The following is a 144,179-nucleotide window of genomic DNA, read 5'->3' as shown; positions in this document are numbered from 1 at the left end:
GGAAAACCCATGAACCTTATACAGTAAATCAAAAAAGAATCTTCAGTTTTGGTTCATTTTTTTTCAGCTACATATATTGAAGGCTATCTGTTTTCTGCTGAGGCCTGGCAGAGTACAGTGTACAGCTCCTATAACTGAGTCTGTCCATGGGAAAGGAAAAGGGCCTCATTAGAAAGATTAGCGATAGCCCACTGGGTTTTTATATCAAAATCTGTTTACAGCTTAAACACTCGCCTTGTAAAACCGTTCGTCCCATGGCGGCCATATCAAGGTTCCTGCTATTAGTGAGATGAGACGCTCAAGGCTAGTAAAGTGCACTGCCCCCAGCTGAGCCATGTGCTGCTAGTTAGTCACCCTCACGCTAGCCATGCTAGCGGCCCGTACTTCTGGCATCCAACTTCCTTCGCTCGGGCCTGGCTGGCGTCACCTCGCCTGGCTTATGACTCACGTATGTCCGTTGATCATGCTAACGGTGTCTCGGATAACATTCCTCGCAGACTGCTGGCTTGCATGAGGAAGCTCATAAAGGTAATTAAGGTGTCTCAAAATGAGCGTGCTGGTCAGTTTAATGGCAGCCAAGAGGACTGTGAAGGCTTGTTCTCTTGGCATCAAACCGTAATTACATTTTCCATGGTCATTTAGCGTCTAGGGGTCTAAATAATTAGCCTTGAGAGGATGTCAGAATTTAACTTGTCGTGAATTTTATTCAAGGAAGTATGTATTAAGTTCCCTATAACTCTGCTATAGTAAAAAAAAAAAAAAAAAAAAGCTTTGTGTTTTGTTTATTTAAGAGAAAAGATCATTGTGGAAATTTTGTCTCGCTAAGTTAAAGGCCTGACACTTGAGTGTTTGTTCGAAGAGCCAACTGTTATCTAATGCTCAAAGCCATATGTCACCTCAAGTCAACTTCTAATGAAAAGTGAAGTAGACTCTGGACACTCTGGTGAATTGGTGGTGTTTAAGGCCCTGGATTTGTAATGTATAGAGATCAGTTTTGTCATGTATCTTACAGAAAAGTCCATGAACCTGGTCTGAGATCAGGAAGAATTAAAGCTTCCTTGACACAGATCGGATGATCTCCACTGGTCTATTTCTTTCCTTCTTGTCCATTGTTGTTTGCATGCCTCTTCCTGTCAGTGCTCTTGTTGTCAACTCAAGGACACAACCCAGGACCTCACCCAAGACCCTGCACTTTCTCGGCAGCTGCGGCTGCTGATTCATCCATTTCTGAAACAAGCCAACAAGCCCACTCATGCTGAAAGTATGACCTACGGTAAATGATTGGTGAATGTGCTCCTGTGCTTTTATTAGTTTGGTCCTTCCATTAAGTTCCAATGTGTTTTGACCTTCTTGAAGCTGAACACAATGGCTGGAAGTTCTCCAAAGATTCCTAAAAGATTCTTTACTCCTCCTGTTGGGTCAGAATGACCTGTTGTAAGGAAAACGTGCTAAAAATGATTTGTCGGTTATGCATTTTTATGGGTTTGTCTCAGTTTCTCCAAGGAAAATGAAAGAAATATATATAAATTTCCTAATAAATATAAAAATAAATTATATTTATATCTGAGATTAGGATCAGAACACTGTGGCCTGAGAAGAAAAATGGGGATTAAGAAGTAGTAGAAATGACTGAGCTTTGGGGGAATAACAAAAAAACAAAGAGAATCTTATTAAATGTTACTTAAATGTACACCTGCCATCAGGAGCATCTCCAAGCATTTGAAGGAGCTTTTGTGACACCATAAACTGCAAGTATACATGGCTACAATGGCTACAAGTTAAAAATAACATTAGTACACAGGGTAACATTACCACTTCACAGCTCCAGAGTTTCTGGCACCATCTTGAGCGTGGGTCTGTGTTCATGTTCTCCATGTGGTCATGCTCCCACCTTCCAAAATCATGCCAGTAGCTGAATTGGCTATTTTACATTTCCTCTGGTGTAAATGAATGTGTGTGTGTGTATGGTGACATTCAAGCCAAGGTGTATGTCCACCACACAGCCAATGTTCCCAGGACCCAAGTAGTTAGATAAATGAATAAATTCTGTTGTATTTCTAAATGTTATATTTAAAAAATTAACATGACTTCTTGTCCGTCATCAGGTAGAAACCAGACCTTGAGGATTAACCTTACAATATCCCAATTACCCTTGTCGAGATTTGACAGACTTTAACAGACTATGTTTATCCAGACTGAATTGACAATTAAGACAGAGTTCCCAAGCTGAGGAAGGAGTCAGAGACACTTAAGAATCCTTGGCTAGGGAGACTGCCAAGTGCTGTGAAGTCCCTATTGCTGCTGGCTGACATCAACACATTCCCTTACCTTCCCAGCTGTACCACATTTCCAGAAAGATGAGCTGCAGTTCACTCAAAGTTCTCAGTAGTGAGCAATAAAAAAATGGGATTTGTGTAGAAAAAGAACTACTGTATATGATATACTATGTATGAGTGGCCCCTGGGGGCTCGAGGGTCTTGTGTAAGTGTTATGATTAATCATTATGCTGTATAACACACTATGATGTGAAGATATTTGTGTTATGATCGGGGCCAAAACAATAGCATAGCATAGGAAGTGGGTTGGTTGTTACTCAGATGTGTGGGAGCACAGCAAGTGGGAGTGGAAGGTGGAAAGCGGAAGGCAGTGATGGTGGTGGCGATTGAACCCGGGCTCTCACAGGTGTCGGGCTCCAGACCGACCTGCTCCAACAGGATGTGGTTTTCTAGCTCATGCTGTACTACACTGCAGGAACACTGCTGACTAACTGGGAAAAGTGGAACTGTGGGGAAGTAGAAAGCGAGGTTGGAGTCGCGAGAACAACAGAGTGTGTGTGTGTGTGTGTGTGTGTTTGGCTGAATCAAGCACACATGGCTATAATCTCAGCACACCGCATCAGCGAGATCTCCGGGTGTAGCGTGTGATTACTGTTATTATATCTGAGCCATTTCCCAGCAGATTTTTAGCGAGAACTGAAAGGAATATTACGCTTGGATGAGAAAATCAGTGAGCTCCAATTAGACAAATGTCCTGAATATGGGCTTCAGAGGAACTTTGTTCTGAGACGTACATACAGGTGTATGTGGGAATGAAATGCTTGTGGGGGGATGTGCTGAAATGAAAACGGACTAGTTATAAGCAAAAAATGCAAAATATTGGCCTTCAAGTTGGTAACAGAGTAACAGTATAGGAGATGAACGAGTCAGAGTCAGATGTGGTGGAGCTCAAACCACAAAGTCAGCAAAACGCAAAACACAAAACACTGCAGTTACATTAAAAACCGGAAAATGAAACACACAGCAGCAAATTCAGAACAACAAAGTCAAGAAGACTGCCGCAACTTTAGAAACACAACAAAACCAAACAGCAGATTTGTAAACAGAATAAAGCCAACACACAACAGCAACTTCGTGAACAAAACAATGAAACCAAACAACTTCAGAAACAGCAAAACCAAAACACACAGCAGCAGATTTGTAAACAGAACAATAAAACCAAACACACAACAGCAGATTAATAAACAAAACCAACAACAAGACCAAACACAACAGGTTTATAAACAGAACAACAACAACAAAAAATTATACAACAGCAGATCCGTAAAAACAAAACCAAACACAGCAGCAGATTTGTAAACAGAACAACAAAAAACAAACACACAACACTAGATTTATAAACAGAACAACAACAAAAAACAAACACACAACACCAGATTTATAAATAGAACAAAATAAGCACAAACCCACAAAAGCAGATTTGTAAACAGAACAAAAAAAACAAACAAACAAACACACAACAGCAGATTTATAAACAGAACAACAAAACCAAACATACAACACCAGTTTTGTAAACAGAACAACAACAAAAGAGCAACACAACAGCAGATTTGTAAATAGAACAAAAAACAAACACACAACAGCAGATTCGTAAATGGAACAACAAAAAAATTATACAACAGCAGATTCAAAACAAAACCAACAGATTTGTAAACAGAACAAAAAAAAACAAACATAAAACAGCAGATTTGTAAACAGAACAACAACAACAACAAACACGCAACAGCAGATAAGTAAATGGAACAAAAAAACAAACAAACATACAACAGCAGATTTGTAAACAGAACAACAAACCCAAACACACAACAACAACTTTACAGTAAATTTGTAAACATAATTATTAACACAAAACAGAAAAGGTATGTCCATGACACGCTTGATGCTGATTGGCTACAGAGTCTCAGTCTGAGAGACACCAGATAACCTAAAGGACGATTCTGCTCATGAATAATTTCGTATTTGCTCGGCTAACTAGACAACAAACTGCAAAAAGTGCGATGCTTTTTTCCTTGTGATGATCAGATGCTGTGACCAATCAGCTTTGAGTGTTGAGTCATTTGCTGTGGAATTTATTTTTGCCACCATACTTACATAAACTGGAGCAGAAGAATGAATAGGACATTAAATACAAAAGACAGATAAATCCAAGAGAGTGTAGTAAAGAATTCAGATTAGAAAATTCTGATTTATCAGAGAAATAAAAAAAAACGTGTCTGAATAAATAGCTTTCTCACAGACAACAAGGAATCATGGGAAATCTGGACTTCATCCGAAGATCATTCCAATATTGTGCTAACTTTTTATTTATATTCGAAAATACAGCTTTATTTTCTCTGAAAAGGACTGAAACTGTGTGTGTGTCAGAGTAATGTGGAAATGAATGTAGGCGTCAAAAAACCCCAAAACAAAACCTTAAAAGGTTAGAAACTCATCGAGTAGCAAGAGAGCTGCATCACTTTGCAAATATCTGCTGGAAATAAGAGCTGAGAGTTTTGGTTTATAGTAAAAAAAAACCAAATGACCACATGTTTACTTACTGAAAACTAAACCTGATGACGAGGAAACTGATCAAGATAATCGGACAGTGTGAGTGTATTAGTTCATTAATTACATGGCATACTGTGGAAAAAAAGGGATACTTTTACCACTATCATTGTCATTGATAATCGAAAATTTGGTGGAAAAAAATTATTATAAATATAAATCTCTCGTTCGCTGATATAATAATAATGCACAAGGCATCAAATAAATATCTCATACAAAATTAGGATGTAAAAAAATAACGCGGTGCCAATACTTTTGCACAATCACCATCAGCTCTCATTGCTGTATTATGTGTAAAAACTAACTCACACACATTTTCGTTACTGAGTAAGATAACAGACAAAGATTTTGTACAGAACTTTTGGCAGTAAGCCAGAAAGTAATGAAACGTTTAGATTTTTTTGTCAACAAATTCCAAGTTTATGGCATGAAATCAGGGTAAATTTGGAACATTCCGTAGCAACAGTAAATTATGGTGATAGAACATGGTAGATAACATGATTAGAAATTTCTCCTAAATAATTAGCCTGTTTTCAATGTGCAATTTGTGCAAAACAAACAACAACAAAAAATCCTTCATGCTACATTGGAACTGTGTACTAAAGTGTGTCGATCCCAAAATAGTGTGTGTGTGTGGTGTTTTTTTTTTTTTTTAAACACGAGGTGATTATTGTGTTGACGTAAAGTGTGTTTGTGTTACAAGGCTATTGGCATGCTGAGCCCCCACACCAAAGCTGTGATATTAACTGCCGGTGTGATTGACGTTGGACACTGGACAGGTTTGAGGTCAAACACCAGGAAGCAAGGACGTGTTCATATTTGTCTTGTCTCGCAGTCTGGATGTACGCGTTCACTCCTGACAGACCTGCTAGCTTCCAACATTACATCACATTAACAGAAAAAAAAGTTTAAGTGTTTACGAGAACAGAGCATGTGTGCCAAGGTCTCACGAGACTACAATCACCCTCCAAACTGGTCAAGTGGTTCACTCTGCTAGCCGTGTTCCCCTCAAGCTATGCCAAGGGAAGCTTATGATTGTACCCAGTTGGCAATAAAACGGGTTGGCGCCAGAGCCCACGGCCTGCATTTTTCCTGTTAACCCATCTGTCAGCAGGAACGCCTGGACCAGATTAAGAGCACAGGGGGTCACGTCTTGTTTGTTTCACTGTCATTACCCTCCGCTTACACACACATAGACACACACAAACACACATACACACACACAGATGGACAGCTGCCCTTGCCTTTTAAAAGGCAAACTAGCAATCTAAAACAAACCTACTAATAAGAGAATTTAACAGACGTTTTGGTGGGGGGAAAAAAATCGTTTTAATTAATTAATTAATTAATTAATTAATTTTTTAAATTAGCATACTAATCAGACCCCCAAAACAGGAAAACTATGTATATCTGTAAAAATTAGCTTCTTAGGTCAGTAACAACAGACAATTTGCTACAATGGTTCATGTTCCAAAAACTACATCCGCCGCCAGTTTTCCGGCTATGTTTATAAGACGCTCATCGTTTTTCAAGTACTTGGTTTGATCCGCTTAAATTCTTTGCTAGGTCTGCATCCCGTCTGCGGTCAACCGTTTCACGACTCCTGGACAATGTAATAAACCGTCGACTCCACAGTAACACAAAACTGTGGATGCAAAACTCTACTCAATAGGTCATTTTGTTCGGTCGTTTTATTCTCATATCTTTTCAGCCCTGTTGTGGTCGTTTGCGGTTCATGCGGATTAAACAGACTGTATTTATTTTCGCAGTATCTTTTTTCCGTCGTCCGGATCAGTGGTTCGATTAAATTTCAGCACGTACTGTATGTTTAGAGATTTTGGGAGGATCCCTTGAGTTCAACCTGAAAATTTGAGTCTGAAAAATGATCTCATTTCTTAGTTTTCTAGAAATGGTAATAAATTGTAGAAAGTATATTTTAAACCCCACATGAACCCTTTCAGATTTATATTATCATCATCAGCAAACATACTATTACATACTATCCAGCTACTTTACTGCTCTAACATTTGAAATAGATTTCTGATCTCATCTTGAATGTTTCTTCTCCCTGAGAGATAAGCGCAGGATCTCGTATATCTGGATACGTAAAGCAGTGGCTCTGGTAAAAGACGGAATAGTTTGACACACATACACGCTTTGCTGAGTAAGCTAAAGCCGACCACGCTAACCACAGCACAGCATTCCACTAGACCCATGGGTATTCTCAACAATCTGTCTGGCCAGCTGGCTAATGCAGCACACCGATCTGTTAAGGTTGATGGGGGGAGTGTGTGTGTGTGTGTGTGTTTGTGCCTCTCACCAGTTCTACAAGTAATCAGGCATCCAGTTTAGCCAGAACGTCTGGCAAAGTTTTAGTAAATTGCACTAATTCTCCTAGATGACCCTTGTAAGAAAGTAAGGAAGAATTTTATTCCTGCAATGCCCCAGCAATTTAATAAAAAATCATAAAAGATCACAACATTGTTTATTTTTATCCGTTTATAGTTACATTTCATATCATGGAACATCTGACAAAGTTAGTTCCTGTTGTTGCTCCCTCCTGATGTATAAGCAATCCAAAATAATGTTGCTTTAACAGTAATTAACGAGACTCCAGAAAGCAGATTGTCCGGAAAACTTTACCTCAGATGCCAAAGACCCTACAGAAACTTAGTGACAATCGGCAATGTTAGCAAGCAGGTCATTAGCAAAGTGGTATATTGAGAAATTGCTATAAATATACAGTAGATTTCATATATGAAGTGATTGTGTGCTGATTTTTATATGCTAGGAGCTTAAGAGTGAAGCACGGTGGTGTTAGAGTTGCTCTTTGCCTCTTGGTTGCTAATCTGACTGATTTACTCTTAGGACAGTCTGTGATTTATGGTGGTCAGCTTCTTCTAGTTAAATTTTTTCCTGATTTTTGATAATAGACTATACAAAATATATATCAGATATTTATTATTTTTTTACATTTTATTTTATTCAATTTTATTTTATTTTATTTTTATTTATAAATAATGTTGGTTGATATTAATAGCTCCTTGCTCTTTGTCATGTTTTTATTTATTTATGTATAGCTTTATTTTTTAAAATATGCATTCCCTACCAAATTCTTGTTACTTCTTTTTCCATCAATAAGTGTATTTATATTGAGATCACATGACGATTTCATTCCTAATTCATTCATTCCCCTTTCATTCAACTAATTATGACTTCTCATGGCCGCCCCACAGCTAATTTGGGGATTTTATTTGTAACAGTTATGCAAACTGTATTTAATTTTCCCCGACAACAATATTCTGGGCTATTTTGTGTAGATTTTTTATATATAATCCCAAAGATGTCTTTTTAAAAATCAGGTTGTGATCCTGAAAAACTACAGAAAAGTTCAGGGGGGCAAATACTTATGTAAGGCACTGCACAACATGGCAAAGTTACAACATTCACATTAATAGCTCATTTTGTGACTCATTCACACCATCCCCGAAGTTAGTGAATATTCCTTGACAGCTGTCACTTATAATGAATTCTGAGGCGGGTGTTTTGGATACACCCTTCCATGTGCTTAAGTGGGCCTGGATGTGTGAGTGTGTGTGTGTATGTGTTAGTAGGTTTGCCCAGCATGTGCAGTTGTCGCTAAACACAGAGTTTCAATTTTCTCTCCTCAATGCACATGTTGCCAGACAGCTGCTGGATGAAAAAAAAATCCTCTGATTATAAGATGTATTATATCAGAAGGGAGGATGCCAGATACTTCATACTTCAGCACTTTTAACGCTCTCCCTAGAATTCCTCAGCGTTTATGTCAACGTTTTAACCGTGCTTCAATCGCTAAATCACATGGCATTGATCTGAAGGTATGCCGAACTCTGTGTGTGTGTGTGTGTGTGTGTGTGTGTGTGTATGGTAGTGGGGGAGACCTTTTCAAACAAGTAAGCTATTCAAACAACTTGAATTATGGGTAATGTGGTTTTCGCTGAGGGGTTAATTGTGTAATTTTGCATGTAGCAGTTTTTCAAGGATGCTCTTATTGTCTATGACCTCATCTGATTGGAGACGAATCATTTGACTGGAACTGCATTTGAGCGCTTGGTGTGGAAGGTGTCTTCTTTGGCACTGAGCCAAGATTGATGACATGTCAGCAGACCCCCCCACCCTTTCCTGTGCCTCACACACACACACACACACACCTCTTGGACAGCCGTCTGTGAAACGTGATATGACCATATAGTATTCCATGACAAGCAACTCAGTGTGTCTGTGCATGTGCTTGTGTGAAAGAAGAGAAAGGGATCGTGTGTGTGTGTGTGTGTTTATATTTTTAATAGAGCCAAATAGTATATTTGGAATACTGTATATTAATATATTAGGAATATATGACCATTGTGATGTGATGACCTTTGTCTGGTCCCCATTAGGATTTTTTTCTCAGAGGTTACATTATTGCATTATCAATTACATGCAAATAAAAAGGTCCTCGTAAAGACAGAAAGACAAATGTGTGTGTCTGTGGTCAAAAATAGGATTGCTCTGAGGGTCACACAGCAGTCAGGGTAAAGGGTTTTTATAAGGTAGGGATTACACATGGCCTTGAGAGCACAGATATAGGCCTTGCCTCTGCAACATAGAGGTACATAATACTCGGTTTACAGCTCGGCTCAGCTTGTTAACACTATAGACGTGCTGTATCCGTTTATCCCTGTAATCTCGTATCTAGAGATGTACAGTAGCGTGAGCTTTGCCCTGATGGGTTTGGACCTGATCTGAACCAGAGCTAACAATAGTTCTGTTAGTTCCAAAAAGCTGAGGTCCGATCTGCTTGTTTATCTTAACGAATGAATTTCCTAGAATGGCTCTGGCTCGACAATGCTTATTTGCAAAAGCTGATTTGTTAAGGCAGGAATTCGTGCTCTGGAGACATCAATATTTGCTTTTTGATTATCCTTGTTTTTAGTCAGGCCGGCCTGCTTCCTATATTCATTCATTCAATCATTCTGCATTAGTAAGCATTTCTTTCTGTCAGGGTTGCAATGGATACACAGTCTATTCCAGGAACAGGAGTGTGAGGCAGGGATACAGCAGAAAAACAGACACCAATCTACTACATGGAACAAACGCATACTGATATCTACTTACAGCTCATTAGTTCATAGATTCATTAAAACACCTCGCGGGGTGTGTTTAGGAGGTGGGACGTCTTTACAGATGGTAACCCAAGCTCAGGACTGAAGCAAAAACTCCAAAAGCTGTCTGCTTTACCACCAGCCATCCGAGTGGTATTGAGAAAATCACTAGAGCTGATGGATTTATGGAGAAAATAATTATAGGGTCCTTGGAGAAAGTAAGATGTTGTAGATGATGGATCTGTGAAGAAACTGTAGGTGATGGATTCCTGGAGAAAGTAACTCTGGGTGAAGGATCCTTAGAGAAATTAAATATGATTGATGGATTTATGGAGAAAGCAAAAAAAGTAAGTGTGGGTGGTGGATCCTTGGAAAAAGAAACCACAGGTGAAGGATGCTTGGAGAAAGTAACGGTAGATGATGGCTCAATGAAGATATTAACTGTCGGTGATGGATCCTTGGAGAAATTAGCTGCAAATGGTGCATTCACGGAGATAGCAATTGCCCATGGAACTATGGGTTAAGGAGCCATTGAGAAAGTAACTGTAGGTGATGGATTCCTGGAGAAAGTAACTATGGGAGAAGGTTCCATAGAGAAACTATGAATGATGGATTCATGAAGAAAGCAATTTTGAATAAGGGATTCATGAAACTATAGTTAAAGGATCCATGGAAGAAGTAACTGTATGTGGTGGATCTATGGGAAACATTACTACAGGTGAAGGATCCTTGGAGAAAGGAACTACAGATGAAGGATGCTTGGAGAAAGTAACTGTAGATGATGGATCTATGAAGGTATTAACTGTAGATGATGGATCTATGAAGGATTCCTAGAGAAAGTCACTCTATGGGAGAAGGTTCCTTAGAAAGACTATGAATGATGGATTCATGGAGAAAGCAAGAAAATTGAATAATGGATTTATGGAACTATGGGTAAAGTATCCATGGAGGAAGTAAATGTAGGTGTTGGATCTATGGAAAACGTAGCTACAGGTGAATGATCCTTGGAGAAAAGACCTACAGGTGAAGGATGCTTGGATAAAGTAAGTGTACACTACCAGTCAAAAGTTTGGACACACCTTTTAATTCAATGTTTTTATTTATTTTCTGCATTCTTGAACAATACTGGAGATTTCAAAACTATGAAATAACACACATGGACTTCAGTAATCCATATGTAATGACAACAAAAAACAGTCGGTTGTTATTTTAAGACACGAAGGTCAGGTGTTCTGGAATAGTTCTTGCAAGAACAGTATTGTCAAGTGCATTTGCAAAACCCATCAAGCACCATGATGAAACTGGCTCACATGAAGACCATCCCAGTAAAGCAAGACCAAAACTTACCTCTGCTGCAGAGGAGAAGTTCATTTAGAGTCACCAGCCTCAGAAATCACCAATTAACAGCACCTCAGATTAGAGCCATTATGAAGGCTTTACAGAGTATCAGTAGCAGACATATCTCAATATCAGCTGTTCAAAGGACATTATTGTGGATTTCGGCCGCCTTCAGCATTGTTTTACAACGTAGAAAGAAATAAACATCAGGAAAGACCATGGAATTAGAAGGTGTGTCCAAACTTTTGACTGGTAGTGTAAATGATAGATCTATGAAGAAATGGAATGTAGGTGATGGATTCCTAGAGAAAGTAACTATGGGAGAAGGTTCCTATGAGAAACTATGAATGATGGATTCACAGAGAAAGCCATTTTGCATAAAGGATCCATGGAGGAAGTCACTCTAGGTGGTGGATCTATGGAAAACGTAGCTTCAGGTGAAGGATCCTTAGAGAAAGTAACTGCAGATGATGGATCTTTGAAGATATTAACTGTAGGTGATGGATCCTTGAAGAAATTAACTGCGAAAGGTGGATTCATGGAGATAGCAAATACCCATGAAACTACGGGTAAAGGATCCATTGATAAAGTCACTGTAGGTGATAGATCCCTGGAGAACGTAACTACAGGTAAAGGATGCTTGGAGAAATTAACCATAGATGATGGCTCTATGAAGATATTAACTGTAGATAATGGATCTATGAAGATATTAACTGTAGGTCATGGATTCCTGGAGAAAGTAACTATGGGAGAAGGTTCCTTAGAGAAACTATGAATGGATGGATTCATGAAGAAAGCAAGTTTGAATAGTGGATTTATTGAACTATGGGCAAAAGAGCCTTGGAGAAAGTACCTACGAATCATGGTTTCATGGAGAAAGTAACTACGGGTGAATGAATCAAAGGCTGCATCTATGAACTTCATGGACATGCCATGCTGAAGCAGAGAACATATTTCATGCTTCTGAACACCAAAATAAAAATGTCAGTCAGTGTAAAGGCAGCACTTGTTTTAGAGCTTTACTAGCAAACACTTCGACTGATAAAGTTGTACAGATTTGGACCAGCTGCTGTGGAGATTAGGGATAATTAAGGCCTGGACTTTCTTTCAGAAAATAAACCACAGGTGGCACTCGAGAGGTCAAATGAGTAAATTTCACATAGGCTTTTCACATTCTCTCACCGGGGGACAAGTGGTCCAGTTACGCATGGATATATATGTAGTAATTGCATTAATAAAAATTATTAAAAATTTCATCACAGAAATAGAACAGAACTGACATTTACTGGATATTAAAGCACTTGTTAAGACAGCAAAACATTATTGTGTTCATGGTGAAGATTTCTGCAAGGAGATATTTCTTTTGTATCTATGAAAGGAGTCTCCAGTGTCAGAAATTTGTCTTCAAGGTAAAGGAGTAACATAGAAGGCTTTTTAAATATAAAATCTTTACACTGTACTGCTATGGGAAAAATATTCAACTTCATGGATGCTCATATCTTCACACCCTCCAGTTGAGCCCCAATAACATCAGCAGAGCCACAAAATCCTGGGTGAAGATGCGAAACCTTTTCGTCCTGTCTTGTCCTCCCTGGAGACCGTAACAAACGAAGCCGGGTTTCTGAAAAGCATCTCAAATGGACCACGCAGCCGTCCTCCACAGCTGTGAGATCCGCTCCGACACTGCACAGCTGTTCCTCACCCCTTCTTTAAACCCGGTCTGTATAAACACACTAATACACACATATCGAGTGTATGCTGTTGAACACTGGCCCGTTGAGCACCTGCCACAAGCATCGGGTCTGAACATAGTAGTAGTAGTAGAAGTGTAATTTATAACAGCTTTATACTACAACGTTGTTGAATTCTTGAATCTGATTGGTCAAAATGTGATGGTTCCAGCTGCAGGTTCATATGAATGCAGCCATTTTAATACAGTGTTGTTTCTATGGTAACAGCATATTCACAGCAGTATGTATGGAGGACATGTGTAATCTCTTTTTTTTTTTGGAAGGAGTCTCCAGTGTCAGAGTATTGTGTATATACTTTGCTATTTCTTGGTAAAATGACTGTGTGTGTTTGTTTTTTTCGTTTGGTTACGGAAGTTTCACGGATGTTCCACAAAATAAAATGTAATCTGATTCGCTGAAAAAAATCTGTATTATTTTTTTTTTTATCACTGGAGACAGCCAAGAGGCTTTTCAGAGCAAAAATACGTATCCATAATAAAAAAAAAAAAAAAAAAAAAAAAGCTGATTATTTACCTAGAAAATTGCCTACAAGATGGCGCTGTGGAGCTGTTTTTTTCTGGAGAGAAATATAAAAGTATTCAAAAAATTTACTTGCCTTGATGTGGATAAATTGAATTAAAAACCTTCCAAAAAAAATCATAATATTTTCCTTTAAACTAATGTAATATTATTTTAAATTATAAATAAATCAGTACATTTTGTCAGGTTTCAGTGGTTCATGCTTCTGGCGCTCTCTGCTGCTCACTGTGTGCTGGTGCTCAAAAAAATGTTTTGATAAAATGACAAACTGAACACATTTCAGAATTTACTTTAAGCAAAAATAAAAACATTCAGCATAAAAAATTCAACTTTACAACAAAAAGCATGTCTTTATACAAACTATATATATACAAATAATCTATAAAACACTGTCAAAATATATTTATGCTGAAGATTCGGTGTCGAGTGCTCCAGTGGTGTTGATCAGATCTCTGGGCAGACTCTCTCTGGCGTCCTGCATCCGTTTACGTGCCCTTTGGAAAGCCTCTACACACACACAGACACACAAATATATATATTTACCCCCAGGATCCCAGTGCAACATGCGCTATAATAACTCAACGTAAAATACAAGGCTCTGATTGGCCGCGGTGTCTGGTGCAGTGTGTTAATGTATTGTGATATCAGGCTTCACCTAGCACGTTATAAACAGATCCTTTCTGACTGTGGCCTCCAAGCTGGTCTAAAACCGTCTGCCGTCTCTTCTTCAGAGCGTTGGCCTCCACAAATGCGCTGTGAGAAAACAGCAATAGTTAAAAAAGAAAAATGACTTTTATATAAATAAGGAGCATGTTTGCTGCTTAGGAGAATGCTTCGTTTCAGCTAACCGTGCATGCTGGATGCAGTTCAGGTTGAAAGTGACGCTTCCTGTCGTCTGGGTTCGAAACCCGAACCGGCTCAGACGATCCCCCTTTAAAAAAACAAAAAGTACACATTTTAAATACTGATGTATTTCCTCCTTCAATTTTAAATCAACACATTAACCACACTATAATACCCGGACAACTATTATTAAACCTGCCCTTTACTAAAGCTTTCTGTGATGTCACTATTTATTTAAATTTCTGCATTCTGATTGGCCAAAAGGTGCTGAATCCTTTTCATCTCTGACAACAGCTCTGGCTGCATGTGTATGTATGACTGAGGCTCCTTATATTAAGAAATTGTTTATTTAACAGGTTTTGTAAGGAGTCTTCAGTGTTAGAGATTTGTATCAGTCAGAGAAGATATTCTGGATGGAGCTGAGCTCTGTTTGGTAACACGACAAGCTGCATTTGTCCAGAAAGGCTAGTGAGAGGAAGTCTGTTTAAAGCAGGAAGTGAACTGGTCCACAACATTAATCCTGATGTGTCCTAGTCCACACAGCACCCTGCTAAATTTTCTCCCTCTTACCTTGAACGTTCCTGGTATTCTCACGTCACTGATGTCTTCGAGTTCAGGAGCTCCGCCGATAAAGAAACGTCTCAGTTCAGCCACCGTGCCGGTCTGCAGAGGCCTCCATGTGTGGCAGGTCACTCTGTGAGACCCTGAGACAATACATAGTACAGTATTTTTCCTCCATTTAGCAGAGTTTTAACCCAAACAGAACCCAAGGGTTAGTTAGTGATTCATTCTTCAAGACAAAATTCTAGAAGTCTTACCAGGCGTCGCGGGGATGACCAGGTAGCCGTAGCCCTCGGTTCTGTAGCGCTGCCAGGAATCCAGGGACAGAACCCTGAAGTACAGCACGGGCCACTGAGGCAATGACTCTACAAACAAACCCGGACAAAATTAATTTCTACTGTACAGCCGTGCGTACTGGACGAAACTCACCGCATTCGCAGTGCTCACCTTCTGACTCGTCTTCTTTCTTGAAGAACGACTCAAAACTGAAGGGGTAGGAGAAGAAAGCCACGTTGTCCTGGACACAGAGCACACATCTAGATCACTGGGTACGTTAACTGACATTAATTATTGTCTCTTACAAACAGCATTTTAAATCCAATCTATACATACACAGATCGGCCATAACATTATGACCACTTACAGGTGACGTGAATAAGACTGATGATCTCCTCATCATGGCACCTGTTAGTGGGTGGGATATATTAGGCAGCAAGTGAACATTTTGTCTTCAAAGTTGATGTGTTAGAAGCAGGAAAAATGGACAAGCGTAAGGATTTGAGCGAGTTTGACGAAGGGCCAAATTGTGATGGCTAGACCACTGGATCAGAGCATCTCCAAAACTGCAGCTCTTGTGGGGTGTTCAGTATCTATCAAAAGTGGCCCAAGGAAGCAACAGTGGTGAGCCGGCGACAGGGTCATGGGCGTCCAAGGCTAACTGAGCGAAGGCTAGCCCATGTGATCCGATCCAACAGACGAGCTACTGTTGCTCAAGTTGCTGAAGAAGTTAATGCTGGTTCTGATAGAAAGGTGTCAGAATACACAGTGCATGACGGGTCAGGGCTGTTTTGGCAGCAAAATGGGGACCTACATAATATTAGGCAAGGTGGTCATAATGTTATGGCTGATCAGTGTATACAAAGAACAGTTTGACATTTACACCCAATTTTCAATAATCCATATTACGATGCTGCAATGATACAGATGGATAATATTTGACTATTTTAAAAAACATTTAATTCTCCGTGATCTGCTTCTTACCTTGCCTAATGCTCGGGTTCGGCATGTCTGAGTCACGCCTGACAGACTCTGAGATGGCACGCTGGACCAGTCTAAAGGCAGTTCCGCCAAACCGACACATTACTTACCGAGCCATAAAACAAACCATAGAGATATACAATGAATAGCTGAGTAGATCTGACGGTGGGCTGGCTTACTGTTTGGCAACTCCAGGATGAAGTGAATATATAAGTTGTCATATTCATAGCCTTGTGCAGAAACTGAAAAGAAAACAAGTACACAATATGCATATTTTTTCAAAAGATTTTAAGGGAAAAAACAGTGTTAAGGAAAAACAATCCTGAATTTTTATAACACTATTATTTTCTATTTTTTTTTAAAAGAAGTACAGTGTATATTTTTTATCCATTTATATTTACATTTTTTGGAATATCAGTAACGTTTCTGTTCAGGATGGGATTTTTCTGATGTCGGAAAATGTAGTTCTACCCCTGACTGTTACATAGCATTGACACAGGAGACTCCTTTGAAAAATTCTAAACAAATGTTTATTTTATTTACATAGTTACCAGACAATCTATAACATATTCTAATGAGGGCTTTAATATAAACCCAGGATGTGAATTACACAGTCCGAGCTGCTGTTATATAAAATCACTCCATTTTCTATTGTACAAATCAAATGTTTTGAAAATCTCTTGATTTTTGATGGTACTCACCTATCTCTCCGTTAACGATCAGGCGAAGAAATCCTGGTGGTGGCTGGAATACAACACAATCAGATCGTGTATATCAACGCTCACACATCACATACTCACACACAGTAACTCCTTTTGTACCGGACACACTCGTATCAGCACTTTTAAGTAGAGATGCAACTTAGGTGTACATAATAAACTGGCAACTCATGCAAAGCAGGGCAAATCCTTTTCGTACCATTTCAAAATCCTGGCCAACGAGGCTGCTGAGGTAATCTTTATGGCGGCTATACAGCTGTAGAGAGACGGAGAAACAGACGCAGAGTTATACACACACACCCTCACACACGTAACCTGTCAATCAAAATGGCAAGTAGGAAAGTTACTGAAGGTGGAACAACATTTATAATAATAATAATAATAATAATAATAATAATAATAATTTCCAGCCCAAGTGTATGTTCTTGGCTCTATTTGCCTGATAGATATAAATTGGCATCAAAGGAAATATGTTTTAATCAGTCCATCTATCTTTTATTATATTTTTCGAACTATCAGGAGATTCCTATTCCTGTAAATATCAGCTGTACAATCTGAGGATATACTGCATCATGACTCAACAGTATATCTACTTACATCTCTGTACATGCGCTGCTCCCGCTGTTTCTCCTCCATGCTAATAGGAACAGAAGCGTTCTCCAGGTAGAGCCTCCACACTTCCCGTTTTTCTCCCTCCGTCTCCAGCCTGGCGTCAGATTTAAAACAGGTCAGGTTAACGTCGATGTAATAATTATTAATACCTCAATATGTTTTGTGACACTGTGGGTGTTTAAGAACAAGATATTCTGCTTTGCTTCGTTCAGCCGTTCCAGTCAGGGTCAGTAATGAGAGCAGTGCACTTGCCTGTAGGGTCCTCTACTGTTGTTGAAATCCGGTTTCACCGTAAGGACTCCGTTGCTGTCGGCTTTTACGGTGCACAAGACATATTCGTTCTCCTTCAACCCCAGCCTGATTAAACAAGCATGGGTCAGATAGTGACCAAAAACTAATGACACAGAATTGGAAACGAGGTGAATACATTACACAATCAGACACAATGTGATTTCTGAGTTTGGGTTGATCCAACAAAAAAACTTTAGTAAACAGGTCTCGAACCAGGAGCTACGATTAGGCTTATGTCCTGCTAAAATCTTTAACACACAGCATGGCGTATGAGTGAGAGTCACACCACAAGCTCAAGACTCAAAAGGGGTGGTGGTAGCTCATGTGGTTAAGGCTCTGAGTTGTTGATCAGAATCTCGGGGTTCAAGCCCCAGCACTGCCAAGCTGCCACTGTTGGGCCCTTGGGCAAGGCAGATTTTGGAGAATTGTTCACGAGTACAGTAGAGGAAGTAGAAAAAGTGCATCACTAGTTGCAATTAAACAAAGCTTACAACATTGGAAACTACACAATACACAGTGCTGAATGACTCACTTTCTGGCAGGTCCCAAATCGGCCATGATGTGCATGGTCTGCATGGGTGTGTTGACAATGTGGCTGCTCTTCATAAACTCTTTGGACGGCTCCCACACCACTAAACGGGCCTTCGGAATGTTGGCGTCTCTATGGAAATGGACATAGCTGGTTTTATATGTAACGTAACGGCAATATAAGGAGCTCTGGACAATGGTTATTAAGGAGCTGGACTTACGCTGGCCGTCTGTCTTGGCGTCTGTGCCTGACGTTTGCCATGCGCTCTGCCAGGAAGGTGGGTCTGCTCTGGGCTGGAATTTGCAGACTCTGAGCCTGCTGCTCAGACAAGTCACACCTCTTATAAAGAGTTTAACTTACACCTAGAACTCAACAGTCATATCGTGTTTTCTTATATCCCACCTCCTCCCAGTTGGTGAAGCGATCAAAGTCTGTGTAGGTAAAAATGCGATGATTTTGTCTTCTTTTACATCTTTCCATTTCCAAGATTTCGGCGTGATACTGTTTTTCCAGCGGGGTCTGGCACACCGACTCGGTCTGGTACAGGTCCACTTCATACTACAAGTCACCATGATGGAAAAATCAGAAATAAAAATAGTGTTCCAACACATAAAACAACAGTTTTTGCGGACTCGTACCTGACTGAACAGTTTCTCTTGCCAGCCAACCACCAGCTCTTCTTCATCATCAGCTGTATAAAAATGTCAAGAAGCATTTTTAATTCTTCCTAAATAACTACCTGCTCCTTTATAAGTGCGAATACATACAGTGAAGCGTAACAGATAACATGGCCCATGTGGTGCACCAAGTGTCTGCTGGAATTCTGGTTTCTCTACTCACTTGATCTTGTTTGGGAGATTAAAGGGTTGAGTTCCAGGGCGCCTCGTTCCGGCTGCTGTTGCTGTTGAAGATGGTGAACGAGAGCTGCTGCGGAGGTCACTCGCTCAATCCGGACTCTAAAAAAGAAGCAAGAGCACTTTATTAGGAACACCTAGTTCACACAGATACAGGTCATATACACTATATTGCCTAACGTTTTGGGACACCCCTCCAAATCATTGAATTCAGGTGTTGTTTTTCAGTAGTTGGGCTCGGCCAATTAGTTCCAGTAAAAGGTATTCTTAATGCTTCAGCATACCAAGACATTTTGGACAATTCCATGCTCCCAACTTTGTGGGAACAGTTTGGGGATGACCCCTTCCTGTTCCAACATGACTGCACACCAGTGCACAAAGCAAGGTCCATAAAGACATAGATGAGTGAGTTTGGTGTGGAGGAACTTCACAGAATCCTGACCTCAACCAGATAGAACACCTTTGGGATGAATTAGAGCGGAGACTGTGAGCCAGACCTTCACGTCCAACATCAGTACCTGACCTCACAAATGCACTTCTAGTGGAGTGGTCAAAAATTCCCATAAACACACTCCTAAACCTTGTGGAAAGCCTTCCCAGAAGAGTTGAAGCTGTGATAGCTGCAAAGGGCGGGACTTCTCCCTATTACATTCATGTGCATGTAAGCGCATATGTCCCAGTTTTGGAATGGCTCAGAGTCTCCGCTCTAATTCATCCCAAAGGTGTTTTATCAGGTTGAGGACAGGACTCTTTATGGACCTTGCTTTGTGTACTGGTGTGCAGTCATGTTGGAACAGGAAGGGGTCATCTCCAAACTGTTCCCACAAAGTTGGAAGTGTTAAATAGTCTAAAATGTCTTGGTATACTGAAGCATTAAGAATTCCTTTCACTGGAACTAAGGGGCCGAGCTCAACCCCTGAATTCAATGATTTGGAGGGGTGTCCCAAAACTATTGGCAATATAGTGCATCAACCTACTTTATCCAAACCAACTAGGGGCAATTCAGAGTACGCTTACTGACATGGATTTAATAGGTGGGAGGAAACTTTAAGAACCTGGGGAAAACCCACACAGTCATGGGGAAACATCTGTGTGTAACTCCATGCAGACAGGAAGCCAATCTCAGTGATCCCGGAGCTGTGAGGTGGCAATGCAAGCCGCCGTGCCATCCGCAGTACTTCCAGACATTTCATAGATCAGTTTTCCTGTTCCTCTAGGTTCTCAGGTTTCCTCCCACGTCCCAAAAACATGCCAGGTGGATCTGCTGATCCTGACCAGGATAAAGAGCTTACTGATGATCATTTGGATCATGAATGAGATGCGATATGCACTGGAGGGGAATGTATTAGTACAGCTGTAATGTTTTTCTCTTTATTAGAACTGTCTTTAGACTAATTAAACCCTCTTCTTCTGAAGCCCAAGCTCATATAACCATTAACTAGGATTATGGTGGAGAGTTATGGATTCCTCGTTAACTCCTGGTCTCCTGGTGTGTTGTGGTTAGCTTTCTGGCTATCTAGGGAAACACAACAGATCTAGATCCAGCTTTTAGTTTAGTTATACTAGTTATAAATCCTTACCTTATTTTAAGGTTTTTCACTGCATCATGGGAGCGGTACACGGCTTCCCCGCTGTCAGTACACCATCCGTCAGCCATATCATCTACTCCTATTATCCGAGCTGTGTAGCTACCTAGATGAGGAACATGTCTTACAGAATCACCACGACTATGCACTATGAAATCCTCACATCGCCATATATATCATATATTTCGCGAAACTATAACGCTATGCACCATATCAGATAGCTAGAGAGTTCATGTGCAGAAAGAGTGCAACTCAAAGGCGTCTCGTTGCATGGTAACTAAAGCTGAGATTCAGTCTCATATAAGAGTCGATTCTTTGATCGCGTGTATTTGGGAGTCGACTCTTTGAGACGAGTCCTCAAACAGATTGATTCATTTCAAACGATTTAAATCGAGAATTTAGGGGAAACCGGTGTCATATTTTGTCAGCTGACTCCATGACATCATCATTTTGACAGTATTCTCTGGAAAATGTGCTTTACGAATCGAGAAAATCTTTCGCGAAGACTCGACTCATGGAATCGACTCTTCATTTGCGACTCGGAATCTGTGAGCGTTTAGCGGGATTCGTTCACTTTGTAGCCGGAAGTGTATTGTGCGAATGTGCGAAAATGGCTCCAACGCGCTGTGTTTGTGTTTCTTAACACCGACCCCGGATCAGCACTGAGTAAACGAGGCGCTATCAGTGAGGCTTAAAGGCAATGATTAAAACTGATCTCGGAACAGTGTACCGGAAGTTTTCTTAAACCAGCGTGCACATGCTTGTAATTTGCTTGTAGCTGTATGAGAAGGGAGATCCTAGCAAGGGAAGTGTGAAATCTTAAACATCGATACCTGTCTCTTTAAAGTCTATAATACGATTTCGACTGTAATCTGATTATTATGACGTTTTTAATTGAAAGGTAATGATACCGATACTGAAAGACAAATAGATAGAGAATCACACTGGAGTTTGTTCAGATGTGACATTGAAGCTTGTGTAGATGTAACAGTGGTGTATTTGAAGAACATTAGAGTTTGTGTAGATGTAAGATGTCACTATATTTTCAAGTGTGGAATTTCTCTCTGCTACATTGACCAGAGAAAGTATTAGAGACTGTTATAGGAGTATTGTTGCATCACTGTGATTTTTGTCTTGCCTAAAAATGTGGAGAACTGCCTGTAGATTTTCATCAGTTATTAGAAATAACACAAGTTTGGAGATTTTAACATTCCCTTTCTCAGACTGCATACAGCATGCACTGTATCACAGCTCCAAAAATTTCTTCTGCCCAAAAGACTCTGGTTCTAAAGTTTCTCATCGGGTAAGACCCAGCCCTTTCAAGTCCTCAGGTCATTTTTCCAGAATCATTCGTCCTTCGGCAAAGTCATCAGGTCCTGACGGAGGGTCTGGATCTGAGCGCAGAGTCTCCTCTGAACTCCAGAAGCTGAGCTTAGAGGACCTCAGAAGGCCAGAACCAGAACCTCAGATGTTTCCTAAGAAAGGCAAGGAGAGGGTCACTACCATTCGTCTCCAGAGAAAGAATCGAAATGAGATGGTCTTCGGGGTGGCACCTTGTTTGCTAGCATTGACACAGGGGAAACGGAAGCCCACTCAGCTTTACGTGAAGAGCAGCGAAGGACGTCAGAGGGAATCCGTGGAGAAGGTTTGTGAGGAGGCAGTCAGGCGAGGCGTTCCCATTAAGCACATCACTAAGCGTGAGATGGAGAAAATGATCGGTGGTGCGGTCCACCAGGGATTGTGCCTTCAAGCCAGTCCATTAAGTTTCCTCACCAAGGAGAAAGCCAGCAATGGGCAGGGAAATTGGCGCACTGGAAACCCCTGTCCACTGTGGCTCGTCTTGGACGGAGTGCAGGATCCGATGAACCTCGGCTCTGTTCTTCGCACTGCATATTTTCTTGGAGTGGACAGAGTAGCTAGTAGCATTCGCAACAGGTAAACATTTTGGTTTGTTCTTCAGCTTTGCACCAAGATTAGCATGATATTAATGGCGCTATTCTCTCTCCGTTAGCTGTCCGTTAACTCCGGTGGTGAGCAAAGCCAGCTCAGGAGTAATGGAGATCATGGATGTGTACGGCTATGAGAACTTGGCTGACATCATAAAGGTGTTTCTCTGTTCCTTGTACCCTTTAAGCACCAAATCACTGGTCTGAACTTCCTTTTTTCTGCCTCTAGAGGGCAGCCACGAATCAGACATAACTTTCACATATTGCAGGATACAAGAAGTCACTAGACACTAACTTTAACCTGTCATAAATGTATACTCCCTGTACTTTGCAGACAAAAATCAAACAAGGATGGCAAGCAATCGGCACAATCAGCTCTGAAGAGAAGAGTCCTGGAGTGTCCATTATTCCGTGTTCTGACTTCAAGATGTCCAAACCTACACTGCTGCTGATGGGTATATTATTTTCAGATTTGTGTGGACTAGTGTGTGTCTAACTCTTTGTCATCTACTATCTGCTTATGTTCTCCTTGTGCCAGTTTAGTACTGGATTGGATTGTTAGATTGGATTTGACACAGTTTCAATTCGAAATCAGTCATGGAAGGAAGACAGGCAAGTAGACTTGCCTTCTCACAGGACAAGTGTCCCCAGTTTGATCTTGAACTCAGGTTACTGTCTGTGCAGTGCTTTGCATGGATTTCCTCTGGGTTTTCTGGTTTCATCCCTTCTTTCAAAGCCATACTGCTAAGTGAATTGGTTGTGTACCATCCAGGATACCTTCCTGCCTCTTTCTCAGTGGATCCACCATGATGCTGACCACTATAAAGGGTGGAGTGTTAGCTCAATGGTTAAGATATTGGACTACTGACTGTAAGGTTGTAAGGAGTTCAAATCCCAGGACTGCCATGCTGTCACTGCTGGTCACTTGAGCAAGGCCCTTAACCCTCAGCTGTATAAATAAAATAAAAAATATAAGCCAAATTAATGCTAATTGACCGTAAGACACTTGTCCTAAATCACAATCTTTGGCATACTGTTGGTGTAACTTACGATAATCTGAGGTTTGATATTGGTTTACTATAAAAAAAGTGATGTCTCTACTCCTAATAAAATTCAATGCTACTGTAGAAGGAAATAGAGATTATGTGCGGCTGATTTTGTAGGTGGCGAGGGTTTCGGGTTGTCTCCTGAGCTGCGGGAGCTGTGCGATGTTTTCCTTACTGTTCCTCCCAGAAGTGAGCTTCACCCCGCTGTGGACTCGCTCAACGTCTCCGTAGCCACAGGTGCGCAATTCTGCTCTACAATAGCATGGAAAGTGAACAGGCAAAATATAGACAGCAGGGGAGTTAATAGACAACAGCATAAAAATGACATTTTTTCAGATTTTTAGAGCATAAAATGTACACTCCATGCTTATTTTCTGATATCGTCAGTAGGCAGACGAGGACACAGCCATCAAGATGATGTTTTTAACTCTTTCTCTTTACAGGCATCCTCCTGCATTCTCTTCTCTCATCGTGTAGAACTGGCCAGTGAGGATAATGATGATGATGGTTTATTTACTTGCACTGCCTCCTTGTGGCACTTAATGACTGGATTATTTCATCAATTAACCATCAGCTAATTGACCCTAGAGAACCCATCGATCAGAAAGCCGAGACTGGGGAGGAGTTCTCTGGACTGACAGTTGGAGTGCATCCTACTCTGAGGAACGAGCCGAGCGGGGAAACGTCCAGGCGGAGAAAAATGTCAGGAATTGTATGAGATGTACAAAATTAAAGAATTGTTTTAAAAAAAAAAACGGCTGTTTGACATCATTCGTCAGCCTTAGCACTCTCCCTTAGGGCTATCTTCAAAATGTCTGCCATAAGACTCCATGTGTGTGTCATAACTATAGAAGAATTAGCATATTAGAACAAGCGTATTAATAGAAACATTGCAGCCGGGACTATTCTCAGAGAAAATGAATCAACACCACCTGTTTCTGTGTCAGGAAGCCATATTCCTCCTTCAGCAGGTGGCACTGTAGGTCAGCACTCTTCTACGAAATGCACAAGACGTCTATCCTGACCATCTCTTTCATTCTCTCCTTCTGTTTATGAGGTTTACAGCTTAGCCAGGGTTAATCCCAGACCTCCAATGAGCAAAAACCTAAATCTGAGCAAAAAAACTTGTCACGCTTTCCGGCTTCTCCGCTGACTCGGGGGTGTTACAGAACGGGACGGTTCACAATTAAAGTAAAACGGGCGAGCGGGACAGGACGATTAACCCGCTAATGCTATAGACCATTAGACCTCTCCGTCTTACTCTCTTTTTAGCCTGGAGCCAGCTCGGGGAGAATGGGACATTAGACGAGACGGTTTAATGTAATGACCCATTCTGTGATTTTTACAAGGCAGAATGATTTGCAGCACGGAGCAGGGACGACAGATCCTCCTCAGATTTGTCAAGATTTGCACAAAATGGATCTTTTTTTTTTCCCTGAGTGTTTTTTTTTTTATTACAGCTATTTATTAAGCTAGACATCCAAGGCATTGATATTAATATAAACAAATAAGCAAGACCTGAAGTTTCGACTCCTTTCTTTCAACTCAACTGACATGACAGACATGCTAAAAGGTGCTTCTAATATTACTTCCAGAAAATACTACAAGAATTGACCCGCTAAAGAAAGGAATCAGTGGCAAATGATTAGTTTGTAAGAGATGTTGATAATAATACATGAAAGTAATTTTTTCCAGTTATTTGCCTGCTTTACTTTACTTTTCAGCTTCAACGTCAAAAATACATTTTTTCTATGTACAATCATTTATTGTATTTTATTATATTATTATTATACCACGTCACATCACAAATTCTCTATTCTGATTGGTTCAAGGGCATTGATTTAATTTTCTCTATAAGCAGCTCTGACAACAGTATGCCTGCATTGCTGTGGTGAAGGTTTCTGTAGAGAAATTGAATTGAAATGATGGAGGGAGTCTCCAGTTTCAGGGTGCTTTGTAACAGTCAGACCTCAAGCTGCCACTTTTATTTGTCACGAGAAGAGAGAGTGAGAAACTGAGGGAATTGTTCGTTGTTGCTATAACAAGTGATCACTTGTTTCGTGGACGTTCCACAATATTAAATGTAACTCTAAATGGCTAAAAAGCTTTAATTCTTTAATAAATAAAAATATTTGCTGTGGTGTGAGAGGAAGAAGCACTCTTGGGCTACTCTGTCATTGATTATTATCCTATAACAGCATGACCCCCTGGTATTCTCCTTTTATATTTAAGCTCACACACTCCTCATCTTCTTAAAACTTCTTTGTATCTGGTTAGTACCAAGTAAATAAAAATGGCTAAATCTATGTATTTTAAATACTTTCATTATGTATGGTATGTAAACGCCACATTTGTGTAGCTACAGAATCTGTATCTGCAAAACCAGAGTTGATCATAAACCGGGGCTGAGGCTGACTGGCGGCTTTCCCTCAATGGATGGCAGTTTTAATAATTTGCAGCAGTCATGGCGAGGTAATGGAACAGTGCCGTAAAAGCAGAACAGAGAGTCACAGGCTTTATACTTTCTCTTGAACAGTATAGTGTTTTCCTGAAACACAGGTCAGAAGACATCATATTTTAGAATGTCGCTAAACAAACACATTTCAAGCCTTTGGTAATGTTGTTTCAGGTCCAATTGGTTCACTATCTAGTGCCATGTGATCCAAATGTAATACTGTATACCTTCAAATAAACCAGCCTTGGTCATGTAGTATAGCTGAAACTGACAAGGTAATTTTATCAGCATTTTCCTGCTCAAAACAATGAAGATGGTGTCAATAAAATGTCCCAGTTTGCACTTAGTCCAACCTGACCAGTCAAGATCAGTGTAGAGTTTGCGTCTTCGTTTATAACTACCAATTTATTATGATGTTTTAGAGAATAGTCACCTATACTATTGTTCACCATCAGACCCGAGTTTGATGTTTGCGTGGTTGGATGTGTTGAGGATGAAACTTCCAAATCCTTGTACAAATACATGTATGGTACAGTATCAGAAATCACAGTGTCAAACAATAAAGTCCCCATGAAATGAGGTGAGCGTGTGATGATTCAGCTAAGCAGTTTGCGTGATGCTAAACTGCTTCAATTACTTGGTAACTAAATTAGTTGTGTATGCTAAGGCCCGGAGTAATGATGCAAACTTCAGACGTTACACATTTGGTGGATTCACACCACTGAGCTACCAAAACTTTTTTTCTAATATTAGAAGTTCCAGTATAACAACCATTTAAACCAGTATCAAATTTTTGTGTAATATATTTTGTGTGTTTATTTAATATTTAAAATTTAAGTAGAATTAACCCATTTTATAGGCAATCCATAATATATAAAATGCAACAATAAATGATTTTTTTTTTTTACTTTGTTTTTTATTTCTTACACATGGCACTGTTGTTGTTTTTTTTTTATGATTTGTTTGTATAAAGGACGCATATTTTCCACATTTCCAGATTTCTCTTTTCCTTTAAACCCTTTGAAGTAACATGCTGCATCTAGAAATACCATTTTATGACATTATCATTTATACTGATCCAGAATTCATTTAGGTTTCTTAATCATGGTATACTGTCATATCAATAGATCAACCCATCCCAACCACCCTGCCCTTCTATTTTTTCCCCCTCCCGTTTCTCACTCATGCGTTCGCACCTCCCTGTTTTTGCGCCCTGTGTGCTAAATGAGGCAACTCTCTCCCACAAATAAAAATTCATCATAAATTTTAGATGACAGTGTTTTAGTTCATTACGGATGGTGAGTTATTAGCTAATTTGCCTGGGTGAAATTTCTTGGGAGGATTGACGGAGCCGGCGTCTCATTATTGTGCTAAACGCAGGGTCCGGGCTCAGAGGAAAAAAATTAGAGTGATGTGTGTGCTGCAAATCTTTCTGCTGCTGGAATCAGTTGCAGATATTTTTTGTCAAGTTAGTGGTGCCAGACTTTCTTTCTTTCTTTCTTTCTTTCTTTATTTATTTATTTATTTATTTATTTATTTATTTATTTATCTATCTATCTATCTATCTATCTATCTATCTATCTATCTATCTATCTATCTATCTATTTATTTATTTGCTTGCTTCTGATAAAATAACGGGTGTATTTTTGGATGCTCAAAACTTGTCTTTCTTTCTTTCTTTCTTTCTTTCTTTCTTTGCTTCTGATTAAATAACAAGTGTATTTTTGGACGTTCAAAACACATGTCTGTTTTCCTTTCTTTTTATTTATTTATTTATTTATTTATTTGGATAAAAAGAATTCTCTAGAAATAGTTGTCTGACCTGTCCACTAAAAAAAAGAACTAATGATATTTATTAATAATAATTTTTATTTTATCTCCGGGGTAAAGGTTCAATGTCTCGGAACAGTTGTGAAAGCTTTTTTCTAAACTGGATAGAAACTATTTTTAAATATAAGGTAGCTAAAGTAGCTAAAGCTAAAGTGCTTGTGGCTGGAATGTTCTGGGGCAAGCATGAGGATAGTGGATTAGCTAGCTGCCGCTTTCTCTTGATGTAGGTAGAATATCACCTTGCTAGCTATAACTTTACCTGCACTACACCCAGTCCAGAAATGAACACCTTTATTCGGGTTTTGTTGTTAAAACGCACCTAAGAATTGGAATAAACAGCTTAATGAAATACTTAGGCAGCGACTTTCCTGAGGTAACTTTCCTGCATGTCATGTTGCGCTGCCCCTCCCCCGCTTCACTCAGCATTAATGTGTTATGCTTGTGTTTATGCTTCATATCCTTTTACCTCACAGAGCTGAAAAAGTGAACATATCTTGAAAACAGTCAAATTTATCTAGAATCACTTATTAAAAAATAAACCAAATATGTCTGTTCAACTTGTTTGTAAACATTTCTGCTAATTTAAAGGTTTACATTTAGCTGCTTTCTTGACAGTAAAATGATCTGCAAACAAAACACTATTTCAAGCTTGAAATTAGAAATGAAATGTCTAGAAATAGGTTTAGTAAGCTTTATATTGATTGTAATTGTCTAATAGGAAAATTTGATAAATTCCAGATATTTTCCGTTACCGAGATGTTATTTTTTGCATTGACTATAACCAGTTCGATCTTGAGAATTCAGAATAAAATCATTGCTTTATTTATTTATTTATTTATTTATTTATTTATTTATTTATTTATTTATTTATTTATTTATTTATTTATTTTCAGATATTATATATTTTTGCCCCCAAGATAGAAGACTAGGCATGGGGGGAGAAAAGTCTCAAAATAGAAATAACAGCAGTTTGTATTTGAGTAGGGTTTTTCCCCCATTTCCTCCTGTTCATTGTCATGTCTGAAGTGTTCTTGAATTTTCTCACCCTATTCCTGCTTCATAAATCCAGGTTTAACTTTTTACCCGAGTGCTCAAGCGCCCTCAGTTTCCCCGAGGCTTTGGATTTGAGACGTGAGCACAGTGCTGCTGTTTGGCTGTGTTTGGGTGCTGTCACTGAGAGCAGCGGCCCAGGGAAACCATTTGGCACAAAACAAAGAAACTGTTGGCAGTCAATTCCTCTCTCTCTCTCTCTCTCTCTCTCTCTCTCTCTCTCTCTCTCTCTCTCTCACCCTCCCTCTGTTTTCTGTGCCTGCAGGAGGTGAGGTCTTCCCTAATGTGCCAAATTACTGAAACACTTGTAAACAAATACTGGCTGGATTGATGCCATGCGGCGGGGTTTTAGCACTAAAATTATACTCTGCAGCTCACATGCTGCTTTCCGACTGTACAGGCCATTAGTTATCATTTCACCATGACGTCTTTCCTTCATTAGATTAATTATGCCTATCTATCTATCTATCTATCTATCTATCTATCTATCTATCTATCTATCTATCTGATCATTTTTAAAAACGCATTTTACATATATAAGATATATACCCTATAGTATATATTGTATAATGCTTTCTTAAATATTAATCAATTCATTTAGCTCTGAGGCTTAAATACTCACAGTTGAGTAACTGAGTATTCAAAGTTTTCCAAGCATGCAAGCCACAGAGTGCATGCCACATTATAAGCGTGTGTGTGTGTGTGTGTGTGTGATGGTTAGACGGTAATGCAGCGTGACACCTTTGAAATGAGACAGTGGTTGCCATGACAAAGAGCCAGAAGCTCTCGCGGAGGGTGACCGGTGTGTGCCGTAAATGATGTTTGATTAGTATTTAGATCATGTGCCTTTACACTTCGCTGTCTATGAGCCGCAGTCTGAAAGGTAGCTCTGATTTGCTAAATTTAACAGTAAACAGCACTTCAGGACAATACAACCACCCTGCCACTGTTAAGGTTTAAGAGGTGTTCTTTAAGGGTTAGTTAACGTTTCATTGCTTTCTGAAACGGAAACAGTCCATTGTCAGGTTCTAGCCAGGGAGAAATAAAGCTCTTATCCTGCTTCATGTCGGGCCACATCACACCACCCTGTCGTTGATTGCTGTCTTATAGCAGCATGTCATGTTTAGGATTGCGGTAACAAATTTGATTAAACCGGTCTATATCACTGGAATTATCCATTTATGAGACATTAATCATTGACAAATCACATTTCTTAGTCCAAGGGCGCTTTCACGCTAGCCGTGTTGTACGAAAATGTGTTCTAACTGACTAAACAATGTGTAATTGAATCCAATAGGGTGGCAGGATGAGCAAACTGCAGCCCTGCTGGGGAGAAAAGGAGTGGATGAGACTGCAGGTGTACTGTAGGCTGATGGTGTTTGAGTGTTTGACAAATCGATGAAAGACACGGTCAATAGTCATAACAGAGTCTCCCCAACACACATGGCTACCACCACAGCACTGAGGCCAGAGAGGCCACAGCTGAAGTGTGTGAATGTATATATTCAGAGAGGAAAAATTATAATAGATCTGTACTGTATAATAGTTTGTTATTAATGCTGTTAATAGAAACATGACCGAATGATATTTTTGCTTATCAGTGACAAATAGAAACTAATCATATCAAATGTTATTTTTTCATTATTTTTCCTGAAATATGTCTGGCAATTATATGAATATTAATTGAATACTAATGAACAATGATTAATAATATTAAAATATGATACTCCAACACAGGTTTAGAATACATTATTGTCCGTGTTTAAAGAGATATGGTCGGTGCCGAAGGCTGGCAGATTTGTCCTTTGTCCATCCATCCCTGTCCCTTTCTCTGCCCCTGCCTGCCACTCCGTCCTCTCACAGCATATATCATGATTCCTCCATAATAGCTCATCTGTCCGCTGTACAAGGAAACGTGTCACCGTTATCGATCTCCTCCCCAGTGCTGTTTAACATTCTCCGCCAGCTTTGCTCTAAAAACGCCAGCGAACATGTCTGATCTCAGATTCACAGCGTGCTACAGTATATGCTATATGCTTTTTTTGTCTATCGAAATGTCAGTCTAATATATGTGATAAGGGAAAAAACGTGACACCTAAGTGATTTGTAGATTACTGCATGTGTGTGCAGGTATTGATTTGGGGTCTGATTGTGAATTATGACAGGAGTGTATAAATATCACTAATATGATTGGAGGGTGCAAGAGACAGGGCAGATGTGAGTCCTTCCAATGTTTAATAGAAATAATAATATTAATGTTCATCTTTGTGTGGCCCTGCGATGGACTGGCGACCTGTCCAGGGTGTACCCCTGCCTTTCACCCTATGTGTGCTGGGATAGGCTCCAGCAGACCCCATTGACCCTAGGAATCCTAGGAATAAGCGGGTATAGACAATGAATGAATGAATAATATTAATTTTGGTGACATGAGTGGAACTTGTGCTGTTGTAGCATGCTGTGTATTCTGAGAAGCTGCTCACACAGTTGTAAAGTGTTGCTATTTGAGTTAACTTAACTTTCTTGTCATCTCCAACCAGTTTGGCCATTTGGCTCTGACTGTTCTCATCAGTAAGTCATTTCCACCTGTAAAACTGCTACTCATTAAATGTTTTTTTCCACCATTCGGTGCAAACTCCAGACTTCTTAAAGTGAAAATCCGAAGAGATCAAAAGTTTCTAAAACGCTCAAACCAGCAGCACTCAAATCAACAACCATGTCACAGTCAAAGTCATAGAGATCTCGTTCCCCATCTAATATTTGATATGCATACATGATGTGATGTGATCTGATACATTTATACATTGTACTGCTACCACATAATTGGCTGAATGGATCCATCCATTAATTTTCTGTAGCACTTATCCTACACAGGGTTGCATGGAATGTGGAACCTATCCCGGGGACTCGGGGAGCAAGGTGGTGGACACCCTGGACAGGGTGCCAATCCATCATTTGACATAAGGCAAAGGACACCCTAGACCAGCTGCCAACCTTTGTAAGGCATTAGGCAAGGAATACCCTGGACAAGGTGCCAACCCATTACAAGCCACAAAGCAAGGGACATGCTGGACAGGGTTCCAACCCATCATAATGCATAAGTCAAGGAACACCCTGGACAAAGTGCCAACCAATTGCAGAGCACAAGGCAAGGAACACCCTGGATAGGCTGCCAACCAATTACAGGGCACAAGGTAAGGGACACCCTGGACAGGGTGCCAACCCATCATAATGCATAAGGCAAGGAACACCCTGGACAAGGTGCCAACCAATCGCAGGGCACAAGGTAAGGAATACCCTGGACAGGGTGCCAACCCATTACAGGGCACAAGGCAAGGGACACCCTGGATGGGGTGCCAACCCATCTTAATGCATAAGGCAAGGAACACCCTGGATAAAGTTCCAAGCAATTGCAGAGCACAAGGCAAGGAACACCCTGGATAGGCTGTCAACCCATTACAGTGCACAAGGCAAGGGACACCCTGGACAGGGTGCCAACTCTATCACAGGGCCCAAGGCAAAGGACATGCTGGACAGGGTGCCAGCCCATTACAGGGCAAGAGGGAAGGGAGAGTCTGGACAAGGTGCCAACCAATCGCAGGGCACAAGGTAAGGAACACCCTAGACAGGGTGCCAACCCATTACAGGGCACAAGGCATGGGACACGCTGGACAAGGTGCCAACCAATCGCAGGGCACAAAGCAAGAAACATGCTGGATGGGTGCCAACCCATCATAGGACACAATTGCACAATCACTCACACAACGAGGGCTAAATGGATAATTGTATTAAATAAAAAAGAACAAATACCAATATAAAGAAAATACTTTCAATTAAAAGCTTAATTAATAGAATGCTTTGGGTAAGAAGCTTGATTGCTTAATGCAAAGTGAAATTTAGTTCCTCAGTTTTGATGCATACAGTAGAAACTTAGAATGTTTGAAACCTTTTCTAAGCCGTGATACTTACTATGGAACATTTCTTGTCAAAAAGCACAAAAAAAACACTTTCAGCCCATTCTCTCACTTCCTACCAATTTCCACATTTGCCTTGACTTTAGAGGGGGCACCTTTGACCAGGTCAAGAGAGAGTGAGAGACAGATGAACACGAAAGGTGCCCATGTCCAATTACTGCACACTGTGCCCACATGGAAGTGCCAGAGGTGTGGGACACTAATGGATGTAGCTGCTGCATGATTTCCTGGCCCAATTTGAACCTGCGTGAGCCCGCAGTGTGACCACAGCATGAAACGGCTAATGCTGCTAATGGTCCAGGAGGTCACGCAGAGAGAGCTGTGCTCACCTCCTGCGCTTGATTCAGTGTTAGATCCTATAGGATGTGCTACAATGGTACAGCATTATATTCTTTTTCATATGTAATCCTTTTAACGACACGTTCTAATCTTGTGCGAAGTAGCATTATGCTTTCCCTTGCTTAATGAGCTAACTAGATTTATTTTTGCTTCATTTGTTTATCTGGCTTTCCCAACAAGTGAAAATGATCCAAGTCTAATTGTAATTTTTGTGCAAGTGAAAATATGAGGTGACTTGGTTACATATGATTCTAATCAGATTGCGTCAGAGTTATTGTTTGCCAAACAATTCCAAGATGCATGACTGGTTGCCGGTGGTAAATATTTCATTTTGCCCCTTCCAGTGGGCTAATTACATTTCAATAATGGACACATTTGTGAGCCGACGGTAAAAGAAAAGGATTCTGTTAATCCCTTTGATTGATTTGTCCAGACTCAAAGCTGCTCTATAATCTGTTCATTTGTATTCGAGATTCCTTACATCAGGTTTATTTTTTTATTTACACAGGGTTTTATATTAATGTACTTGTTCCAATACATTATCATTTCTATAGCAACTCACACAGGGATGTTTATGGTGGATGCTCCACATAAACAGAATAAAAAAACTGTGAGGACACGTTTATTTCGAATTTTTGTAAGGAGTCTCCAGTGCCAGCACTTTGTAACAGTCATGAGGCAGAAATATAGCTGAAATTGAACAAACTGAAAACTAAATTTCTAATGAAATGAGGTGACTGCTGAACTCACTGAAGCCTGTACAGAACCATTGTGTTGTGCTGAGGGTTTTACATTGATTAAACCTCATAGCTGACCCCATGTCTTAACTTTGATTTACGAGTGCCTGTTGTTTTCATATTAGCCCTTGGGTCTGATTTTTGGCTACAGCATACTGCCAAATGGCTTCCATTGCCTCTTTGCCAGGGTCTGGTACATATTTGAATTGGATTTTGTGATATAGTATAATATATGATGATATTGTGACTATTCTAATTTTTTTTCAAATACTTGATAGATGAAATGCATTTTACCTTTTCTTGGTGTTAGTTGTTTAAGGCACTTTCTCTGTACAAAATTCAGTCCTTCCTATTTACCTTTCCTATTGTATAAACACCGTTTCTGCTCTTGAACTGATGTTGTGAAAATCAGGGTTAGACTTTGATATTTAAAACCAGATTTTAATGTTTTACACAACCCCTTGTTAGATATACTGTAAGAAACAACCTGGAACAGCAACGAGTAGGGCTGCAAACAACATGGTGGAGTTAATCGAGAATAACTAAACGAGTAAATCTGGTTAGTAGCCCCCCCCCCCCGGAGAATCCTGTCCCCCCCCACAGCTTTCCATATCCCTCCATCCTTAATGGCCTCCGACAGCAGGGGTCTGTGACGGCTCCATCCGGATACGTCCGACTATTTAACCCTCCAACAGCTCATTATCACACTCCAATCAGTCAGTCAGCTAAATGGAACAGGAGAGACCACATGGCAGGAGGGGAAAAAAAGACTTCCACAACGTAGATAAGGCCAAGTTGTAATTTTTGACAAGGGTTGAGTCTGGACTTCTGTTTGATAACAGATGTTAATCAGAAGCAATGATAAGAATTGAAATGTTTGTTAGACTGCATTTGCATTGATTCAGCCCTGGCTAAGCATTCGGAGAACACAGAGCCTTTTTTTTTGCCATTGTACACCATTTGCCACAGAATGCCAGCTTATGCACCGTGGTTAAATCAACATGAAATGCTGAATTTGCTTGCTTGATGAAAGCTGGCATGAAGCTCTGGATGTAATTGTCGTGTCCTGCAGACACAGCCTGGTCTGCAGAGGGGAGAGATTTCTTCTTTCCACTGCTGCCACTGCTGCTTTTTCCCATTTCCAGTAATAATCCTGAAAATACGTATTGACATAGTGGGGGATTTTGAATGTCATGGGAATTTTCTGGCATCTTTGTAAGGTTTCTGGATACAGTGTTTCCACTGGGTCTAGTTGTGACAACGATATCATTGTTACGTCATTAGCATCCATCCAGTCTCAGCTCATTTGTCACTGCATTGATCCAAAATATTTGATTATGAACCTGTAGGGAAAAAATATAGCATGTTATTTTTGCATTGCAAATAAATGAATGAGGAGAATAATTTCACAACCAGGTGAAATTTCTAGATTTCTAGAGGATTTCTAGATATTCATAATATAATAGCCACAAGAAACTAAAGAAATACACATTTTTCTTTAAAATGAAATAGACCCCTTAAATGTACACTACATGCAAGCAGAAATGACCTACATATAATATAGTATGCAATTGTATACATTTTTTTTTGTATTAATTAAGTCATAATAAAGCATATATAACATACATTTGAGGCATAAACAAATTGATTATGCATTCTAAGCACAAATTGTGATTAATAATAATCACTGTGTGTGCTTTATCCTTTTCAAGTTAAATGTACTTTTCAAATTTGTGTGAAACACTATAACATTCATAGACAGTTACAGACGTGTTATAATGCCTGAAATAAAAATTCTTGCTTTATAAGTGGCTACACGTCATCAAGTTAAGAACGTCATGAAACATTATAATATATAATTTATGTGAAATATGAGTTAACTCATTATAGTATATAATGCATTATAACCCATTCTCAATTATAAATTAAAAGCTATAAAGCATTTTTACAAGGTAATAAAGGTAAAGTGAGCTATTTAAAAAGATTTTTGCCATGAACACATACAAGGAGACGTTATAAACTCATATCTTCATGATCTACTGTATATAGCATTATTCATTTAGCTATAGCATGCTTATATCAGGTATTGTAAGGCAGCAACATATGATATATTACATCTAAATTTGTTTGGAATATAATCTTCCAGACTGTTATTATGCTGCATCTTTTGTGACTGACCTCACTGCGTCCTTCAGGAGGAGGCCTGTCACAGGCCAGGGGGGTCACATGACTTCAGCAGGAAATATGGCTGTCCTCAGCGGCAAAGGCTGTGCGGAAGAGTTATGAGCGCTTTCGTCGGAGGCAGAGATGAAGGCAGAGGTCAGGGATATTGATGGAGGCCAGTCTGCGCTCCTCATCCCTCTGAGGCAGGGAGCAGGGTGACAAGGGCTCTCCGTCAAACTCTTTGGCATGCAGGTTAATGTATTAATTGTCTAGTAAACAGAGCCTTGGGAGGGACGACCTGTGTACTGAGTTCTTCTCGCTGAAAGACTGAAAGAGATAATATAGCAAAAGTGTCTTCTCTGTGTCCTAGACGCAACATCTGGATTAGTCAAAACAACAAAGGCAAGATTATCTTAAGAAGGTATACTTTTGGAAACATGTTGAAAAGTTGTTTAGAGGGAGGTTTCTCTGATCTTCACATCTCATACACCGTGATATAAATATCCAAGGCACAAATCGTGATCTGTTTTTTCTTTCAGTGGCACAAAAGACATACAAACTACACTGTTATTTACAACTGCAGTATTTAAGTAAATCATTGTTTATTATTTTTCTACCACAGCACTCTTAAATTCTCCATTCTGATTGGTCAGAAGGTGTTGATTAATTTTATATAGTAACATCTTACGCTAGGTTTTGTATGGTTATGTTATTTATCAGAGAAATACAGTAAAATTACAGACATGGTGAAGTGTGTGTTTAACATTTATGGAAGGAGTCTCAGTCCTCAGGCACAATCAGTAAGGACAAAGGACACATTCCAGTTTCTTAGTAGCTGTTGACTTTTGTCTTATTGTAGAAAAACCAAAGAAAGTTGGGTCACCACAGCAGATCATTTGGTCCTCATGTTTCAGTTTGGCACAGGTTTTACGCCAGATGCCCTTCCTAATGCAACCCTCCCATTTTATCCAGACTTGGGACCGACACTGAGAGTTAACACTTCAATGGCTGGGTTAGCTCCTTGCCTGGAAATCAAACCCAGGCTGCAGCAATGAGAGCATGGGATCCTGCAGCTGGACCAGCTGGAGGCCAGATAAGCCAAAAAAGAATCAAGATTACTAGAGAGAATACTAGATGCTCAATAATTTTACATGTTCTTAAAAGAAAATAATCAACTCTATGGTGGTAACAGTAACTCCTATAACAATGTGCCTCATTATGTTTTAGCCGTTACTTAATGTTAAACACTTGATATTAACTATGTCATCCATGTTGCATTATACTGACTTAGTAAATAATGAAATGTTCGGGAAAATAAATGCACTATTTTTCCATAAAGTTCTCATTTTCTGTATCTCAAAGCCCTAAATTTATAGCAGCAGCAGAGAGCAGAAAAAAGAATTCGTTCACATGGTGGTGCAAGTAATAATGTGCGGTAAAATTAACGTTTCAATTCCTAGGATTGTATTGGCAGGCACATCTAATCAATCTGCTTCTGCGTAATATGTAACTCAATTGGATTTCACTGTGAGGCAGAGCGACGCTTGCCTAAAATTCAATTATTGTGTCACATTATGTTGCTTGTTTGTTCACTTCTGAGTAACCAGCTTTAGTGTAAATACATGGACACAGTGCCAAGATTCATTTTGTGAGGAGTGTTCTTGGAATTTAGTCTTTTCTTGTTAGATAAAGCCAAGATTTTAAACAGGAGCTATAATTATTAAGATCTCCTTCATCACCATCCGCAAATTCCTTTTAAATTTCTGACCTACAATTATAATGAGTTATTAAATATCTGAAAATTGGGGGGAAGGCCACAGATAATATTCTACTTTCTGACTAGTTAACTTCATGTAAATTCCCATCTTTAAGTTTGCAACCAGAAGTCCAGCCCAAGTTCTTAGAGTTCTGCTCTTTTGTAGCATTTAGTTTTTAGCTTCAAAACTGTTCAGTCAAATTTTGTAGTCAAGTTTTCAGTCAAGTTTTGTAGTCAGTCATCACAACAGCGTCCACGTTTGGGCTAATGTGTAGTTTTAACAGCGTGATGCTAAACCTAAGTGAGACTCTGTCCTGTCACTACTGCTTTGGGAAGGGTTATACCATTGAGCTAAGTGTCTCTCAAAGCACTACTCTATTTTGAGTACCATCAGCCATGTGTAATTGCCTTAATTGTGGTAAGTTTGTATCAGTTTGAGTGGCATCAGCATGTCAATGAGGCGTCTCTCTATTGGAGAGCTCTTCCTGTTAATTAGGCAAAATTGATTCGAAAGAGTGATGCTGATACTCCTTAATCTACTAATTAATCACAGGTGCACGGGCAAATTAAGAGCCATGCCATTTAGACTTCATCAAAAGCAGTCGATAACGATAGCCTGACAGGACAGAACGCCGAAAAACAAAACTACTCACAAACAAAAAGAAATGAGCTTTTTTTTAATGCCACAACCACAAAATCTGCAATGGTCAACATTTAAATTAAACAAGGGTTAAAAACAGTCAATTCACGCTGAAGCGAAACAAAATGTTGTTTTTGAAGAGCCAATATGTACCAGGAAACCACAATGTAAGTGCACTAACAAGTCAGCAAACTGCCACAAATTGCCTGCCATTCACAATAACAGAATAGAAGGCTGTTTGCTGTTAGCAAATGGCGAGGTGATTACAATAGATTGCTGCCGCTGTCCCACGTGCTTCCTCTTCACCTGTACCTTCGCCACCACGTGACTTGGTTAGGATGGCCTCCTTCGGAATAATGAGTGTTTACACAGCCATGTCCCACCACAATGCGTTACCGTGTCCCATCATCCCCAATTATGCCACTTATCGATTGTGCCACGTTCTAAACAGCACTGACACGCACCGCTGGTCATTTAAGCTGTTGAACAGTGGAAAATTTTTGAATTGCCCCCACCTAAATGGCACTTGCTGTGCGTTCCTTATACCATAATGCTCCCCATAAAGAGGGAAGACATACAACAGCAATTTCCCCTGCAACAAAGACCGCACAGATACAGAAGGTGAACAAAACAAGTGAGCAACTGTAGAGAGAAAATCAGCGTAGTCTGTAGGATTTAAGTGGCCAATTTGGGGGGCTGTTCTGGGAAAGTAGTCAAAGGTGTTGTAGCCTGAGGTTGGTCTTCAAGGGATTATAGGGGGTTTTACTGAAGCAGTGCTTGGAAAAACTTGGTATAGATCTATTTTGCCAACATGGCTGGACGTTTTATAGACAGGAAATGTGATGTGCTCTTGTCATTTGCAAAATCTCCAAACACATAGCTCTGCACTCCAGGATGAACAAGCTTGTTGGGGTACTTCATGTAGCTATATAATATGTCCCAATATCTAACTTTTCTAGTTTGCCCTACTGGCAAAAAGTCTTCTATGTTGCACCTATTCCAAGAAGGATCTTGAATCTTAAAACATCCTTCACTATAAATTGCTTTTTCTGTACAGAAATAAAAAACTTGAGGTGGTTTTGTCACTGTACAAGGATGCCTTAATGTTCTCTTGGATGCAGACCCCGGGGCAGGAACATCTGGAGAGCAACCAGGAAAAACTGGAATCTCTCGTCAAGTATACCCAAGACTTGTTTGACCTTCTCAGTTTTTGCTCCCCTGACCCCTACAAGGAAAAGCATATAACAAGACAAGCTGTCCCTTCTAAAATCAGGGTACAACCTTGGAAAAGGTTACACCAAAAACTGTCCTTCTGAGGAAACCATTAACATGAGGCAGGTTTCCCTAGATGGAGACCCTGGGAAAGACCCAGAACGTGCTGGAGAGTATATATCTCACAGATGGCTTGGAAACATCTGGAGATATTCCTGGAGGAGCTTGAATCTGTGGTCAGGCATACAGGAGTCTGGGCTGACCTTCTCAGTTTGTTGCTACCATGACCTTGATTTGTGTCTTTAGCATGGTCTCTGTGGTCTGTTTTTGTGAAATAATTCTATTGCCTCTGTAGCATGTTCTGCCGTGATCAAATCATCCTCAGAAAAAAATAAAATTGGTGCATTAAATGCAACTTTAAATTCTAACTCAAATACATGCGAATACAACATGCAACCATTTAAATTAGTCAGTTTTACAATGAATTTACAATTATTCAAACCCAATGGACTTCAACAACCCCGACCCCTCAGTTGTATAACCACTGCTGGAACATTAGCATCTGTAGAACAAGTCAAGGGGAGAGAGCGATTCATCCGGACTGTGTAATATTCTCAGTGTGCAAAGTTTCCGCTCTAATAACAGAGAGACAAACAAGTGGCACCACTTGCCGTGTATATCATCACTTCATCATTTAATTACACTTTAATGGGGTGCACTGTGTGTGTGTGTTTGTGCGTGTGTGCATGTGTGTGTATATGTGTGTGTGTTTAAACCCTATTGGAGGTGATGTTACTCCAAGCACAAAATGTCAGTGCAAACAAAGAGTAAGGGATAGTCTGGTAATTTGCCTTCTTTTAGAAACGTACACACACCAGTGATTTTTATTAATCTAATGCACATGTTATGACATCTCCTGTTGTCTCCAGCAGCAGGATCCCACACTCTCAGTGCCGAAGCCATGGTTCGATTCCTTGGCAGGGAGCTAACCCAGCCACCAAAGAATTAACTCTAAGTGCTGCTCCCTCTATTTTAAGGAGCTTCTATTGTCAACATCTTATAACTGTCCATTTTTTTCCCATCATGGGAAACTGTCAGAACTTCTTTCTGACATCCCACAATATTAACTATAAATAGATGAAAACTCTAACATATTCTTTAACCAATTAAATACTGTATATGCTGTTACAGGTTTCAACTGATTATTTTCCTATAACAGCACATACCATTATGCTTATCGAAGGACTAAATGTCAAAGAACCTGCAAGGAACAAGGATCCAGCTTTAGTGATAAAGACAGATAAGAGTGAGTACACATACAGCCCTTTTTGCATGCATCTGATGTTTTTTTGTTGCAAAAGAGATGACCTTGTAAGGTAACATTGTTCTCTACGCATACTGATCCTGCAGCAGGGCCTGATAAACCAGTGACATGTCAAGACTTGGACAATAGTGTTTATATGCATCGTCCCACTTGGCATTTAGAAAGCGCAAGGCTCTGTGGCATTGGCATGTGCACTGGGCTATTAGGCTAGAATGCAAGTAACCCTAGGGGGAGATTGATACACAGCGGGGAAATGGATAATATCGTATCTTTATGCTTAATCGAAACCAACGTATTATTATTATGAAGTACATTAGAGGGTTAAGGGTTTGGAGCGGCTCCCCAGAGCGCTCAGTCACAACTGTCAAATATAGTTATGAATTCTGTTTAGAAAAATAATAAACCCACTGGATCATATTTCACTGAGATGGCGTAGCATGCGCAAGGTTCCAAGTGACAACAACATTAGTATGGTAACATTAAAGATAGACCGGCAAATACACCGAGTTCTCTCTATGCTTCTCTCAGAGCATGCATGCTGCCAATAAAACCTGAACACAAGCAGCTAATTTCTGTCCTGCAACGTTGAGGCATCGCTAATGCAACTCCTGGGGAGCTCGTTAGGGCCGAGAGCCAACACCAACAAGCTGTCTTCATTTTCTTTCCACTCTTAGACCCTGTGAATATCATGTACAACTTGTATCCTGATAAGAGTTAACCCCATAATTCCCAGAAACTGTTTCTCAGTGCAGTTCCATAAAAATATGCTTTCAACAAAATAGTTAATATCTGAGTTTTAATCCCATTTTGCCCATTGAATGGATAAAGTTTGACCAGTTTTTATTTTGTGATAAATTTAGTTTGATCTAATTCCTGACATTGAACCCGATTGGTTATATAAGCCACTGCAACCCAGACCAAAAAACAGGCTGTACTGGAAATGCATTCATGATGTAATAATTAACAGATTTTTTAAATGTTTCTTAAACAAATAAATACTTATGGTTGTTAAATAAAGTGATAGTGAAGAACACATTTTGTTAAATATAAATGGAAGGAGTCTCCAGTGTCAGAGAAATAGAAACAGCCAGTTTTAATACCACCCTTGGAAACTTCTTCATGATACTTTCTGATTTTTCTTTCAGCATGTGCAACTTGTGGGTTCCTGAATTCTTTTAGTTTCCTCCCCCAGTACCTAAGACATGCACTGTAGGCTGATGCTAAAGTGTAATGGGTTGGTACCCCATCCAGAGTGTTTCCTGCCTTGTGCCCCTGGGATCAACTTCAGGCTCCCTGTTACACCGTGTAGGATAAACAGTCCAGAAAAAGGATGGATGAATGGTACAGATTCTTCTGGATATGTACCTTCATGGCCTCTAGTGATTTATCCATTACTAATTCATTGCTAATGATCACTATTGGTTTCTAGTGTTCAGTAATTATGTGTGATTGCTGTATGGTGGGCTTGGAGGTCATGGACCATATGGAGTTGTTGGATTTTCCAGATAAATACTGATACTCAAAAATATATATGATTTCCATCTTCTAAAAAGTGGACAAATGGCTATGAACAGCAAGTTGTTATGAATCAAATATTTGTATGAATCAAGGATTTCCTCTTTTGCATTTAACCACACATTCTCTTGACTCTCTTGTGTTTTACCTAATAAATGGCAAAAAAAGAGGACCAGAGCTGAAACCCTGTTGCTTGACATGACCACATTTGTGATCTTTCCTCACCCGGCTTCTGTTCGGCAGCAGGATTATGCCTCAAAGTCATTTTCCCCGCTTTTGTATCTTAATAAAAAGCTCTTGTGGCATTTATGTCTCTTTTAGCTTGTCCTCATGATCCGCATTTGCATACAGCCAAGGAAGGTGCCGTGCCAACAGGTTCGGCTCACAATAGCGGCAGCCGTGTGTTGCCATGCCGACAGGGACCTCTGCCGAGACCCCCAAAGGAGGGCCTCCAGAGGGTGTAAGGAGCGCCCAGATTCTCCTCCTTTGAATCGGGATTAACCCGATACACCCGGCCACAATAGTAACACATGTCCTTGTATCTGCTGGCGGCCCATTCAGACCTGCATTACTGCGTTTCTAATAAGGATTACCCATAATGAGGCATAAGGAGTTAAGCTTGAATGAAGACTGCCTTAAGTGGGTGCCCCATTGCATCCTGGGCCCTTGTGTGTTTGAACACAAGGTGTAATCCTTTTCAAACTCAAAGGTGGGCCGATGGTATGAATATAGATCTGGCGAGCACATTGTGGAGAGCTCTCGCAGCCATCTGCCGGTCTGCTTTTCACCTGCTCCCATCTTTCTCTTCAGTCCCCTTTACGCCGTCCCTCTCGTTTTCTTCTTCTTTCTGTTCTCTTTGCCTGTCATTATGTAGGAAGCTTTCGATGCCAAGCCCGACCAAGACACTTGATGCTATAATATGCTAAATTTCTAAGAATTGTCAACAGTCATCTCTTATTGAAATTATGAACTGATAGGGTTAAAGTTCTTGTGAGGTTTGAGGTGGCTTTCTTTACAGTACTGCCTGGTCCTTTTCACAGGGAAAACAAGGCTGAATGTGATTCAGACACATTTCGAAGCAATTATGTTATGATATACAATGGTGTAGCATGATTTCTCCATTTGTTTTACGTTGCTCATTGAGTTGCAAATGAATTACACACCCAACAAGGCTGATTTTAAGCAATTTGACAACAAAATTCCTAACACTGTTAAACTTTAAACCCAAATGTACTGTATGTTAATCAGTGTCTTAAACAATATTCACAAATATTCATATACAGTGATATTCGGTGTATGAATTTACTTCATTCAAGAGGTGCGTTCTTAAGGCGAAAATTTGTATTGTGAAACTAATTTTCCAGTAAGAAATAATGTAAATGCAGATAATCCATTCCAGGCACCCACAAATATTACCAATATTTCCAATACAAGCGTATATAACACATAAACTGTAGGGCTGCTTACAAAGAACTCACCCAAGCCAAGCATGCTTGGGCTAAAAATAGAACAGCCACCAATCTGTCAACAAAAACATGCAGAAAATCACCTAGCTTCTGAAGGCATGCCTAAGCAACGTTAGTATCGTGGGTTGACTCTTTCGAAACAGCTTTCGCTGACTGAAGAAAAATTCGTAAAATTCGTAAACTCACTTCAGTTGGCTTCGCTTGGCTTTCCACCGACACAAACAAGTCTTTAACGGCTCTCGGACGTACGCATGACTTAGCCGGCATTGGGTTTGATTTGGTTCGTATGCCAAAAATGCTTCGTATGCCGATGCAAATTTCTTGCAAAATTTAAATTTTTAAGACAAAAATTTGTAAGGGAGAGCATTCATATGCCGAGGTTTGACTGTATATAAATATAAATAATCACTCAGAGCTTTTTCCAAGTGTACGTGAATATACTCTAGATAAATATATATTCACAGAATTTATAAAGTTTCTTATTAATTTCTTATTTTTCTTTCCACCGTCACCCCTGGCTTACTTTTTAAGGATAAATTTTAAATGTTAAAATAATTTTTTACTTCAGAATTGATATATTTCTGTAAAGTAGCAATGTGGCAATGCTAACTGATAAAAGTGCTCTACATTTAAAGTGTAATTGAATGGACTGAATGGACATATGATATATGATATTATGAGGAAAATATATACCAACTTTACACTTCTTCAGGATTTCACTGACCAAATATCCAGGTGTTTTCTACACTATGCGTCATTTTTCCAGGACATCTGGGAACTCAGATCAAGCCAAATCCTTGCATTCCATGAATTCTTTCACTTGTGTTGGTTCAGTTTTCTTTTCCGTGTGATTCTTTTCACCTCACTCTTTTCTCCAGCACACCGTTCAACCTCTCGCACGTCAATGGCGACGGATATCCCTAGTGTCTGCCTTCCCGCTGACCCGCTTCATTTCAATACTGCTGTTCATCCTGACGCCTGTCTCCCTCCTCTCCAATTACCCCGGACTTCAGAAGTCATTTATCCGAAGACGGAGATTGGAGGCGATTGGTATGCCATTATCCTGCTCTTTACTTCCTCTTGCCTTCTCCTTAAAGCCCTAATATGACAGTGAGCCAGACTATTTTTTTTCTCCAAAAAATTGATTATCGGATTTCCATTTCCACTGTATAAGCATATCCAGTATATAAATCACCATTCAGTTATATCCACGCAGTAATTATGTACTGTATATACCTTGTACCATAGCCTTGTACATTTATTCTTTTAAATAATCAGTTTAATCAGGAGATTAAATTAAAATTCACTTTGAATTCACTTTGATTGAGTCATTCTTAGCTTAAATAACCCCCCCAAAATGGTTTGTCTTACTAACTAAAACGTGTAGGCTTATTAAGGATATCTCACACACCAAAAAATATATTTATCTAAGATTTAAACAGAATGAACTATAATAAATTATTTTTTTTATACCTAAAACGGAACACTATGTGAAACTAGCTAGTGATGCTAGCTAATTACTGAGGCTAACAACTTCTCAACCTAGCATGAAGCAAGAAGAATTCAAAATATAAAAGCAGAAACATCTTAAAAATTAACCCAAGCTACTGGAAATATCAGCTTTTTCCTCAGACGTGTTGGTAAAACACTAAGCAAAGATTCTGTGTAATTATACTTAGCATCAGCAGCTAACCCTGTATTGCAAAATAAAATTCTTCTACTATTGCACGTCTGATTAGCAGAAACAGACTAGCAGACTGGTCCAGTCAGGATTCTGTCGGATTTGTGTTTTCTTTCTTAGCTTTTTGTAAAAAAGCTACAGAATTTCGTTGCGCTCTAGAAATGTGTTTGCTTTGCTCTTCCTAGTCCCAAGTGCAAGAGAACTCAAGCGTGGCCTTGAATCGGACCGTAGTAGACAGTCGCGATTATGTGGGTTAATCCCCAAAAAATCAGATAGCGTCCTACAGCTGTGTGAGTCTGATAAAAACGTATCACAGTGTCAATCTAAGTGCTAATTTTTTTTAAGGCTTGAGCAGGTGCATTAGCTTGAGCTGTTAGCAAGAGCTCACTAGCTCATAGAGTTCAGTCTTAGAGTTTTGTTGACATTCTCAATATGAACTGCACAAAAAATGAAATTGTTTTGCTGATTCATTTGAACTTGATCAGTATAAACAAATGAATGATTTTCTGACAGTGAGTCTGAGATAAAATGAGTCAGGACTCTGTTGGCTTTTGGTGTGTTTTAGACGTGTTTTTCCCGCTGTTGGATAACCTTACACAGGATTGTAGTGGTTGAAGCTCAAATTTGAGCTGCTTTTCAAATGAACAAGCACTTGGAGCATCTCAGAGAGCAGAAATGGGTTTGATATCAGCAATTACTTTGAAGATACAAACATTTGTGTGGAAAAATAACCGTTTTTAACTGCTTTTTTACTTTTCTATTAATATATTGCCCCTAGTAGGCTAGGGGAAAAAAAACAGAAATACTAATGAAACACTACAAATTCTTAAAGTTCTGAGAGTCTACTTACATACGAGCTTCATATGAACCACCACTGTGGAGTGGGACATGACAAAGACACTCAACGTTCAACATGGGCAAAATAAAACAGCAGCAAATTCCCATTTATATCATAAAATATTAACAGCTATGACAATAGTTCCATGTCTGTGTGATCTAAACATAGTATGTAATATAATATAATGCAATCTAAATTATGTGAATAATACACAAAAGTTTTTGTGTATTATTAGTTCAAATTTTATGGAAGGAGTCTCCAGTGTCAGTGCTTAAAATTAAGTATGTTTTCCTTCAGGACATGTTCAAGTGATGAGCTGCATTTCGGCTGTCACGCTTGAGTCCTTACTTATCGAATCTCCTAAATAACTAACAACAGATTAACAATTAGCCTGAACCCAAACGGTGCGTCTACATCTGTCTGCTTTTATTTGGCTCTAACAGAAAGCCTTGTTTATGTATTCTGATATTCCATCTCCTCCAAGACCGTTTAAAGAAATCCTCCGACGTTCGTGTCAGACATTGTCCTCATCCTCGGACCCCCCTGCCCCGCCACCCCGCAAACGCCCCCCCACCGCCCACCCCCCACCCTCGCCCCACGATCGGCCATAATATCCTATTAATGAACACTCTAAATTCAAAGTCAGCTGCTCATTTTGCAGGCACTTGCTGAGTTAAGAGGAGGAATTGGCCTGTCTTTATTAATACGCAGATGAATGAGAAGAGCCGCCGGGCCAAGGGCAGGCCACCGCTTTTAACCACCCTGGCTTTTTATGTATGATTGTGGATGGAGACGTTATCGCGCTCGTCCTCCGTGCATCAGAAACCCGTGGCTTGCTTCTGTCACTTTTCTTAAGTAATGAAGTTGAGCAGGCGAGGCTGAAGGTTCGCATCACGCCAAGACACACTAACCATCAGCGGCCGTCCTCTCGCTCCCCTTGAACACTACCCGTTCTATTACGCCCTGTCAAATCGGCTCGGGATGGACATTCTCCCGTGGCGCTTTTAATCAGAGGTGATAATGGCCGTGTTATAGATCGCAGGTTTGTTATTGATTGATTGAGACACAGGAAGCTTAGCATGATGTCTACATATGCTGTGTTCGGAAGGTGCAAGCTATCATGTCGAGAGGTGGCACGGTTGGTGTTACATTGTGTGATGATTGTAAATGAAACAGATTTCCATTTGTGCCACATTCTGGTAGGAATTCACCGTGATTAGTTAACGGTGAATTAGTTCCTGTTATCACTAAGCACTCACCAACCTTTCTGTCATATTTTTTTCGTCAGCTAAGCAAACAAAAATATGCTTCAGGACTCAGAAAATGTCCCTAAGATCATCCCTAAGATCAGGAAGTGACTTCAAATCAACATGGCTGCTCACATCGACATCGGTAAACAACGTCGCACTTCCTTACTTAAATACTGCATATAGTAGTGTTTGATTTATAATTCTAGAACGGATTCTGACAAAAGCCGTACAAAATGTTTCCCTCACAATTTGTAGCTCAAATGTATGGAGCTTGAAAAGGACTTATTTCTGACTTCCCGGTTAAAGTCGAGCTCGGAATTATTCGTAAACATGTAACTGCTGATTTCTGACACATGCAGTGAAGCTACAATTTGGACTAAGGTTTCTTTCTGAACTCTCTCACACACACACACACAGACACAGGCAATCATTCGCCGTCCAGCTTTGTCCCTGTCACTCTCAGGGGAGCCGTGGTGTGAAGAGACAACAGCAGTTCTCTTATCTGAGGAATCTCCAGAGTGTAGTATCAGCCCTGTGCAGCACACACACACACACACAACATCCTCCTGCCAGTCAGCATGAGCTGGTGACACAATCTGTGTTTGGTGAATCAGCTCTCGCGCATCACCTCACACACAATCCATCTTTCTGTCTTTCTCACTCTTTTCTCTTTCTGTCAGGAAGTCCTGAGGCGTTCAGACTCCTCCCATCCTCCCAGACACAGAACTACAGCTAATCAATGCAGCGCAAATAGTTTTATTGACAAGACAAATGTTACATCTGCATCGCCAGGTGAGATTTGAACAAACTGTGTATTCAGAGCGAAATGGCTGGACTGCAGGAGTAACAAGAATAACAAGCAGAGAAAAAAAATTCAACACGTCTGGTGTTGGATATGATTAAGAGGAAATTATTCAGAAATGTTCTGGGGTGTCGTGAATGTAATATTTCAGCAAGCAGTACAACGTTTTCCTAAGATTTAACACTTAACATTGCAATAATTCCATAACTGCATAAATTAGGCTTTGTTTCATGTACATTTGATGTATATCTGAATCGAATTGGGGCATGGTTTATGCAAATTATATGAAAATAAGGGTAAGTGAGTGGTAGCTTGTGTCCATGCTGCTGAAGCCCATTCACATTGAGCTCAAATCACAGCTTCTGTAACCAGCTCAGGATTCAGAAGGACATCTGGATGAAGCATGACACAACTGCGTGATCCCTGAAGAACCAGTTGTGGTTTTAACGCAAATATTAAAAGAGTTTGTTTGAGACAGATTTCTACTCTGTGCAAAACTAATCATCGACACCAAACATGTCTTGGCATGGAAGTTTAATTTTTGCCCAAACAGCAGGCTGTGTAGTGTCTCTGAAGCAGAGATGCTGGAGTGAAGTGTTGTTATCGGTGCTCGTCCATCCCTCGACGTGTGAGTGGGAACCGCAGAGCTGTCAGTATGTTTGCCACTCAACTGCAGCGCTGCCCTATGATCCTTCATTTTCTCCTTTTCGGTGTGTGTGTGTGTGTGTTTGTGTGTGTTGGTTGCTAGTGTTCGAGAGAGGGAAGCTTAGCTCTCACACCTGTCTTGGCTTCAGTGGCTGCTGAAGGAAAGTAATGAGTATAGTATTCAGAGTTGTGGTGTTTTGTGTGTGTGGGGGGGGGATTTCTCTGGATTGTCCTCTGAAGGTGCAAGACACATGCAGTTGTTTGTAAAATAATGGAATGTAATTGAAAAACCTATCAAGAGACATGTGATCACCCAAAGCATTACTTTTACAGTTATGTTCTTTTGTGAATATTGTGTGTATTTATTGTACCTAAATTTAATTTCTCCTCCAGAGGTGTTTGTTAGGGGAAAAAAGGATGGAGTAGATAAGCCACCTCGTTCATTACACACACTGTCTTCAAAATCAAAATATTCTTTGCTGCAAAATGAATAGTCCACCTCCTCCAACCTGAGCAGAGCTGAACCAAAAGTCCAGAGGGTGGAGTCAGACCTTATCTACCTCCTATAACCTAAATAGATCTGAAACAAAAGTCCTGGGAGTGGAATCAGACCTGATTTGGCTCCTCGTACCTGAGCAGGGCTGAAACAAAAGTCCAGGAGGTGGAGTCAGACCTGATCCAGCACCTTCTAGCTCAGTGAAGTTAAACCAAAAGTCCAGGGGTGGAGTCAGACCTGATTTGGCTCCTCCTACCTGAGCAAAGTTGAGCCAAAAGTCCAGGGGGTGGAGTCAGACCTGATCTACTTCCTCCAACCTGAGCAAAGTTGAACGAAGGCGTGGAATCAGATCTGATCCAGCACCTTCAACCTCAGTGGAGTTAAACCAAATGTTCAGGGGGTGGAGTCTGACCTGATTTGTTAAGAATTTAAGAAAAAAGTTAAGAATCAAAAGTTAAGCTTATAGAAGGAGAGTTGATTAGATTCATCTTCACCTCCAGGAACTTCAATTCTGCAGTAATACTCCAGTTGAGGAAATGAATGGGAAAGTCCTACAAGGACAAACTTTTCTTCTACTTCTTCTTTCTCTTCTTTTTTTTTTTTTTATTTAGATTACTGAAGAAAGCTGGGATTTATTTGAAACCTTAATATATTAGAGGGAGGGTGCTATCACTTTTGCTTCATCTGTAATGGCCACATTTTCCCTTTAACACTAAGTCTGATCCATCTGCAGTCATATCAGTTAGATATACGGTCATATCCATTACTCCTCATCTCTCACCTTGCGAACGCTCTCTGATGGTCTGGAATAATTCAATTAACAAATGACCATCTATATTTGATTAAGGCTTTAATAATCGCTGGCCCTGGCCGGATAACTTTTGATAACGGCCCCCGTAGAAGATAATTCACTTTTTAAAGTAATTACGCCGGCTCTATTAGAGCTCCGGTGATGGACTTCTACCATTCATTTGTAAGCAATTTGTAGACTCTTTAGCAGTAAGTTACTTTAGCTTTTGGGATTAAGCTTTAATTCCACCAACTTAATGGACTTTTAATTAAGACCATATTAACTTCATGCTTCAGATCGTTAATATATTTATGTGAATGTTGGTGTGGAGAAGCTCGTAACTGGGCTAGGCTCCAACAATAGACCAGAAATAACAGAACTTATGATGAGGGAACAAATAGCTAGTGGGAGAATTCTCCCCAAAATTTATGTAGTTTTTGACATTCAGTAAAAACTTATAGAAATAATCTGAATATTATCGAAAGGTTCTTTCCTCAGTATCTAGCTCTTTACAATAAATAAATAAATAAATAAATAAATAAATAAATAAATATTAATTCTAAATCATCCGTTCAAAATGAGAGTAATCAATAATTATGCAGTATAATTCGGTACACACTTTTGTCATTCTTAATGCTGTTACTTTTAAATCTTTTCACAATTTAGAAATGATACAATTTCTATAAACTAATGTTAAGGAAAGAAAACACATTTTCAGTATTCGTTCCACTGGTATAATTCAACCAATAAACCCATTCAAACCCTGACAGAACATAAGGGTTAAGATGTTGGGAAAGCAGAAAACGACTTAATTGCTGACGGCGAGTGAAAGGCGTTCTGTGGGGAACCTCACACTGGCGGAGGAGTGTGTAAAAAGGGGGATGCGGTGCTCTGGATGTCCCCCGCTGGGTGATGCATTGAGGGCTTGAATGAGAGGCCTGGAGGCTCGGCTTGGCTCTGGAGGACCCTCAGGGCTGGATTGGTGCGGCCAGGTTTCATCCGACGCATATGTCCCAGTCCCAAGCTGGAGAGGCTGAATAAAAAAAAGCTGAGGTCAGGATAGAGGATCAGCTGTTTCATTAACACGGGTTTGTCGCAGCAGCCTCAGCGAAAGGTATTCAAGATAGCAGGTGGATCCAGATATAATGTTCATCATCAATAGAGTTGAAGTCTTGGTTGTGTGAGGACTGTTAATAAAAATAACCAGCACTGTGATTATGGGTGGAGTTACAGGCTTTATTCCTTTTACACCAGCGAAATGTATCAGTGATTACAATCATTAATATTTTTATCCATTTAAAGTTACATATCTAAGTTTCGGTAACGTCCCCAGCACTAGTTTCTGTTAACGCTTCAGCATCTATCTTTCTGTCTCTCTTTCTATTTTAAAAAGATCTTGCAACTCATCATGTTACAGAGAAACCAGTACAAAAAAATCACTGACACTAGAGACTCCTTCCAAACTCTAAAGAAATGTCTCCTTACACAAAAAAGACGCCGTATAAATAATTCTAGACATTTAAAATAATTATAAAGCTGCCATAGTGGGTGCTTCTATGACTGGTTGCCATAGTAACAGTGTATATCAGTGTGTAGCATAACTAGCTAATCCCAAATCAGTTCTCCTGGAGCATTCCAGTGTGGGTCTCATTAAAGATCGACTTGTCTCTACTTTGGCATGTCGCTGATGTGGTCATGCCCAAATTTAGCCAACGTTGTTTATGTTGCTCTGAAGTCGCCGCGTGAATTATTTCCATATTTCTTAACAATCAAAGTCAAGCATTCAAAAGTAAACAGTTAATCATTTATTTATTTATTTAGCTTCAGTCTATACAGATTTAGCACTCCAAAAATAACTATAAACGTATTTGCTGTAAAGAGTGCTGTAATGTCTTACATACTTTAAAATAACATGGAAGGTATGCAAGGGGCAGCATGGTGGCTTAAGTGGTTAGCACTGTTGCCTCACAGTAAGAAGGTCCTGGGTTCGAATCCTTTCTGTGTGGAGTTTGCATGTTCTCCCCGTGCCTGCGTGGGTTTGCTCCGGGTACTCTGGTTTCCTCCCACAGTCCAAAAACATGCACATTAGGTGGATTGGTAATTCTAAATTGCCTGTTGTCTGTCTATATGTGTGGCCCTGTGATGGACTGGAGACCTGTCCAGGGTGTACCCCTGCCTTTTGCCCAGTGTGTGCTGGGATAGGCTCCAGCAGATCCCTGTGATCCTAATTAGGAATAAAGTGGGTATAGGAAATGAATGGATGGATGTAATGGATGGCGTCAAGTTGTGTGATCAAAAAAAATAGAATACGTCCGAATCACAGAATTGAACACAGAATAAAAAAAAAACCTAAGAGAAAAGAACATATTAGAAATTAAAAAGATTTTTTTTCCATGCTAACTTTATTCGGATGCTTGTTCTTTCTGCTATTTATTGCTTGTAATTTAATTTTCTCTTTATTCACGCTTCAGTTTTCTGTACAGTTTTTTGCAGATTAGGGGGCTGGATAAAAGTCTCCATTGGTCCACTGGTCCTAAACTGACAGCCCTTCTCTATCCAAGCAATAAAGGGACATCACTGATGCGTGACTCTGCCGGTTAGTGGGTTTGTTTGTTTGTTTGTTTGCCATATTGAAAGAATAATAGTACAAGATTCAGGTGTAAAAAAATAATGAATTATACAATTAACTATCCACAGTTAAATAGAAGATATACAGTGTCACCAAACTTAACAAAAATATATAAATAAATAATGGCCATAGACAGAGTAAACCAACAAACAGGCTAAAAGGGAAAAGAATAGAAAAAAATGATCTAAGTAAATAGCAGGAAAACAATCACAGTGTTCCATTGATTAAATCAGAATGTCGAGACAATAGCAGTGAAGATTTGTGGCTTTCTATTAGATGTAAAGAGTTTTGTATTTCACAGAGGAACCTGTCTTGAGTACTTGAGAAGATGGACGATTACTCACAGCTACATGTAATCGATATAGACGTGTCTTAAAAAATGTAGTTGATATACTTAATGCTTCTCATATGTTTGTCTATTTTAGTGTCATGTCAAACTTCCTGTTATTATGCTAAAGAGTACGCAAGTAATGTAGTGTTGTATAATAGTAATGTAGTGCAAAACAAAACAAAACAGCTCACCATTGAAGCCGGATCCAGCTGAGCTGAAGGTTAAGGGTCTTGCTCAAGGACACAACGCCATGGCAACCAGCCAGTGCTGGGATTTGGGAACACATCTTTGAGTTGTAGTTGGAGGTGGGTGAATCGACGTAGGCGAGCTGAGCTGGTTGTGGTTAAAGCGTTAAACCACAGATGTAAAAGTCACCACCAATCTGCATCCTGGAACCCTGAAATCAACTGTAAACTTTTTCATCAGCCAGCTGAGAGAGTAAATGCAGGTTTGTAGGCTACTATATTGAAGGTTTAATTTTAGTTTACTACATTTGCTTATTTCATTTATTTATTTTTTAAAGGGAACCCTGTGATAGTGAAATTCAGTTTTTTTTTTTAAGTTATATATTTAAAATAATAGAATAAAATAATATAAAATAAAATAAAAACAATAAAAAAATAATTTATAATAAATAAAGTAAAAATAATTATTTAATTATACTTTTTTGAAAATGTAATTCTTTATCTTTTTTAGCTGAATGAAATAAAGCCTGTTCTCAAACCTTCTCAAGACCTTAACTTTAACCCATGAGAGTCCTTTATGTTTTGTTCAAAAATAAATAAATAAATTGACCATCTCTGTGTTTATCAGCCTCAATATTTCAAAGACTGATCTATCAAAAAATAAATAAATAAATAAAACTTTCATCGCTCAAGTGAAGGCTTCTAGCTTCCGCGAGATTAAGAGCGGGATAACGTCGGCCGTGTTGACATTCCCTTTCTAACTGTGACCAATTAATGACGGGCCTCCTAAAAGAGCATTTCATTAGGGGTTTTTTCTCAACGCCCTTGGCCATGGAGCTCGACTGCGAGCACTCAGCAGAAAATAGATTAAGACATTAACTCCTGAGAGTCTGGAGGCACCGAGGAGATGAAGCCCGAAGGCTCGGTGCTCTCGCTGCTCCGTCATTCATCACACGGCTGCTTTACAGAACTGATCTATTTGCTCTCTTGTTTGTTTGTTTTTTGTACTGTAATCTGTTGAGAAACTGAAAAGCTGAGGGTTTATTTAGGAAAACTGGATCTTCAGAGCTCTTGAGGAAAAGTAAGTGAAGTCTGTCTAAGTTTGCAGAACATTTCTTGCCGCACTTTTCTTCAGATCTTTACATATAATAATTGTGTCTTGCTGTGAAGCTGAATTATTATTTGTGATAAGGAAAAAAAAAACCAGGAGTGTTTATTCGCATGATGTAGTTTAGTTCCTGTGGGGTCATGACTTCAAAAACAACCCCAAGTTAAAAAAAACCTACTCTGAGCTAGCAACTATCCAGATAAGAATTTGGGACTGTGATCTTTTTCTGATCTTTTAAAAGCCGTCAGGATTTCCACTCATCTCAGGTGATGACATTTACTACAGTTTACTACACTTTCACTCAGAGAGAGAGAAAGAGAGAGAGAGAGAGGCAAACAGAAAGGTATACAGTCAGAGAGACAGATAGACTGACAGAGGGATGGATAGATGAGAGAGAAAGTGGATAAATGAGACAGATAAAGAGAGAGAGAGATAGACAGGCAAACAGAATGATAGAGAGACAGATATACTGACAGAGGGATGAATAGATGAGAGAGAGAGAGAGAGAGAGAGAGAGAGAGAGAGAGAGAGAGAGACTGTCTGAAAGAAAAAGAAGGAGAGAGAGATACAAATAAAGAAAAAGAAAAAAGGAGGACAAGAGGAAGGGATAGATTTGAGAGAGAGAGAGAGAGAGAGAGAGAGAGAGAGTCTGACTGAAAAAGAATGGTATAGACATACAGACATAGAAAAGGCGGGGGGAGAGGGATGAAGAGGTAGATTTGACACACACTTAAGCAAGAGCAGAAAGAGACAAATGGATGAATGAGAGAGAGAGAGAGAGAGAGAGAGAGAGAGAGAGGAGAGAGAGAGAGAGAGAGAGAGAGAGAGAGAGAGAGAGGCAAACAGAATGATAGAGAGATGGATAGATAGATGTGCAGTCAGAGAGACAGATAGACTGACAGAGGGATGGATAGATGGGAGAGAAAGTGTGTGTGTGTGTGTCAGAGAGAGAGAGAGAGAGAGAGAGAGAGAGATAGAGAGATGCAAGAATAGAAAAAGACAGTGGCAGAGACAGGAAGAAAAATGGACAGTTAGACTGACATAAAGATAGAGAGACCAACAGATAGAAGGAGAGAGAAAACAGCTAAATACATTCAAGTAGCAAAAAAACAGGGACAGGAGACAAAAAGAGACAGAGGGAGCGACAGGTAGAGAGAGAGAGAGAGAGAGAGAGAGAGAGAGAGAGAGATTTGTCCGGTTTGTGATAAAGCTGCTGATGAATGAACGTCTCACTCTGACAGAACGACAAAAAAACTAAAACGCACACAGCACAGGGAAGATGAGGCAGCAGTAGGAACTGTGCAGTGTGTGTGTGTGTGTGTGTGTGTGTGTGTTATTACATGTCTGTTAATGCATTCAAACGGAATACAAAAGCTACGGCTCATTAGATTAATATGAAAAAAACTAAAACAACCTCCAAGTTAATGACACTATAATATAAAAATAATAATATATTGAAATAATATTTTGATATTTCAGAGTTTCTCTGTCTGCTCATGCCGTTGTGTGTGTGTGTGTGTGTGTGGGAGAGAGTGTGTGTGCTTATGCAGGTGCGAGTATGCCTATCCATATGCATGTGTGTATGAGTGCATGGGAGAGTGTGTGTGTGTGTGCCTGTGCATGTCAGTGTGAGTTTATGTTAATGAACAGTGAGAGGGCATGCTGTGTGTGTGTGTGTGTCTGAGAGAGAGAGAGAGAGAGAGATAGAGAGAGACTCATGGCTTTTTGAATGAGATAAATGGCTTACAGATGGCCCACTCAATATATTGAAATGAGACATGCAAAGGAGGGGGCGGGGCTTACTCAAGAAGGGGGCCGTCCAAGCAGCTGGGCACCTGTCTGTCTCCTGTCAAGAGAGACGTAGAAGCATATTTACATTTGGGTTCATCCTCATGGCAGATGATACCACACACACACACACACACACACACAGAAAACATATGTAGAGATATAGAGAGCTATTAAGCCATGGCTTTCTTGGATTAGGGGTCAAAAATATCACGAAGCTTGATAACAGTGCTATTAAATTCTTGATTCTGATTGGTCAGAAGATTCTTCTGAAGTCCTTTCCTATAACATCGGCTTGTAATACTGCTCTGTTATAATCTGATATCCTACTGTTACTATTGTTTCTATAGTAACAACGTTGTAATAACGTATATTGTCGCTATAGTAATGAAGGACTAAACAGATTTTCCCAAAAGTACTGACTATTTTAGAGGTAAAGCTTTAAGTTTTTCCACCTCAGGAAAGTCTTCAGAAGCTGGTGCGAGAACTTTGTTGTTGTGTGGAACCGTTATGATGTAATAAATTAATTGTAAATATAAATTTTTAAAAATGTGTCATTGTATTTAAAAGAAGCATCTTGTTGTCTTTTGTGTCACTGCAGCACAACGTCCGAGATTTGGCCCGGCTGATCAGGTGGAATCCCCGATGAGGTCACTTCCTGAGGTGAAAAGGTCAACAAGGGGGCGAGGTACGAGTCGTCCGGCTCCGTATCCTTCAGCAGGGCTCGGTTAGCGATTAGCCAGAGTGAGCAGAGGGGGCGTGAACTGCAGCTGATTCCTCCGTCTGTGTGTATTGTTGTTCTGATTAGTGACACACACACACTGCCCTCCTTCTGTTTCTATCTATTTATCTCCTTCAGTTCATCCATCGCTGTCTGGGAATCGATTCCGACCAGCTTGTAAATGCCAGTCGAGGATTATTCAATATTTAAATGTAATAAATACAGTACATTAGTCACTCAATAATCATACAAATCGTCCACATGTTTGTTGTCAACTGTGATTTTGACTCCTCAAATCTCTGAAACGTTTTATACTTCATTGTGAGTCGTGCAAAAATGAAAAGATTTGTAGTGATTCTGACCCTTTAGTTGCTGGAGGTCAGTACATTTACTAATATAGTCATATTAATATGGATGTAAAAGCAGATAGTCTGGAAATACAGCCATGTCTTTCAACTTTATACACACATAAACCTGGACACACCCCCAACACCGGACTTCCTTCACACCTTTGCCTCGTACCTCACAGATTGAGGGATGATTCCTACCTCCACCCTACATGTGGAGTTTACATCTTCTCCCCGTGCTTCAGGTTTCCTCCAGGTTCTCTGGTTTCCTCCCTCAGGCTAGAAACATGCTCTTTATCTGTTTACGGCAAAACAAAAATTGTTTATTAAGAGATGTGAATTTTTACATGCAGGATAACACAAAAGTCTGTGTAAACTGATTCTGAATACACAGAATTTTCTCTCTGAGACATCTTTTGAATTTTGGTGTCCAAGCTAAAGTGACCAACTCTAAATACGTCGGTTTTTCAAGTCAATTTGTCTTGTTTTTTGTATTTTTGCATATCCAGAGTGACCTTAGATTCGCAAAAGATTTGACAAATAAATTTCCACAAATGATAATATATCATAAATAAATAGATCATATAACATATTAGACATTCCAACTCTGTGAGAGGAATAACCTGAGCGGATGTTAACACATTCCGGCTGTCTGATATTCAATCGGCGTAGATTATATTTACCCCAAAAAAAGATCCGGGATCTCCATTCACAGGAGGAGAAAATTCCCAAATGTGATTATGGAGATGAGGAATTAGTGCGGAGATGAGTCGAGGCTAATGCATGGTAATGACCTGACAGCAGTATTCCTGCCCCGCCGCCTTCATTAGCATATCTTCCAGAGCAGACAGGTGTGGAGGGGAAGTGTGGAGGACGGAGAGAACGCATGGAGAGCACGGCAGAGTGATAAGAGGCTGCAGGGTTTTGTGGAAGATGGTGATAATGTAGGCATGAGATAATCTCCTCTCTGTCTTTCTCTCTCACTCTCTCTCTCTCTGTCTGTCTTTCTTTTTCGTCTTATCTCCCATGGGCACAGGCTGGAGAACATGCAGACGAAACGTGGTATGATAGTAATAAAAAAAAGTTACAGCATGATACCTGAGCAACCTGATATCTATCACGATGACATTAAATTCCGTGCATCTGTCACGTAAATATTATATTATTTTATTTAGCCGCCCTGGTATGCTTATGAACCCTTCGAATTGGCTGGCACTAAAATGTCCGTTATCAAAAGGTGCAGAAAATAATACATAAAATGTGATGTTATATCTTGAGCTTGAACATACAGACTCACTAAATAGTAGTATTTTATATATTTTTGTTAATGAGTATATTTTCGGAATGGGTTTTTGCAACACTACTTGTTTTTCAAAATTATTGGCACCCTCATCATTAATTTTAGGTGAAACATAACAGCTTGGCAGACTCTCATGGCAACCACGCCTCTAACCACACCCCCACCTGAAAACCCCGCCTTCGTTAGATTTTTAGGTTTGAGCATGTGGATTCTCTGTGCACTTTTGAATTCACCAATTCATTCCTCTTTAGTAAGCAATTTAGTCGATTGAGCCCAGGAACACTGAGCATGGTGTGGGAATACACCAGTCCATTGCATGGAAACACATTTTACACATACACACCTTCATTCACATATTCATTTACACCTAAGGGCATGGGCTTGGAGTCTCTAGTGCACCTGCATGTTTTCTGGAGGTAGGTGGAATCTGGTGAACCAGAACCACACAGAAATTACTGTAAAAACTTCTGTAGATTTCTAAAGTAATGTAAATCTCTTACATAGTAGAAAATGAAAAAAAAACCCATGACCGTTTGGCACACATATCATTCAACCACTGAGGCCCTGGATAGGTACATGATCAAGACCCTTAACTTTTGGATCAGCTGGATCCTCTGACCACCAAATATACTGGCTCATGTGTTATTTTATACTATGTAAGATATTCGCACTACTGACAGCAATCAGCAAAACCTGAGTTTTGAACATTCTGAGTGGGTTTCTTCCTGGTTCACTGAGAAAACATTCCAGTAGGTGGACTGGCAACTCCAAAGTGACCTTAGGTGTAAATGAATGTGTGAAAGAAGGTGTGTATCCATGTGATGGACTGCTGTATTCCCACGTCATGCTTGGGGACTTTACAATATGCAGCAATAGATTTTCTGTGGACTGACATCATTTTAAAAAATTATTTTATTTTTATTTTTTTTTGCATTCATCCGACATTTTATTATTAGGAACGTGAATAAATTTGTCAAAAAGTTGAAATAATACAGCTAAAGATGAAGGAACAGTGTTTATCCAATCGTCATTTGTCCAGTGTGGGTGAGTTTGTTTCCACTGTAGCCTCAGATTCCAGTTTATGGCTGACAGAAACGGAACCTAACATGGTCTTCTGCTCTTGTAGTGTAACATGTGCTTTCTGAGATGCTTTTCTGCTCACCCCAGATGTACCGTAGCCTTCCTGTCAGCTCAAACTAGTCCTCTCTCACCATCGTAGTGTTTCCTTCCCACAGAACTGCGAGTCACTGGATGTTTTCTGTTTTTCGCACCAGGTTGTGGTTGTGTGTGAGATCAGATCGAAGCTCCTGAAATACCAATAATCACACCACAGACTTGGGTTTCATCTGCTATGCACAATAACCAGTCCATAACACACACATATGCACATGCATATGCACATATGCCCCCCCCCCAAACACACACACACAATATGATGAACTGTGTATGCACCTCCACCATGCTGTGCAGTAACAGATAAATCATGAGCATTATGTCACGCTCTACCACACACACACACACACACACCACATAATGCATCATTTTATCTGCATCCGGCACATTCTGTCAATTTCCAGCACACAGTCCTTTCCCGTAATTCACGCCTGACTGCCCAGGTGCTTACGGCTCCTCAGATACAATCACCGCATCGACGAACACGGCGGCCCAGATCGACCCGCTTTCTGGCCATCAACAAAACGAAACGACTTGGCTGCAGCCTTTTAATAGGAAACGCTAGCCTTCATTATGCCAATTGATCAGTGCATACCCACGCCGTTATGATATTATAGGCCACATTGGCGTATCATTACAGACCACCAGGGCGTCCGTGTCCATGGATTAGATGTCAGTGGTTTAGGATGGTGAATAAGATTAGATCATGATCATTGCACACTGGCATGTTGTTAAACTAATAGATTGCAGTGATAACAAGCGACTGTTGGCTAGTCAGCTTTACTATTGTTCTTTGAATTATTTGAATTATTTTTATAAATCAGATTTTTTTTGTTAAACCTTTGCTCATTTTACATATTTATTAAAGTTTAAATATGCTAAAATTTATTTATTTATTTATTTATTTATTTATTTATTTATTTATTCAAACATTATCTGATCTTATTGTCACAGAATGATTTTTTGTTATTTTAAAGCTAAATGTTTGTAATCTTATTTTTTATAAACGACAGTATTTCTAAAGGAAAATATCATTGCTTATTTTATGTTAATTATAAAAATTAAGATAAAATAGTTGAGTATTTAAAAACCTTTTGCGATTTTATTGTTCAAAAATGATTTCATGCATTTTTAGCATTGGATGAAATCTTGAACTTAATGAAATATGTTTCTTTAAACATTGTTTACAGCTCTAACTACTAAGAAGAAGGTTTTTTAAAAAAAAAAACATTGAAAATATATAAAATAATATAATTGATTGAATATTAAATAAATAAATAGTATATTTAATATATTTTTTAAGAACTTTGTCTGAATTTGAACTTTGTCAAATATTTCTATAAATATAGTTTTCTATTATAATTCTGTTTCTAAGGTACTAAGTACTAAGATGAAAGTAAGATAATGAGTATTTAAAACTATTTAAAATTTAAGACTATTTAAAATAAATATTTAAAAATGTATTGTAATAAAACAGAAATAAACAAATCACTGGGAAATGCATTTTTAACTATAGTACTAATTAACCCATTAGTACACTGTGAGCAAGGCTTGTAATCTTAGTGTTGCTTTTTTATGAAAGAGTCCGAAGACCAATAATGAGCAATCAAAAAGAAAGGAAAGAGCTTTTAATCACTTTTTTTTCACACCCCTGATCACTGGGTGGGACTCTGGGAGCCACTGTATCAACTGCCGCTGGTATTGGGGGTTAATCGGGCGTGAGGGTGTGTGAAGGCTCCATCTGGACGCCGCTCCGGGGCCGAGGGGCCGAGTGACTGGCACATGTTCGTGAATGGTGGGTGTGTGAGGGGGCAGTGCCCAGCTGATACACCCCCAGCTGACTAATGGAAGGAGGAGGACAGGGAGGAGGGGGGCGGGGAGTTTATATAACTTTTACGGTCCTTTTTTTCTGTTTAATAAATAACCAGTCCCTGTGTATGTTCTTACAAGTCAAACGATTTAAAAACATTGAACAAGTGCATGAATCTAATATAAACCTTATAAATACAGTATTGTTTGGTTTTGAAGTGTTTTTACAATATAAATACAGTCTCCACAACAAAAGCGACTTATCATCATCATATATTTGTTTTCTTTTACTAAGGCTGTGTACGGTGTGATGCGCTAAAGTACACTTGTTCTCTTGCTGAATGCGCTGCAGACCATTTTAGCAGAAGATGACTGGAGACCTGATTGATCCCACAGCTCTCTCTGGAACCTCAGGCGGATAAGCAGACAGAGAGAGAGAGAGAGCAGGGGATATCTCTGCTCTGGGGTCACAACCTGTCAGAAAATGGTGGCGATTATCCTTTCTGCTGCCCTTTTTTTCGCAGAAGGAGGAAAATCAGAGGTATTGACACAATGCTATGATGTTCTGCTCTGTTCTGCTTCTATGAGTGCCTCATTTTTTAATAAAGATGCCAAAAAGTGTTAACAAGGACTTTTACATGTACAGTAACAATGAATTATCATTATCTGATTTCATCATTTAAACACTGTACTACAAATCTGATTTTTATGTGTGTTTTTTTTGTTTTTGTTGTTATGTGTATTAAAAGCATAGAATATTACCCAGAAGCATTTAATTCAACCAAGAAGTCTAAGAATTTACGCCGGCTGCAACATTTACACCCATAAAAATTCAACCAAATCAATGCTTTTAATAAAACATGTTCATGGTAGAAGAAACAGTGTAGGATGTTTGAATTTTACATTATGTGACAAACCAGCTGTGAGAAAACGGACTGAGTTTTCCTCAGATAAGCTCCTGAGTAAGGAATAAAACACGTGGGACCAGGCTGTTACAGTAAAAAAAAAAAAAAAAAAAAATTCAATGAATGTAAATTTATTTAAAAGTGAAAATTTCCGCAAAATAAGTAAAAAACAAACCAACAGTTCCTTCACCAGACTGGTTTTGTCCACTAGATTCTGTCTTGACGTTAAATAAATAAATAAATCACAATTAAAATTAAAACTAAAATTTTAAAAATTTGCATTTACATTTGAATTCAATTCAATTCAATTAAATAATTAAATTAAACCCTTGTCATGTTACCTATACCCTTGTCCCTTGCTACCCATACATTTTTGAATGGTGTAAAAATGTTTTAAAAAAATTGTTTTTGCTGTTCCGAAAACACTGTCACTGGAGTTTTCTTTTAAAAAAATATATTATGCATAAAATTTCACCATATGAACAATTACACGCCTTCATATGTTGCCTTGTAGATCTGACTGTATAACAGTTAAAGCTGCTTCTACAGAAAATGAATAAATGAATCTTCAGACCAATCAGAATCAAAGCTTCAACAGTACTGGGGTACAATACAATTTTTTGGGGTACGTGAAACTGTAGAATTTCTCAAAAAGCAGAGGAAAGTCGTAGAAACTTTAAGCAGTTGCTACAAAACTGAAGAGCTACTTAGTATTCCAGGTCCTCAGAAACCTTGTTATAGTCAAAGAGAGGAAAGTCTGTGCAATGTGAAGTGTGTTGTGTGACAAACTTTCCTTTTGAACACAGGGGGCTTAGAAATAAAGGAGCCTTTAGGGATTCCTCAGTTTGCCCTACAAAACAGTGTTGCCCTGTTGAACCACTTAAAGGACTAAGCGGACATCCTTTGGGGGTTTCCCTTCAGGTTCTGCAGTTTCCTCCTTCCGTCCAAAGACATGTGCTGATCTCCAAATTGTCCGGAGTGTGTGACTGGGTAGAATGTTTGTGTGATTGTGCCCTGCGATAAGTTGGTACCCCTATCCAGGATGTCCCCTGCCTTGTGCCCTGAGTCCCCTGGGACTGAAAGTCCCCTGAAACCCCATAAACAGTATAGAAAATTTCAGTATTCTCTTCTGAAAAAGATCTTCAAGACCTCAGATCATTTTTGGAAAATTTTTCCAAATATATATATATATATATATATATATATATATATATATATATATATATATATATATATACACATATACATATACATATATGTTTGAAGCAGAATGGTCAGAATAGTGCACAATGTAAAGAATAAAGAATGGTTTGGTGTCAGACATGTGTCTTTGGACCGCCATCATTGCCTTCTGGTTTGGTCAACCGTGTCCACACAGACACAGACACAGACACACACACACAGACAGAAATACCCATCCAGAAGCACTTGCAACGACTGTTAGCCCCACACAAAGCAACTCAGCTGGCCGCCACTCCCCTCTTGACAAAGGTCTGACCTCCTTGTCCGTGTGCAATTGTGTGTGTGTTGCCTTGACGCATCCCCTCCTCCTTGCAGTCTGCCACTTCGCTCCTGCTCTCTGCCAACTGCTCAAGGCACGACTCAGGCTCCAGGGCCTCGGGTCCGCACTCGGCTCTCCCGGTCAATTAAATTCAGATTGAGGATAAATGATCTGCAAATTATGTCCCAATAAGTGAGTGAGTGGAGTGTAGTTAGAGACTAGCTGGTCACAGCCGGAGGACACCACGTCTGCCACGGCTCTGTCTGTGGGGAGTCGGGAAATGAAACAGACGGGGAGGGAAAAAAATGGATCTTGGAACAGTGATGTGTCACTGTGTGTGGAGCTGTGTGTCGTATGTGGGGCTGGCTTTTTGTTAAGAATGTTAAAATAGCACATTCTCTCTCTCTCTCTCTCTCTCTCTCTCTCAGTGTCTGTTCCCACAAAGATGCTTAAAAGAGATTCAGATACCAGAATGGTTTAACACAATTTCTTCCAAGATGTAGAAAAAAACACTGCTGTCTTTGCATATGAAATAAAATAGCAGGACGAAACCACATTAATAGTAAACGTCTGTTTATGGGTCACTTTGAATCTGGACAGTCAGTTTTAATCGACGTCACATTGTCTGTTTTTCTCAAATCCTAGAAGATTGAGTTTTGTTTCTCATTTTATGGCACCTGAAAAACACTAAACAACTAAAGAACACGCCGAACTTCAGCTTTAGGAGACCGCAGCGGGACACGAGTGCGTCTCGGGTTTTTACTCGGTTTATGGGGTGAGTTCACATTTGGACAAGGAGTCATGAAACTTTTGTGTAAATGCAACCAAGCAAGATGCATGTGAATAACTTTGATGATTTCTATGAAATAAAATTTACTTTTGGACAGGAAACATTTTTACAAATTCAAGCAGGCACGAAGTATGTGATTGGATTTTGTCGGATTTCATAAGATGTTGTTATAAAGACTAAAAGTGTTTTGTTTTTCTGGCCGCAAGCATCAGAATCTTGAAGTTTCTAATGTGTCTGTTTACAAATTCCAAGGTAAAAATCACCTCATTCTATTAGTAGATCATTTTGCTGATTTAAAATATTTATTCTATAAGAAAAAATAATTCAGTTAATAGAAGAAGTGAACCTTGATTGTGTTATAGAACAGTAATCATGAACAGGGTGGTGTGACTTGGCCCAGTGTGAAACTGCTGCTGTCTTGATTTTTATTTTACTTTTATTTACACCCCATCAATATGCCTATTTTAAGATGTAAGATTTTTTCCATTAAAAAACACAATTAAATTGAATGTGGAAACAGTAATGTCGTAATTTTACGATCACAGAAATGAACTCAATTGCGACAGAAATTTGGAAAGCAAAAACATTGTTGGCTGCAAAATTCACAAGAAAAAATCTGTAAAATCCTGGAGAAAAACAATTTCTCCAGTTTCCATTTTTTTTTGTCTAGAAATGAACATAGAACACTAAGCCGAAAAATGACAGCTTTAACTCACTTAAAATACTGGCACTGGAGACTCCTTCCATAAATATTGTATAAACAATTACACACATTTTGTTTACTTTCTTCTGTGTAAGTTGTTGCTATAGAGACGATCACATGAATCTGGGTATTTGCCCCTGAGTGGATGAGTGAAGGACTTTTGTCTCTTGGATGTGGCAGACAGATAATGTTTAGTGCTACAAATTTTTCTTGCTTTTTCAGTGTTCGCCTGTATATTTGGACATGTGCAACTGATCATTCAGACAGTGAGAGAGAGAGAGAGAGAGAGAGAGAGAGAGAGAGTGGGAAAGAGAGTGAAAGGCGTGTAACGGCTCTTGTCCCTGAGGGTATGATGACACTAAAGAGGTACATGGGGGAAGGGGACAGGGGGATCTCCCTCTGCGACATTCTGTCCTTTTACAACCCGGCAAAATAGCCTTTTAATTTCGCCCAGCGTCTGGGCCGTCTGCGAAGGCGCATGCATCAATCTCCATCATCAACATGCTCTAGGCGTTGGGTCTCGAGGGATCTTTCCTTCTCTCTTTCTCTCTCCTCCATCACACTCCATCTCTCTCTCTCTCTCTCTCTCTCTCTCTTTACTGCTCTCACCATTTTCACCAAACAAGGACTAGAAAAAAGTGTGTTTATTCTTTTCGTTTACACGGCTCTCTCGTATTTTGGTTCTTTCTTTATTTACTAGCCTCTGAGTTAGCTTGGCTGCATAAACTGTGCTTTCACGTGTCAGTATTTTTTCTCTGTCAAGCTTTACTGTTGTTTTTTTTTTTAATGGTGTATGAATGATTTGAACAACAAGACAATACCACCGCAGACTGGAGCATAGCAGCTTTACATCATCGAGTGAGATAAATCCTTGGGCTATTGGCAGGTCTGAGAGAGAGCATGTCAATACGGATTATAGTTAAGCTTCTGCTCTTCTCATGGGTTGCTTCTGGCATGGGCTTTCGTGAGAATGGTGGGAAAAAAAACAGGAACAAATGATATCTGACAAAATGCTGTGTTAAATACTTACTTCAGAGTTTCTGCCTCAAAATGGTTACAGGCATATGTCTAGAATTTCTGAGGTTTCACCTTATGTTAATAACAAGATCCCTATCAACCTGGTGATGAAAAGAAGAAGAAGGTAGTGATGACGAAACCCAGGATTTATCCAGGATTTTGGTGCAATAGAGAGAATTAATGGAGAATGGTTCATCTCAACGAACTGAAATGACCCGGGAAGGCACAAGGACTAAAGAATTCATAATCAATGAATCAATGGGTCAATTCCCAAGAGTTGTCCTGCTTGGGGAACACTTTTGTTCAGTGATCAGTGTTGAATCCTTCAACAGAGTGGTGCAACTCAGAAGGGTTCATCCTATCTTCCAAAGATCATGCTTGAATCTTGACCTCAAATCCCACAAGCATTTAAAAGAAGAAGCCTTTATTATTGTCACATATCCATTATAGCAGAGTGAAATCCTTTCTTTGGATATTCCAACTTTGGAAGTTGGAGTCAGATCTCAGGGTCAGCCATGATAAATTTCTGGCATTTGGCAGACAAATATTTTGACGACTTACAATTTATCTCATCTTATACAACTCAGCAATTGAGGGTTATGGGCTTTGCTCAGGGGCCCAGCAGTGGCAGCTTGATGGACCTGGGATACAAACTTACACCCTTCTGATTAGTCCAACACCTTAACCACTAATCTTCCAGTTTAGCACCCCTTAGGGGCCCAACAGTGGCAGCACTGGTGCTTGAACCCCATTCTTTCAATCAACAACCCAGAGCCTTAACCACTTCAGCTACCACTGCAAGTCCTAGATAGCTCTCTCTCTCTCTCTCTCTCTCTCTCTGGTCAATCACAAAGACACTAAACAATCAGACGTCTCTGAGTTCAAGTATGCAGAAGTGAGTAGTTAGTTAGTAGCTGGTTTCAGGTGACCTGGAGTCACCCTGTTTTGTTGATCTTGCTAGTGGCTGTAAATTGGTAGAAGTGGTGGACCTTGGTGTTACATGTAGAACCCATTTTGAAAGCAAGAACTGTTACCTTCCCAAGGAATTCCTGAGGAACCATGTTTCAAAGAGTGTACTGAAAACTGGGCAAACTGGATTCTTTAATCTTGAATAACTCCTGGTCAGCCTATCCCAGGAAGACTTGGGGTGATAAAAAAAGCAGATTAGCTATCATACCACAACTCTAAAAGTGTTTAGCTTTTATTTGTCACATATACATTACTGCACAGTGGAATTCTTTCTTCGCATATAACCCATCCTTGGAGGGTTGGGGTCAGAGTGCAGGGTCAGCCATGATACAGCACCCCTGGAGCAAAGGGGTTGGAGACCGTGCTCAAGGGCCCAACGGTGGCAGCTGGAACCCTGATCTTCTGATCAACAACCCAGAGCTATAACCACTTGAGCTACTACCAAATGAGCCAATTAGAAAACAAGATGTTGGACTGTACTTAGTTCTGATTGAAAACCCACGGTTTCCTAATGTTGCAAACTTGATAGCTAATGCCGATCGATCACTTTTTAGAGAGTTTCAAAATAGATAAATCCATAGTCAACCAACAGTTGAGGCCAATTTTAAGCTATCATACAACTTTACATATCATTATTACTCTCCTTGGATGTAGTAAGTTGGAAACAAACCTAATACCCCCCCCCCCTCTTTTCAGGGCTAGGCCTGGGGCGGATACGGTTCCCACTTTGAAAATGATATCATATAGAAAAGGAAAGAGTTTTCTCTGGATGGACCCTCAGCTGATAAATGTTAGCCACATGAAGAGAATGTGGTGAGAAAAGATACTGACAGCTTGGTTGATGCATGAAGGTGCCTTTGGAAGAAAAACAGACTTGTCACTAGCGTAGTTCTCTTTTGTTGTGTTCTGCTTGTACATGTCTTTTTTCTAAAGCCCTTAACCAACATTAAAATCTCATAAATCTTACACGAAAGGGTACACTTGATTCTGACTGGCGAGAAGATTTTCTACAACAGCTGTAAAGGTTTATAGGACAAGTAAAAACAAACATGTTGTTATTTAACAAAGAAATATGTATAATCTTCAGTATAGTGAAGGTTTCCTATGGAAAGGTTTATTTAACATTATGGAAGGACTCTCCAGTTTCAGCACTTTGTAACAGTGAGTAACTTCTCTGCCATGAGAGCTAGAAGTTAAATAACTTTTTTTTCTTAGCACTTCGAAAGAGAAACGCTAAACATAGGGAAGACTGTTTATAGCTCCAATAACAAGCAACTTGCTTCATTAAACGTAATGTAATTGTTGAAAAATTAATTACTGTGCTATAAAGCGAATAAACCCATCAGTCCATATCATTCCACTCCATCATCAGTGATTATTTTCCTAATCCTGCACACCCTGTTATCTTTTATTCCTTATTTGGCACATGTAGTTATTTTATCCGAAACATATTAGCCTTTAACCTTTAAAACTCAGGCTCCAAGTGCACACTGGACCGTAATAGACACTTCCTGAACTAAATTACAAACCCATACGCGCCGACCCTGAGCTGCGTGGGTTTATTTATCAAATGTTAATCAATTGTGTTTTCCGCAAATGAGCCTGGCCCCGCTGGGTTCCCATCTCATCTTGTTAAGACCAATTAGCAGCAATTAACACATGCTAATGGGATGAAGTGGGATCCAAAAAACAAACAGTGGGAGCTCGTGTTTGATTACTGTGCATTGAATAAGAGCAGCGGAGTCACAACACAGTGCTTTGAGCTTCAAAATGTCTGTAGACTATTTTATTTAGACCTTCACCTCCGTTTGTTTCACAGTCTGTTTGTGATGTGTATTTGGATGTTGCAATGCAAAGTTTACGCTTGCTGATCTGAAATCGACTGCTACAGGTTCAGATTAACACTGTGTACATATACACGTACAAAATAAACTGTTTTCAGTGTTAAAAGCAAAATTGAGGACACTTGCTCTTGATTAGAGGAATGGTTAAAATTGGTATAGTTTTGATTGAAACCTGATTTATATAAATGGTGTAAAAATCAAATGTGGAGGGGAAAAAGTGTGTAAAATCACGTGAAGATAGACAAATTGTGTTTAAAATCACATGAAAATAGACAAATTGTGTTTAAAATCACATGAAAATAGACAAATTGTATAAAAATCACAAATGAAAAAAGAATCATGGGCAAATTTGCATATAAAAAGGAATCATTTGTCAAGTCACATGGGAAAAAAATATTTGTAAATAAAAAAAAATAAAAATAAAAATAAAAAAATGAATTAAAAGTTAAAATAAAAATGTGGGGAAAAAAGGTATGGAAAAAGTCCATTTTTAAGAAAGAATCAATTTTAAAACCACAGGAATAAAAACCACATGTGTAAAACTTTTTAAAAATGTTTAAAATTGCATGTAAAAAAATTAATCTTGTCAAATCACATGTGAAAATAAACAAATTGTGTGAAAGCACATTATTATGTACAAGTGAAGCTTGTTTGACTTTTCCTTAAGGGAATTTCTTCTACATTACACAAACCCCACCATCAATATGCACTGACGAAAGTGTTTATCTGAAATTTACTCCAATATATACTGTTTATGTGCACGGGAAATCCTAACCACAGGATTCTGATAGGAAAAAAAAAATCTAGGAATGGGGTCATCGGTCTGAATTATTATTTTGCCAATCTCTGGTTTGTATGGGCCATAACAGGGCGAAGGACGGAGTTCGTTTTATAGCCCATAGATCACACAGAGAGCGATGCTTTATTCCTTTCTGCTGAGTGATGGATGGATAGATCGCCAATGTCTAGCACGGTTTTATGTTCGGAGTGTAAGAAGCGGATGAAATGTATGGCTAATGTACATAAGCGGGGCAGTGCAGAGCCTCAATACAAGATGGATGGTGGAACTTCATTATGGCTACGGCTGCGTCTCAAATCACATATCCTGGACATTCATACTTCAGGATTTATGGCTTTAAATAATGCTCTGTGTTCACTTGCTTTAAATGATATAGATTTCCTGATTCACACACATCATCTCAGATCACACTGACTGGATATGTATATCACTCCACAGGAGCGAGCAGTGGACACCAAAATCCACTGGACTCCAAAATCAGACACATGAGATCTGCATCCTACTGAAATGATCCTAAAATGATCCATGTGACTTTACTTATGATTGTTTTTTCAAATGTCAATTTATTTGCATGATTTGATCAATCTCAAGTGTGATTGTTTTTACACTCATTATTTTTCATTGTATTTTCTCAAATGTGATTTTTGAAAATGCTTTGTGATGTACAAATGATGTTTTTTATACATTACTCAGGTGTTTATATATATATATATATATAGCCATTGTATTCTAATGTGACTCTTAAATGACCCATGTAACTTTTACACAAAATTTGTATTAAAAATGACAATAAAATAAAATCTATCTATCTATCTATCTATCTATCTATCTATCTATCTATCTATCTATCTATCTATCTATCTACTATCTATCTATCTATCTATCTATCTATCTATCTATCTATCTATCTATCTATCTATCTACTATCTATCTATCTATCTATCTATCTATCTATCTATCTATCTTTACATTTATGGCATTTGGCAGATGCCCTTATCCAGGGGGACTTACATATATCTCGTTATATAACTGAGCATTTGATGGTTAAGGGCCTTGCTCAAGTATATATATATATACTCTGTGTGTGTGAGAGAGAGAGAGAGACAGAGAGTGTGAGAGAGAGAGAGAGAGAGAGAGAGAGAGAGAGAGCATAAACTTCCAAAACCAAAACCGCAGCTCTAATCCCGTTAAGATCCGTCACTCGGTGATATCCCGGGATATCTGCGGTGACCAGGACCCGGTGCCAGCTGCGTGCCTTCTGTTCGCTCCGTTATCTGGCGCTTCCCGGCGCGCGCACGTTTTGCCCCCAGCGCGAGATAACGTCTAAACCGGACTCCATGCTCTGATCATTACTGATTCCCTGCGGTATAATCGCGCAGAGACGCTCAGTGCAACCAAGCTGGAAACTGTCGCGCTTTGCTTTTCCCACTGTAATTTCGCATATCATTGAACCTGCAGCTGGGTTAAAGCAGCACGACTGCAAATTCGTTAAAAAAAAGAAAAAGCCAACTCGTATGTAACGACATGTCGTGTGAAAAGAGCGCGCCTGATTTAATTACTATTTTTTTACATCCAGTTTACTGTAGACATATCTTCACATCTTATGGTAAAAAATAATTTGTAAATGGATTTATTGTATGTTTATTATATGTCCACCGAGCGCTTCTTTTGTCCACCTGTATACCTATAAATATAGACTATTTATAACAACGATGCTGTTGAATTCTCGATTCTGATTGGCCAGAAGGTGTTGGTTAATGTTTTGTTACAGCAGCTCTGACAGTAGTTCCGGCTGCGTTTTAAACGTTAACTTCATATTAATGCGCTCGTAATTATCCGTCAAAATTTGGGCTAGCTCGTATTAAAAAGGGGGCGGGGTTAGTGTTGATAAGTTTAATTACGATTCTATTGACTCAGGAACCCAAGGAAAGAAAAATATCCCAAGTGACTGCTTTATAGAATGCTAATAACCCCTTTAAATTTCCTGGAAAAAATGATCATAATATGGATACGTAGGGAAAGTTGGAAGTTGAAGTTTGGAAGTCTATTTTTTGTATCTATATTCATATATGTAGTGCCCGTGTATAGGGAGGGGTTTTTTTTTTTCACTCCAGCCCTCTCTACACTTCTCCGAACTCTTTGGTTCCGGTCCAAACTTGTCAGCTAGACGACGGCCACCGGTCTAGCGTGACTCCAAATCTGATTGGTTCCGGTCCAAGGTGGCGCCCTTGTCACCTAGACGGCTCGAATCTGATTGGTCATGGTCCGTTGTGACGTCACTTGGCGGCGGTGGGCGGGACTGTAGCGACTCACCCGGCTTGGCAGGCGCGTGCCAGTGTAGAAAACTGACGGGCACGGAGGAGCGCGTGCAAAGTAGTGTCCACGGGACGAAGCAGCGGGTTGTAATGCTGTAGATTTGGACTGGCTGGATGTCAGCGTTCGCACTTTGACAGTTCAGGAAAATTGCTTGCACCTTCCCATTTTTTGGTCATTTTTTTTTATTTGGTGTCAGCAGGATACAGGCATTATTGGAGACAAAATGGACGAATAGCAATTATAAATGATATACATGCTTACAATTTAATCCTACATGCAAGGCTTTTGTAGACTATTCTGACAGTCTCATTTTATCCCCGGGATGATTTGGCTGCGATTTATACAAGAAAACGCATTTGGGATGTTAAGTCGGATTTGATGAATAACTCTTTTCAAGGACTTCTCATCGACTTGGACTGAAGAATCTTCTGCTTCTTGTAGTACATCAGCTCTCTGCGTGTTCTGCGTGAGTGTAAACATGCTCCAGTGCGCCGGGTGCGAGCGGCCCATCCTGGACAGGTTCCTGCTGAACGTGCTGGACCGCGCGTGGCACGCCAAATGCGTCCAGTGCTGCGACTGCAAGTGCAACTTAACGGAGAAATGCTTCTCCAGAGAGGGCAGGCTTTACTGCAAAACAGACTTTTTTAGGTAAGCACCGAGGCAGAGGAGGAGGCAAATCACGGAGATAAGACACATGGACCTTCTTCATCTATGAGCAAATATGTGTGTGTTGTGATCATCAGGCTGTAATAGTTATAAAATAATCACTGTGACGGCATTTGATTTATTTCAGAAAGTGTTTATTTATATCCAGAACATTCTACTAGACATTCCTTTTCATGATTTTTTTAACTGGTGACAAAAAAACCCCAAACGAATCATTTGTAACCAAAAATGTTCCTGAACTAAATATTTAGTTCATAATAATTAAGGAATTAACAGGAAAATGTTACTGAAAGATTCCATTTTCCATCTAGAAAATGTTCATTTATATTTTGTATTTTTCAGTAATAATAATAATAATAATAATAATAATAATAAAAGAGAAGAATAATCAATTACATTTTCATTTAGACTCAAAGGTTCCTTGGTAAAACAGAGGGAATGTTTTGTTTATATAAAATTATAAATATATAATGTGATTGCTAAGATTTGAAGGGAAGGTTATTTAGAGCAAGTATTTTATTTGGCTTCCCTCAGAACCCTTTAATAAACTGATGGCTCTTTAACCATTTTGCTAATTAATAATAAATAATTTTATCATTTATTACATAACAGAACATTTCAACATAATAATAATAATAATAATAATAATAATAATAATAATAATAATAATAAATACTCACCATAAAGGATTTTTTTTGTATGTTTGAAGCAACAGCAAAAATCATATTTAGCTTCTTTTTTTGGTTAGTGCAAAAAAAAAACCGTTTTATTTTTTTATGGAATTCAGATCAATTTAAAGATAAATTGTCATCATTATCCCATCACTATATTCCTCCTTTATTTTCCTTCCATTTCAGACTAGAACAGCAAAGAGTAAACACACTTCCACATTTTAATGCAAGGAATTTGCATTTCATGTTATTTTTTTAGGAATTTCATTTTTTTTTTTTTTTACATTTAATATATTTATTTTAACGCCTTGTTTTTACTCTCTTGGGCTAAATTGAGGTGGGGGGAACCCTCCAACCCCTCCAAAAACTCAATGCAAATATATCTATTTTTTTCCATTCCATCACCAGCGTGCATGAAGCTGATATTTTCTTAAACACACTCATGTGTGTGTTCCGAGGCTGTGCGCTTTGTTTACACGGTGCGCCAAAGCGCGGAGGAGAAAACGCGATAAGAGGATTAGAGCAATAACAAAGCGGCTCGGGGCTGAATAAAAAAAAAACCCGTCGCGTTTGTTAACCGTTTTAAGAAAAGAGAGGGGGAAAAAAGAGCATTTATGTAAAAGTGTAAAAGTGACACGCGCTCCCGGGTGCGTTTCATTGGATTTTCGCTTAAGTAAATCCATCACAACAATCCGAAATGATTCAGTCAAGTAATGTGCCTCTTATTATTTCACACCGTCCGCGAATCCGAAATGATTTACTCCTTTATATAGCCTGCGCGTGAAATCCGTGTGTTCCGCATTGCAGATTTTCACAGTAAATAGATATTAAGGTTTAAAAAAAGAAAAACAAAGAGTAAAATTTGGCACAATTATCGTCACGTGCCTTAAGATGCGCGTGAAGTCGATGCGTAGTCAATTAGGACTTGTATGGATCTTTTGGATTTTTAAAATCTTTAAAATAATAAATAAACCCTGTTTTTATTCGCATTATGTGGCATTTATTTGTTACTGTGAATCTTGATTCGTTTCTACCCTTAACCCTGTTTATAAAGCTCTTCGAGCGTAAGCCTCAATTATATCATTTTTTTAAAAAAAAATCTATTAATTATTTGTAATCCACCTCAGAGTCATCAATGCAATGTGCGTTATTTCTGTGCAGACGGTATGGCACAAAGTGTGGAGGCTGCTCTCAGGTCATCTCTCCTACTGACCTCGTCCGGAAGGCCAGAAGCAAAGTGTTTCACCTCAACTGCTTCACGTGCATCATATGCAACAAGCAGCTGTCCACCGGCGAAGAGCTCTACATCCTGGACGAGTCTAAATTCGTTTGCAAAGAGGATTACCTGAACAACAGCAACGGCAAAGACGCAAACCTGCTCTCCAGTACGCGTGCATTATTATTATTTCATTATTTTTATTATTATAATAACCTATAGCCTGCACAGTGCGTGGTGGTTTTGAAAATGTATCCTAAATTATTAACCATTCATGAAATCATTTCGAAAACTTTGTAAGGCAAACGTTGATTTTAGTTGAAAACTCAGCTAATAAGTCTGATATTAAATATGAGCATTTCTAACATGCACTGTGCACGTGTCCACACGCAATACATACACACATATATATATCCTATACATATATAGTATATATATGTATATCCTATACATATATATACTCCTGGTGATCAAACGTTGATTTTAGTTGAAAACTCAGCTAATAAGTCTGATATTAAATATGAGCATTTCTAACATGCACTGTGCACGTGTCCACACGCAATACATACACATATATATATATATATATATGTAATTAGCCTCTTAGTGCTAATGTTTTTAGAATAATATTGCATTTTGATCACACTTATTAGTTGGCATGTATAGCCTGCTCGAGTGAACGTAGGTCACGTGATTTTATGGATTTTCGGTTTAAACAGACATAAAAATGGAGGAATGATTTGTAAATAGTTGCAGGTAAACAGGCTGTTTATACGCGTAAAGCGTGTGCTTGTGGTTTTAGTTGGAGTAATAATGATAATAATAATTATTATTATTCTGTCAGTAACGACGTGCAGTGAGCCGAGCCTGTCTCCGGACTCTCAGGACCCGCAGGATGATGGGAAAGACTCGGAGGCGGGTCACCTCTCGGATAAAGACACGTGCAGTAATGAGAACGATGAGCAGAGCGCAGGAGCGAAGCGACGCGGCCCGCGCACCACCATCAAAGCCAAACAGCTCGAGACGCTCAAAGCGGCTTTCGCGGCCACGCCCAAGCCCACGAGGCACATCCGGGAACAGCTCGCGCAGGAGACCGGCCTCAACATGCGGGTCATTCAGGTAAGACCGAGCCTTCTCAAGACAAGATCACTGAAACATCACCAAGTGGTAGATAAAAGGTTATCAACATCAACAACAACAACATCAATGTTTACAAAAAAGAACCTAAAAGATTCAAACAGTCGATAAAATTAATAAGTTATTAACTTTATATATATATATATATATATATATATATTATATAACATTTTTGGGTGGGTTTGAAGTTTGCAAACAACTTAAAACAAACAAAAGCTGTAGATAAAAATGTGATTGGGAAAAAGAAAACTTGATAAAAGTTTTAAAATAGCTCTCTGCTTCTAGCTTTTAGTTTTAATGTGTTTTTTAATTTTTATTATTTTTTAAAATATTTTTTGTTTCTAATGATGTTTGTTAATAACCTGGACACCAAACAGCATGTGTAATAGATTAAAACTGAACCATTTTCACTTAACTAGAATAAAACATTTTTAAAAAAGCTGATAAAACGATATAAAGATAACGGTGCAAAGATCATCGGCAAAGGCCGCCTTGCTTCTTGTTTCAAAATCTGATTTAAACCTTTCTTGTCTTAGAATAAACCCCCAAACTCTAACAAACCAATAAAACAGACCACCACCACCAACACAACAACACAATCCAATTATTTTTACTTTTAACTTTTACCCCAAAATGAATGTTGACACAGAAGATAAAACTAGACATCAACTTGGTTGTGTTTTTTTTTTTAGAATGTATTCATATATGTTTGTTTGTTGGTTTGTTTTGTTTGTTTATTCATTCACTGGTCGGTTGGTTCTTGTTTGTTTTGTTTGTTTATATAGTCATTGATTTGTTTCTTTGTTTGTCTTTGTTTATTTGTTTGTTGATGTAGTAGAACAAACAAACTGGCCATCATTTGCTTCATCATTTGTTGTGGTTCCATATATGGCTTTTTAAAAACAAGAAATCAAACACAGCACACCATTAAAAAAAATTAAATAAATAAAATAAATAAATAAATAAATAAATAATTTTAAATGGATGGATTAATACCATTATGGAGCCTGTATTATTGTTTAACTTTTTAATTTTATTAGTTTTTTTTTTTTTATTTGGCCATGACCGAACTAAAACCGAATAACAAATTGAATCTGACACATAACCAAAACTGTGGAAAAACTATGAGCAATAAGTATAAGGAAAATGAAGCCATCGATGAAACAATGCCATAAAGCCATAGCTTATGATTCAGTGTGTTTTTTAATAAAACATAACTTTCCATACGTTCATAAACACGTCATGTGATGTGATTTATCCTAATAACAATCACCTGCTGATCAACTCTAATCAGCAAAACTAGATCCTCTCATCTGATTTTAAGGTGTAACTTGATTGCGATTTGCCCATCAATATATTAAAACCAACTGCTGAACCTGTGATTTTTTTCGTTCAAAACTAGAATCTAGTATCATTTAGAGCCTCGTTAAAAGTCTTATCTGCATATATGTTTACTTTATATCATAATAGTATTGAAAAGCTGAGTATCACAGTAACATTTGACAAGAATTCGGCTATACTGTGTAGCTCAAGGCCAAGTTTACATCTTATCAATTTTAAAAAAGAAAAATTAAGATTAAAATGTAGAATAATGCTGAACAGATACAGAAACAATGGAAACGGAATTAAAAAATAAACCAGACGACAGACGTGCTCACAGGATCGTGATGTTGTGAAGTCACTAGTTGCTTTATTTTTAAAATCCAGATGTGCGCTTTAGACAGCATCAGTGCTAATGGCGAGATGGAATTAACTCGGCTCAGTCATCACCCGAAGTGATGGAGCGATGGAAGCTCTAACGAGAAGAGCAATCCATCAAATCCTTCAAAGCAGGAGGCAAATCTTTGTATATATTCAAATGAAAATGATGGTCTATAGGTCTGATTATTATTATTTTTTTTTGTAACTGGATATAACTGGCAGGCAGAGGAGATAAATCTGCTCCTGTTTCAAACGAATACATTTAATATATGTGTATATATATATATGATGAAAATATATTACATGATGTTTTGTTATCTTGCAATGAAAAAAAGTGTGTTTGAGTTTTTATGTCTTGAAGTGCTTGACTAAAATGCATAAAATTCTTGACAAAGTGGATAAGATTACATTACAAATATACACAGAACAAAAGAAAGAATAAATAAGTAAATAATAAAATTTAAAAAAGGCCCTTTTTTTACCCTAATTTATGGCTTTGTCTCAATTCACATGCTGCTAGTTACTAGTCAAGATAAAAGTTGGACCAGTGCATTGATTTAGATTGATTATTATTGATTGGATCTTACTATAAATTGATCCTTGTACAATAATAAGAGACAGCCTAGGTGGCGGGTAAAATGTTTTGGGAAATGATAATCATTTAAAGGTGATTTTGCTATTTTCGAACAAAGGTGGTCATATATCGATCTGAGACTACAACGAATCATTAAGAAGAAGTGAAATCATATGATATCATGGGTGGCTAAAGGTTAAATGAAGAACACTTTAAGGTTGTTCCTCTTCCTCTGGGAAAAGTCTTAAAGGACATCTGATATCTGATATCAAAAAGCGTTAACAATAAGTACACTCTTTCCAGGGCACTACTAACACGTGTAATCATCATGGAAATGTGTATATTATTTCGACCTACTCTTTAGTACAGTGCTTCTGAGTTTGGATTGTTGCCATGGCAACCACCAACCCCCCCTTTTTTTTAAAATTTTTTTGAGCAGGTCTGGTTCCAGAACCGTCGCTCGAAGGAAAGACGTATGAAGCAGCTGAGCGCACTGGGGGCGAGACGTCACGTGCTGTTCCGCAGTGCGAGGAGAATGAGGGCGCTGGGGGAGCGAGTGGAACCCGCCGAGCTCATGATGCCCAATGGCCACTTCTCTTATTACGGAGGTGAGCTTTCCTATCCCTATCATAAACACAGAGTACATAACTTACATCCTGATTCTGATAACATAGCTATAAATAACACACATTTTAAACTGGTGAATTTGAAGTGTTTTGTTTGGCTTCATCAATTCTGACTAGCGTCAGAACTCTGACTTCATCATGTATTCTGAACAATTACGATACGTTAATTTTAACTAATGGATAAACACTTACTTCTCTTTCCAGGCATCGTGAAACATTTTGTTTTGAATGAAATGAAAAATCTATAAATGTCTACAAAAGCTGTTTCCTGTGTGCTGCCTTCAGATCATTTTCATAAATACATGATTAAAAAGTTGTAGGTTTAAACAGAGTTGAAAAATGGCCAGTTTATCTTACGTCAATTTGACGCTTAAGGAATAGTTTTCGAATACTTGTTTCAATGAGGTGAAATAAGGTCGGTTGAGAATCTATGGTTTACAATAACGCTCAACCCTGATCTTTCATCTCTCCAGATTATCAAGGAGAATATTACGGACCAGGAGGCAACTATGACTACTTTCCTCCATCCTCCCAAGCTCAAACTCCTGGTGATCTGGGCTACGTTCCCTCCTCAGGCCCAGCTGGCACTCCGCTGGGCACCATGGACCTTCACCATTCTGGACATCACCCCACTGGAGAGAGCCAGTGTTTTGGCGAGATGGTGCCACAGCATCCGGACGACTCCCCAAGCCCAGAGCACAGCATCTCAGCGGATGTGAGCGGCGCGTTCACCTCGATCAGCTCGCTCACCGTTAACGGATACAGCAGTCAGCTCTCTCAGCCTTCGTCAGAGATAAGCGAAGGCACCGTGTGGTAGCCGTGAGCACTCGGGCCGAGAGACGTGGCCAAACGGACTCAGGTTTAAGACAGCCTGTAAAAAACAAACGGACCAGATCTTAACGTCAGTTTTGATAGATCTATTATGTTATGTATTTATCTATTTATTTGTCTATTTATTTAATGTATTTATCTATTTATGGCCAATGTATGACTTTAATCGGTTTGTTTACATTTCTATTTATTCGTTCGGCAGACAATTTTATACAAATCGCTTTTATTACAAATGAAGCCAGTCGGTCAGGGGATTTGAACCACTGAACTCCTGAGTATCCCTGGTTGACTGTATATGAACTGTAAACATCATCGACGGTTCTGTCAGTAGCACTATTATTTGTCCTGCCAAGAAATTATTTATTTATTTATTTATTTACGTACGTCCATGAATACAAAGAAGCCACGGTATCTACCGCTTTGAAATTGTTTATTGCTAATAAATGGTTTATTATTGCTAATAAATCGGCTGATTTTTAGCATAACATAGATGGCGAGTGTTTGCAAAACATGTTTGGACATGTTCACTTCATTCTGTATCAGCTGCTTATGTTGTATTGTATATTTTATCTCGGTTGAGGTGTCATGTAAACAAAAACCCATGTGTGCAGTGGCTTTTTTTCCCTAGGAGCTCTCTACCAAATCTCATGCCTTCGAAAAAGGAAACTTTAAAAACCGTTCACGAGCCCTTTATTTGAAAATTAAATCTAACTTCTACAAGACAGAGTTGAGTTTTCTTGAGTTCCTGAAGTACTGATGCCACATCTGGAAACCAGTTTACCGCCTGGCGAAGATGGTCTACCAGTCTGACCAGCACAGTCTGTGTTTTGGCAACTGGTAGCTGGTAAGCCCAGACTGGGTTATTCACCTGGGATGAAACATCCCTTTACATCCCTGGGATGTAAAGAAACTTTTATAATAATGAAACAAAACATTTCTACATAAGAAAAATGACTACAAAAAGCCATAACTCCACCAAATTAGCATGTGTTCTTTTCTAATTTAATGTGAAGCACAGAAAATAAACATTTAAGACAACATTTGTCTACAATTTAGGGTTTCGTGTGTGTGTGTATGTGTGTGTGTGTTGTGACTTGTATATCTTGGTGTAAATCAAATGTCCCCACAAGGATAGGAATATCTGACGTTCTGACCTTATGGGGACCAAACTGTTTTAATACAAAAATTGTTTTTCTACAAAAACAAAAGTTTCTTTTTGGTTAGTGAGGGGTTATGACAGGGGTTAGATTTAATTGTAGGCATAATCAACAGAGGCCCTCTTGAGGATCCTACAATGGGGGGGGGTGTTTTGGTCCAACTAACTAACTACAACAATCGCAGACGTATTTATTCTTCATAAATCTTTACTAGGATCTTTTCAGCCACATTTTGAGCGAAAACATGCAGAACACACAACTGGCGCTCAGTTATGATGGTGTCAGGGAGCTTGAGGGCGATTGGTGATGACGTACACAAACGAGCAGCGCAGTGAGTGAGAAACATGGCTGCGTCCATATCGGAGCAACTCGCCGAGTTGTTGAACCCGCTGCCGAATTTCGCAGACCCCGAAGACGACCAGGATGACGGTATGTTAAACTTAAATATCTGCTGTATTTAGTAAGCGCTTTTGCAAAAAAAATAAAAATTGTGCTTATATTATAAAGTAAAAGGTTTAAATGCGACCGTGTTGTGTAGCACGCTGGGAGTGCATGGCTTGTGAGTTAAATCCCAAATAGAGTAGAGGTCCGTGTATATGTGCACTACGTAGGGGATGGCAGTATGGATGTGTGCACACTATGTAGTGCGATAAATATCCTATATGGAGCAATTTGGGACACTTCATCGGTTGGCAGTTACCTGTGGTTTTGTTTTAGTGTTTTAGCCAATTATATTGTTATTGATTTTTTTTAAAAGATTTTTTTAAAAATATAATTGAATTATATTATATTATAATAATTTTTAAATAACTATTGAACTTTATTTTAACTCTGTATTAAAATGTATACGCTGTAAACTCTACACAGGGGTAACTGCATTTCGTTGCCTTGTACGCATGCGCAATGACAATAATGTGTATATATAATAATTTCTTGAATCTGATCTAGTAAGGGAGAAGCAATTAGTTTTCATTACCAGGTTTAATGTCGCTGTCTTTACAGAGACCAAAGCCAGAGTCATTGACAAGTTTGATGAAGGAGGTGATGATGAAGATCTTCCAGCCAGCGGACTGCGGAAGCGAACAGCTGCTTTGCTGACAGATTCGGATAAACGCTATCGTGGCAAAGTGACGTCACGCAAGGAGCTGCAGCAGGAGTTCGACGGCTCGGGTGTGTCTCAGATCTTTTCTCCGGAATGTGGAATGTGTCCGTTTTTTTTCTTGACTGATCCATTTTTGTCTTTTCAGCTGACGATGAGGAAGATGATGAACAAGATGATGATGATGAAGACAGCGAAAGTGGACTGCTGGATCAGGTTATGGAAGAGGAGGAGGAGGAGGAGGATGAAGAAGACCTCAGTGAAGATAGCGGTTCACAGTTGTCCAGCTTGGTGTCGAAGATGAAGGGCACCGACCTGAGCTTCCCTAAAGAGACAGACTTCCGCAAACTCACAGAGGGCATGGACGACCTGGGAGAGAGCGAGGAGGAAGAGGAGACTGATGATGAAGGAGAAAGCGAGGAGGATGAGGAGGACGAGGAGGAGGATAGTGAGGATAATGACGAGGAAAACGAAGGAGGTGTGATGACCTTCTCGAAAGAGAAGGTGGACGAAGAGGTGGAGAAAGGCAGAGCGGTGAAGAATCAGCTCGGTATGTGTTCTGTGCAAAAGCGAGCAGGGAATTCTGGGTGTTTTGATCAACATGATTTAATGGTGTATTACAGTATTAGTATAAAATAGATTTGACATTTAACATCATTCAGAAGGCGCCTTTATACTGATCGACTTACTTTAATCTCATTTTATACAACTGAGGGTTAAGGGCCTTGCTCAGCGGCCCAGCAGTGGCAGCTTGGCTGTCCTGGGATTGCTACTCATGACCTTTCAATTAGTAGACCTACTTCCTGTAATAGATTTGAATAAATGAATAAACAGCCTGAAACACATTTAAGTATGTTTACTAAAGCCTCTTCCTTTTTGGCTCCACAGCTCTTTGGGACCTGATGCTCGAAGGGCGAATTAAAATGCAGAAAGCCCTGGTGACGGCCAATCAGCTTCCTCAGCCCGACACCTTCCCAGAGTTCAAGAGCAAAGGCGGGGCAGAATACGCCGGAGCGCTGAAGAACAGTGAGTGCAGCTGATATATACCCAGTGTGTGTATATATATGGAATTCTGGCTTCTGATTGGTCAGCAGGTATAGCTTTATTATTGTGCTCCATGTTTTTTCTGTGGGAATTAACCTTCCTGGGAAGGAGTCTCCAGTGTCAGGGCTTCGTAACAATAGGTGTAACCTTTGCTCTGAGAATAGAGGGCTTGTCTTCCACTATATTGAACGTAGCTATAAATGGATAAAAAAATACGCCCCTCTGCACTTCTCAGCTCTTTTTTTGTTGTGTTAAGGTTAAGCTTCAAGCAACTAATAAAACATTACAGGAAAATACTCAGCGACACAGCAGGGACGTGGACTTTTTATCCGTTTATTGTTACATCAATCTTTTTTTTTTTTTTAGTTTTCACAGATATATAAATATATATTTTATATATATATATATTATTTATACTTTTTGTATCCATTGCTATCAATGGATCTGCTGCTTCTATGATTGATTTAAAATCTCACTATTTTATACCCCACGCAGTCCAGGCGGATTTCCACACTGTTCCGTCAGCTCCGTCCCGCACACACACACACACACACACACACACACACCTCATACTTTTATGATCCGAGGCCGCACTCTACGGATTCTTCACGCTGTGGACAATTAATCCATTTGTGTGCCTCCTTTCAGAGCCTGGCTGCTCCTCATTTGCATATTTATTGCTTTGCTCCTCTCGCCGGCGAATGATTGATGGGGGGCCGTCCTCCTGAATGGCGAGCAGGGAGAGGGGGCGGCGGCTTTTGCTGAGCTCGTGTACTTTTGATTAGCACTGAAGATGATGGAATCCTCGCACCCTCTTCCCTCTCTCTCTCTCGCTCTCGCACGCTCTCTCTCTCTCTCTCTCTCTCGCACTCTCTCTCTCTCTCTCTCTCTCTCTCTCTCTCTCGCTCTCTCTCTCGCTCCATGATAATGGATTACAGGATTGTTTTCTTCTGATGCGAATTAATAACTGTTGACACAGGGACGAACGAAAAGCCCCGCTGCAGGTTTTCTCCTGTATGACTGGTGGGGGATGAATTTGTCAGATTGGCAGCCGCAGAGGGAGGCTGCACAGATAGGCTGCTAGTTTTTTTTTTTCCCCTTTTCTTTTCGACTTGCTGCTTTTGTTTTCTGATTCGGTCTGACAGGAGAGAGGAGTTGCGTGCCTCTGGTTTTTATGCAAAATTTACATGGAAAAAAAATGGCTTCAGTGTGACAGCTAAGGAATAAAAACACAGGAGGGGGGGTATGCGGTTATAGGAAAATAATCAACAAGTTATTTGTCACCAGCTGAACTCGCACTAAATTGGGGTGGTGATGAGATTTTTCTGTGAAACATTTGGCCATGAGCATTTATTATCGAATGTATTTCTGTCTTTAACAGGCCATAAAGCTCTGAAAGCTCTACAGAGATCTTTATTAGAGCTGCAGGACCTGCTGCTGTATCAGAACCCCGAGACCAGAGCTGTCTCGCAGGGGAAGACCTGGGCACAAGACACCAGGTATCTCGCATCACATCACTGCATTGCTCAAAGTTATTGCGAATTCCTGTTCGTTTCTCAATCTGTATCCATCTGTCTAGCAGCAAGTCAGACGAAGATGAAGAGGTGGATAGTGACGAGGGGGAAAATGAGGAGGAAGGTGAGGAGGAAGAAAAGCGGCCCGCAAGTCGAAGCGGTCCTACTAAGCGGAAACTGGAGACGACGCAGTATCCAGACTTCATGGCAAAGCGCTTCGCAGCCTTCCAGCCGTACCGCGACGCCACACTGCAGAAATGGTACGACAAGACACGGCTCACCAGCGGCAAGAACAACAAGGTAACCGAGCACTCCTTTATCACATGTACACAACATATATACATGCATGCATCCATCCATCCATCAATCCATCCATCCATCCATCCATACTCCTACCTGCTTATCCATCCATCCATAAATCTACCTGCTTATCCATCCATCCATCCATCCATCCATACTCCTACCTGCTTATCCATCCATCCATAAATCTACCTGCTTATCCATCCATCCATCCATCCATCCATCCATCCATACTCCTACCTGCTTATCCATCCATCCATAAATCTACCTGCTTATCCATCCATCCATCCATCCATCCATCCCTACATACATACATACTTCTACCTGTCTATTCATCCACCTGCCCATTCATCCATACACCCACCCATTCCATCCATCTATCCATCCATACTTCTACCTGTCCATCCATCCATCCATCCATCCATCCATGCCTCTACCTACCAGTCTGTCCATCCATTCACCCATCCATCTGCCCTTCCACCTACTCTTCTATTTATCCATCCATCGCTGCCACACCCCTACATTTCTATTCAATTACCTACCTACTGATCCATCCATCTGTCCATCCATCCGTCCATCCATCTGTCTATCCACCCATTCTTTCATACACTTATTCATGAATAAACCCATCCCTCAATTCAATCTATTTTTACATTCGTCAGTCCATCCATTAGTCCAACCATTAATTCATCCATCAGTCCATCGTTCTGTCCATTCATCATTTATACGTTCCTCTGTCCATTTGTTTATTCATCTCTCCATTCATCCATAAATTCGTCCACCCATCATTTATTCATGCATGCATAAGTGTGTATCCCTTTGTCCACCCATCCATCAATCCAGTAATTCATCCATTAAACTCGTCTTTCTGTTTTTTTTGTCAATTCTTTTTTTATTTAATTTAAATTTCTTAATTTGTTTTAATACATTCCGTCATTTCCTGTGTTTGACTCAGGGCTTCGGGGCGTTTGAGCGGAACATCCTGACGCAGGTGGAGCAGGTGCTGATGGATAAGGAGCGCTTGCTGAAGCGCACACAGACACACAGGTCTGACTACAGAGTGCTGGGCAAACCGGAGCTCAGCCCCGTCACCGCACAGTCCAACAGCACCGAGCCTGAGGTACGAGTTCTGCTGAGGAAGCAGACATGCTCTACAGCTCAGAAGTGTCACTAAAAATGAACTATAAGAAGCATGGTCATTATTTACACATTATCATGTAATCATTAGGCGTGTGTGTCATGGACATCACCTCATTGTCTTTTTGCATTTAGGCAGTGGAACCAACACTCAAAGCAAACGCACATCTCAAAGATCTGGACCAGGAGATCTTCGATGATGACGACTTTTATCACCAGGTATGTGTGTCTAAATCAGCCTCAGTAGACCATATAGCATATGAGATGTAACTGTAAATGGATAAAAATCAAAATTAATAAAATGCTCTTATCATTGACAAATCGCTGTGAGTGCAGCCCCAAGGGTTTAATGTTGCATGTTTTGGTTACTGTTTTGATTACAGCTTCTTCGAGAGCTGATCGAGCGCAAAACAAGTGCAGCAGATCCTAATGACCAGGTGGCCATGGGCAGGTGTGTGTGTGTGGTGGTCATTGTGTGTCCTTGTGTCTGTGTCCTTGTGTCTGTTTCATTGTGTGTATGTCATTGTGTGTGTCTGTGTCTGTGTCTTAATGCCCATGCTCATTTGGTGTCTCCACAGGCAGTGGCTGGCCATCCAGAAGCTTCGTAGTAAGATCAAGAAGAAAGTGGACACAAAGGCCAGTAAAGGCCGCAAAGTCAGGTACAGATTGTTTATTTGTTGATATTACATGTGAGAATGACCATTTCATCACACTCAATGTAATCCAGTGTGCCAGTAAATGAATTAATTCCACTTAGTTCTATCTATCTATCTATCTATCTATCTATCTATCTATCTATCTATCTATCTATCTATCTATCTATCTATCTATCTATCTATCTATCGTTTTTCCCTCTTTGTTGTTTTTTTCTCCGCTTCTCTCCTACATTTTTTTTGCTTCCTTCCTTGTTGCCTTCTGTTGTTCTTCTTTATTTCTGTCTGTGTTTCTTCTTGTTTTCCTTTTCCTTCTTTTCTTTCGGTCCATTTCTCATTTATTTTTTTGTGTTTGCTTGTATCTTGTACATTTTGATTTAACTCTGTGTGTGTGTGTGTGTGTGTGTGTGTACGTACACATGTTTCAGATTCCATGTTCACAGTAAGCTGGTGAATTTTATGGCTCCTATTGACCACAGTTCCATGAGTGATGAAGCTCGGTGAGTGAATTCTCTTTACCTTCATTATTTACAAACACATCCATCCATCAACACAGCCACCCATTTAACCATTTATCCATCCATCCATCCATCCATCCATCCATTTATTCCTTCATTTATCCATCCTCCCATTATATCCATCCATCCATCCATCCATCCGTCATACCCATCCATCCATCAGTCATACCCATCCATCCATATATCCGTCATACCCATCCATCCATTACACCCATCCGTCATACCCATCCATCCATTATATCCGTCATACCCATCCATCCATCCATCCGTCATACCCATCCATCCATCCATCAGTCATACCCATCCATCCATCAGTCATACCCATCCATCCATTACACCCATCCGTCATACCCATCCATCCATTACACCCATCCGTCATACCCATCCATCCATTACACCCATCCGTCATACCCATCCATCCATTACATCCGTCATACCCATCCATCCATTACATCCGTCATACCCATCCATCCATTACATCCGTCATACCCATCCATCCATTACATCCGTCATACCCATCCATCCATTACATCCGTCATACCCATCCATCCATTACATCCGTCATACCCATCCATCCATTGCACCCATCCGTCATACCCATCCATCCATTGCACCCATCCGTCATACCCATCCATCCATTGCACCCATCCCTCCCTCCCACAGTGATACCTGAGTATAATCGTGTGCTAATATTTCTAGAAATGTGTAGAAATTCACTCCCTGGTGGTTTTAGCTCACATGTATTGAACAGTGAGTTAATGATTGCTGCACACATGACTGCTGGTTTGTGTTTATTATTAAAATGATACAGCAGCTTTCAGCTCCTAAAGCCACACTGTGTTTGCCAGTTGAAGTTTGCATTGCAGTGATATATTGAGGGTCCTGCTGGAGGTGTGTGTGTGTGTGTGTGTTTAATTAATGGTGCTGCTCTGTCTGTCTCTGTCTTTCTTCAGTGCCCGCCTGTCAGCTAACCCTAATCCCCCCTCAAACAGAGCGCTGGCAAATCAAACAGCCTCGCCCTCCCTCTGTAGATATACATTCATTAACACACACACACACACACACACACACACACAGCCTCACAATTTTCAGAATTAGTTTTTTTTTTTTTTTTTGGTGGAGACACAAAGAAAAGCAATTTAAGTCCTTTTCCTATTTTCAAACTTTTGTGCCTTTGTTGCTATCACTTTCTGACAGTAAATAAGAATGAAATAAACAATTAAAAGTAGTCCCACATGGAAAACAGTTTTATTAAACAAGTTTTTACTTGAAAAAGCAAAACTTCTAACTTGAGTATACTCTCGTGAGCTTTTCTGTGCTTGCACTGCTGTCATGGTCTGATCCGGAGTTTTCCATCTTGTCCCTGAAGAGCCGGTGTAGCTGCTGGCTTTCATTCCATCCAGTCAGGAGTCTCACCAGCTTTCACGTGTTTAGTCCATTCATCTTGGGCTCTCATCGTGTGTCTCCTGTTCAGCTGGAATGCAAGCCTGCAGCCATGCTGGCCCTTTGCAGATAAGATAGAAGACCCCGATCTTGAGGGTTTCCATGCCTCTGGAACGGTGTTGCCTCTGGAACGGTGTTGCCTTTAGTAGTGTGGTGTTAACTTGTGCATGGTGTTGCTTCTGACATTGTGTTACCTCTGATTGGGTGTTGCCTTGCACAGGGTGTTGCCTCTGGTATTACCTCTGACACGATGTGGTGTTACCTTGTACGTGGTGTTGCCTCTGGAATTGCCTCATACAGGGTGTTGCCTCTGACACAGTGTGGTGTTGCCTTGTACACAGGGTTACCTTGTACGTGGTGTTGCCTCTGGAATTGCCTCATACAGGGTGTTGCCTCTGACACAGTGTGGTGTTGCCTTGTACACAGGGTTACCTTGTACGTGGTGTTGCCTCTGGAATTGCCTCATACAGGGTGTTGCCTCTGACACAGTGTTACCTCTGGTGTTGCATCTGACACTGTGTTGGCTCTGACACAGTGTGGTGTTGCCTTGTACACGGGGTTACCTTGTACAGGGTGTTGCCTCTGACACAGTGTTACCTCTGGTGTTGCATCTGACACTGTGTTGGCTCTGACACAGTGTGGTGTTGCCTTGTACACGGGGTTACCTTGTACAGGGTGTTGCCTCTGACACAGTGTTACCTCTGGTGTTGCATCTGACACTGTGTTGGCTCTGACACAGTGTGGTGTTGCCTTGTACACGGGGTTACCTTGTACAGGGTGTTGCCTCTGACACAGTGTTACCTCTGGTGTTGCATCTGACACTGTGTTGGCTCTGACACAGTGTGGTGTTGCCTTGTACACGGGGTTACCTTGTACAGGGTGTTGCCTCTGACACAGTGTTACCTCTGGTGTTGCATCTGACACTGTGTTGGCTCTGACACAGTGTGGTGTTGCCTTGTACACGGGGTTACCTTGTACAGGGTGTTGCCTCTGACACAGTGTTACCTCTGGTGTTGCATCTGACACTGTGTTGGCTCTGACACAGTGTGGTGTTGCCTTGTACACAGGGTTACCTTGTACAGGGTGTTGCCTCTGACACAGTGTTACCTCTGGTGTTGCCCCATACACAGTGTTGCCTTGTACATGGTATCACCTTGTACGTTACGTTACCCGTGACATAGAGTTACTTTTGACAAAGGTTAACCTCTGACATTGTGTCACCTTGTACATGCTGCTGCCTCTGACACGGTGTTATTTCTTATAAGGTCTGCTATCACCTTGTGCACAATGTCACCTCCTGCATCTCGGACACACTGTAATCTTGTACATGGTGTTAAAGAAGGGTTGAAATTGGGCGTTATGTAGCGTACGCCATTTATATTGTTTCATTATGCTAACTTGTCTAGGGAAGCCGGTTGTTGCCTAGCGCACTAACGTAGCGCACATAACCGCTGCAGCTGTACAGTCTTCTGTTTAGCCGCAAGTGGCCACTCGTGCTCTTCTGAGCAGTAAGACTACATTAACATCACTTTCGACGCAGAAACATCCCTCGCCCATAGACCACTACACCGTACTACCTTCAGCACTAATGACACAATAAGACCTTCGTCTAGGTGTTGTCGGAGAGAGGGGTGGAGATTGGGAAGGAGAGATAAGAGCGAAGAAAAGGCAGAGTTAGAGGAGGAGGACTGATTCGGGCGCTGAGAGGATTTACTAAGAGGCCAAGGTGACTGATGGATTCGGTCTGGTGGTCACGGTCACTGTGCACTCACCCTCAGAGTGAGAGACGAATCGGACAAGAAGGAGCTCAGAGAATTCTCGAGCTTTATCTCCAGGATGATCAAGAAGAAGGGAAAAGGGTTTGGTGTGAAATGTGGGATCTGCTTCATCCAATATAAAATATAAATGGGAAAGAAGTTTGGTGTTTTTGATGGAAACAGGCTTTTAGGAGTTACTGATGATGCACTGAGTAGCAGTGCAGTGATTTGAAAGTCTTAAGTCATAATGATGACGATTATCCACAAAGTAAAATCGTTCATTCTTAAATATTCGCCAAAGTTTTGCTGCCTTTTTTTGCACCACCACAGACATGTCACATTAGAAACCTTCTTAGAGGAAGATGGTCGTTTGTTTGCAGTTGATGTAACTAAGCAAGTGTTTACCTTTTGGGAATTTTAGGTGCTTTTATCTTTGCAAGGATGGAAACAAATAAGTGATGGTGCCTGAAATACATGGGTTTTATCCCTGAACTGCTAGAGTGAGCTGACTCTAGTCTGCTTTTTTTTGGATCTTTAGAAGGGTATTAAAGCAAGAGACTGTTTAAGCAGAAAGGAGAAGTATATCTTCTTTATTTTGTCTAATTCAGTCTCGCATAAACTTTATCTAAAAGCCGCCTGAACTCCTTTTATGTTCCTGCGTCCTGTTCGTTCTTATTCAAGAGCCACGCCGTATTCATCACACTCAATTCTCCTGAGATCATGTCCTAACTGGAAGTATTTTTCTTCTTTTTAATTGTATATTTAAAAAAGAATCATTTAGTTTGTCACGTGCGCGTGTTTGTTTTTTTTTAAGCGCTGGTCGTGTGAAAAACAGAAACACAGCGTGACCTTTTCTGCTCTCGGCCTCTCGCTCGCTTTCGCTCATTTACATAGCTATCGATGAACTACAGTAATAATAATGATGTATGGCGTCGGCATCAGCCGAGCTGACCACTGACCTTTGCAGGAGTGGGATTCCAGGTGACCTTTTCGGCGCACACACACACACGACTTCTTCCTCTCCCCCATTTGCTCTGAACAGTAGCTGTGTAATCCCCCACACCCCCCACTGACACGGACCACTGGCCCCATGAATGTTAATGTGGCAGTATAGGAGCCTGCGCTCACACACACACACACACTGTAGGTATTCCATATCAGGTTGAGATTAGCACTCTGTATTTAGTTCTAATGGTGGCTGCTGATGCATTTTTATATACGTAAGCATCCAGTACTTTACATTTTTGATCCCGTGTGTGTGTGTGTGTGCGTGCGCATGTTTGCTGTGGCCCTGTCAGAATAAGAATGTATGCATTATATGATAATCAGAGGGCGCCGTAATCCTCGCCACTACCGCTGCATTTCAAACAGGGATTGAGGATTAAACGACCCGGCCCGGGACCCTCGGGACATTAACTCCCACCTGTGTGTGTGTGTGTGTGTGTGTGTGTGAGAGAGAGTGAGAGTCAGGAATAACAGGACTATAACGGTGGCCGTGGGTTTTAAACGTTTGTATAAACATATGGTCCAGACAGATATAAAGACGAGTGTTGGGCTTCTGCAGGATGATGGTTGAGGATGGATGATTGAGGTTTGTTGATCAGCGCTACACTGCCACCTAGTGGCTGCGGCGAGAATGCGTTTAGGATAAAGCGACAGAATACTGGTGAAATGTGCAGGACAAGAATGTGGGTCTGCAGAAACCTGACTTAATTTCGTGTGAGAGAGAGAGCTTTCTTTAGGCAGTTAAAGTGTTAAAAATGCTAAACGGTGGATTCTTAAAAACATATTGCACTAAATCAAGATCTTTTTTCTAGTAAACAATTGTGAAAAATATGTATGATAAAAGCAATTATGAAAGACGTGGGGGGAAAAAAAACTTTTATTATATTATTTATTATGTTAAAAATTTCAGCAACTTTTGTAAACTTGTGATTTGTCTGTGTTCAGGTCCGAGCTTTACCGATCTCTGTTTGGATCCCAGACGCTTCAGTGACACTGCTGATGGAGGAACACACTCTCTGTCTCTCTCTCTCTGTGATTATGAATGCACAGAAGACATGACGGTGATCTGGACGGATACGAATTTTGGGACTTAAAAACAATTTTTTTTTTTTTTTAAAGCTCTTTTTATTCTTTGGAAATAATTACAGAAATCATTACAGGTGTTGTTTGTGAGCTGCCGAGTCTGTGTTTGTAATATAAAGTGACTTTATTCAACACAACGTGAGAGAGAATATTTGTGTACAGCTGAAAATCTACTCCAACTCTTCCATTTTCGTTTCGACCAAAGATGGGTCCGAGCACAAAGTTCCAGAAAATGCCCATAATCACTGACAAGTCACTGTTTTTTCACTTGATGCTGATTCTTTTCCCCATAACAGCGCATCCTGAGTGTGCATTTCACACATCTTTCTTTTTTCCTCTCTTCTTCCATTTATATTCCGTCTCTACCCTTCTCTAATTTTTTTTTAATCACATTTCTGATTTTATTTTCTTTCTATATTTGATTATTTCTTTGATTTATTGTCTCTCTCTTCCCTCATGTTTCTTGCTGACATCACTTCCTTTCTATCCTTCCATGCAGGATATAATCTCCCTTTCTTTCTCTCATCTGTGCAGCCTTTTATCTCTATTTGTTTCTCTCTCTCGATTTCACTCATTACATTAATGGAGGAAAAAAAAAAAAATCCTAATCACCAAAAACAGGCAACTACCCCCGAGGAGAAACCTCTATCCGTTCGTTCTTAATTTTTCTTTTTTCCCCTCCATTCATTCTTTCCATAGAAGAAGGTTTTCATTACTTTTTTTTTTTAATTCCTTCAATCAGTCCACAAAACGCACTCGGTTCTTAATAACCACCAGACTCTGAAGTGGATGAAGTAGATTTTTATTGGGTTAAATTCAGTGGCAGAACATCCGCCACTTTAAACACGCACTCATCCATTGGGGCCGGTCATCGAGCCGCGATCATGAATCACGCTTAGTGTAGAGATTCAGACGCATGTATACGCGTTTACAACAGATTCACGTTTAATCCAGGTCTGTACAAAAAGAACAATAGTAGTGACCTTTCACAGAGTCAGCACCGTCGGCAGGAAACGGACCCCAAACTTGTGAGCTTCTTCCACCCTGAATCCCTCCATCCACATGCTTTTATTATCAAGTTTCATTCTTTTATTTATTCAGCATAACATATAATAATACTTCAACCGTTTTTTTTCTCGTGAGTTTGGTCCTAAACGTATAGTCTGAGTGTCAAGCACACGACACTGATGTTTTTTAGCACAACAACAAAAAACACAACTTTTCCCCCACACTACAGTTTCAGTTAATAAATTAACGCATGTTTAAAAAAGACGAGCGTATTGTGCGTGTAACACTAAGCGTCTGGGTCGAGGGAAGGGGTTAAGGTGCACTCGGAGCTAAGCGGGGTTATGATTGTACTGGCTTTCAAGAGTGCGTGTAGTGTTTATTCTTTTTTTTTTTTTTTTTTTCGTTTTTCTTTCTGGCCTCATCCAGGATCAGTTTCGGCCGATCGCGCTCGGACAGAAAGGATGCTATGGAAGTCCATCTCAGCTAGGTAGAAACAATTCTGCTGCAAATTTCTGACTTATCTCAATATTTCTGACTTATCAAAATTTTTTTGAATATTTCTGAAATCTGACATTTCAATATTTTGACTTTTTATCTCAATGTCTGATATATCTCAAAATTCTGACTCTCAACATTTCTGACTTTCCTCAAAATTTCTCTCAAATCTGACATCTCAAAATTATTTTTCTCAATTTCTGACTTCTCAATTTCTAACTTTCTCTCAGAATTTCTGACTTTAATCTCAAGTTCTCAAAATACTGACTATCTTAAATCTTCTGATTAATTTCAAAATTTCTGACTTTTTCTCAAGATTCTGACTTTTTATCTCAATTTCTGACTTTCTCAGAATTCCTGACGTATCTCAAAATTTCTAACTTCTCAAAATTCTGACTTAAATTTTCCGATTTATTTCAAAAATTCTGTTTCTCTCAAATTTGACCCCTTATGTCTCTGATTTTATGCTTTGATTGCATTTATTGCTGTAAGATTGTCAATTTATATTTTATATATATTTATTTATAATTAATTATTCTTTATTATAATGACAATTCTGAGATAGTGAGTGAAAATACTGAGAAGTTAAGATCTTAATGCGCGAGTCAGTAATGAGAGTAATGAATCAGAGTTCTGGGACAATAAGTAAAAACTGAGATAAAAGCAGTAAAGAGCTCGTGGATTTTTGCGATAAATCAAGATCCTGAGATTCAGATGTTTTGCAAAACGTAGAGATAAGACACAGCTGGAAAGAACTGAGGTAATAGAAGTGAGTTTTTAAAATTTGAAGAATTTTCCAAGAGGCAATCAAGAGCTTGGGATAATGAGTCAGAATTTTGAGATAACTAATAAGTCAAAATTCTAAACCGATAAATGAAGATCTTGAGATACTGAGAAAACATTTTGAGATAAGTCAAAAGTTGTACATACTGTTCCTCAAAATAATGAAAATATGCATTTTTAAAAAATTATTTTCTACCTGGATGTAATGGACTTCTGAAGCAGTATAAAAAATTCATCATGGTTCCAAGCCTAAAGGAACGTTAAAGACAAAAATAAGCTTATTTTAGTACATGAATGTGACACACTGCTCTTTGACTACAATAAGTAACACTTCTTTTTTTTTTTTCTCCCCTCTCTTTTTTTTGTAATTACATTGGTCTCTGCTTGTCTGGTTTCATTTACACACTAGATTAACAAGTGCAATTCTTTGACAAAGCTGGACATAGCTGGACCTCCCCTAAGGTCCACAGTGGTCTTCAGCGTGAAGCTTTACCACTGAGACGAGTGAGAGACGAAACGTTTATAGTCCAGAATCATAGCCACCATGACTGTGTGACGGCTCCTCTCAGGGGGTGGGAGGGGGGTGTTCATGAGGAGTTTGGGGTGTCCATGGTGGAGAGGATGCACACCACCTCGGCCCGCTGAGTGGGGGATATGTGCTGTGTCATGTGCACGATGGAGTCCATGGCCACCTCGGGGTTTGCCTGAACCAGACTGAAGGACAGAGAGAGAGAAAATACGTTAGCATCTTTCATAGAGTTGTTTTAGATTTCTTTGTTATGAATTAATAATGTTATTAAAAAGAAAGACAGATACAGCTAGATGGACAGACAAACAAATGTAAAGAGATGGAATAATGCGGCTTGAGTGATAAAGAAGGCCTCTCATCATCTCACTGGCCTTCAAACTAAATGCTGAGGGCCAGTGAGATGATGAGAGGCAGACAAAAAAAAAGGATGGATAAGTGTATAAAAATGGGACTAGACAGACAGACAAACAGGTATGGAGGGAGAGATGAGATCACAGACTGATAATCATGCACAGAGATGGATGGACAGCCGTACAGACAGACAGATAGGCACATAGATATGATAGATAGACAGGTTGATGTATGGTTAAATAAACGAGTGCACAGAGAGACAGGTGCAAATGCACTCATTTACAGATGTACAGATAGACACAGACAGATATATGAATGGGTAGCTGTGTGTACAGACAGACAGGTTGAAGTACGGTTGAATAAACAAGTGCACATACAGACGAGTGATAAATTCATTTGCAGACAGACAGATGGATAGGCAGATAGACGGGTCTACAGACAGACATATATAAATGGATAGCTGTGTATACAGACAGACAGTTTGTGTACGAGTGCACAGACAGATGAGTGAAAATCCATTCATTTAAAGATGTACAGACAGACAGGTACCCAGAGAGACAGATGGACAGACAGATATATAAATGGATAACTGTGTGTACAGACAGACAGGTTGAAGTACGGTTGACTAAACAAGTGCACAGACAGACGAGTGAAAATAAATTCACCTGCAGATGTACAGACAGGTACACAGAGAGACAGATGGATAGGCAGATAGACAGGTCTACAAAAAGACAGATATATGAATGGACAGCTGTGTGTACAGACAGACAGGCTGATTGAACAGACAGACAGAAAAGTATGGTTGAATAAATGAGTGCACAGACAGATGAGTAAAACAGGTAGACAGAGAGACAGACAGACAGATGGGTGGACGGATGAATAGGCAGTCAAAGACAATGAAAGGAGAAAAAATCTGACATGGAAGGAGTGGAAGGATGACTTTAAAAGTCCCTCTAGATCCACGCCTCCTCAGAAGGCAGAAGTAAGTAGATTAGTAGCGGCATGGTGAAGACTGGAGACATTACCTGCGGATCTGTTTGAGAATGTGGTCCCTGCGGATGTACTTGATGTTCTCGTCGATGACAGACCGCGCTCCTTCCTCCTCCGTCAGCTGCTTCTCCAGCCACTCCACCACGTCCTCGTTACTGTCCCATAAATACGCCTGACACACACACACAGTCATTACACAATGAACCAGGAATTCCATTTTTGGGAATTTTTCCACTTTGTCACACTAAATAAACTGCTTTTGAAGAACATGTGTATTTGATGCTCATCACAGTCTGAATTTTAAAAGTCCGTCTCTTGATTAGGGCCCTACAGATAAATCCGGGCTGATTTAGAACAAAGCTGGACTGAAAGATTTGCTAATGAAAAAGGAAGGGGAGAAAAAAAAAAATAACCTGAGCTCATAGTCGACGGGAACATTTAACGGCCTTTATTAATCATGTTTAATCCGTTTGCTTTTAATTAAGAAACAGCATGTTGCTCTCCTATCTGCGCGTGCCAGGGAGGAGATTAATTGCGGCTTAAGATAGCCCGCTCTGATTGGGGCTAATGCATTAGCCGCTTCAGCCACCGTCTCCTTCCACGGATACTTGTGAGGCGCCGCTGGCGTTTGGCATCCCGCCAGGAGCCTGGTTTGTCCCTCACATGCACACTGAGCTGGACTCAAACACTGAACCTTTAATATACCACCTTTTTTGGAAACCATGTACAGTTTTATTATTTATTTATTATTTCCATTTAAAGGCCGCAAAGTTACGAACATTACGAAGAAAATCTTGTTAGGAAATGAGATGACTATTGGTATTATACCAGTATGCAAAGGATACCATTTATTATCAATTAGATTCATGCCAATTAAATGTGTATTTAATTGAAATAATTTTAAAATATTCATCTTCAATGTAACTACACTATATTGCCAAAGGTTTTGGGACACCCCTCCAAATCATTGAATTCAGGTGTTATTTTTCAGGTGTTGGGCTCGGCCCCTAAGTTCCAGTGAAAGGAATTCTTAATGTTTAGCATACCAAGACATTTTGGATAATTTCATGCTCCCAACTTTGTGGGAACAGTTTGGGGATGACCCCTTCCTGTTCCAACATGACTGCACACCAGTGACCAAAGCAAGGTCCATAAAGACATGGATGAGCGAGTTTGGTGTGGAGGAACTTGACTGGCCTGCACAGAGTCCTGACCTCAACCCTATAGAACACCTTTGGGATGAATTAGAATGGAGACTGCGAACCAGGCCTTCTTATCCATCATCAGCGCCTGACCTCATAAATATACTTCTACAGGAATGGTCAAAAATTCCCATAAACACACTCCTAAACCTTGTGGAAAGCCTTCCCAGAAGAGTTGAAGCTGTTGTAGCTGTAAAGGGCGGGACAAGTCCATATTACATTCATGTGCATTTAAAGGCAGATGTCTCAAAACATTTGGCAATAGTGTATATGGTATATATTAAATAAATAATATATTTGTAATAAATTATTAGAAATATATTTGTAAAGTAATACATGTCATTCATGTCATACAATACTATCAGTTGGATTTAAAGTTTTATTTAATGAGACTATACTTACCAAAAATATGGTAAATTATAATTTAATTATAATTAATGTAAAAGTAATTAGATAATATACAAATTTTAATGAGACTAATTAATTACATCTGAAAGAAAAAAATGCTTTTTAATTGAAATTTAAGCGCACCTTCACGGCTCCCTCGGCCTCGACGAACCAGCGCCGCAGCATGGCCTGCACCTGGCCGTCGGTCAGCTCGCTGTTAGCCCGCTGGATCTTCTTCTTCACCGTGTCCTCCAGCAGCAGCCGCCGCAGACGCCAGTAAAAGAACTGCCTCGATGTGCGCCACTCCAACACATCCTGCAGAACAAACCTTTTATTAGGGCTGCATTTAATCATTTCTACTTCCAAAATATATTAAACTAACCGGGAGAAGCTAAATTTATCCTAGGAGCTGGAAAATTACACAGGAACACAATACGAGTAGTCACACCAGCACAAAGGAAATATTAAATATAAATGAAAGGCTCACAGTGATGACTCCTTTCTCCTGCATGCGCCCCGGCGTGTCATGCAGGTCGGCGAACTGCACCGCTACTTGATGATAGATTGGCAGCAGGAACTCCTCTCGCTCCTTCAGCTTGCTCTCCAGCTCCTTACGTTCGGATACGTTCAACTCCGGCGTTCCTGCACACACAAACACACGCTTTCTATATCAGCTGTCTGAACTGCTGATATAACGTGAGGATTAGAGTCATCTGCTCTTGCTAAAATGTTCACTGTGTATGAGTAAGACGTCGTTTGCTGTGGTTAAGTGACTCAACATGAAAACAGCACTGAGGAATACAAAGACAATACGCTTTTATGATGACTGAAGCTTCCACCACCATACTTCACTGTAGTCTACTTAGTTTTCTCCAGACGCAGTAGCCCAAAAACTGAAGGTGTCGGAATACTTTTCAAACCTGCTGTATGTTTGTATAATGGGCCACTTGCTAGATGTCACACTAGCTTTACAGGAAGATTAGCCGTACTTGCTATGCACACCAGATGCCAACAATCTCCATTTCCTCCTCCTAGACTTTATTTGTCTTTGTAATGTATCCAAAACACATTTATTTAAAGGTTGTAAAATAAAACAATGTTTAAAAGGTCTTCCATATTGGGCATTAATCATAATCAGCAGGTAGAAACTATAGTTACGAGCTGGGAACTGAAGAAACATTGGACTGGTTCCGGGAATCTGTATGTTGGATTTTCTGCTTTAACGTGTCAAAAATAATTTGCACAGAATTGAAAAAATCTCAACTTAAGTGCTCCTTGTTTCCTGTTGCTTGACAATGTCATTATTAAACACACACGTCATATGATGTCTGGACTCACCGAGTCTCTCAGCCAGACCCGTGTAAACGGGATCGACACGTCTCATGGTCTTGACCAGATCCTTCTTTCTAAACTTGATCTCCACCGTCCCTTCAGGCTCCAGCACTCCACCCCTGCGTGATGTAACATCGGTTATACAACTCTAATGAATGAGACAAGCTGATAAGGCTTTATAATAAGCGTGACGTTCTTACCGGCTGTCCTTGTCTGCGTACATCTCCATGTGGCGTGGGTTGATGGTGGGGTCGATCACTACCCATGATCCTCCACGGAGCTCGGCTTGAGGCGGGATGTAGACCAGCACCGGCTGCCTGTACTCCCGCAGGCCATCCACAATGTACGCACCGAACTTCAGCACCTGGTCATACATGTCTACAGGCGAGAGTCAGATACCACAGCGATGCTGACTTCTTAAATCTGATTGGTCGGGAAGTTTTTGTTTATTTCCATAGACTTGATTGTTTATTTCTATACATTTGACTTAAACAGGGACTGGCATAGTCGATGCTCCATGTAAATGAAATGAAAAAACATCTTGTGATCATTGATCTAATGAAGTTTTCTATAATAAAGAAAAGCTGTGTTTCACAAACACAGCTGTGTTTCACATTATCATCAACTTACGGACCTTTCATGCCACCAGAAAAGCCTCTCCAGTTGGCGAACACCATGAGAGGAAGTCCCTCGCGGTTCAGGTCCTTAATAGCCTGAGCCGTCTTAAACGCAGAGTCCGGGAACCAGACCTGACCAGCCTGCTGGATGATCTATACACACAAACACACACACAGTGAGCACAGTGAGTCTGTATGGAGCTGCGGCAGTGTGTGAGAGTGAGTGCGAGTCTCACTTTGGCTTCAGAGTCCAGATTAGCCGGATCTGCTGGAATGGACAGCTCTACTGTTCTCGTTTCCACGGCAACCACACCGACTGGGATACCCCCCAACCTAGAAGAGTAGCACAAACACTCCAATTATTTATAATATTCAGGTATGGCTAGATATGAAAAACTGGTGCAAGGAGCTGACACTGGAGACTCCTTCCAGAAACATTCCATAAACCTCTTCTTACAGAAAACATGTTCCAGGATGGTGTTTTTTTTTTTTTTTCAGTGACAAAATCTCCTGAAAAAACCGCTTATTTCACAGCCCCTGTGACCCGGGGCAGTGCAGCATGAGACTGATGAAGAACTAATGGGCTCCAGGAAAAGCTTTTAAAGTGTGCTAATGAGAGCTGGGTGTGTTTCTGGACAAATGCTCTCGCCTGGAGGTACTGAGGTCAGAGTTCAGTGAGGTCAGGCAGAGAGAGGGAGATGGAGAGAGGGAAAAGGAATAGCTCTGAAGGAAAGCTTAATCATTAGTACGTTGGCGTGTCTTTGTGCTTCTAGTGTAATGGAACGAGGAAACAAATGTGTGTATTTATATAGAACGCTGAAGTGCAAGAGCTCACCTGGCTCTGCCCACCACCACACTCTGTGCCCACGGCTGCATGATCTCCATAAACGAGCCACAGTCAAAGAAACCATTTACCCACGCTCCTTTAGGGTCTGAGAGAGAGAGAGAGAGAGAGAGAGAGAGAGAGAGAGAGAGAGAGAGAGAGAGAAAAGAGAGAGACATACAGGGAAGCACAAGGAAAGGAGATGAGACAGTTAGTGAGGAAGAGAGAGACAGAAAAAAATGAGAGAGAGACCAAATAAAAATAAAGAAGAGAGAGAAACAGTGCAAGACAGATATAGACATCAAGAGAGACAGGAAAACAGTGTGCATGAGAGAGAGAGAGAGAGAGAGAGAGAGAGAGAGAGGGAGGGAGGGAGAGAGAAAGAGATGAAAGAGAGGGAGACATATATAGAGAAACACAAGTAGAGGAGATGGAGACAGTCAGTAAGTGATAGAGAGAGAGACAGACAAACAGAAAAAATAAAAGAGAGAGACAAAAAGAAAATAGAGAAGATAGAGAAACATTGTGAGACATAGATATGGATATCAAGACAGACAGAAAACAGTGTGAATAAGAGCGAGAGAGAGAGAGAGAGAGAGAGAGAGAGAGAGAGGCAGTTAGATGAAAACAGATACATAACATTATAATCTTATAACATTACACTTCCTCCTACAATAAAGGTCCCATTTGTTGCATCATTTCCGTTGCAAATGTGAACACCTCAGTCATCAGCATCTCTACGGGTCATTCTTCGCTGAGATCTTACTATGTTTTTTTTTTTCTTCCATTGATAAAAGTGGTGTGTATGACGTCAGTGCGGGATTAAGCTGTGTGTCTGAGCTGGAGGCCGTGTCTCATTCCCTCCGTGCTGTAATTACAGAGATGTGGAATCTCTCCTGGCTGGAAAGCGCAGGGCCATCCATCGCAGCCTTATCTCTGTGAACCCAGAGCCTGAACATCTTACAGCGAGTCTACAGTGATCTACTGGTGCACTTCCTGACCCCCTCAGCCATGCGCTACACACACACACACACCTCTATCACCACTATCTGATTTCAAAGCAAACCAATTAAACATGGGAGGCAAAAGTCTTTAAGCTCGTAAAAAATGTTCATACATTTCTCTTTAAAAAAAAAAAAAAAAAAAGCTCTATGAAACTAAAACCTGTATGTAGTCGAACCTCTGCATTCAACAGTTTTAGCACCTTAACATCTTCCAGCCACAATCACAATGTATGTGTGTGTGTGTGCTCACTCTGATTGGGTCGTCCTGCCAGCATCCACCGAGGGTCATACGGTGCTTTCGTGGGTATGAAGTCCACCAGCCGATCAATGGGGTCCTTGGCTGCCAGGAGCGGCACAGGGCTCGACGTGTTCTAAAAGACAAAAAAACTTTTTTTTAATCCAGACCGCCTTAAAAAAGCATATTTAAAAAAACATTATATATATATATATATATATATATATATATATATATATATATATATATATATATATATATATATATAGTAATTTAACTGAATTTCTATTTTACTGATTTTCTTAGCATATTTTTAGTCTTTATTTATTTATTTGTTATTTGTTAAATTATTATTGTTATTTTATTTTTTTTTTATTTGTTTCATGGATGGTCTACAACACTAAAATGTATCTATAAACGGATAAAAATATATAAATATATATAAACAAAATATATAGCATGTTGCCTTTTAATAATTTAAAAAATTGTACTGTGGTGACGATTTCTCTAACTATTTTTTAATCCTTATATTAGCTTTAAATGGATAAAAAATAAAAATATAAAAATATAAATAAACAAAATATAGATTGCAACGTCTTTCAATAAATTAAAAAAAAAACAAACAGTAACCCATTGGTTGATTAATTTCCCATAAAAGCACTCCTCCTGTTTTATTCTGTATGTTTTTGATGTATTGTGAACTGGATGAGGAAGTTCCATGTGAGCAGACTTCTACTTAAATATCCGGCTGATGTGTACAGAGACGTACTGAACGTTAACGTTTTCCTCACAGTGTGGACACAAAGCACTGATATCACTAATTCACCCATATTTCATTTCATGAGGTCATCAGCTGGCTGGGTTTCTTAACCTGACTATCTCTGGGCTGAAGCATGAGGATTAGACATAGTGTGCAGTAGATGGGATTTTTCTCCACCTTGGGCATGTAGGAGAGCCACTGCAGCAGCGTGTAAACGCCCTCAAAGTCGTCGGAGACGGTGGTGTGAGTGACGCCGTTGTTGTGCATGATCTGAATGCCTCCCAGCTGGTTGTTAGACGTGTAAACCTCACGGCCGAGAACCTGCAGAGAGAGAGAGAGAGAGAGAGAGAGAGAGAGAGAGAGAGAGAGAGAGCGCTTCAGCAACAATGATTACAAGCAGCACTGACAAATTCATAGCAACAAATCAGGCTTTAATTGTGTCCAGCACGACAATTTTTTAAGCTTGTGTTTTAAGATATAATACAAAGTGTGTTATATTAACACAGTCTTGCCAGTAAAGCAAAGTGAATTGTGTGTTTTATTCATATCGTTTCTTCTTTCCTTTGAATTTTGTCTCAATCGCGCAGCTTCCCTCAGCATGGATCGATACCATTGCCTCGGCTATGGTGTCATGGCTCTAAGGCTTCCAGCTCACTGACCCCGACTTATTCAAAGCCCTGGGAGCAGTCTGACCTCTTCTCCCCATATGTAGAGGTTAAAGGATCATAAATTACTGTGCCAGCATGCTGCATGAAGTTCAGCCATCGAGTGTTTGTGCTCGATACATCAGCAGCTGCCCGAGAGAGACGGGGAAGCTCGTAAAGTATAACAAAGAAGAAGCGTCATGGTGTGCTCTGACATCCTGGTATCTCCACTGACCTGAAGAACCTGTTACCCTGTTACACTTTACTGCTTAAAAATCTACTTCTGCTCTCTTAAAGCCAAGATCTGAAATAAGCAGGAAGAAATGAGTTCTCTCTTTAGAGACAGAGAGAGAGAGAGAGAGAGAGAGAGAGAGAGAGACAGATGGAGAGAGAGAGATGGAGAGAGAGAGATGGAGACATAGACAGAGAAATAGTGTGAGAGGCAGCGAAAGAAAGAGAAAAGAGAGGGATACACAAAGAGAAAGAGTGAGTGAGAGACAGAGAGAGACACAGGAAGAGGGAGAAAGAAAAAAGAATCTTCACAGAGACTGGGTGAGAGGGGGTAGGGAGAGAGAGAGAGAGAGAGCGAGCGGAGAGAGAGCGGAGAGAGAGATACGTGGAGAGAAAAAAAGAGTGAGAGGCAGAGAGAGAGAGAGAGAGAGAGAGAGAGAGAGAGAGAGAGAGAAAGCAAGATACATGGACAGAAAAGAGTTAGAGGTAGAGAGAGAGGGAAAAAAGGAGAGACTTGCACAGGGACAGTGTGAGAGGAAGGGAGAGAGAGAGAGAGAGAGAGAGAGAGAGGAAGATACATGGAGAGAGAAGAGTGAGAGGAAGAGAGGGAGAAAAAAATGACAGAGCTGCACAGACTAAGTGAGAGGAAGAGAGAGAGGGAGAAAGAGAGAGATAGATAGACAGGGAGAGATATAGTTAGTCGAAGATAGAGAGAGATATATAGAGTCAGAAATAGAAATAGAGTCAGAGGAACACAGAAAGCAAGAAAGAAAAAGAGAGAGAGAGAGAGAGAGAGAGAGAGAGATATGCAGAAAGAGACAGAGTGAGAGGCAGAAAGAGAGAGAGAGAGAGAGAGAGAGAGAGAAAGAGAGATAAGGTAAAGACTGCATATTCCTGCAGTGAATTTCAGAAATCCTACACAGAATCCGTAAAGTTTGTAAAGTCAGGTTTAACAAAATAACGTGATCATGTAGAGATGATGAATCTGCTGCACTTTAAATCCTAAACCCAGGTTGTGTTTGTTGTGGATTTTACTGTAGTTTTAACGAACAGGACGACTGAACCTTCGGGACCATGAACCGGGTGGGGGGAAAAAAAAATAAAAAAATTTCACAGGGAGAAAGCAGAACCCTTTCTGCAGTGAGTAGCAACAACGTTCTAAAATAATGGAGTGAGAGTTTTTAGAGGAATGATATGCGTGCCCTTTTCCCTAGCCTCAGGCATTGAGCTATTTCTATGCAAATAATGTCACTTTTTTTTTTCTTTTCCTATTAACGCCACCCGACCTGCAGGACTCCGAAAGAAAGAAAGAAAGAAGGAAGGAAGGAAGCTGGAGATGAAGATTACTACATCTGTTCAGGATAATTAACACACAAGTACGGAGAATTTTAGGAAACAGACAGAAAGCAGTTGGAGAAGGAACCAACACACTTTCCTGTACAACTCCTAACAATCCTCGCTACCAAAAATGTAGATGTCCTAATTACACGAACCGAACAGCAATCTCACGAGTCACAGATGAGAGAATCTGATTGATAGGAAAGAAAAAAAAAAAACAAAACAAGAAAACAAAACAGAAGCGGTCCTACGGCGTCACCCTGCTGCACTCCGGCGGCCTGAATTTACTGACACAATTAAAGCGGCGGCAAATTAAACCTGCCTTATCTGCCGGGGCAGCGCGGAAATGATTTATGCAAGCGAGCAAACAATTATGACGGCCATTTTGTATACGAGAGACTAAAATGGGTTCGGCTGCGTCAATTAATGTGCAGCGGGTCAGAAAGGTGGAAACCGATTATAGAATATATTTTCAAACCCTGCGTTTCTGGGTCAGAACAATTCCAGACCTAAAATGTTTGTTTACTCTTTGTTTTATTTCTATGAACCGGTTTGAGGATACGGATTTAGAGTTTATTAATTGGATTAATTTTAGAAAACTGAATTATTGGTTTATCTAAGCGAGATCTAAAGAACACTTGAACTGTTCCAGTACATTATTTTCTGTAAAAAATATTTTTGTTTTTTTTTGTACATTTTTATAAATAACTTAAATAATTTTGTCTATTTAATTATTTATTTGCTTTCTTATTTATTTATTTGCTTGTTTTATTTATGGTAACTTTTCCACATTTCTGTCCAAGAACTGTTGGGCATTTACAGCAACTTACACTTCTATGCTCTGTCCCTGTTAAACAAACCAATAAATTAAAGAAATAAAGTGAAAATTATGGTGTGAAAAAATATATATTGTTCAGGAAAGTGCTGGATTATTTATTTTTACCTCTCTAAAAACATCACCTTGTGAAAAATCCTAGTAGGTTCAGCATGCTATGTGTTCTGAAATGCTTTTAAGCGCACCACGTTTGTAAGGAGTTGTTCTTCGAGTTAGCACAGAGGTTTCCACTAGCAGAACTGGACGGGGTTTTTTTTTTTTGTTGTTGTTTCTGGAAAACTCAAACTATTTTTTTGTTGTTCTGATCTTCGATGTGAATATGAACTGTAGATCTGATTCTGTATGATTTTTATAGATTGTGCTGCTGCCACATGTTTGGATGGATGCACATTCTGTTTAGTCAGGACAAATCAGGAATGGCTCTAATACTGACACACACACACACACACCTTGTTGAGGGCTCCGGCTCCAGTCAGGATGATATGAGAGTTCTCCACCTGGATGGTCCTCTGTCCGAGTCGCACCAGGTATGCGCCGATCCCGATGGCTCTGCACGTCACCTGAGCAACACGACACACATGTGCTGAATTAACACCACTACACAATTATCATACAAATATCACAACACCATGTAAAACTAATAAACACCAGCTTCAAGGATTACAGCTACAGGCATCCGGGCTGAACATACAAATTGTTTTTGTTATTAATGCTCAAGATGAACGTAAAGGACAGGTGAGTGATGCGAAAAAGTTTTTTTAAAAGAATTTTATTTTATAAATTCGTTACATGTTAATAAAGGTTAAACTCTGAGTGTGTGTGTGTGTGTTTTTTTCTCCTGTACCAGATTCATGGTGATGATCTCTTCATAAGCAAGTGAAGATTCTCCAGCGATCATCCCCGAGCCTCTCAGGTTCTCTACGCCCAAGCCTTCCTCCTTCCCGATGATGTCTGTGATCTTATATCTGCATGGACACGAACACACACACACACACACTATATATATTAAACCCCTGAAGGTAACAGAACCACAAAGTAATTAAATAAACCGTAAATGTGTACACACCTCGATTCCCCTTCGTCCTCCACGTGCTCACAGTGCACCGAGTTCAGTGCTGAGACCTTCTTATAATCCTGAGGTGTGAGGTAGAGGTACTTAAATCCCTGCAAGACAAAACCAAACATCCAACGTATGAAGTTCCATTGTATTTTCGATCACTGCACGCCTTCCATGTCCTGAGCATCTAGCATTGCGCACTCTTGATGTCACAGATTATAAACTTATTTATAGTGAATATTATGCTGCGTATTTATCACCTTGTACGGGTCGGCCGGGTCCTGCCAGGCCACGTGAAACATGTGTCTGATCTCCTCCGCCAGGCCGATGCGGGCGCCACTGTTGGCGGCGATGTAGATGCGCGGGATGCCGCTCTCGCGTGCCATTTCCGATGCTTGCTGGAAGAGGACGTCCTCCTGCGGCCCAAAAGATCCGATCTTGTGGGTGATGTCATTGCTGATCACGATGATGTCACGGCCTGCAGGGTACTCGGGGGTCCGGAGGGTCATCCGCCATGCCACCATACCGGTCTACGAAGTACAGTGAAAGACTTTCCTTTTAGTGCCCATAATTCATCTGGTGTTTCTAAGAACAGATTCACTTTTACAAGAATATCTAAGATCATCAGACCTCATTGCCACCAGGCAGGCGGTTCATCTGAACCAGCTGACCCTGAGAGTCCAGCACCAGCTCGGTGAAGGTGAGGAGCTCAGAGGGCAGGGGGCACTTGGGCAGGTGAGCGTACGCATCCATGGACTGCCACAGCTTTTTCAGCGCCTGAGTGAATGACAGAAAGACAGTGGAGGGTCAAGAAATGAATAAATTAAAAATAAATAAATAAATAAATAGTCCATGGTCTTACACCATGCCCTCAAAAAATGTCTTAAATAAATAATTTTATATAAAAATGATTTATTCATACTTTGTGATTCTTATTGTTTTATTTTGTGTACCTATTATTTCTGATTATTTTTTACTCACATCCATTTACTGTTTATTTTTTCATTCATGTTCATCCTACATGATTTCCTGTTGATTTCTTTCTGAGTGTACCTGTCTGAACATCTCGGGCAGGTCGTAGACGTAGGTGGTGCCGAGGCTCTGGGCCTGGAAGCGTTTGGACTGCAGCAGGTCTTTGGTGACGTAGGGCGTGTTGATGAGCATGCCGTGAAGAGGTCCCTGCTTGTCTCCGTATGCCTGGAACATGATCTGGAATAAAAAAAAGTTAGTGTTAAAAAAATAGGAAAAAATAGACACGGTCCCTTCCTGGTCCACACACAGAACAGTGACCATGAACGACACTGAGGGTCTGGGTTCAAGAAGAAAACACACACTAAAAGCCATTGTTTCAGCATAAATCATAAAGCTTTGCACTAATATTATTAAGAATTATTAAAAGGATAAACTGATTATTATTATTATTATTATTATTATTATTATCATCATTATCATCATTTATTGATTATTTTATTATTTACTATTATTTGTTATTTACTTTTTTTTATTTATAAATTACATAAATAAATAAATAAATAAATAAAACATATTTTGTTTAACTTTTACACTATAATAAAAACAAATATAATTACTAAAATATAGAAACATTTAAATAAAAATAAGTACATTAACAATAATAATTATAAATTGACATGAAAATCGAAGAATAAACTCAATAGTAATAATAGCAATATAAAATCAGTTGAATGAATAAATACAAACATTACTTTTAGGATATGTATTTTGTTGAAACAGGACAGCACATTATTATTAAAGGAGCTGTTTTTAAAACTGCCAAAAGCAGGAAGACAAACACTGACTAATACATACAGAATAAATAAATATATATTAGATCGAATTAACAAGGACAAAGCCTACAGTGGACAAATCATGGCCTGATGAGACCTACCTCATCTGCTGTAAAGAAAAAAATATGAGGAAATCCTGACAAAAAATGTTTTACTTATTTGTCTTAATATGGATATAGCTTATACTTGTGATACTGTGTAAAAACTATTAAACTGAGTGTGTGTTTGTGTGTTTGAGAGAGAGAGACGTGTGAGCCCCACCTGGCGGTCATTGGGCCCCACCTGTCCCGTGCGAGAGTCCGTGACCTCCTTGTACAGACTGATGTCCAGGTAGTAGCCGCTCTCGTTGGTCAGGAAGAGGCGGATGGGGATCTGCTTGCCTGTGGGCGTGAGCCGGATGTTGATCTTCAGCTCGGCCTGGAGCACACGCAGCTTCCACAGCCGGCTGCCGTAACGCATCACCATGGAGCGCACAGACTCCTCAATCTAACACACAAACAGGGTTTTCTTAAAGCGAATGCTTGCTTCTATGTGAGAAATACAGTACAGAATTCTTGAGCTGAACCTTTGAGGGATCCATGATGACGGTGGGGACGAAGTTGAGGAAGATGTGGTTGCAGTCTGTGCGGACGGTTGTGTTGTTGAAGGCTACTTCTAGTTCGTCCATGGCTTCTAAGAGCAGTCTCTCTGCCTCGTTGTGCAGGTACTCGAAAGAGGCTTCCTAAATACACAGACAAAAAAAAAAACATATTAAAGCGGTTATGTCTAGAAAAGACACAGACACTCTGCAATCAGTGTCTCAAACGTGTTACCAGACAGTTCTATGGGCTGAGATAGACAACTTTAGGTGCTTGGGCCCCTAACAAACTAATAAACAATTTGTACATCTAACAAGTTACAGCCAGTAATTTGGTTTGCACTGATTCCTTTAGCTAGATACTTTTATATCCTTTGTAACTAAAACAAAAAATGTCCATATAAGGAAATTTAAGAATAAGCACCAGCAGGTTTTTTTCTATAGTGTGCCTGTGGTTACCTTGGTGACGAGGTCTGAGTGGCGGATGATGGCGCGCACAAAGAAGCGATAGTCTGTGACCTCTGTGCCCACCTCCACGCGGGCGGCACCCAGGTACAGGTGCATCTTGTGGTTTGCACATGGTATGGCGGTGAGCGCAAAGTTACGCATGCGGTTCAGTTCCAGCTGGAAGGCCAGAGCAGGCTCTAGGTGTCTGTAGATGCGGTCTTCTTCAAACTGAAAACACACACACATACACACACACACACACACACACACACACACACACACACACACACACACACACACACACACACGCAAATCATCAAAAACAATCAACTTTCCAAGAAATACACACAAGAAACTGGAGAAGAGGGAGTGAAATTAGTTGTTTTAAATTTGGAGTGTACGAGAGCAGAAAGTGGTGCGATCTAACCAAACACCGCCCGCCGCACCCTTCACCCTCCCCCCACGGCGCTAATAGCAGGCTAGATTTAGTAAATGTAGGTAATCACAGCTAGCTAATGGACGTCATCTCTCTCAAATGGGCAAAATAATTAAAAAGTTCATTAAAGTAATGAGCTTTGGTGGAACCATTTTAGAAAACTATCACAGTCAGGAGGAGCCATTATCAACCATGATTGAGAGGCTATCAGAGAGAGAGAGTGAGAGAGAGAAAGAGAGAGAGAAGGAGGGGAGGACTTCCTCTTCCTCTACCACAGCCAACGTTAGTTCTGTTCTACAAGAACGGCTTTGGAGTGAAAAAGAAAGCACTTTCTCTTTTTTTTTTTTTATTTCTTCCTTCCTTCCTACCCTTATCTTTCTTCTTCCTTTATTCCTTCCACCATTATTCCTTCCTTCCTTGTTGGTTCTCTTTCCTTCTTTTTCCTTATTTCCTTCCCCTTCTGTGCTCTTTCTTTTCTTCCTTTCTCCCCAGTTCTTTGTCTTTCCTACCATCCTTTCTTTTTCCTTCTTTCTGTCTGTGCTTCCTTACTCAGTCCCATTCTTTCTTTCTTCTTTCTTCCTGCTTACCATTCTTTATCTTTCCCTCCTCCTATTTCTATATACTTTTCCCAGCTTCTTTCTCCTTCCCTCTCTTTCCTCATTTCCTTCTGTTTTATCCCCTCTTTCTCCCTCCATTCATTTATCTTCTTTCATCCCCTATGTGTACCCTCTTCCTTCCTTTTCCTTCCTACCTCTCTCCTTTTCTTTCTTCCTCCTTGTCTCATCTGTCCTTCATTTCCACCATTCTTTCTGTCTCCTTCCATTTCTTTTTGCTTCCTTTCTGTCTTTCTTTCCCTTCTGTTCTTCTGTCCTTACTTCCATCCTTCCTTCATACCTGTTATTTATTTATATATTACCCTTTTAATCCTTTACTGAGTTACTGAATTCTGAAAAAAAAACTTTATCTATTCGAAGTACACATTTAATGATTTATTAAATATAAATAAATCTAAAACAAACCAGATACACTATATTGCCAAAAGTTTTGGGACACTCCTCCAAATCATTGAATTCAGGTGTTGTTTTTCAGGGGTTGGGCTCGGCCCCTTAGTTCCAGTGAAAGGGATTCTTAATGCTTCAGCATACCAAGACATTTTGGACAATTTCATGCTCCCAACTTGGTGGGAACAGTTTGGGGATGACCCCTTCCTGTTCCAACACGACTGCACACCAGTGCACAAAGCAAGGTCCATAAAGACATAGGAGCGAGTCAGTCCTGACCTCAACGCAATAGAACAGAGCATAGACTGCAAGCCAGACCTTCTCGTCCAGCATCAGTGTGCCATCAGTGACCTCACAAATGCACTTCTAGAGGAATAATCAAAAATTCCCATTAACACACTCCTAAACCTTGTGGAAAGCCTTCCTTGAAGACTTGAAGCTGTTATACCTGCAAAGGGCGGGACAACTCCATATTACATTCATGTGCATGTAAAGGCAGACGTCCCAAAGCGTTTGCCAATACAGTGTAGCTACAGTCGTTTTTGTCATACTGTGATGAAAAGAAAGCAAACATTTAACATTCACTCACCTTGTCTCTTGCACGGAAGGTGAAAAACTTCGGGAACTCCCTCTGTGTAAGGAAAAACCAAAACCTCAGTTAACCCCTCTGCATTCCCCCCAAAACAAACCCCAAAACATTCATGGATTTGTCACACTGTTTGGTGAATCATTTAACTGCGATCAGTTCAAGCTGTGATTACGAGTTAAGAGCAGAATCTGTTCTCTTGCATAAAAATCACACAGAAATACTTACATGAAACCTCTGGTCCACCTCACAGTTGATCTGTTTCCTGAAATCCTGTTAGTAATGACGTCGAGGCAGCGGAGGGATGGAGAGAAAGAAAGAGAGAAAGAAAAGTAGAAACATGCTCGATTTGAGTCTGAATTAAAAGAAAGATCTGATTTCTGTCTGGACATCATTTGAATTGATATTTTTATTTTGGATTTTTTTAGTAAAAGCTCGGACACGGATAAGAAAAACGGGGATGGCGGGACAAAAAAAAAAATTATTAAACAACGGAAGCAGAGTTGCATCCTGAGGAAATGTATTTCTCACCTTTTGAGCCACGAGGAAGGTGAGCCGCCGGATTCCGTGTTCAAACAGCACAGATTTCTGAAAAATAAAGATTCCAGTCAGCAGGCTAGTGTATGAATGTACTTAGTGTGACTGCAGTCTGAAATGGGGTTTACCTTGGACTGGGTGAACTCCCGGAACATGGCAGCCAGACCATCGTCATCAATGTCACTGTCGGTCTTAATAGCAACGTTCAGGATGTGGATGGGTTCGTCCAGTGTGCTCTGCAAACAAATGGACATTTCACTAAATGTTTACCCGTTACTAAGGACATGAATGAATTAATGAACATTTTGTACCATTTCAGATTTTAGTGCCTGTCGACGTGAGGGCTTCGAATTAAACAAAGACAAAATTGGATTTTACATGGAAAAAAAAAAAAAATCAAACACAAAGCCCACCCTCTAACTTTAACCTTTGTAGCTTTTTTATCACAAACAGTCAAATTTTCTGCAATTTATAGAAGGAAGGAGTCTCCAGTGTCGGAACGAGTTCCCCTTGTTGTTCTACACCGATCAGGCATAACATTATGAGCACCGAAAGGTGTAGTGAATAACACTCACCTATCTCCTCATCATGGCACCTGTTAGTGGGTGGGAAATATTTTAGACAGCAAGTAAACATTTTTTCCTTAAAGCTGATGTGTGAGAAGCAGAAAAATGGACAAACGTAAGGATCTGAGTGAGTTTGACAAAGGACCAAATTGTGATGGCTAGTCGACTGCAGCTCTTGTGGGGTGTTCCCGGTCTGCAGTGGTCAGTATCTATCAAAAATGGTCCAAGGAATGAACAGTGGTGAACTGGCGACAGGGTCATGGTCAGCCGAGGCTCACTGATGTATGTCGGGAGCAAAGGCTGGCCCGTGTGATCCGATCCAACAGACGAGCTACTGTTGTTCAAATTGCTGAAGAATGCTTTTTCTGACAAAAAGGTCTCAGAATACACAGTGCATCACGGGTCAGGGCTGTTTTGGCAGCGAAAGGGGGACCAACACAATATTGGACAGGTGATCATAATGTTATGCCTGATCAGTGTAATGTGTGATGTCATTTCTTGCGATCAACATGACTACTTAAAGAAATAAGCATCAGCCTGACCAACAGCGCACTCACCTTGTTGTCTTCCTCTCCATACAGTACAGGGTTTCCCCCCTCAGGGAAGGAGGGGCTGGTGGGCGGAGAGTCTGAGAAACAGCTCAGGACATCATTAATATTTCTGAAAAAGAAAAAAGTGATAAAAAAAAATATCTGTAATGTAATATATTAGTGTAGTATATTATGTGAGAAGTGTTTGAGGTATGAACGAATATCAAACACAGACACAAAAAATGAATCACCTGGTAAATTCCTGGAAGGAGCGGAAGGACACCATGGCTCCCATGCGCTGGCATGGTGGCGTGAAGGAGGTGTCCAGGAGAACGTCACTCACGCTGGCCACGTGTACCATACCGTAATGGTTCAGGTTGGACGAGAAGGACATTCTGAGCGTGGCACACACACACACACACACACACACACACAATCAGTGGAACAAACCCTGTAATAAGCCCGTGTCCTAAAAAGATGTGAACGAATAGCTTTGTTTCCTTAAGAGCTGCTTCAGCTAGCAATACATATAAAGTCTTAAATAATACTGAAAGCAACTCAAAAGGAAGCAAATTAAAAGTTGAAATGGAAAAGAACCACACGACTCCCTTAAGTAAACCAGTCACATTCTTTCATTTCACCACAAACAACGACAAGAAAACAAACCAAAACTCTGGAAGTTAGTCAAAATGGCACCCAAGAAATCTTTCACCCTTATAGCCCATGATTCACCAAAGAAACGCCCTAATACCTCATCATCACCCTACGTTCACGGAGTGTTACGATCTCAGATGTTAGGGCATTAATGATTCCAGAGCTAATAACAAATGTTACTTTCACACGGTGTTAGCACGTTTAGCATTGTCGAGCTCAGCGTCCTTATACTGCGCTCAACAGTACCGGAGATTGAAAAGCTCTAACTTTTCCCGTTCTACCTGTCCACAAGGTCAATAGATGTAGCTGCACTAGCTGTAGGTTTGTCAGAGCTAGTCATGGCAGTGGCAGTGCCAGCGTCACTGGCTCTACGGCTAGCTGCTCTAGCTTTAGATTTGCTGTCCGGTAGCGGTGAAGAGAGTTTCCTGAGAGAACATTGGCACACAGTCATATACACACACACACACACACACTCACACACACACCCACTCAGCAAGGGGCAAGTCCCAATTAAATTCAATAATTAAGACACTTAATTCAAACCCAGCGTGAGGTCTGGACTGTATTAAACACGTAAACACAACAATAAGCCATGCTAAATTAGTTTCGGAGTCTTAAAATCACCCCAGACAGGCTTTAATTTTTGAATAAATTTGTACACAGTAAATTCACACACACACACACACACACACACAGAGCATATACACATATACTCAAAAAAGTAGCATGGTCAAACACTGCTCTTAAATTTGAAACAATCATCTTGAATAGAGCTCTGTGCACCGTATTTACACACAACAATCTATTCTTTCTGTGGAAATAAATATTTTAGTTAAAATCAACATTTTCTGATAGCTACTAGCTCACAAATTGTCACATTTTTTTCAATATAGCGCTAAAATACGCTAGATAGAATAAACTGGTTAATGACTGAAGCTATAATGTTAGTTAGCATGTCGACGTTAAGTCTGTTATTAGGTGAGTGTAAGCAAAAAATATGAGAGAAAATTGAAACGTAAATTGAAAATTGTCTGTAATGTCAACTTTCCTTTAAAAACAAAGCTTCTTAAGAATATCTACTGCAAAACATACACTCAAACTATGTAAAACAAGTTACTCTGACAGGATTTCTGTCATATTCATAAGGTTTCAAGGCTTACTGTTAAAGGTCAGCTAGCTAAGAAGCTAAAATGACAAGATTCCTGACAGGATTTCTGTCATATTCATAAACATTGAGAATATTTACTGTTAAATCTAGCTAGGTACTTTAAATAATCTATCCTGACAGGATTTCTAAGTCATATTCCTACATGCTCAGAATATTAACTGCTAAAGCTAATCAGCTGGCTAACAAGCTAAAAAGACAGGATTTTTTTTTTTACATGATTTCTGTCATATTTATAAGCATTCAGAACATTTAAAGCTAGCCAGCTACTTAACATAAGTTATCCTGACAGGATTTCTAAGATCATAAATGTTCAGAATTTACTGCTCAAGTTGGTCAGCTAGGTTACGTAAGCTAATCTGACAGGATTTCTGTAAGGATTTCTAAATCATATTCATCAAATTTACTGCTAAAGCTAACCAGATGACCAAAATGAGATAATGTGATGGGATTTCTAAAAGGTTTTCAAAATCATAATCATAATGTTTACTGCTAAACCTAGCCAGCTACATGAGCTTACCTGACAGGATTTCTAAGAGGATTTGTAAGCCATATCGATGCTCAGAATATTAACTGCTAAAGCTAGTCAGCTGGCTAACAAGCTAAAAAGACAGGATTTTGTTTTACATGATTTTTGTCATATTTATAAGCATTCAGAACATTAAAAGCTAGCCAGATAATTAACATAAGTTAACCTGACAAGATTTCTGTCATAATGATAAAGCACTTACTGGTAAAGCTAGTCAGCTGGCTAACAAGCTAAAGTGACAGGATTTCTGTCATATTTGTAAACATTCAGAATATTAACTGTTAAAGCTAGTCAGCTACTTAACATGAGTTTACCTGACAGGATTTCTAAGTTGTATTCATAAATGTTCAGAGTTTACTGCTCAAGTTAGTCGGCTAGATTACATAAGCTAACCTGACAGGATTTCTGAGAGGATTTCTAAATCATAGTCGTAATATTTACTGCTAAAGCTAGCCAGCTACATGAGCTAACCTGACAGGATTTCTAAGAGGATTTGTGAGTCATATTCATAAAAGCTCAGAATATTAACTTCTAAAGCTAGTCTGTTGGCTAACAAGCGAAAACAGACAGGCTATCCATCATACTTAATAGCATTCAGAGTATTTAAAGCTAGCCAGATACTTAAACATAAGTTAACCTGACAAGATTTCTGATGAAACTTATGTAATGATCTAGATTTACTGGTAAAGCTAGTCAGCTGGCTAACAAGCTAAAGTGACAGAAATCCTGTCATCTTCATAAACATTCGGAAAATTTACTATTAAAGCTAGCCAGCTAACCTGACAGGATTTCTTACGTTGTGTTCATAAATGTTCAGAAAACCTGACAGGATTTCTGTAAGGATTTGTAAATCATATGAATAAAATTTGCTGCTAACACTAGCCAGATGACCAAAATGATAATGTGACAGGATTTCTAAATCATGTTCATAATATTTACTGCTAAACCTAGCATGAGCTAACCTGATCATAACCTGTTCAAAATGTTTCCTGTTAAAGCTAGCCAACTGGCTAACAAGCGCTCTCCTGACAGGATTTCTGACATATTTGTAAATATTAACAAAACCTACTACTAAGGCTAGGTTAACATGAGCTAATCTCACAAATATTTAGTATGTTTAATGCTAAAGCTAGCTCAGTTAGTGAACGGGAGTTAATCTGACAGGTTTGGGGGGGGGGGATTTTTAAGTGTGCTAGCATATCATTCAACTATTCCAAACTCAAACAAACAAATAAACAAACAAAAAAGAGGCGGTGTTTGTTTCAATACAAGTCTATAGGATAAAGTGTTTGGCCATGTTGCTTTTTGAGACTACTTGCTCTAGATTATCCCTACTCGGGACAGAGTGCTAGATAAACTGCGTGACAGTAGAAAGAATGTGTACTGTACCTGCTTAGAGTGGGGATGTTCCCTCTGCAATCAAATAACATTATTGATTATTGATCGGTTAGTGTCAGGCCAAGAGGGACAGGAAGCAGTCTCGAGTGGTGTGACGCTAATTACCACTTAAACATTTTACATATTTCTTGAAAATGACAACAATTTTACAACATAGTCCTCCTTTAAATGTCCTAAAAATCACCAGAGACTGCTTCCTCGTCCCTCACACACATGCAACATTCACAGCATTTCAATGATTTCAACAGTGCTGATTTGAAAGATGGTCAAGGGTGAGGCATGCGATGGAGTGAAACGTGTCTTCGCATATGCTTTACAGCCATTTTGTTTTTGGCTGTATTGTAAATGATTTGAATTACGTGAGTGAAGCCAGCGAGTGTTAAGCGAGGCCAATCCAAGCTAACATGCTAAACATGCACAAATTGCAGATGCAGATTTTTTTTCTTTTTTAATTGAACACGATAAAAGCATTTGCACTCATAAAAAATGAATTAGTCACGCTATGAAGTCAGTATTAGACTGCATACACATTAATGCTGGAGGCCGAGCTTAGCTTATGTTTATGCAAAGTTAGTGATGACTATATTCCTGGGCAATTTGCCTTGTCCCTTTATTCCTATCCTAACGTGTCAACAGGAAGGTGGAATAGAGTAGAGTGAGGTGGAGTGGGGGTTTTAAGGATTCAGAGCATGATCTTGGGGCACCTGTTGGGATGAGACGTGGGCAGCATGAACTGAAACTCCACGATGCACGTGTTGTCCTTCAGCTGCCGGTGCTGGACGCTGTTGAGCTCGTATGCTATGTACGCTCTCCGGACATACACCTGATAAAAAGAAAAATCATGCTTTCTTAACTGTGAAAAAAATATAAAAGTTACGATGTGTGAGAACCTTCACATACCTCTAGAGCAGCCATTCGAACCACCTGGTTGCTGTGGTAGAAGAAGTTGGGCAACACGTCAAAGATGGACGTCTCGGACAGGATGAGTTTCTAGGTAACAAAGAACAAGAGGGAAAAAATGATAAATTGATGTCAAATTAATCAACTCAAGAATCTGCTAATGGTTTAATCAATGACTTTGGAAAGAAAATGCTAACTCAAGTCTTGGCTTTACATCAAAATTTATTTATATTTATATAAAATAGACATCCAAACACTCTTTCCTTAGAGAATTGTATTAGCAGTAGGTGTATAAAGTACAAAAAAAATTAAAGGAGTCCCAAAATTAGCAAAGCAAATGATGTTTCCTGAAAACAAGTTCCACAAGTGACCAGCAGATGGTGCCAAGTTCCCTGTATTCCAGTTTACACTCTCTAAATTCCAGATTTGTACCTGCAGGTTCTCGATGCAGAACTGATGGCCGTACATGTCGATGGCAGAGAGGAAGATGGACTCCACCTGGTTGTGGCGCAGTTCGTATGAAGGCAGGTGAGACGCGATCAGCACCTTAAAAATCAGTCAGGAACTTGGTGAAACTGATTTAAACAGCTTGCACAGCTTTAATGAAATTGGTTCAGTGTGTGTGTGTGTGTATATATATATATATATATATATATATATATATATATATATATATATATATATATATATATATATATATATATATATATATATATATATATATATATATATATATGTGTGTGTACCTGGCGGGCACGCAAGGCCACTTTGGCATTGGTGGTCTTGCTGAGCTGTGTGAGCTCGGTAAGGATGGCCATGAGCTCATCGGTCAGCGTGGGGTCCCGCCCACACAACTGATCCTAGAGAAAGAAAATAACAGGTGAGTCAGGCACAGAGGGAAATGACTCAGTTCTGTGCTGTGTGTGTGTGTGAGTGTGTGTGTGTGTGTGTGTGTGTGTGTGAGGATGCAATTGTGTACTCACGATCAGCATGGTGACCAGAGAGTTCTTCTTGGTGACTTGGGCATGTGAGAAGATGTAGTTAAGCACATTGGCCATGTCGCCTTTGTTCTCTTCACGAAGTGTGAACACACATTTATCATAGTGACCTGAAAACACATGTACATTTATAAGTCTTTATATATATTTCTTGTCCATGCACACATTTTAGACATCTATAGCTAAGCATAAATTGTTATAGCTAAGCTATAGCTATGCATAAATTGTTTTGTTTGAATATGGCTACATTCTTTTGCAAAGCAACATGCAAACGTGATCCATGCAGTACTTTTAGAGATGTAAGTGGTCATGGATATGTAATGAGTATTTCCATCTGAGGTCGATTATTCAATATACACTTTATTGCCAAAGGTTTTGGGACACCCCTCCAAATAGTTGAATTCATGTGTTGTTTTTCAGGGGTTGGATTCGGCCCCTTAGTTCCAGTGAACGGAACTCTTAATGCTTCAGCATACCAAGACATTTTGGACAATTTCATGATCCCAACTTGGTGGTAACAGTTTGGGGATGACCCCTTCCTGTTCCAACATGACTGCACACCAGAGCACAAAGTAAGGTCCATAAAGACATGGATGAGCGAGTTTGGTGTGGAGGAACTTGACTGGCCTGCAGAGAGTCCGGACCTCAACCCTATAGAACACCTTTGGGATGCATTAGGGCGGAGACTGTGAGCCAGGCCAAAACTGGGACGTCTGCCCTTACATGCACATGAATGTAATATGGAGTTGGCCCGCCCTTTGCAGCTATAACAGCTTCGACTCTTCTGGGAAGGCTTTCCACAAGGTTCAAGAATGTGTTTATGGGAATTTTTGACCATTTAGAAACAAACAGAGCTGGAGTGGAAGAGTGAAACCTCACCGTGCTGAAACTGCACTTCCACCTTCAGGTACTGCCTGAGTAAGTCCATCACTACTGCCCTCATGTGGCCGCGGATACCGCTGCGATACCTGTGGATGCAACACAAACAGTTGGTCAGTTTCTGCATGCTTAAAATGACACTTTTCCAAAAAAGTAATTATTTATTATTTAGTATTTATATACATAAAGGTGCCAGAACTATTGCAACAATGGTTTTGTATAACTAAGGTTATTATTATGTTTATGACCACAATAAACATAATTGTTACTGACTTCTGGACGAGCTGCACGATGCTCTGCGTGTTCATGAAGAAGACCTCACGCTCGGACTTCCTGTTCAGTGTGGCGGCGTGGCTGTCCAGGATGTTGGCAATCTGACACAAAAAGAAGGAAAAACAATACATTATGTTTAATTAACTTAATTATACTTGATATAATGCACGTAAATTAAAGGTGAAGGATTTTAGTATACACACAAATACATTTATAAAATAAGATTGCCTTATGTGTGGGTAAATATATATATACACACATATATAGACAAAGTAAAAGGGGATAAAAACTGAATTTTTGTTAATAAAATAAAAAACACATTATTCTGATGCTTAAAGAGACTGTGTGTGTTTGTGTGTGTGTATACCTGTTGGCTGGGGAACTGGCAGAGCACAGAGGTGATGTTACTTGCATACTGTGCCATCTCCTTCTTGATGGCCTTCTCTACAGCTGGAGGGATTCGACCCGACACACTCGTCATGATGTCCTGCAGTTCCAGCAGGGGCAGGGACGGATCCCGCAGGGTCTTCATCAGCCGCTCCACCCACTCCTTCAGCTGAGGACACACACACACACAAAGAAAGAGAGTGAATGATACAGACAGTGTCAACCGACACACTCTGATAGGAAGGTATACAGCTGATTTGCTTTGTGTGTGTATTTGTGTGAGTGTGTGTTACTTTGCCACTGAAGAATGGCTCAGGCAGGCAATAGCCGTTCATGATGTGCATCAGGTGGTCGAGAGTGTTGTGGAAGACTCGGTGCAGCTTTTCCCCTCTGAGAGCCACGGCCTGAACACTGGGTAACGCTCCGGTATGCAGGTCCGCCTAGACCACACACACACACAAACACAAACACAGCAAATCAGATGTACACCCTCCTATCCCAATTTGAGTCCTAACATATCTTAATTTTTCCAAGCAGAAGTCACTTTTCCAAAGGGCAGAGCTTGAGTTTTATTTAGTATGCCTGATCTCACATAAGTTCATGTGACAAGCAGTGATGCAAACCAGTTCAAAAAAAAAGTTTACCTGCTGCACTCTGCTGGGATCGTCCAGCTGCAGTTTGGCTATAACGCAGCCCGGCTCCAGCACAGCCCCTGCTCGCTTCACATAGTGAATACATCCTGACTCTACTGCAGTTAAAGTCATCACCATTTTCATCACCTGAAGGGCACACAAACACACACACACAGTCAATAGTTTGTCACTATTAATGCAGCAGTAAATAACTTTTGGTGCTTCAGCCATCATATATGTGTTGGTATTTCGTACACACACAAAACAGTACTGGAACGTGTACAGATATTTATATCACAATATTTCACCCACACATACCTCGATTTCAGCGTAGCACTGGCCTGCAAATACATGGCCCCCATCCTCCACGGTATACTGGATAAGTTTACCAGCAGACGGAGAGCGCAGCAGCGACGGGTCATTCTCCTTCTCAAACACACAAGTCTTATTACCGATAGTGATGCGATACCTACGAGACCAGAGAACACACTGAAATCACACATCTACAGCTACCAGGGTTGTGACTGCCTCAAAATAATAATCCCCCAAACCCAAAGACTCGCTAATGTACATTACCAGGCAAAAGTTTGGACACACCTTTTAATTCAATGTTTTTTGTTTAGGGATTTATTTTCTACATTCTAGAACAATACTGGAGATTTCAAAACTATGAAATAACACACAAGGATTTATGTAAGTCAGTTGTTACTATAAGACACGAAGGTCAGGTGTTCTGGAATAGTTCTTGCAAGAACAGTATGGTCAAGTGCATTTGCAAAACCCATCAAGCACCATGATGAAACTGGCTCACATGTAGACCATCCCAGGAAAGCAGGACCAGAACTTACCTCTGCTGCAGAGGAGAAGTTCATTTAGAGTTACCTCAGAAATCACCAATTAACAGCACCTCAGATTAGAGCCGTTATGAAGGCTTTACAGAGCATCATTAGCAGACATATCTCAATATCAACTGTTCAAAGGACATTATTGTGGATTTCGGCCGCCTTCAGCATTGTTTTACAATATAGAAAGAAAGAAATATCAGGAAAGACCATGGGATTAGAAGATGTGTCCAAACTTTTGACTGGTAGTGTAAGTGTCGCACCGGTCCACCTCCTCCTTCATGTAGGTGGTGTAGCTGCTCCCGTCGTAGGACAGCAGCAGGCCGCCGTCGCTGAGCCGGTGCACGTCCACCTCCACTGACGAGTTGTTCATGATGAGAACGTAGGAGTTCGGGGACTGACGGGTCACCTTCAGGACGTATTTCATGCCCTCGTAGATGAGTTCAGTGTCGACTGTGTTCAGGAGTGTGTGTGCTGCCAGCACCTGACCTCTGCAGAGAGAAAGAAAAGGAAAGGAGGAAGTAAGCAAGGAAGGAAGGAAAGGACAAAGGGAAAAAGTAGAAAGGAAGGAAGGGACAAAGGAAAAAGTACAAAGGAAGGAAGACAGGAAGTAAGGATTGACAAAGGAAAAAGTAGGAAGGAATAAGTAGATAGGAAGGAAGGATAAGAAGAAGGAAAGGAACAACATAAGAGAAAAAAGAATGATGAGATAGAAGCGAGAAGAAAGAAAGAAATGTTGGATGTTGTAGCAAAAGCTGAAACAGCTGAAACAGCACATTTCTAAAAATCCGTATAGGCTGAGAAATGAGGAGTACGTCTCACCTCTCGAGAGAATGCAGGAAGTTGGACACGCTGTTTCTGAAGTTTACATCCGCTATGTGCAGCGCACCACTCACTATACCCAGAATGGTGTCCGGACGCTCCGCCTATGAGAGACAGCGAGACGGAGAGACAGATGAGAAGTAAATGAAGTGGGAACAACTCACTCTTTCATCGACTAATGCAACCGTGGAAAAAATTCATATGATCAATACAGAGGAATAAAGGACAATATTCCTGACTGGTTTTATCTGGTATAATAACTTTGAGCATGTATAGAAAAGACAGAGGCTTTAGTATTAGTAGTAATAGCAGAGGTTAAATTCTCTCACGGAGTAATCATCTGTACCTGCATTTTCTCTGAGATGAGTCGGTCCAGCCAGCCGGTGTCAATGCTGTTGTGCTGGAAGCTTTCAGTCTCCAGCAGTTTGATCAGATACTCCACTGTGGTCCTGAAGTCTCCTCTGATCGAGAGCTCTTTCAGAGCCACCACCATGTTCCTGATGGAAAAAAAAAGAATGAGAATGATAAATGTACGTCATACTACAAATATTTACCACGTATACACACACACAGTTATATACAGTGTACATACGAGATGGCCTCTTCGCGGTTCTCCCCCCAGGAGAAGCAGTGACCGAACTGCGAGTCTGCGAACTCGTGCAGTCCTCCGGCGGCGGCCACGCTGAAGTAACCCCACACGTTCTTATTGCTGCGGAAGTTCAGCTCCTGCACCGTGCCCGAGCTGGGCTTAAAACCCTGAGACAAACATACAGCGTTTCTCCAGCTATGTGTTCTTCATTAACAATAAATATAGTAATAAATAATCATAGCAACCACATTTAATGAATCTTCAATATATTCACACACACACACCTCATCTGGGTTCTCGCTGGTGATGCGAGCTGCGATAACGTGTCCTCGCGGCGAGGGCGAGGTAAAGAGCGCCTCGAAGTCGATGGGGGAGTCTCCCCACGGCTGCACACAGTACAGCATGCGGATGTCCTTGATGCGGTGCAGAGGGATGCCCATGGCGATCTGACACACACACACACACACACAAATCACACTTTGCTTTACAAGCAAATGATATATCAGCTGCAGAAAAAACAATCACCAAAAGACAGATGTAATGCAAATGCTATTATTATGGTTTCTATAGTAACAACTTCTATGGTGAACGTTCTGCGTAATCTAATACTAACTATAAACTGTGTTGTTTTTTAAACAAATAAAAAATAATCACGTATTGAAGTTTTCTTTTATTCTCCTATTTCCCCTCATTATTATTTTCTATATTATCCCATTAAGAATCATTCCTCTATCTAACAGTATGTGTTGTAAGAGCATTAACCCTTCCCCCAGACACACACTGACCCGAGAGCACGCTGTCCCCCACTGTAGCCTCGCTGACCTACATGCAGCACAATACAGTGTGTGTGTGTGTGTGTGTGTGTGTACGTGTATGCGGTTACTTAAGCAAACAAGCCGTTGTGAAGACTACTGTAATTCTAAGCGATAGCAAACACACACCTTAAAATGTCCACTTACACATTACTATATAGAACAAAGCACCTCGCACCTCTCACGCATACACACGTGCGCGCACACACACACACACACAGACACAGACCCACCTTAAATGTACACTTACCCATTACGACACAGAACAAAGCACCTATCTTACTCTCACACACTCATACTCATACATGCACACACATGCACACACACACCTGAAGCTGGGCGGCAGGCAGGTTCACATCAGCCACCATCTCTGTGCAGGGATGTTCCACCTGCAGACGTGGGTTCAGCTCCAGGAAGTAAAAACTGCCGTCCTGACTGTAGAGATATTCGACTGTCCCTGCGCTGACGTAGCCCACCATCTTAGCCAGTTTCACTGCACACTGAGAAACACACACACACAAATCCTTACAAATCTTTTCAAATACTTGGCAACATGACACATCTGTAGCACATAAGCAATTTCAGGTTTTACATCTACAACCATATTTATAACTGTAGTTGTAGGAGTATGCTCTGATATAAAAATAACAAATTATTTTCATTTACCCGCTCCATGTTCTCGAACACGTCGGTGGTGGCGATGGTGGCCGGCGCCTCCTCGATGATCTTCTGGTGTCTGCGCTGAACGGAGCAGTCTCTGCCGAACAGCGAGATGGCATTGCCGTACTGATCGGCCAGGATCTGCACCTCCAGATGCCGGGCGTGCTTGGCAAGCCGCATGACAAAGATGGGCGACCCGGGCACCTCCGTTTGTACCTGTGATGGGCAGAAAATTCAGCATTCAAACTTTACTTTATTAAATACAAACACTACCACAAACATGATGGTGATTTTTCATTTTTACATGAAATGATGTTGAAGTTACTGTTACACCAGAAAAGTTCATTACATTTCCGTGTGTTTTGTTCCTCTTATGCCTCAACAATTACCTAATATTAAAATGCTAAGAATTAAAGGCAAGTTTTGGCAAGGTTTTTTTTTCCAGCTAGCTACCATTTGCCAATTCTGGTGTTATATGATACTCATGATCTTTTTGATTGTGTCATTTTCTTGCATTTTCTTCAATACACACAGCAGCTTATCAAACGTCTTGAACAACCGACCTGTCGGAAGAGATTGGGGAAGTCATCTGCGCTGTTGACCTTGCGGATGCCTTTCCCTCCCCCACCCTCTGAAGCCTTGATCATCACCGGGTATCCCACCTTCTCTGCAGCCTGTCAGTCAGAACACATGGCTCAGATATGCTAGCAGCGAGCAGGAGCTCCACATGCAGCGTTAAAAATGTGAGTGTAGATGCTACCTTAAGGCCGGCCTCTATGTCATGAATGCAGCCCTGCTCATAGAGATCGTTAGGTACGTTGATGATTCTCTTCTTCTGGTCATTTTCCGTCCATTCGACTGTTAATCCTGTTAACGTAAACACATAATGGTTGTTTTTATATTTTTCTGATCTTCAAATGGTCTCTCAAATTCTGTTTGACTCAAGCTATCTGAACAATTTGGGGGGTTTATACAGACTATTGGGGTTGAACACGGCCTTGGCCCAAGCTAATTTAAAAGTTTAACAAGCCACCTTAATATATTGAGGTTTTATATAGACTCATCCCAAGCTACCTTAACCTTTTGGGGTTTTATGTAGACTTGGCCCAAGCCCCCTTAATATTTTAAGGTTTTACATAGACTCAGCTAAAGCTAGTTTAACTTTCTTGGGTCGTACATAGATTTGGCTGAAGCTACTTCAACATTTTGGGGTTTTGTGTGGACTTGGCCCAAGCCACCTTGATATTTTGAGGTTTTATATAGACTCAGCTCAAGCTGCTTTAAAATTACATGGATGTTGCCGAAGTTATTTTAGCAGTATAAGGTTATATATAGACTCAATCAAAGCTGCTTTAACATTTTAGGGGTTTTACATGGACTAAGCTTAAGCTATTGAACATTTTAAGGTTTTCCCTGGACTAGCCATTTTACACAGTGAGAACCAACAGACCTGTTCCACTCCATGGTAGAGTGGGAATTCCAGCCGTCTGAGCCACGATAGATGATGCAATCTTGTCTCCCAGAGCCCACATCGCCTGACTGGGAGGACCTGGGAACAAGGAAAAAAAAGTTACCACAAATCCACTCTGTGTGCTGATGAAATCAGATGGAAATATTGAGGAGACTGACCCATGAAGGCGATGCCATTCTTGTGAAGGAGTTCTGGGAGTTTGGGGTTTTCAGAGGCGTGACCCCAACCGGCCCACACCGCCTGGCATTGACAGGAGATTCATACATTAAACATCATCACTGAGCAATCAGATATCAATTATTATTGAATGGATACTTATTTCTAATAATATTTTACAAAGTCTATAAGAAATACCTGAACTGGGATACGCTTAGCAATGTCCAAAATGAGCTCTACATTGGCGTAGTTGTTATTGTTGGTTCCTCCAGGGACAGGGACATAATGATCAGCCATTTTTATGTACTCTGTGAAAAATGAAAATCCTTATTTTAATAAAAAAAAAAAAAAAAAAAAAAAAAAAAAAAAAAAAACTGTTTTATAACTACAATGAATAGTGTGGAACATCTGCAAAACAAGTTAGTTCCTGTTGTTGCTCAGCACTGGAAAATGGTTTGTACAATCAATCTGAATTGCACTGAACAAAGAGACCTGAAGAGACCTTGTCCATTCAGCACTGGAGACACTTTTCTCCTTTCACGTCACTAATCAGTAGCTCTTTCTGTATTAATTAGGCCAGGCTTGGCCAGGACAAAGCCAGCCTGTACTGTATAAACTGACATAATATATTCACCCTCGCCAGTGAATGGCAGAAATTCTTTGCCCCTTTCATTGCTGTGTATTGTTCGCTCACCCGCATTGGCCTTCAGGTCCTCGGGGGTGACCATGACAACGAAGCGGATGGCGCGCTCGTTCCGAAACATCTCGTATGCCCAGCGCCGGATGGAGCGCATGCACTTTACGGCAGCGATGCCGTTATTAGCGATGAGGACCTGCAACCACAAAATTAAATATTGTGCTAGTCTAAAGTAGTGTCTTGTTCAAGGTTACAGCTAAACTCTCTCCATAAAATTTGCATGACTTAAATCTCAAAAGCTAGCAAACAATTACTCAAAAGAAAAACAGACATCAGGTCCTACTCTGGTTAGCTTTTATTCGTCATTAGTCGTGTTGTCGTTTCCCAAATTTCTGACACGATTCGATTTACCTTCTCAATGACTTTGTTTCCTCCGAAGCGGGTCACGAACTCAGCGGGCGAGGCCACGGTAAAATCCCTTTGTAGGTCAACACGTCTGCGATCACGTCCCTGCTTCACCAGGTGTAGACCAGACATACTGGGCCTTAAAGAAAATAAAAACACCAGGCAATATAGTGAGAGTTTACATCAGACTAGGCTTTACAGGGAGCTCCGACATGCAGTCAAGCTCCTAGATTGTTTCACGGATATACAAGAATATTAAATGTAGCTATAAAGGGATAAAGAGACCGACATGTCCTTCTTTTTTTTGTTAGATTTACAAAATGTAACCAACCGCGTAGCACCTTCATTTATAATTACGTTTAGCCACGCACACAAAACTCCATAAAAGGCAAAGTTCACACAGAGCTGAAAACAAGAAACTGATGGTGAAAGTTGTAAATGTTGTTTGCGCTAAATCTTCACAGTAACTCATCGAAGATTAACTGATGATTAACCGAGTTCCGTATTCATATCTTTCCACGGATTTGAATGAACTGAGTAAAAACGTCTGAGAACAATTTTTAACCCATACTTTTGTTCATGTTCAGGTGAATAAATGAAGTTTACTGGTGTGTTTTTATTCCATTCATCACTTGTAGGGAATTATACTTGGATTTTTTTGTTTTTGTTTAGTAAAATAATGACAAATGTATTACACTCGGTGACTTCACAACCAAAAAAAAAGACTGCTGCAAAGATTTCCGAATCTGAAAGCTCTGCTTCCTGGAAAGTGTTTTACACTTTTGCACACACACACCATAGGGTGGTAATGAAGGGGTAGAGTGTGAAGAAAAATCTTTCCTCTGTGTGTGTGTGTGTGTGTGTGTGTGTGAATTCTGCATGGCCTCTCATTGCGCTGTTGCATCAACACTAGTACGCTGGCATGTAAAAGGGGCCACTGAAATAGAGGCATGGTGTGATCCTCCCTAACTCCTCACACACACACACACAGACACACACAGCCCTGCCTACTTGCTCAACGCAGATGCTCTTTTCCACCAATAGGAAGCAGGTAGAGCGCAGGGAGTGTCTTGTCATCTACACTACAGCAGTGTCACTGACCTTTTTATATTAAATTTGCCGTACGTTAGAAACATATCGATTATTATTACAAGTCATTATATTACAGTAGCTATTGTGTCATTTCTGAGTCGGCAAATCTTTGGCATTAATCAGGAGTTTTATGAAATGCACCTAGAACAGTGTTAAAGGTCCACTGACTTAGAAACATTATCAGTCCATGCTACACTAATAACCAACATAACCTAGTGATAGAAGAGGGTTAGTGTCTGTGGTGTTAATGCTGCAAAACAGATTATAAAGCAATATAGTGATAAGAAACACAGATGGAAGTGTTTTAGAGTAATCTGTGGCAAAGAATGAGAACTACAGATGTGTTCACACTCTCACACACACACTCTCTCTCTCTCTCTCTCAGTCACACACACACACTCTCTCAGTCTCACACACACTCACTCTCTGTCTGTCTGTCTGTCTGTCTGTCTCTGTCTCTGTCTCTCACATACACACACCTCACTGTCATGTTATTTCATGCCACTGTTTTCTCCATTAAATTTAAAATAGAAAATTTTAAAGAACTGAAAGAAAGCCATTTTTGTAGAACTGAGCCTGAACTCTCTGTAGTTGCACTTTCCTCTCTAATTAACTTTTCACACAGAGACTGGCGGGACAACCAAACGTTATCTAAATGAGTGCAATTCAGACGTCTAACGACGGCAATGACACACACAAACACAGACATGTTACACAACGCACGGCTGACCTCATGTTGTGAAAAGGCCCGTCCAGGCTTTCGAAAGTGCTGTCCGAGCTGAGGGAGCACGGGGACGCCGAGCGCTCCTTGTCCTCCGCTGACAGCTCCGACTTGCCCTGAGTCTCGTCCTCAGAGTTGTCCTCCGACACGGAGCCGATGGTGAAGTGCGATGCGGCCGGAGGCTTCTCCGCCGAGGGATCCTGCTCCGCCATGGCCGGACGACACTGGCAGGCTCCGAACACTGAGGAAACACAGAAATGGAGGGATGAATTAAATATTCAGAGATGATTTCAGATGGATTAAACATGAAACTGGACTCAAGACTTAACAGTGGCGTAGAAAGTGATCCACTCTTTTGTGTAGTCCCTCTGGAGGTCAATTCAGTTCTACAAGCACTTTGCGTGCATGTAAATTCAGATATGACTTTGATGGAATCTAGCCTGCCTTTTACACTTTAGGACATGCCCACATGATGGGGTTTCAATCCCCACCTCCTTTGGTCAGACCATATCCAAAAAAAAAATTTCAAAAAGGATTGAGGGTCATTTCCACATCCCTAAGTCAACATTACACATTTCCATAAATAAACAACACAGTAAAACATGCAACGGTTTGATTCTCTACTGATCCGATACGATTTTGGTTCAGGACAGAGACACACTATGATTCGTTACTGATCCAATATGATTTGTTTTTAGCACTCATACCATTTGACTCACTATTGTTCCCACATAATGTGGTCAGCATCAGTACAATTCGATTCAGGCCCGATTTCATTTAACAACAATACACTTTGACTCTTTATGATTCAATTCAGCGTTGATACAATGTGATTCACACCTGAGCCAAGGTGATTCGTTTCAGCATGAATACAATTAGATTCAGACCTGATCTATCAGCACTGGTGGAAAATGATTCACTACTGACCCAATATGATTCAGTTCAGCACTGACACAAAACGAGCCGCAACCGGTCCGATACAAAACTGTTCGGCACCAATACCATTCGATACACTGCTGAATCGATATAAAGTGATTCAGCACCAACAGGATTCGATTCAGACCTGAGCCGACAAGAGTCTGATCAGAATCGATACAATTTGATACAGTCTCTATTTAATATCAATTCATCACCACCTGACCAATCAGAATCGAGAACTGGCTGTGATATGAATATTAATGAGAAGCGGAGCTCGGAGTGATGAATATTCATGAGCAGTGGGCGGTCTCTGGGAAGAAACTCCACGACTGTACAAATATCTTTAAAAGATATTTCAGAGATAAGACTAAATATCACTCAGGATGAAGTATAGACACAGAAATAAAATGTTTACGGAATAATATACAGGATATTTAATGTCCTTAAAACCCCACTGCAGGGTCTAAAGTGATCTGAACACACCTTTTAGACCGTCCTGCTGAACCAGATAAACGAGTCAACACGCGTGTCTCAGCTACTGCGAGCAACAAACACACTACTGGTTAGTTATTTAATAGAACTGTTGATGAAAAATACCTATAGATAAACAAAAAAACAATGTTTGTTGTTTGTTTACTTGTGTCGTATGCGCGTGAAGGGGATGGGACGCATTACTGTTTATAGAAAAGGCACGTCAGTGATGTTTACTGATGTTTCCAAGCTTCCAAACTCTCGCGAATAATCGAAACATTTATTTTTCTCGAATTGTCTCGGACATTGTTTCGCTTATATTTACGTTTGCTGCATAGAAATGGTGCACGAGATGACTTAAAGCCGGCTAAACATCCAGCTAGCGTGCTTCTGAGCTAATAAGCTTAACTACTCACCGTGAGAAATGAGCCGGCAAGCTATTCTGGAGCGGTATTTCCGACGAATTAATGCTATTCTTTTTTATTATTATTATTTATTTCGACCTCTAAATAACAGCATGTCTCGTCCTCCAGTGCTGACTACCGCCTCATTGACAGCGACATCATCGTGATGCGATACGGAAGCGTTATTTTTACCCTACCCGTATTCAAACGCTCCCGGCTCCTTCGCTGCGATTGGTCGTATGCAAATCTACATCCGACTTCAGGTCGCTGATTGGACAGATCTAGCAGTCAATCGCAAAACAAGGAAGCGCTGTGTCTGAATGTAGGTCGGAAATATAAAAACGCCGACAAGGAACGAGGTTACTGTAGACCGTCGAACTATGACCTTTAAGAGACTCACGCCGAATAAGGGAGCCAATGGGGTATCTGTTTTCAGGCGGAGGCGGGCTCAGGCATGCTAATAAGGAGAGGTGTAACCAATGAGAAAGAGGGTCTGGAGGTCCGCGTGTTTGTGCGCGGTATCGCCTGATCCGACTGAAATCTGTTCATGAATTAAAGGTGACGGCGCACCAGGATGGAGGCGCTCAAATGGTAGGAAAAGGAAAATAGTTGGCACAGTGACATACTGGTATCGTTTTTAGATTAATTTCAAGCTTTTTTCCCTCTTTATTTATATAACAGGTAATATGATTTAATAATGAAATGCAGTAAACAGAAAATGCACTAGCAAACGAGGGCATAAGAACTGCAATTAATTAATTAATTAATTGTTGTTGTTAATAATAATAATAATAATAATAATATTTTTATTTTATATTTAGATCAATATTTATTGATCTAAGATATAATTTATATATATTGGTTTATATAGCTTTAGGGAAATAAAAAAATATTTAAAAAAATATCCATACATATTAAAAGTGAAAAAGTGAAAAAGTCTTATCAAAGCAATAACAAGAACAAAAGAGCAATTTAGTATAATAGTCTGGTTCAGTTGGGAAGATGTTGAGGTTCTCTTTGGGAGTGACACGGTTGGACAGGATTAGGAACGAGTACATCAGAGTGACAGCTCATGTTGGACGTTTGGGGGACGAAGTTAGAGAGGCCAGATTAAGATGGTTTGGACATGTCCAGAGGAGGGAGAGTGAGTATATTGGTAGGAGAATGTTGGACATGGAGCTGCCAGGCAAGAGGCAAAGAGGAAGGCCAAAGAGGAGGTATATGGATGTAATAAATGAGGATATGAAGCTAGTGGGTGCAAGTGTTGGGGATGCAGAAGATAGGGATAGGTGGAGAGAGATGATTCACTGTGGCCACCCCTGAAGGGAAAAGACGAAAGAAGAAGAAGAGGAGTCTGGATCAGTTGGTCTATAAAACAAACATTTAAACATCTTAAACATCTCCAACATTGTCAGGTCAGAAGTTAACGCAAGTATGGACTGCTTCTGGGAACAATAGATATTTATAATTCTTGAGAAAGTGAAGTGAAATAACCTGAAGACAGGAAGTGTCCTTTAGGTCTGACTAGTGTATTATTTGAACCAGGGATTCATAAATCTATTACTGAGCATTTGTATTTTATTCTACAGCAGTCATTACGATGATGCTAATGTGTGTGCTGATGTACTGATGCACTGATATCAGTCCCATCAGTCTAATAAAACTACTTAGGTATCAAGGGACATTTTGGTGTCAGTATCATACTGAAAATGAAATAATAAGACGAATAATTCTGACACCAGCATGTAGATCAATGTTGGTTTAGTCTTTAATGTTTTGGGCTGCTGAGCAGAAGGTTGTCAGGTCATATCCCAGTAACCATCATCTGTTCAGCTCAGCTGAAAGCCGCTTTGGGTGAAGGTGTGTTCCAAATGAGCAAAATGTCTTTTAAATAATCTTCCACATGCATATTATGATGTCTAATACTTCTCTTGGGAATATTGTAAATATTCGAAGTTCAGCTAACTGTAGATAGAGTCAAGTCTTCAGATACTAAAGCACCTTTGACCTGAGTTCACTTAAACCTACCACAGAGACAGTGACATCTAATCCAACTGTTGTGTAAACAGTTTGATTAAGAACGGCGAAATATCAGTCTTATGCAAGCATGATTTTAGGTTCAAGTTCAGCTCAAAGTTTAGAGATCATGCAGACATCACCTGTTTCACTGTCAGATAAAGCAGGCATTGAAACTCGAGACCTTGGAAGGGAATAATGAAAGAAAGAAACATACAAATGTTTCATTTGCCGCAAATGTAGTCAGCAGGCAGAGATAAGTTCGCTCTCAGAATCTGGCTTCTTTAATATGAGAAGCCCGTCATCAGTCATAATAACAGAAATATCATTAACACACAAACATTTAGCAAAACATAGCAGAATAAATCTTGTTAAAAATGACGCTTATATCACAGGTTTATATCAAGGAGCTGGTTTTAATATGCTATTGTTTCTGTGGTAATTACAGATGTGTATGGTGTTAGCAAGGATATGTACACCAAAGACTCCACACAGTCTAAGACTAATAATATACAGATATTTTGTTTTAGAAACAGAGAAAAGTTTGCAGTATTATGACTCTTATATAACATTTATGGAAGGAGTCTCCAGTCTCAGTGCTTTGTAACACTCGGCTATAATGTAAATGATTCATAAATGCTGTTGTGGATGTTCCACAACATGTAACTATAAATGGATAAAAAACATGACAGGTCATTCAATATTAAATAGCTAACTATAATAATTGGTTAAACATAATCTCCACATCATGTCACCCTGTCACTGATTACTTTACGACAGCATCATCCATCCATCTATCCATCCATCCATCCATCCATTTACATTCTTCCTTAAAAAAATAGTATCAAAAAGCCACCAGGAATCTGAAATCTGATGAAAGAAAGTTCAGGGCATGAAACGTACAAGAGGTCCTCTGAAGTTCAGAATGCTTGTTTGTATATTTCCAAAGCACACGGTTTAGTAATAGTTTATGTGATAACTGCGTTCTCTTATTTCTTTTTATCAGAAAGCAGTCTGATCAATAAATGGGGGGCGCTGGGTTTAAAGCCAACATCAATACACCAGACTGGAGCTGTGCTGGAATGCGTCCAGGTGAAAGTTAGCGTTGTTGTTGCCTAGACAACGGAGGACTGTGATACGTTTATGTAGTACAAAGTGAGCTTAGTAGAAAAGGAATGAAAGTTAATCAAGACATAATTATTAATTAGATGTAATCACTAATGCCATCAATCTTTATAACTACATAACCAATTGATATTTTAACTGATTCCAGCTAGATCCTTTAGATCATTTATCGACGGAAATCCCTGAATACATGTAAAACCTCATATTATTGGATTACACCAATAAAATTGTGCTCAAGTGAGATGCGACTCTTCTGCATAGTGTAGGTGGACTTGATAAAATGGGAGAATTTTTGGTAAGCACTGACACCCAGTGGCCATTTTTAGTACCGCAACCAATTTAGATTATAATAAAAGCTTCTTTATTACATTTTCAAATTTTTAAAAGGTTTACTAAAAAATGTAAACGTTTTACAAACTAACGTACTGTAGATTTCTGATGTAAAATTATGAGAAAATTTTAACTTAATTTTTTTTTTTAAATGGAAATCCCACACGGATTTCTATAAGTAACAAGTAGGGGTCAGCAGAGTCCACTGAAGCTGAGTTTGTGGCTCACTTGTTTGGCGTGAGTCTCTCAGGGGTCACAGTTCGACGGTAACGAAATAAGAAAATGTTATATAAAGGGTATAAGAATTGTTTTGCTTGCTGATATTAACTGAAAACACATTAGCCCTGTATTTTGTTTTTAATGTCTCACCTTTTTTGTGTAAGAATTAGTAACCCTTACCTTGCAAATAGCATGGGAAATAAGGGGTATCAAATATATGTATGAACAGAATTTATAATCTATATATATATATATATATATATATAGTTATATATGGTCATTATTATTATTATTATTATTATTATTAGTAGTAGTAGTAGTAGTAGTAGTAATATTCTCATTTGTATAGGTGTTTCTCACATCAAAGGTCACAGAAAATACAAACAAAATATGTAGGCTTTCATTAACAAGCAAAAAAAGAGACTTATATTCCAAATTGGTTTTATTTCATGTAAAATCCAAGTTAATTTCCTTGTTGTAACTCTAGAAATTGTGGAAAAGTTTACGTAGATGGAATACTTTATTCAAGACGATCTTCTTAATATGTTTTGTAGGTGAAACAGGTTCAATACATTTGTGGAATTAGATTTTGTGCTTCACCTGACATTAGTAATTAGTATGTGTAATTCATGACACCCCTGTAATTCCAGGAGGCTACATAGAAGAAGAATTACGTACTGGGAAACTTTTTAGCCCAGTTCCAGTGATACCAACTGCCTCTATTCAGAATTCCTGATTAGCATTCAGATTGGATTCAAGGGCGCAGTAACAGGTGCTCCAGCAGTAGTCTTACACTTGGCCTCGGTGCTGCTAAAGAAGCCCTCTCACACCTTCGCCAGACTTTGGCTTTGAATTGCTGGAAATCAAGCAGCTTGTAACACAAACGCCGGTGGGGTATCACGGGCGCGGGAGTGAAAAGAATCTGTGTTAATGTGCTCGGCCATCACACAGTGGAACATATTGCTTACAACCAGCACAATGACTCCAGGGTGACTTAGGTTACGCGTTCCTGCCAAGCGGCGGAGTGTTACAGTGAGAGCGTAAGGCGCCATACTGCGATAAGGAGAGGTGGAATAGTGGACGAGTCTCAGATTTCAGCCGTTATCCAAAAGATGCTGATGGACATGCTTGAATGCGGCTTTTGATGCACAATTCCAGCTTAATTAAAGTGGTCAGACAGTTTTGCAGTGGCCTGAAAGAAGACATGGTGGTGGGGGGGGGTAAATACTGATAGCTGATAAATACTGAGTGGATGAGGAATTATACGCAGACTTTATGAAAATGCAGCACTTGGAGCTGAGTGATACTTGAATGATGGTAGAAAGTGTCTTGGTGTCTCCTCTGGGGTAAATTCTGATTTGGATTGAGGTTTGCATGCAATAAGGTTATCTTGACTCAGAGCAACATAAAAAAAAAAGCCTCTCATGCAGTTGCCTGTGAAAGCGCCAGGCCCCAGTGCCCTGAGATCTGCAGGTAGTGTGAGATTTCACACGCCTGAAACATGGCGCAGACTCTCTAGTGTCAGGGTGGCAATGTTCAGAGCAGCAAAGGAGAGAGAGAAAGCAACTGTGTCCTTCAAGGCCAGGAGATAAGTGTCGGGCTACCTGGGGTTACTTTAGAAAGTGAGATGAAGTCAGCCGGCATACATGCCCTTGCTGGAAAACATTCAAGGTGCAATGCTCCATAAATAGGACGCACAAGCAGAATACTGTGTTCAATCTGCTATGTTTTGTGATTGAAACTCATGGGGTACATGAGTGCTACATTCCAGATCTCTCATTCCCAGCCAGAGCTGAGACAATCTCCAGCAATTCTGGCAATAAGGGGGGCCAGACTCTCAGAACAAGCTCGTAATAGATACCCTTATGTCAGCCATGTCTTGCAACCCCAATGAAAAACAAGGACTCCCATTCACATCACCCTGCATCCCCCTGCCAACTTTCCATGAATAAGTAATCATTCCATCACGGAGGCAGGCAATGTACTTGGACCGGACCATTTTATGTGGCAGCCGCGAGTAAATCGATCCCTTCCCGGTGGAAACAGAGCCGGTGAGTGGCACGACTTGAGCAGGCCTGTAACCCTAGCTGTGCCTTTCGCTCTCACTTCTCTGTTTACCTGTCACATCAGGCACACTGCTTCATCCACACTGAGTGGCAGCTCACGTCGCCTTCCGCTTAATGACACGTTGGAATATTTAATTGCAAACAAGATTGAGAAGAAGCAAGTGGCGGTAACCGGAGACGCACCTTTTCACCAAGAAATCGAAGGCTAAGACGGCAGCTTGATCCCTGCCTATTGTACCCACAGCACACGCCATAGTTTAACATTTGCTTTGCCAGATATAGGCTTACAGTTCTGATCGAGTAAAGAAAAGGAGACAGGGAAAGTAGAGGGAGGCATAAAAGGCTTTGGTTTGTTATTTGAGGATTTGTGATAGCAGTAGCATTGTTGCAGATGGCAATGGTCAGGTAAATTAAATAGATTGGCAAGTGGCTAAGATAAGGAGTCACAGTCAATGTGACACTTGCTGTGTTAAATAGTGTCAAAAACAACTCAGTTGCACCTAGATGCAGAAAGATCTCAATCTATCCAACAATCAGAACTACACTAAAGTATAAATGAGAATTTACAAACAGCTAAACTTGATTAGGGTAAAGTACCAAGATATGTTACATTTTGCATAAAAATGTCACCAACATGATCTAGAATTTTGCATTCATTTTAAGCGTATTGTATCCAAATAACCAGAAATGAAAGACAAGACAAAACCTTTTTTTTTTTTTTTGGTAGTGATTTAGTTTCTTGTGAGTTTAGCCACACATAGAAAAATATCTAGGGACATTTCCTGACTTAAACCAGAAGCAGTTTCCCTGTTGATGAATGCTAATGTCACCATGCTAACATTCCCCAGGCCCTCTTTCGAACCCCCTTTAAGCCAACGTGAATGAGCACAGTGTCGGCAACATCATGGTAGGCGTATTGCTTTCACTAGAGAGGCGATAAGATATGGTGAGGTATCGCACACCCAAGAGCGCCGGCACTCAGACGACAATGGCTGCTGCACTTTCTCCAAAGATCCGCTTACAGCATCTCTGTATGTTGGGTCTCCAACTCCACACTGATAAATACTGCATCCTGCCATGTTTGCCATCAATAATTCACTTTCTTTCCAGCTGCCACTCTCTCTGTACAAAAATTACCTTGCATTTGGCTACTTCATGGTTTCAGGTGTCTGGGTGACGGAGCAACGTAATGAAAAGAAATGGCTATTGGATATTTTCCATTGTGACAAACATGAGGATTGATCTCTGATCTTTCCGATACTCTATGCATATATTTAACCATGACCAGTGGGTCTTTTTTGTTATATGGACATTGAATGAAGGCTCAGTTATAACAACCATTCATACTCTCAGCTGAAGATGTTATTTTCCATGTTCTACATGTCATAAACCTAGCACTCTACCACAGTTTTAAGAAGTTTTCCCCTGACTGTACGAAGAACTTGTACTTGACCTCTGTGCCACATTTCCAAACCAGTGAATATGGCTCCATGATTGCGGCTCAGCAGACTGGAAAGCTCATGCAGTGAGGACAGAAGGGAATTTTCATCAGAGTCCACTGCCTTTTAGATCAATACTTGTCTCAAATGATCTGTTGGCCTCCAACAAGAGGGGAAAAGTCAGTGATCTTATTGAGGAAGTGGAAGAAAATATACACAGTTCATAAAGACAGCTTGAGGTGGGGCTGATGAGAGAGCCTGGATCTTTGCAAAGAGTGTCCTTGCTAGAGGACCCTGCTGGAGGCCATTAGACTGTTGGAGGTAATATGTGTTAATGACAAGTTTGAGGAGCTTGACATCCAGGGACAGTAAACTGAGAGGTACCAGTTGAGGTGGATCAGGCACCTGGTTGGTTCCCACTATAGCTGTGTCAGGAACATTTCCCTGGACAGAAACCCCAGTTCAGACCCCGGACCTGAAGGGGAGATTCTATCTCACAGTTGGTTTGGGAACACAGCTGGAATCCATGACCATGGATAGAAACCTGGACTGACATTCTCAGCTATTTGCAACTATGATCCTCACCAGAAAATTGGAATGAAAATTAATTTTCATGATATTATTGCCCTGGACAGATGGCATGTTCATGTTGGCAGCCATAATGCTACACTTCCAGAGTTGGTTGGAGGAATGAGAATTGTCATAAAGCTTCAAATACCCACTCAGAGGCTGACATGTACATGTTTTTCCCTGGCTGTAAGGTGGTAATTACTGTTACCCAACATGACATAAGTTCCAAATCTTGAACTGATGATTAGAGCCAGGTGTGTGAACTAAACTCCAGGAATTTTTCTCGAGCCATGATGGTGCAAAGCATGCAATAAAATAATGTGAACACTAACCACCTGAAAACCTTAGCAGTGGAACAAACCACTCTTTCACTGTGAATGGTTCTTTCAGGTATATTATTTCAGGATCTTAATTTAGTTCCTGTCCACTTGTCAGAGTAGGAAGAACAGGTCCGTCGCTCTCCTTTATGGAGCTTGTTAAGCATGACAGGAGGACCTGAGGGGCAACACCCTGCTTTTCCACCTCAGTGCATCTAGGCCAAGACACTCAAACTGCATCACATTTACATTTGACAGCTCAACCTCATCAGAGGAAGTGTCCACCATGACGCCCAGAGGGTGGGCAACCATCTAGGAGTCAAAAGTGCATAGGTAACTACCATTTCAAAGTTCACAAAAAGAAGATATGATCAAGCTAATGTTCAGCTCTGCATGTGAAAGGAGACAAAAATCTTACAAGAATGCCACATTTTTTTTATTGAACTAAAGTATTTTGGGGGAACCGTTCCCATGGTAGCGAGAACAGTATGTCCAATGTACAATGGTTCGGAAGTGGATTTGCAGAACAGTGTCCAGATAACACTGCCAATCATATACATTCTAAGACAGAAGATCAGGAGAAATCCTTTTGGTGAGCAGTAGGAGTTAATCCTAGAAGTAAACAGTGGCATCACTGTAAATTTAAGTAAAAGTAAGTACATTTTTTATAAGCAAATCACCAGTGTTGATTCAATGAGATGGAGGAGTGATTTGACCCTATATCAAATGGATTAATACATTTCTTATAGTGGCATGTCTCAAATTGTTTTATTCCTCTTATACATCAGGTATTTGGCAGTACTAATAATATTTCATTTATTAATGAGTGATACATACACAAAAGACTATGTCCAAACGTTTGTGCACACCTGACTATCCCACCTGTTTGTAGCTCTTCCCCAAACTGTCACAAATTTAGGGAACTGGGGAACTGCCATTAATCAGCACCAACCCCTGCTTATTAAAATCATCTTTGCATGTGGTTATTACGTAGTTTAAAAGACTTTGTCCAACAAATTAGACCAGGCCTCATTAACTTGGCTGAAACAAAAATCCTTCAGTTTTATGCACACATATTATGCACAGTTTAATGAACAGCCATTTGACGGAACAGCATATCTTTGGGCTAACTCTTCATCTTTATGGCATGAACAGGTGAAAAGACCAAAACAGCAGAAAAGATGCTTTTGTCCACTGACATTTCTCCCTCACCCCTTTAGCTCATGCTCTCACATACATTTCACATTTGAGGGACCCTAGCCAGTGGGAAGGATTGCCATTTGCACATACGTAAGCTGTCGAACTGTATCGGGTGGTGCTTTCGGATAAGATCTGAATGACACGCTCCCCAAGGCTGCTGGCCTTTTCCGTTCAGTGACGGCGTCTCTGACACCAGCCACGGCAAGCCTGTGGTGCCACGAGAGACAGGGAAGTGTTGGCCTTCAATGGACTGCTGTTGGACCGCGTTTCCACCTGGCTGCACATCCGGGTCTCTGACAGACGTCAGGATTTATTTGCAACTCACACCCACGGCGCCATGGCCATTTTTGAGGCGGATGGGAAGCGATAATGGCATGGATCTAGTGAGGTGTGTGTAAATGATGCAGTGCTTCATATGCCAGCTGTCATCTCCTCTTAACGTGTCAGGACGGGCGTTTCAGTGCCAGTTAAAGTCTTTGGGCTAGTTTTCTCTAAAAAGCATTAGATTGCCTAAGTTGTACATTATGTCTGATTGCCAGATGATGAACACATTTTATAATGTGTGGAAAACTAAGACACATTTGTTATTCAAGATGAAGGCACACTTCGCCATGTTAATCCCTGAATTTCTGAAGAATTAAATCAAAGTTGTGAAAAGCGTAAATAACCAAATGCACTACATGTGAAGCATTAATATGAAAATAAATGAAACATGGGAAAGATGTAAAACTTTACACAGGAAAACATCATTAATGACGTTAACGTGTAGGGCATCCACATGTGAGAAATTGTCTGGGAAAATAAATGTTTAAAAAATGTGGGGAAAATTACATGTAGGAATTAAATTAATAAATGAAAAAAATGAATGTATTGTGCAGTGTGGAAATTGATCATTAATTGTGGAACAATAAAATATCTATTACATGTAAAAAGTACGATTTCTTGACTATTAACGTGACTTTTGTGAAAGGGGGAGTTTTAAAAGTGTGTTTTTTTTAAATATATTTATGTCTTTTTAGAAAGATTCATGCCATGTCCCAGTTATATTTATGTCCCACTTAATGACAGCTTTAAGCTTTTGACTATTTCAGGAATGCCTGCCAGGGATCCCATCCTGTCAGGCCAAATAGCTCTGAACATTTCACCTGTCAGTCCTAAAACTCCACAGTGTGACGCTACTGATTCAGCATGATGCTCAGCTTTCGAGGACACCACCCTGCCAAATCTGTTTGCACTCACCTGGCGCATTTCCCCACTGGTATAAGCATGATTGGTTTGAATACATCTGCTCAGCTTCTGACATTCATTTATTCCAACGGATCATGCTTGCTAAACCCAGGAAGGTGTTTGGAATCCATCCAGGTAACTCTGGGCGTTCACTACAACCTTTTGAATTCTTTACTCCACATCTAGAAGATTTGATCCAAAAATACAAAGTGAAAGGTCAAAGCTCAAGGCTTTGATGATAATTTGCATAGGGACAGGTCATAAGAGCTGGAGTGACAAAGGCAATCATTCTTTTGACATTTTTGAGGTCTCATAAATGGAATGAAACGAGAATGATTTGCACAAGTTGGGAATAGGGAGTGACATTTTATTATGCATAATATGACAAGTAGGGTCAAGCTTTTTAAATGGAAAAACAGCAACATTTATATTAAAGTATCTTTAATCTTTTGACTAATATAGGCCTAACAAATGTATACCTATTTATTAAATTATCATACACATTTGTGTGTCTGTGCATCGCTATGACTTCTAGAAAGCACACTCTTTGCATTTAAAAGGCTAGATTAATGGCTTGATAAGGCCAATGAGCCAGAAATGAGTCAGAAATCCTGCAGAGATTAACAAGCCTACTTCAAAACACAAGCAACATTTTAGAAATAATAATACTCTCCAAGTGATTAAGAATGTATAAGTACATAACAGCCAAAGTACACATCCATCCATTTTCTATGCCTGCTTTATTCCTAATTAGGGTCACAGGGATCTGCTATCCCAGCACACATTGGGCAAAAGGCCGGGGTACACCCTGGACAGGTTACCAGTCCATCACAGGGCCAGACAACCACTCAGTAAATGTTTTTGGACTGTGGGAGGAAACCAGAGTACCTGGAGTAATCCCACACAGGTGGACTCCACACAGAAAGGCCCATATCAGGATTCGAACCCAGGACCTTCTTGTTGTGAGGCAACAGTGCGAACCACTAAGCCACTGTGCTGCCCTACAAAGTATACAATCGGATCTAAAGATCTTCTTTTCCCTCTTAAAGAAAACAGTCTTAAGCTCTAACATGTTTGAAAATAAATACAATAATGTGATAATTCACACTGCAGAAAGCGACAGCAAACATACTGTATTCTTCTGAGAGAAGATCCTGTAGATGTGGCAGTTTATTTGCAACTTGATTATCCTGATAATGACCCAGATTCAGAAATCTAGATCATAGTTTGTAACTTTAGTGTAATATTATGCTTACATTTTGGACAACTGAAGAATTTCTAGCTTGAGTACACTGAGTAAGAAGTTGAAGAAAAAATGCTGGAGTTGATGTTCAACCAATTGACTCCAGGACCAAATAAGGTTTTTTGAACTATTACCAAATTTTTCAATTATGTTTTCTTTTTGAACCATCTGGCAGTTTTTATTTTTTATTTTTTGCTTGAGCTGGGTTGCTGATTGTACACTGTGTTTTTTCTTTGCAAAATACTTGCATTATTCTGTGGGCTAGTTTGAAATGTGCTTATTATTCTCAATCTATTCTTTATCTGCTCTCTATTATTATAC

The 144,179-nt window shown here is 40.1% G+C and overlaps 5 protein-coding genes across 17 annotated transcripts; 3 read left to right on the top strand and 2 right to left on the bottom strand.

Annotated features, from left to right (window-relative positions):
- Window positions 1–13,887: 13,887 nt before the first annotated feature.
- Window positions 13,888–21,162, bottom strand: mks1 (MKS transition zone complex subunit 1). The gene is made up of 18 exons (XM_058382519.1): window positions 20,861–21,162; window positions 19,267–19,382; window positions 19,065–19,117; window positions 18,829–18,984; window positions 18,647–18,744; window positions 18,430–18,558; window positions 17,859–17,963; window positions 17,592–17,700; window positions 17,194–17,250; window positions 16,977–17,019; window positions 16,455–16,517; window positions 16,279–16,349; window positions 15,466–15,535; window positions 15,276–15,383; window positions 15,028–15,161; window positions 14,463–14,545; window positions 14,270–14,367; window positions 13,888–14,121 (listed from the first exon to the last, which is right to left on the bottom strand). The coding sequence occupies exons 1-18, from the start codon at window positions 20,935–20,937 to the stop codon at window positions 14,018–14,020; spliced, it is 1,674 nt and encodes a 557-aa protein (XP_058238502.1). The 5' UTR covers window positions 20,938–21,162; the 3' UTR covers window positions 13,888–14,017.
- Window positions 21,163–21,444: 282 nt separating this feature from the next.
- On the top strand, window positions 21,445–24,589 carry mrm1 (mitochondrial rRNA methyltransferase 1 homolog (S. cerevisiae)). Its single transcript, XM_058382486.1, has 5 exons — window positions 21,445–22,801; window positions 22,878–22,971; window positions 23,147–23,267; window positions 23,976–24,095; window positions 24,302–24,589. The coding sequence occupies exons 1-5, from the start codon at window positions 22,011–22,013 to the stop codon at window positions 24,346–24,348; spliced, it is 1,173 nt and encodes a 390-aa protein (XP_058238469.1). The 5' UTR covers window positions 21,445–22,010; the 3' UTR covers window positions 24,349–24,589.
- A 48,511-nt stretch (window positions 24,590–73,100) lies between these two features.
- On the top strand, window positions 73,101–81,443 carry lhx1b (LIM homeobox 1b). The gene is made up of 5 exons (XM_058383688.1): window positions 73,101–73,701; window positions 75,552–75,775; window positions 76,451–76,725; window positions 79,458–79,626; window positions 80,118–81,443. Exons 1-5 carry the CDS (start codon window positions 73,532–73,534, stop codon window positions 80,459–80,461), a joined length of 1,182 nt encoding a protein of 393 aa, XP_058239671.1. The 5' UTR covers window positions 73,101–73,531; the 3' UTR covers window positions 80,462–81,443.
- A 462-nt stretch (window positions 81,444–81,905) lies between these two features.
- aatf (apoptosis antagonizing transcription factor) lies at window positions 81,906–94,610 on the top strand. Of its 2 annotated transcripts, none has more exons than XM_058382578.1 (12): window positions 81,906–82,061; window positions 82,635–82,802; window positions 82,880–83,281; window positions 83,620–83,757; window positions 85,157–85,274; window positions 85,358–85,589; window positions 86,545–86,709; window positions 86,862–86,945; window positions 87,110–87,177; window positions 87,305–87,385; window positions 87,808–87,879; window positions 93,048–94,610. In XM_058382578.1, the coding sequence occupies exons 1-12, from the start codon at window positions 81,977–81,979 to the stop codon at window positions 93,091–93,093; spliced, it is 1,659 nt and encodes a 552-aa protein (XP_058238561.1). In that variant the 5' UTR covers window positions 81,906–81,976; the 3' UTR covers window positions 93,094–94,610. The 2 variants fall into 2 exon arrangements, with proteins under 2 accessions (XP_058238561.1, XP_058238560.1); XM_058382577.1 differs by having other exon boundaries at window positions 85,355–85,589.
- acaca (acetyl-CoA carboxylase alpha) lies at window positions 94,569–132,281 on the bottom strand. 12 transcript variants are annotated; one of them, XM_058382565.1, is made up of 55 exons: window positions 132,119–132,279; window positions 130,323–130,554; window positions 128,507–128,639; window positions 128,153–128,291; window positions 127,657–127,766; window positions 127,461–127,542; window positions 127,282–127,380; window positions 126,592–126,698; window positions 126,395–126,505; window positions 125,838–126,047; window positions 125,501–125,671; window positions 124,644–124,805; window positions 124,363–124,526; window positions 124,117–124,267; window positions 123,771–123,874; window positions 123,185–123,439; window positions 122,425–122,575; window positions 122,119–122,253; window positions 121,768–121,914; window positions 121,455–121,643; window positions 121,088–121,188; window positions 120,815–120,903; window positions 119,921–120,045; window positions 119,684–119,797; window positions 119,370–119,483; window positions 118,938–119,027; window positions 118,742–118,860; window positions 118,029–118,052; window positions 115,227–115,370; window positions 114,543–114,686; window positions 114,319–114,421; window positions 113,324–113,431; window positions 113,190–113,246; window positions 112,887–112,931; window positions 112,662–112,703; window positions 110,648–110,863; window positions 110,177–110,332; window positions 109,873–110,097; window positions 108,860–109,015; window positions 108,437–108,583; window positions 108,067–108,336; window positions 107,816–107,913; window positions 107,594–107,714; window positions 107,199–107,309; window positions 103,879–104,022; window positions 102,957–103,077; window positions 101,715–101,811; window positions 101,116–101,212; window positions 100,897–101,032; window positions 100,463–100,640; window positions 100,269–100,381; window positions 99,418–99,572; window positions 99,075–99,245; window positions 97,377–97,513; window positions 94,569–96,185 (listed from the first exon to the last, which is right to left on the bottom strand). In XM_058382565.1, the coding sequence occupies exons 2-55, from the start codon at window positions 130,523–130,525 to the stop codon at window positions 96,059–96,061; spliced, it is 7,218 nt and encodes a 2,405-aa protein (XP_058238548.1). In that variant the 5' UTR covers window positions 130,526–130,554; window positions 132,119–132,279; the 3' UTR covers window positions 94,569–96,058. The 12 variants fall into 12 exon arrangements, with proteins under 12 accessions (XP_058238548.1, XP_058238549.1, XP_058238550.1 ...); XM_058382566.1 differs by having other exon boundaries at window positions 109,894–110,097; XM_058382567.1 differs by having other exon boundaries at window positions 123,212–123,439.
- Between the last annotated feature and the right edge of the window lie 11,898 nt (window positions 132,282–144,179).

The sequence above is a fragment of the Hemibagrus wyckioides genome, linkage group LG28 (assembly GCF_019097595.1).
Source record: "Hemibagrus wyckioides isolate EC202008001 linkage group LG28, SWU_Hwy_1.0, whole genome shotgun sequence".
NCBI lineage: Eukaryota > Metazoa > Chordata > Actinopteri > Siluriformes > Bagridae > Hemibagrus > Hemibagrus wyckioides.
This window is presented reverse-complemented; position numbering and strand designations above follow the sequence as displayed.

Excerpts from the sequence above, each read along its gene's own strand:
- aatf (XM_058382577.1), top strand. The coding sequence starts at position 81,977 with ATGGCTGCGTCCATATCGGAGCAACTCGCCGAGTTGTTGAACCCGCTG. Across the intron at positions 85,590-86,544 it reads CCAGCGGCAAGAACAACAAG|GGCTTCGGGGCGTTTGAGCG; the intron begins GTAACCGAGCAC and ends TGTTTGACTCAG. Across the intron at positions 87,880-93,047 it reads TCCATGAGTGATGAAGCTCG|GTCCGAGCTTTACCGATCTC; the intron begins GTGAGTGAATTC and ends GTCTGTGTTCAG.
- mrm1 (XM_058382486.1), top strand. The coding sequence starts at position 22,011 with ATGTGGAGAACTGCCTGTAGATTTTCATCAGTTATTAGAAATAACACA. Across the intron at positions 22,802-22,877 it reads GCTAGTAGCATTCGCAACAG|CTGTCCGTTAACTCCGGTGG; the intron begins GTAAACATTTTG and ends TCTCTCCGTTAG. Across the intron at positions 24,096-24,301 it reads CAACGTCTCCGTAGCCACAG|GCATCCTCCTGCATTCTCTT; the intron begins GTGCGCAATTCT and ends TTCTCTTTACAG.
- mks1 (XM_058382519.1), bottom strand. The coding sequence starts at position 20,937 with ATGGCTGACGGATGGTGTACTGACAGCGGGGAAGCCGTGTACCGCTCC. Across the intron at positions 18,745-18,828 it reads GCTTCACCAACTGGGAGGAG|CAGGCTCAGAGTCTGCAAAT; the intron begins GTGGGATATAAG and ends TTGTCTGAGCAG. Across the intron at positions 14,546-15,027 it reads GAATACCAGGAACGTTCAAG|GGGGATCGTCTGAGCCGGTT; the intron begins GTAAGAGGGAGA and ends GTTTTTTTAAAG.
- acaca (XM_058382565.1), bottom strand. The coding sequence starts at position 130,525 with ATGGCGGAGCAGGATCCCTCGGCGGAGAAGCCTCCGGCCGCATCGCAC. Across the intron at positions 110,098-110,176 it reads TCATCATGGATCCCTCAAAG|ATTGAGGAGTCTGTGCGCTC; the intron begins GTTCAGCTCAAG and ends TTTGTGTGTTAG. Across the intron at positions 99,246-99,417 it reads AGGAGAAAGGAGTCATCACT|GATGTGTTGGAGTGGCGCAC; the intron begins GTGAGCCTTTCA and ends TTTGTTCTGCAG.
- lhx1b (XM_058383688.1), top strand. The coding sequence starts at position 73,532 with ATGCTCCAGTGCGCCGGGTGCGAGCGGCCCATCCTGGACAGGTTCCTG. Across the intron at positions 76,726-79,457 it reads TCAACATGCGGGTCATTCAG|GTCTGGTTCCAGAACCGTCG; the intron begins GTAAGACCGAGC and ends TTTTTTGAGCAG. Across the intron at positions 79,627-80,117 it reads CCACTTCTCTTATTACGGAG|ATTATCAAGGAGAATATTAC; the intron begins GTGAGCTTTCCT and ends TCATCTCTCCAG.